The sequence below is a fragment of the Musca domestica genome, unplaced genomic scaffold (assembly GCF_030504385.1).
Source record: "Musca domestica strain aabys unplaced genomic scaffold, Musca_domestica.polishedcontigs.V.1.1 9, whole genome shotgun sequence".
In the NCBI taxonomy this organism is placed as follows: Eukaryota; Metazoa; Arthropoda; class Insecta; order Diptera; family Muscidae; genus Musca; species Musca domestica.
This window is the reverse complement of record NW_026712435.1, coordinates 15,740,951-15,858,765: the sequence shown is the minus strand read 5'-3', so window position 1 is coordinate 15,858,765 and position 117,815 is coordinate 15,740,951. Positions and strand designations below refer to the sequence as shown.

The 117,815-nt window shown below is 36.6% G+C and overlaps 18 protein-coding genes across 24 annotated transcripts; 8 read left to right on the top strand and 10 right to left on the bottom strand.

Annotated features, from left to right (window-relative positions):
* The first annotated feature begins 3,166 nt into the window (after positions 1-3,166).
* On the top strand, positions 3,167-10,000 carry LOC101892807 (bax inhibitor 1). The gene is made up of 4 exons (XM_005187497.4): positions 3,167-3,531; positions 5,982-6,435; positions 6,500-6,670; positions 9,707-10,000. Exons 1-4 carry the CDS (start codon positions 3,476-3,478, stop codon positions 9,743-9,745), a joined length of 720 nt encoding a protein of 239 aa, XP_005187554.1. The 5' UTR covers positions 3,167-3,475; the 3' UTR covers positions 9,746-10,000.
* A 3,629-nt stretch (positions 10,001-13,629) lies between these two features.
* LOC101894666 (gustatory receptor for bitter taste 66a) lies at positions 13,630-23,430 on the top strand. Its single transcript, XM_005187508.3, has 5 exons — positions 13,630-14,030; positions 16,637-17,520; positions 17,590-17,775; positions 19,880-19,969; positions 23,127-23,430. Exons 1-5 carry the CDS (start codon positions 13,793-13,795, stop codon positions 23,352-23,354), a joined length of 1,626 nt encoding a protein of 541 aa, XP_005187565.1. The 5' UTR covers positions 13,630-13,792; the 3' UTR covers positions 23,355-23,430.
* Positions 23,431-29,235: 5,805 nt separating this feature from the next.
* On the top strand, positions 29,236-32,110 carry LOC109613421 (uncharacterized). Its single transcript, XM_020038196.2, has 2 exons — positions 29,236-31,433; positions 31,888-32,110. Exons 1-2 carry the CDS (start codon positions 29,678-29,680, stop codon positions 31,989-31,991), a joined length of 1,860 nt encoding a protein of 619 aa, XP_019893755.1. The 5' UTR covers positions 29,236-29,677; the 3' UTR covers positions 31,992-32,110.
* LOC101892978 (polyisoprenoid diphosphate/phosphate phosphohydrolase PLPP6) lies at positions 32,042-32,907 on the bottom strand. Its single transcript, XM_005187498.4, has one exon. The coding sequence runs from the start codon at positions 32,818-32,820 to the stop codon at positions 32,194-32,196; it is 627 nt and encodes a 208-aa protein (XP_005187555.1). The 5' UTR covers positions 32,821-32,907; the 3' UTR covers positions 32,042-32,193.
* A 1,055-nt stretch (positions 32,908-33,962) lies between these two features.
* LOC101894823 (selenocysteine insertion sequence-binding protein 2) lies at positions 33,963-35,226 on the top strand. Of its 2 annotated transcripts, XM_005187509.4 has the most exons (4): positions 33,963-34,097; positions 34,149-34,645; positions 34,704-34,924; positions 34,985-35,226. In XM_005187509.4, exons 2-4 carry the CDS (start codon positions 34,170-34,172, stop codon positions 35,224-35,226), a joined length of 939 nt encoding a protein of 312 aa, XP_005187566.1. In that variant the 5' UTR covers positions 33,963-34,097; positions 34,149-34,169. The 2 variants fall into 2 exon arrangements, with proteins under 2 accessions (XP_005187566.1, XP_019893756.1); XM_020038197.2 differs by lacking the exon at positions 33,963-34,097 and having other exon boundaries at positions 34,104-34,645.
* Positions 35,213-56,372, top strand: LOC101893156 (probable serine hydrolase). 2 transcript variants are annotated; one of them, XM_059131821.1, is made up of 2 exons: positions 35,213-35,353; positions 55,045-56,372. In XM_059131821.1, exons 1-2 carry the CDS (start codon positions 35,318-35,320, stop codon positions 55,981-55,983), a joined length of 975 nt encoding a protein of 324 aa, XP_058987804.1. In that variant the 5' UTR covers positions 35,213-35,317; the 3' UTR covers positions 55,984-56,372. The 2 variants fall into 2 exon arrangements, with proteins under 2 accessions (XP_058987804.1, XP_005187556.1); XM_005187499.4 differs by lacking the exon at positions 35,213-35,353 and adding an exon at positions 54,615-54,747.
* LOC101894990 (uncharacterized) lies at positions 36,819-39,114 on the bottom strand. The gene has a single exon (XM_005187510.4). It carries the CDS (start codon positions 39,034-39,036, stop codon positions 36,889-36,891), a length of 2,148 nt encoding a protein of 715 aa, XP_005187567.1. The 5' UTR covers positions 39,037-39,114; the 3' UTR covers positions 36,819-36,888.
* Positions 42,539-50,747, bottom strand: LOC101895154 (uncharacterized). 2 transcript variants are annotated; one of them, XM_005187511.4, is made up of 8 exons: positions 50,275-50,747; positions 50,041-50,204; positions 49,462-49,593; positions 49,229-49,383; positions 46,745-47,059; positions 44,477-44,566; positions 44,253-44,413; positions 42,539-43,479 (listed from the first exon to the last, which is right to left on the bottom strand). In XM_005187511.4, the coding sequence occupies exons 1-8, from the start codon at positions 50,394-50,396 to the stop codon at positions 42,813-42,815; spliced, it is 1,806 nt and encodes a 601-aa protein (XP_005187568.2). In that variant the 5' UTR covers positions 50,397-50,747; the 3' UTR covers positions 42,539-42,812. The 2 variants fall into 2 exon arrangements, with proteins under 2 accessions (XP_005187568.2, XP_019893754.1); XM_020038195.1 differs by lacking the exon at positions 46,745-47,059.
* Positions 56,373-56,473: 101 nt separating the features above from the next.
* Positions 56,474-58,367, bottom strand: LOC101893318 (tRNA-dihydrouridine(16/17) synthase [NAD(P)(+)]-like). Its single transcript, XM_005187500.4, has one exon. It carries the CDS (start codon positions 58,174-58,176, stop codon positions 56,608-56,610), a length of 1,569 nt encoding a protein of 522 aa, XP_005187557.1. The 5' UTR covers positions 58,177-58,367; the 3' UTR covers positions 56,474-56,607.
* Positions 58,368-60,472: 2,105 nt separating this feature from the next.
* LOC101893657 (mitochondrial E3 ubiquitin protein ligase 1) lies at positions 60,473-62,484 on the top strand. The gene is made up of 4 exons (XM_005187502.4): positions 60,473-60,671; positions 60,745-60,914; positions 60,972-61,593; positions 62,127-62,484. Exons 1-4 carry the CDS (start codon positions 60,567-60,569, stop codon positions 62,244-62,246), a joined length of 1,017 nt encoding a protein of 338 aa, XP_005187559.1. The 5' UTR covers positions 60,473-60,566; the 3' UTR covers positions 62,247-62,484.
* On the bottom strand, positions 62,429-69,571 carry LOC101893491 (FGGY carbohydrate kinase domain-containing protein). The gene is made up of 5 exons (XM_005187501.4): positions 69,250-69,571; positions 63,913-64,775; positions 63,008-63,158; positions 62,884-62,958; positions 62,429-62,830 (listed from the first exon to the last, which is right to left on the bottom strand). The coding sequence occupies exons 1-5, from the start codon at positions 69,430-69,432 to the stop codon at positions 62,474-62,476; spliced, it is 1,629 nt and encodes a 542-aa protein (XP_005187558.1). The 5' UTR covers positions 69,433-69,571; the 3' UTR covers positions 62,429-62,473.
* Positions 69,572-72,163: 2,592 nt separating this feature from the next.
* LOC101893821 (vacuolar protein sorting-associated protein 33B) lies at positions 72,164-75,056 on the bottom strand. Of its 2 annotated transcripts, none has more exons than XM_005187503.4 (4): positions 74,870-75,056; positions 74,602-74,808; positions 74,216-74,543; positions 72,164-73,892 (listed from the first exon to the last, which is right to left on the bottom strand). In XM_005187503.4, the coding sequence occupies exons 2-4, from the start codon at positions 74,760-74,762 to the stop codon at positions 72,363-72,365; spliced, it is 2,019 nt and encodes a 672-aa protein (XP_005187560.1). In that variant the 5' UTR covers positions 74,763-74,808; positions 74,870-75,056; the 3' UTR covers positions 72,164-72,362. The 2 variants fall into 2 exon arrangements, with proteins under 2 accessions (XP_005187560.1, XP_019893753.1); XM_020038194.2 differs by having other exon boundaries at positions 74,602-74,822; positions 74,881-75,056.
* Positions 75,057-76,016: 960 nt separating this feature from the next.
* On the top strand, positions 76,017-76,987 carry LOC101894173 (ribonuclease P/MRP protein subunit POP5). Its single transcript, XM_005187505.4, has 3 exons — positions 76,017-76,238; positions 76,312-76,552; positions 76,672-76,987. The coding sequence occupies exons 1-3, from the start codon at positions 76,219-76,221 to the stop codon at positions 76,846-76,848; spliced, it is 438 nt and encodes a 145-aa protein (XP_005187562.1). The 5' UTR covers positions 76,017-76,218; the 3' UTR covers positions 76,849-76,987.
* On the bottom strand, positions 76,861-78,426 carry LOC101893995 (adenosine 3'-phospho 5'-phosphosulfate transporter 2). The gene is made up of 3 exons (XM_005187504.4): positions 77,478-78,426; positions 77,234-77,415; positions 76,861-77,171 (listed from the first exon to the last, which is right to left on the bottom strand). Exons 1-3 carry the CDS (start codon positions 78,267-78,269, stop codon positions 77,015-77,017), a joined length of 1,131 nt encoding a protein of 376 aa, XP_005187561.1. The 5' UTR covers positions 78,270-78,426; the 3' UTR covers positions 76,861-77,014.
* Positions 78,427-79,525: 1,099 nt separating this feature from the next.
* LOC101894341 (calcium homeostasis endoplasmic reticulum protein) lies at positions 79,526-88,513 on the top strand. Its single transcript, XM_005187506.4, has 13 exons — positions 79,526-79,687; positions 79,780-79,950; positions 80,021-80,454; positions 83,649-83,811; positions 83,981-84,053; positions 84,535-84,609; positions 86,088-86,164; positions 86,237-86,435; positions 86,523-87,383; positions 87,450-87,617; positions 87,674-87,925; positions 87,981-88,152; positions 88,212-88,513. Exons 1-13 carry the CDS (start codon positions 79,663-79,665, stop codon positions 88,308-88,310), a joined length of 2,769 nt encoding a protein of 922 aa, XP_005187563.1. The 5' UTR covers positions 79,526-79,662; the 3' UTR covers positions 88,311-88,513.
* A 2,549-nt stretch (positions 88,514-91,062) lies between these two features.
* Positions 91,063-92,399, bottom strand: LOC101894504 (probable malonyl-CoA-acyl carrier protein transacylase, mitochondrial). The gene is made up of 2 exons (XM_005187507.4): positions 91,355-92,399; positions 91,063-91,297 (listed from the first exon to the last, which is right to left on the bottom strand). The coding sequence occupies exons 1-2, from the start codon at positions 92,321-92,323 to the stop codon at positions 91,130-91,132; spliced, it is 1,137 nt and encodes a 378-aa protein (XP_005187564.1). The 5' UTR covers positions 92,324-92,399; the 3' UTR covers positions 91,063-91,129.
* Positions 92,400-104,896: 12,497 nt separating this feature from the next.
* Positions 104,897-106,072, bottom strand: LOC101898376 (uncharacterized). The gene is made up of 2 exons (XM_005185942.4): positions 105,925-106,072; positions 104,897-105,807 (listed from the first exon to the last, which is right to left on the bottom strand). Exons 1-2 carry the CDS (start codon positions 105,949-105,951, stop codon positions 104,962-104,964), a joined length of 873 nt encoding a protein of 290 aa, XP_005185999.1. The 5' UTR covers positions 105,952-106,072; the 3' UTR covers positions 104,897-104,961.
* Positions 106,073-113,668: 7,596 nt separating this feature from the next.
* LOC101899071 (uncharacterized) lies at positions 113,669-117,526 on the bottom strand. Of its 3 annotated transcripts, none has more exons than XM_011295250.3 (3): positions 117,364-117,526; positions 117,164-117,288; positions 113,669-114,647 (listed from the first exon to the last, which is right to left on the bottom strand). In XM_011295250.3, the coding sequence occupies exons 2-3, from the start codon at positions 117,200-117,202 to the stop codon at positions 113,742-113,744; spliced, it is 945 nt and encodes a 314-aa protein (XP_011293552.1). In that variant the 5' UTR covers positions 117,203-117,288; positions 117,364-117,526; the 3' UTR covers positions 113,669-113,741. The 3 variants fall into 3 exon arrangements, with proteins under 3 accessions (XP_011293552.1, XP_019893195.1, XP_005186003.1); XM_020037636.2 differs by having other exon boundaries at positions 117,176-117,288; XM_005185946.4 differs by having other exon boundaries at positions 117,176-117,526.
* Between the last annotated feature and the right edge of the window lie 289 nt (positions 117,527-117,815).

The following is a 117,815-nucleotide window of genomic DNA, read 5'->3' as shown; positions in this document are numbered from 1 at the left end:
GCGACAATAATGATATTAGGGTTGTCGTTTATCGTCGATAGCGACAAATGATTGCTATTATCATTGTCGATACAACAATCGACGTGAAGTCGATTTTTGAGAATATCTATCGCCGTAAAAAAATTGTGACGACATTGTATTTTTTAGTCGACGTTGATATTCGGCCCTATTACGGTTATCGTCGGCGTCGCAAAATGAAGTCGAGGCGACAATAATGCTATTAGGGTTGTCGTTTTTTGTCGATAGCGATAAATGGTTGCCATTATCATTGTCGGTACAACAGTCGACGTGAAGTCGATTTTTGAGAATATCTGTCGCCGGAAAAAATTGTGACGACATAGTATTTTTTAGTCGACGTTGATATTGTAAGCATTTTGTATTTGATATTTGACCATGAAAATAACAATAGCAAAACAATTTGAAATTTTGGTTTCCGAATTGGAAAAAAATCCATGTTTGGTAAAAGGGTTTACCAAAGGTCATGTTCCAGCTAATTTTAAATCTGATTGGGAATCTATTGCTACAAAATTAAATGTAAACGGGCCTCGATTAGAGACTCCGATGGCTGGCAAAAAGTATGTAAAAATTAAAATTATTTTTGTATGTTTTTATTAGTTGGTTTTTTAAAATTCTTCTAGGTTTGGAAAAATTTAAAACTAAAAAGAAACTTGTGCACAACAAAGATGAAACCAGCAGCTCTGGAGGTTGCATTTTTAAGCAAATGACTTTGTCGCCATTGGATGAGTCTGTCGCTAATATAATGCAGTTTCAAAAGTTACTGAACAGACCAGGTGGTGCACTTGGAATAGAAAATAAGGAAAACATAAGGGTAATAGACGTTATAGTTCATGAAAATGAGCAAGTGGACAATGCTGAAGACGAGACTGATGTAACCTACTATTGAAACTTCTCGATCGCCCAGAAAAAACTATGGTAAAAAGTCACCAAGGAAAGTACAAACTATTGAACTCTTGGAAGAGCGTTATAAATTTTTGGAACAACACAATCAAGAGCCAAGCAATGCAAATATGTTTGTTGGTTGTCTTAACACTCGCCGCTGCACTACTAATACACATTTCTTTTCATCCTCACTTGAACTTAAGATATGTAATGCATTTATAATCTTCATTTTTTTCACTATATTTTTTATTTTTCCGAAAGAGTCGAAATTAGAATTCAAAATACAAAACAAAATTATCTTTTTTTTGTCAATAACAAGGGAGTGTTGCCAACTTTTATTTAATTGTTGCCAACTTTTATCTTATACTGTCGATGTCGCTTCTATGCCTTACCATAATACCATTTTTGAATCGAAGCGACGGCGAGGGCGACTCGCACATAAAGTCGACGACGACTATAGCAACGACAACCGTAATTGGGCCGATTATAACAATTTGGAAATATTGAAGTCATTTCCGACACTGGCCTACTAGTAAAAATCCTTCGAATTTTTTTTCCAGAGGTAGGTATTTTGATTACGGGATACTATTAGTATAATTCCACAGATTTTTGACTCAAAAGTCCGGGTTCACGACCCGGGCTTGACCCGGATCTACTTACAGTCTATACCTATATTGCTTATGAAAATACCTATCAACATTATGGGGCCGAAGGTCGGCTATTTACAACTGTTAAATTTAGAAAACTTTAGTTTGCGTTGCCGGTTGAACTGGACCCAGAAAAGGCATTAGCACAAATTGTAGCATTTTGGAAAGGTAAGAGTGACAGCTATAATTTGGCATTAATTTTGTTGACCCCCATTATGGGATCTTTTTCGACTTCTTGGGGGTTTTATAAAAATTCATAATTTGACTATAACTTCCGAACCTTCTTAAATAACCCCTTCATTATATAATATATATGGGAAAGTGGGTCTTAGACCCGGATTATTGGGTCAAAAAAATAGTATCCCGGAATTCGGTTAATATACCTATAACTGAAAACAATTAAAAAAATTGAAGAGTTTTTACTAAAGTGGAGTTAAGCCGGCTAATTTAATTTCACGCCTAAGAGCCAATGACCTGCGCCCACTTTGCAACTTTGGCGAAATTTCTTTTAGCACATGTTTAAAGCAGTCCTTGCTAGTTCTGAAATAATTTGATAATCTAAAGAAACACATTAAGTACATGTTTTAAATAAATTGAATAAAATATATACTTACTTGAAGTCAGACAAGATATGTAACGCATTTATGATATACATGTTTTCATTCTATTTTTTCTGAAAGAGACGAAATTAAAATTCAAAATACAAAGTTTTATCTTTTTGTCAATAGTAAAGGAGTGCTGCCAAAGTTTTTTAAGTTGTTGCCAACTTTTATTTTAAACTGTCGATGTCGCTTCTATGCCTTGCCGTAATACCGTTTTTGAATCGAAGCGACGGCGAGGGCGACTTACACATAACGTCGACAACTAGAAACGACAACCGTAATTGGGCCAATTTTGCCCTATTATCGTTGTCGTCGTCGCAAAATGAATACAAGGCGACAATAACGGTATTACGGTTGTCGTTTTTTGTCGATAGCGATGAAAGATTGCTATTATCATTGTCGATTAAACAGTCGACGTGAAGTCGTTTTTAGAGAATATCTGTCCGTAAAAATTTATGACGACATTGTGGTTTTTTAGTCGACCTTGATATTTTAACCACTTTGTATTTGAAATTTGACAATGAAAATAACAACAGCAAGCGGATTTCGAACAAACAAACAATCAAACGTATAGACATAGAAAAGATACTTATAATTGTTTAAGTTGTAGTATGGTAGAAGAATACAGGTAGATGCATCAAAGCATGGGTACATTGATTTGTCCAAAAAATTTAAATGTTCTTTCAAATATAAGTAGACTTTCTTAGGTTTTATAATTCGCTTTTTCAACAATTTTTACAAATTTAAATAATTTTTCATTCAACATTTTCAATTTCAAAATTGGTTTGACAATTCATTGTCCCAGCAGATGTGTCGATGCGTCGACCTATATTCTTCTATCATGGGTTGTACTTTATCTTCTAACATTTTGTAAGCCATTCCTGTTTCATAGTAAAAAGGAATTGTGTGAACGCAGTATGATTTATCTTACCAACAAAAATGTAAACAAATAAACAAAAAGGTATTGGCAACTCTGCAACAAATTGTGACTGACGTGTCCCACCACTTTACTAATTAGAATTTCACCACCACCAAAGTCAATTGCATATATTTTTCGAGCAAAACAAACATCTAGAAATTCACATTCAAAGAATTCTCTGTCCTCAATTGAATATATTAACATTAATATACCTGTTAATAGTGTTTAACCAAAGTCGTTTGTGAACAACGCACTCATATTAAACAAGTGTTTTTAATCAATTTTTGGATATACATAAAATAAATTATTTCTGACATCAATTTGGTCAAATTAAATAAAAAAAATTACATTCAGTGCTTATCAACCAGACATACAAGAAAGGAAAGTGTATTTCGAAAATAGCCAAAATGGATGCATTTCAGCAACAATTTACAAGATTCACTAATGGCCTTAACCAGAAATAGTAAGTAAATTATCTTTTCCTATATTGTATTTTTAGGAAAAGAAAAATAAATTTTCGTATAAATTCTTTGGTTTGGACTACATTGGTTGGCACCCAATGGTTTAATTGGTACAAGAAGTATGACGTCTAGGAAGATTTTTAGAAATTTGTAAGTGCGTACGTACTTACAGGTGCATTTATACATGTATGCATACGCATATATGTGCGAGTACTTGATTGTTATTTTGGTATTTGAAATATGCATAATCTTCGTACGAACATTGGACTTTGTGTTACTGACCTCTCCAAACCTATTACATTTTATGTACAAGATCAATATGAATATTAATTCATACAATACCTATACGATTCAGTGTGACAAATTATAAAAGTGCGTAGATCTACTCAAGTTTTTCCAGTCCCATAACTTTTTGTCCTATTTGGACGTTTATTCGATCTCATTTTGGCTTGATGTCGAAGACATATTCTCCGTTCCAGAACCCACAAGAAAGATTATACAGAGTTAGTAAAACAAGTAAACACGTCAATCGGACGGAACATTTTTACCCCCCACTTATCGAAAACTTGACCATACCACAATCCGTTGTTTAGATGCTGTACCTACATGGAATATTTGTGAGCGGACGTAATCTACATACAAAGAACCAGAAATATGAATTTATAGCTAATTTGACGGGAACTCGGAACCGAAATATACAGGTCGAGGTAAAAAAAGCTGCAACAAAGTCGATCGTCATAATTTGTAAATTTTATTGAATAAAAGCAAAAAATGTCGGAATAGCATCAAATGTCAGAATAAGTTTAGATTTGTCCGAAATTGGCCACCTTTGGCACGCACGAATTATGACCTTCAAACGGCCAATAAAAAAGTCACACGCTGCCCGAATGTTGCTTTGCGGTATTTTGAGCCATTTCCGGCGAAGCGCTTGCTTGAGGTGATCGACACTTTGGTATTTTTTAGTGCCAGCCTTGCTCTCCAAAATACTCCAGACACAATAGTCAAACGGATTGGTATCCGGAGATTTTGGTGGCCATTTTGCACTGGAAATGAAGCAAGGAACCTCATTTTGTAACCATTCTGGGGTGACGCGTGCTGCGATGGTGCTGAATCCTGTTGGAATGTCCAAGGTTTGCGGCCAAAATGTTTGCGTGCCCAATGCTTTAATACACCCTCCAGTATATTTTCACGACAATATTCGGCATTTATTCTGATGCCACGGTCGATTCATACGAGCGGAGGGCGACCATCCGCTGTTATGGTGGCTCACGCCATCACTATGGCCGGCGCTTGAGTTCAGGTGACCAACCGTATGTGCACATTTTCAGCTGACCTCTTTGGCAAATAAATACGATCATTTTGTTTGATTACAAACTGTTGGACAACGAATGTTTTCTATTGCTGTTTTTCCGTCCACTTCCTTGACGTCGGTCTACGCTACCAGTATCACGGTAACGAGCGATGGTACAAGACAAAAAAGATTTATTCACATTTAAATGCTGGAGTGCTCTAACGATAGCCACTTGTGGTGTGTGTCCAGAAAAATATAAAGAAATCACGTTTGAATTCCATCACGAATAACTTTTTTCTGGAAACTTCTCACCAAAATGCTTTTGTACGCTTGTAAACAATATAATGAGCTATTACTGGAATTATTGTAACAGCTGTCGGACGAGTGGCCTAGAAATGACAGCAGTCTGAAGTTGGTTGCAGTTTTTTCATCTCACCCTGTATAGGAGGCAATAACAGAAAGTAGACCTGGATTTAGCGTTACATGAGTGCTATACCAAAAAGTAAGTCTACATTGAAAATTTTTACGAGGAGTTGGTCTCCCCAAATGTAAACCGATTTTGACCATTATTTCAAAGGAGTTGAAATGCCCTCTGGAAAATTTAAATGTTCAATTACAGTTGACTTAGTTGGACATTAGGACCAAAAACTTAACTTAATAACTCTGTTATATGGGGCCTGTACCTAAACGTGAACCGATATATATTCAGTTCCTAGTTATAAAATCAGTGTCTGTGCCAAATTCAAAGCTCTATCTTTAATAGTGCTAGCTTAATCGTGACCCAAAAAAAAAAAAAAAAATAAATAAATAAAACGGATTTGACTAAATCGATATTAAACTTTAAGCTGATAATCGATAGATACACTTGATGGGTTTCCAACGACTATTTAGAGCTGTTACAAGCAGAATTTAAAATACTCTATAGTTTGGTGGAATGTATAAAAGTCATTAATTTATTATGGCCGTAAATCCTTCTAACTGGAGGCCTTAACTGAACAATTAGGGTGAACCTTATAAAGAAATGAACGTTTTCAGATTTTTCTTCGCAGATTTGTATAAACACAGGTTAAAAGGTGTCCGTATACGAAATCCAAATAAATCGCATTAATTGTTGTAATATTTTTATTTCTACATAAATAATTTTGTTTCCTTCCTTTCCAGCGAACCCTATGTCCAGCAACATCTTGCTAAAGTTTACATGATGTTGGGTGGAACATCTGCTGTGACAGCCATCGGTTCTATACTGCAAATGAAACGTTATGTCGACTTGGGAATACTGGCAGCATTGGGTACTTTGTTCTTAGTTTTGGGTTTACATTTCTATCGTGACAATGGCAAAAATTACTACACACGCGTTGCTATGTTGTATGGATTTGGTTTCTGTTCCGGACAAACTCTTGGACCACTATTGAGCTATGTTGTCAGCGTTGATCCATCAATTATCGTTACAGCATTGGTGGGAACATTTATAACCTTTGCATCGTTGTCCATAGCAGCACTTTTGGCTGGACGTGGCCAATATCTATTTTTGGGAGGCATTTTGATTAGTGTGATCAATACAATGACACTATTGAGCATTCTAAATATCTTCTTCAAATCAATGTTTGTGCAGATGGTAAGCCTTTCAAATAGTTGTTGCCTGTTTATTTATACTAACATTCTATTCTTGTTCTTAATAGGCTCAACTTTATGTTGGTGTTATTGTTATGGCCGGATTCATTCTTTTCGATACCCAAAATATTGTTGAGAAAGTTCGTTATGGCAACCGGGATGTCGTACAACATGCATTGGATTTGTTCTTTGATGTGCTGAGCATGTTCAGACGCTTGCTAATTATTCTGACACAAAAGGTATGTACAATTGAAATTGATTGAAACAAATATTGCTATGGTTTAATTTTATTTTATACCATGTCTACAGGGCGAGATAAAAGAACTGCAACAAAGTCAAACGACATAATTTTCACATTTTTTTTAAATTTTCTTGAATGAAAGCAAAAATGTGGGAAATAGCATAAAATTTTAGAATAAGTTTAGATTTGTTCGAATTGTTCACCTTTGGCACGGCCAATGAAACCGTCACACGCTGCCCGAATGCTGCTCTGCGGTATTTTGGCTTGCTTGAGGTGATCGACACTTTGGTATTTTTCAGTGCCAACCTTTCTTTCCAAAATACTCCAGACACAATAGTCCAACGGATTGGTATCAACAGTCGATTAATACGAGCGGAGAGCGACCATCGGCTGTTATGGCGGCCCACACCATCACCATGACCAGCGCTTGAGTTCTTGTGGCCAACCGAAGGTGCACATTTTCACCTGACCTTTTTGTCAAGTAAACACGATAATTTTGTTTGTTTACAACGAATGTTTGGACAACGAATGTTTTCTCTTCGGAGAAAATCAAATTCGGCAGTTCACTACTTTCCGCCAAGGGAAGCAACTCTTTAGCTCTTCTGAGTCTATTTTCTTTCTGTTGCGGTGTAAGTTCTTACACTTTTTTGAATTTCAATGGCTTTTTCCCGAGCTCATTTTTCAATATTTGCCGAATGGAATATTGCGATATGTTCAGCTCACGAGCCATTTTTTGGCCACTGCGACGCGGGTTTCGACCAAGTCGCTTCTTTACTTTTCAAACCATTTCTGCTGGTTTCTTCCGTCCACTTCCGTCCACTCCCTTGAAATCGGGATACGCTACCAGTATCACGGTAACGAGCGATGGTACGAGACACAAAAGATTTGTTCTCATTTAAATGCTGGAGTGCCTTAACGATAGCCACTTGTGGTTTTCCAGCCAACGCAACGCGACATGTTTTTTTCTCAATTTACATTGGTCAAAATTTACTGATTCAGTTTTGGAATCGCATTTTTGCGTCCATACAAATCGGTTATTGCCACTACAATCAATTGCTTCTATTACCTAAATTCTCTAAATGCAGTGATTCGCCGACGCCTTTCTGAACTTATTTTTGTTCGGATTTTTATTTTAAAGGACTTTAAATGCATTTTAAATAATATCTGTTAGAACTTATGCTAAAAACATTATTTTTAATATATGTTACTAAAGCATGAATTTCAATTCATCTGTTCCAGAACTGCAAGAATGTAAAAATGTTTACTACGATAACCGATTTTCCCTTTATGATATCGAGGAATAATGCAAAAATAGTAGATTCTTGCAGGTTTTGGAACATAGCTAATATGATTCCTTTTGTCAATAACTAATTTTGACAGTCAGTTTCCGATAAGAATTTTATAAAGTTTATAAGTATGAAAACAATATAACATTAAACATCTGATTATAAAACAAGTAATAAACGATACAGCTTATATAGGCGAGATACTCGACAGAATTCCACAAGATATTGTGTCAAATAATAAAAGAAAACCATCAGGTTTCGTTCTCTAATTTTCGAATAATAGCAACTTAAACGAATTTGCTCATTTCCAATTTATTGGTAGATGTTGCACGTAAATGGTCTTCCAAGATCTGGAACCAATATTTCCCAAAGACCTATAATCTCTCAGAAGTGGCAAAAGATTAACATTTATTATTGGTTTTTGACTGAAACGCATCTACATGAGATACAGACATTTGACTATATTCTGCAACGAAATCAGCGTTAACGAAATAGTCAGAAGTGCGTCTTTCCTGTATTTGTGAATTCTACAAAAAGTCACTGGAATGGTCATTTTCGTATCTTGTCTACAAAAGTTGTCAAACTATTTCATACATTGAATATTTTTGGATGGCCATCCAAAACTGCTTGGCTTTTGCAATGCCCGGTAACCCCCATTCAAATGTGCGCGAGGATCGGGCAATAATTACAATCTGCTGACAATTTGACAATTTTGCAGTTTTTTTTGGTCCATTTCAACCCCTAAATATATGGCGATCATCTCCAAAAAGAGTAGGCTTCTATTCTGACCCTCAACTGATTCCCATGTAAAATTTCGTTACGATCGGGCCATAAATGCGATCAGTATATATATCCAAATGTTTAATTCAAAATGAAAATATGCCAAAAATGTGACAAAATTGAAAAAATATGAGAAAATTTTACAAAATCAATATTTTCATCTTTAGAGATATATTTTTATGCGATTTTTTAGACGTTGTTTCTTTCCTGCCAAGAGGCCATTCTGAATTAATGAGAACTGTCGAAATCAGTTCAGCCGTTCTCGACATATAAGAGATCTTTCAAGCATATCTTCTTTGATAGACATATATATCGCACATATTTTGCTATATATCCGTTTTGTTGGATGTTAACATCAATGTAAAGATCAGAAGTAACCTTGTCAAGGCTTTGTGATTTTGCCGGGATTTAAAAGATTCGCGGTTTAATGAAAAATTTTGAATTTTTTCAACACAAAAGATATGGTCTATTTTACCCGCTAATTATTATCCGATGACCACCCAAATTGGTAGGCTTCTTCCCCGCCCTAAACTCTAGCTAATCCGCGTCGATTGGTCTATAATTGCGACCTGTATAGCTACTGCAAAATCCGACATTTTTCAGTTTTTGGTCCATTTCGACCCCTAAATAATATGCGAACATCTCCAAAAGAAATAGGGTTCTATTCTGACCCTAGCTCACCTCCATTCTAAATTTCATGACGATCGGGCCATAATTGCGACCTGTAGAGTGATTACAAATTAACATGGACAGACGGACGGACATACATAGCTAGATCGACTCAACTCGGCGAGATAGGAAGATCCATATATACTTTCCTATGTGGGAAATCAATATTTCGAGGTGTTACATAATTTTTGGCCCAATCAAACTTATAGTACCCCCAACACATAGTGTTGTAGGGTATAAAAATTATAATATGTGTAAATATTCAAATTTTCATATCCGTTTTCCTTTTCTTATTTCAGGAGGAACGTAGACGTGAAAATGAACGCAAACGTCGCTAAATAAAACTCAGGAGCATGGGGTTTTTCTTGGGTCGACACGAAAGGCTGATGGGTCATGGTTATCAATCTACATCCATTGTCTGTAGTTGGAACTCATATTTGTTATTATTGGGCACACCTCTAATTCTAAATTTAAGACTTTTCATTGCATTTTGGAGAGGACTTTTATTACATAGTCAATATTTTCGTTAAACATGTAATTTATTAACAACATCAATAAAAAACATAAGACATCTATATTAACATACAAAATAAGTTTAAAACTTCTTTCAATTATAAAAACTTGTTTCAATTATAATTGTTAATGCAGAATTAAGAAGTAAATAGAACATAACAAAAGTAAACCTTTGCCGTTACCGACGAAAATCTTTAATTTTTAAATACAAAAAAAAAGAAGTGAAATAAAAGCCAATACTTTTATTTAGCCGCTAGTTTACCAAACACAAACGCGTAAATTATCGAAATTATTGTAGTATAGTTCGGTCGGACCGCACTTTTAAACCCCCTTGCCAAAAGTTGAAGAAATTCCTTAGCATAAAGTTAATGGGATTTAAAATTCAAATGAGTTTAATTTTAAAATTGGCTGTTAAATTTGCAAAATGCCGAATGTTTATAGGTACCGCTATATGGAGGCTATACGAAAACGTGGACCGATATTGCTTATTTACGAATTTGACTTGCTTACTAAATAACTTTAAACAATTTGATTGGGAAACGTGGCTGGAATGCCAGAATACCGAATATTAGCAGGTACCGTTATATAGGGGCTACAGATAAACATGGACCCATTTTCTGTCACATTATTAGACAATTACCTTAGAAAATGTGGCTTAAACTGTCAAAATACTGAATATCGTTATATGAGAGCTACACAATAAGGGGGGACCTACAGGGTGAGATGAAAAAACTGCAACAAACTTCAGACTGCTGTCATTTCTAAGCCACTCGTCCGACAGGTGTTAAAATTATTCCAATGACAGATCATTATATTGTTTATAAGCGCACAAAAGCATTTCGTTAAGAATTTTCCAGAAAAAACGTTATTCTTGATGGAATTCAAGCGTGAAAGTGAGATTTCTTTATATTTAGATGGAAAAACACAAGTGGCTATCGTTAGAGCACTCCAGTATTTAAATGTGAATAAATCTTTTGTGTCTCGTACCGTCGCTCGTTACCGTGATACTGGTAGCGTAGCCCGACGTCAAGGAAGTGGACGGTAGAAAACAGCAACATCAGCAGAAATGGTTCGAAAAGTAAAACATATCAAAGTAAAAGTAAACATATCGCAATATTCCATTCGGCGAATATTGAAAAATGAGCTCAGGGTAAAGCCATTGAAATTTCAACAAGTGCAAGAACTTACACCGCAACAGAAAGAAAATAGACTCAAAAGAGCTCAAGAGTTGCTTCGCTCGGCCGAAAGTGGTGAACTGCCGAATTTTTCAAAATCTTGAACCCAATGTGGGGGAGGACCAGAAGAAATGGCCCGATCTTTACCATCTTCACAGCAGGTCTTATGTTGATGGGAATATTGAGGTGTGCTAAGTGTAATAGAAATCAGATGATAATTTCTCATTTTATGAGCTTCATTGGTATTCAAAATTTTGACTCTTTGTGGGGGAGGTACCAGAAGGAGTAGACCGATGTATGCAGATCTTGGGTTAGTAGAAATAATAGCATGTGTAAAATTTTAAGAGAACCGGATGCTTATTTCGTATTTTATAATCGTTTTGGTTATTCAAAACCTTGGTTCTTTGTGGGAGAGATATCAGAAGGAAACGTCGGATGTCCATCTTCTTTATTACAGGTCCTGTGTTAATAGAAATATTGAGATGTGCAAAGACTGAATGGAAGCGGATGTTACTTTCGCGTTTAAGGAGCTCAATCAATATTCAAAATGTCGACCTTTTGTGGGGGAGTTAGCACTGACGCAAATATCAGGATTTGTAAAGTTGGAGCCAAATCGGTTTATTGTTCCTCTTTCTGTGCAAAAAAAAAAATATATTAGAACAATGTGGCTTGTTTGTTCGAGATACCGTAGTATTTTGTTGTTGCAAATTGGTCAGGCTTTATCCCTTTATAGTTGTTTTTATTAAAACAACGTCTGTTTATTAGTGGAGAACGATGGTAATGTTTACCAGGGGGTAAGGCAGGGAATACCTAGGCTTATAAGTGCGGTTGTAAGATTTAGAAGACTTTCCAAAAGAATTTTAGTTTTATTTAATTCTTTGGTTCCTCTTCTATTGAGCTTACGATCTCGTCACTTGGGTAAAAAATGTTTTTTGTCATAGAAGTTATTTTTAAAATAACTTCTGGGGAGAATATCCCAGACAAAAAACAAGGGAACTGATGACGATTGGTGGCTCTTTCCGAATCCTAGGTATTCCCTGCCTTACCCCCTGGTAAACATTACCATCGTTCTCCACTAATAAACAAACGTTGTTTTAATAAAAACAACAATAAAGGGATAAAGCCTGACCATTTTGCAACAACAAAAATAAATATTTTTGAAAATTTCGACCTTTTGTGGGGGAAGCACTTGATGGAGTGCAGCGATATTATCCATTTTTGCACCTGGGCGAAAACTGAGACAAATATCAGGATTTACAAAGTTGGAGCAAATCGGATTATCGGTCCTCCCTCTGTGCAGAAAATATATTTTTTGAGAATTTCAATATTTTGTGCGGGAAGGTACCCGAGGGAGTGGACCGATATTGCTAATCGGAGGTCCACAGCCATATGGCTATATAACTAGCTGAGGGTATAAAAACTTATTGCATTTGCTATTGGCATATTTGAAGCTACAACCATAGACAAATTAAGGTATAGACTAAAAAGTTTTAAAATTTACCCCTTCCGGCAGATGTCACTATAGTTGATCTTGGGCCAGTCAAGTCACTCAGGGCTAGTGAAGTCACTCGACTTCGAAAACAATTTACTCATTTTTCTGATATTTAATTCCTATATTTTTATATTTCACTACATATTTGGATAATGTTAAAGTAAACAAAGTCACTGTTTCGTTTTTAATTGATAAATAATAAAGAATCATAAAAATATTCAATATTTTGTATTTTGAGAGAATTGAGTGAGTCTACTGAACCTCTCTTACAGCATGAACGACATCTATTGAAGCACTTTTTTCGAAGATAACAGATGAGACAACTTTTTAGTCTATACCTAATTTGTCTATGCTACAACTTCAAGGAACCTAGGAAAATGCAACTCTGTACTGAAGTCTTATTATGTCAAATAGACTTTTTAAAAATGCAACAATCTGTTTCGTTTATTTAATTTTTTTTCACAAAATTTTTATATTGCGGATAATCCACAAAACATGAATGGAATATAAGGGTTTCACCACAAAACTGAATCCAAGATTGGGGGACAGTATTGTTTTATCCCAAAATTATACAGTTTGTTGTCCGTTAACGTGGAAAATATGCAATTTGTTGTCTTTAAATTCGAAATAATTTTAAATTATTTTCTTTTTTATTCAAAAGAATACACACATACAAACTGTGTATATGTTTTGACAGAATAGGACAACAAAATAAAATAAAATGTATTTAAGGGGTAGCTTTATTCTACCTTCTGTAATTATGCCATGGCAGAAACAAACTTTAAGATCAAATGGATGACCCTCATTCATTTTATGCCTAAAATTGATGACCCTCAATACAATTGTCACCAAATTATGCCTCCTCACATGGGTGTGTGTGTGGAAATATTATTACATCAGGGTCAAGTATCAGAAATTATTATCGAATCATGAGTGTCAATGTAATTAATATCCTTACATTTGTTTGCCGATAAAATCTTGTTGTACTTTAATTGATGGCTGGCAGGTTTGCTACTGGCCGTTCCTGCTCATTATTGTCAATTTTAATTAAATAAAGTGCAATTGCTAGAGATAGGTACATTTCTATTAAAATTAATATAAAGCCACATGCATACAAAACCGTTGCTAATATTTTACCAAACTGGTAGATGTTCTGTTACGTTCTCTAGTTCGCAGTTTAGTGCGCGGATGATTTTTGGACAAACATGTCTCAACAACAAACGGTTCAAACAATCCTCTTACATTTCTCGGAGTTGTTTCTACTCTGTAAAGTAATGGGAATTTATCCACAAAATTGGAAAGTATTTCAAAGATATCATGATTTGAAAAAATCCAATGTTGGTGTTCTATTTGTTATTTTCGTAATGCTCGCGATTGTTGTGTTATATAACTTGTTGATATTCTCGTTTTCTGAAGAGGATAGCACGCTGAAGGCATCGCAAAGTATGTATTGGATATTGGAAAAGATCATTTTATTTGAAATATTAAAATATAACATGTAACAGAAAATACAAGTGAATGATATAAAAAATGTGAATGTTTGCAATTGGAAAATATTACAATGGGTGAATTTAAACATTAAAAAAGCAGTTAAGTTTTGCCGTCGAAAAATACCACTTTATATGGAAGCTATACGAAGACATGGACCTGCATAAGTAATTTTCTGTGATCTGATCTGTGCAAATTTTTAGCTTCCTATCTTAATTCGTTTTGAATCTAGCGATATTACAACAGACGGACGGACAGGGCTAACTCGTCTTAGAATTTTACGCTGATCAAGAATATACAGAGTGAGATGAAAAAACTGCAACCAACTTCAGACTGCTGTCATTTCTAAGTCACTCGTCCGACAGCTGTAAAAATTCCAGTGACGGCTCATTATATTGTTAACAAGCGTACAAAAATATTTTAGAGAGAATTTTCTAGAAGAAAAGTTATTCGTTAGTTATTGGCAGGAAAACCACAAGTGGCAGTCGTTAGACCACTCCAGCATTTAAATGTGAATAAATCTTTTGTGTCTCGTATCATCGCTTGTTACAGTGATACTGGTAGCGTAGCCCGACGTCAAGGAAGTGTACGGAACTAAAAAATACTAAAGTATCGATCACCTCAAGCAAGAACTTCGCCGGGAATGGGCCAAAATACCGCAGAGCAACATTCGGGCAGGGTGTGATGGTTTCATTGGCCGTTTGAATGCCATAATTCGTCCCAAAGGTGACCAATTCGAACAAATCTAAACTTATTCTAAAATTTGATGCTATTTTCGACATACTTGCTTTCATTTAATAGAATTTAAAACAATTTGTAAAAATTATGGCGTTTGAGTTTGTTGCAGTTTTTTATTTCAGTCTATAATTATTATTTCGATGAGTTACAAACAGAATGACAAACTTAATATACATGGAGAATATTATGTATGGTGGAGGGTATAAAAAGTTAGTTGGTGTAAAGGAAATAAATCAAAAATAACCAGTTGTTGTTATTTCTCCGCAGGAAATCCATAATCTACTATTTTGGCCACTTGCAGATTTCGCCATTAGATATCACTCAAATTGGATGTCAACCGTGGGGCTGCATGGTGTTTATCCACCTGTGTTCCTTGGGGTCGCAATGAGTGTTTCTTTGCCCTTTCCCTAGTAGGCCTCTGTTAACGCTTTTAAGACTTTGCACTTTTATGAACTGAAGTAGGTTATCGAACACAACATTTGGTTTGGTTCGGTAAATAATGTCGCTAAAATCTTCAAAATACCGAATATCGGGGGTACCGTTATATGGGGGCTATACGAAGAAGTGAACCTACATGGCCATTTTCAATACCAAAAGTCCTGCAGACATAATACAATTTTGAGTACATTTTTATCAACTGACTTCATTTCGTTCGGAAGCTAGAGAGATTTCCACAGACGGACAGACGAATAAGCGGATGGACATTGCTAAATCGACATAGAATTTTAATCTGATTAAGAATATATATATATACTTTGTGGGGTCTAAACGTATGTATATTTCGAGGTGTTACAAACGGAATGACAAACTTAATATACCCTCCATACTATGATGGAGGGTATACAAACTGCAACAAACTCCTGTTGGAATGTCCAAGAGCTGCGGCCAAAATGTTTGCGTTCCCAAGGCTTAAATAGATCCTCCAGAATATTTTCGCAATATTATTCGACATTTATATTGGTGCCACGGTCAATTAATACGAGAGGAGAGCGACCATCGTCTGTTATGGCGGCCCACACCATCACCAAAGGTGCACATTTTCAGCTAAACTCTTTGGCTAGTAAACTCCATCATTTTGTTTGTTTACAAACTGCTGGAGAACGAAAGTTTTCTCATAGACGAAAACCATATTCAGCAGTTCATCACTTTCGGCCAAGCGAAGCAACTCTTTAGCTCTTTTGAGTCCAATTTCTTTATGTTGCGGTGAAAGTTCTTGCACTTTTTGAAATTGCAATGGCTTTACCCCGAGCCCATTTTTCAATATATGCCGAATGGAATATTGCGATACGTTCAGCTCACGAGCCATTTTTCGGCCACTGCGACGCGGGTTTCCATCAAGTCGCTTCTTTACTTTTCGAACCATTTCTGCTGATGTTTCTGTTTTCTTCCATCCACTTCTTTGACGTCGGGCTACGCAACCAGTATTACGGTAATGAGCGATGGTACGAGACACAAAAGATTTAGTCACATTTAAATGTTGGATTGCTCTAATGATAGCCACTTGTGGTTTTCCAGCCAAATATAAAGAAATCACCCTATCACGCTTGAATTCCATCACGAATAACTTTTTTTCTGGAAAACTCTCACCAAAATGCTTTTGTACGCTTGTAAACAATATAATGAGCTGTCACTGGAATAATTTTAAAAGCTGTCGGACGAGTGGCTTTGAAATGACAGCAGCCTGAAGTTGGTTGCAGTTTTTTCATCCCACCCTGCATTTTAAATAAAAGAAACTAGCTTCTTTTTGCTTTGGAAATCATCATCTTTATAGAGTTGACCTTGATTCGAATGACATGTTAATAAGCACTCTCATTATATTCCAGGTACTCTGACATTTGTCATTGGAATCTTTTTAACCTACATTGGCTTGATTATGATGATAACTGACCAACTAAGTGCAATACGGAACCAAAAACACTTGGGTGAGATCTACGACCGCATACGCAAAGTGGACGAACGTCTCTATAGAATTGGCTGTGTGGTCAATAATTCTGTTCTGGAACTACGCATACGCATCATGATCGCATTGACGTTTGTGTGCGAAATAACAATCATGATTGCGGCCTACATTGTTCTGCTGGATCACACCAAATGGAATTCTCTGTTGTGGATATTTTCCTGTTTGCCAACCCTTTACAATTCGTTGGATAAAATATGGTTCTCCACCACACTGTATGCGCTGCAACAGCGCTTCGCCGTTATAAATCGAGCTTTGGAGGATATGGTGCAAGTCCATGAGAGATATAAGGCAATGATGGCACACCGAAAAAGAAGCGGCAGCAACAATATGGTTAAGAACAAAAACGTAATTAATGACATATTGTTCGACCTTGGCCATGAGGAAAGTTTGAAACTGAACTATTTACAAAACGAATTGAGGGGTAGTGGTCTTGCGGGAAAACTTGGCAAGAATCGTGTAAAACCGGTAATTACGGTGGCCAATTCGATGAATAACTTTAATCAATTTCAATCGATTAAGAAACAACCCACCAAATCGGCCATAAACATTCACTACGAGAGTGAACTGTCTAATGTGAGCCGAGTTGAGGACAAGCTAAACGATTTCTGTCAGCTGCACGATGAGATCTGCGAAATTGGTAAAAAATTAAATGAACTGTGGAGTTATTCCATTTTGGTGTTGATGGCTTATGGATTTTTAATTTTCACCGCTCAACTTTATTTCCTCTACTGTGCTACTCAGGATCAGGTAAGTAATGGGGTGGTGTTTGTGCATCGGATCTGTTAAGACCTATTGAAATTATAATTTTATTTTCAGCCCATTCCGTCTTTGTTCCTTTCGGCTAAAAATGCTTTGATTACCGCAACATTTCTACTTTACACCGCTGGCAAATGTGTCTACATAATCTACTTGAGTTGGAGAACCTCATTGGAATCGAAACACACTGGAATATGCTTACACAAGTGCGGAGTGGTTGCCGATGACAACAATCTTTATGAAATTGTGAGTTATCTGCCGACATATTTAGCTGTTATTCAGCTGCCCCTATGAAACAAGTAAAACTTTTTCCATGTGGAAAATAAACTTCTTCGGAAACACATTTTAGCCAAAGTTTTCATTCATTCTCCATTCAAATGTATTTCCCAGCTGGGAAAAATTAGCTTTTATACCCTACAACACTATGTGTTGGGGGTATTATAAGTTCGATTGGGTCAAAATTATGTAACACCTCGAAATATTTATTCCCGACATATGGATCTTCCTATCTCGCCGAGCTGAGTCGGCTACAGGACGCAATTATGGCCCGATCCTCACGAAATTGAAAATGGAGGTGGGGTCAGAATAGAAGCCTATTGTTTTTGGAGATGATCGCAAATGGACCAAAACAGAAAAAATGTTGATTTTGATGTTTCTCTAGAGGCCACAATTATAGAGCAATCGATGCATTGAGTTAGAGTTTCAGGCTAGGCAGAAGCCTACCAATTTGGACTATCATCGGTCAGTATTTAGTGGGTAAAATAAGTCCTAACTTGTATGTCAAAAAATACGAAAACTGCGAATATTTTAAATCCCAGCCAAATCACAAATACCTTAAAAGGTTACTTCTGACCATTAAAGTGATGCTGATAGCCAAGAAATCGGATATATAGCAAAATAGGTATAATATATACAGGGTGAGATGAAAAAACTGCAACCAACTTCAGACTGCTGTCATTTCACTCGTCCAGACAGCTGTTAAATTATTCCAGTGACAGCTCATTATATTGTTTACAAGCGTACAAAAGCATTTTGTTGAGAATTTTTCGTGATGGAATTCAAGCGTGATGAGGTGATTTCTTATATTTGGCTGGAAAACCACAAGTGGTTATCGTTGGAGCACTCCAGCATTAAAATGAGAATAAATCTATTGTGTCTCGTACCATCGCTCATTACCGTGATACTGGTAGCGTAGCCCGACGTCAAGGAAGTGAACGGCAGAAAACAGCAACATCAGCAGAAATGGTTGAAAAAGTTAAGAAGCGACTTGATCGAAACCCACGTCGCAGTGGCCGAAAAATGGCTCGTGAGCTGAACATATCGCAATATTCCATTCGGCAAATATTGATAAATGAGCTCGGGGTAGAAGCCATTGGAATTCCAAAAAGTGCAAGTGAACTGCCGAATTTGATTTTTTCCGATGAAAAAAAAAAAAAAAACATTGGTTGTCCAGCAGTTTGTAAACAAACAAAATGAGCGTGTTTACTTGCCAAAGAGGTCAGCTTGAAATGTGTACCATCGGTTGGGCGCCAGAACTCAAGCGCCGGTCATGGTGATGGTGTGGGCCGCCATAATAGCCGACGGTTGCTCTCCGCTCGTATTAATCGATCGTGGCATTAGAATAAATGCCGAATATTATCGCGAAAATATTCTGGAGGGTGTATTAAAGGCTTGGGCACGCAAACATTTTGGCCGCAGACCTTAGACATTCCAACAGGACTCAGCACCATCGCAAGAATGGTTACAAAATGAATTTCCGGGCTTCATTGGCCACAATGGCCATCAAAATCTCCGAAAAGTAATCAGTTGGACTATTATGTCTGTAGTATTTTGGAAAGCAAGGTTGGCACTAAAAAATACCAAAGTGTCGATCACCTCATGCAAGAGTTTCGCCTGTAATTGGCCAAAATACCGCAGAACAACACACGTTGCCCGAATGTTGTTCTGCGGTATTTTGGCGACGATGACGGTTTCATTGGCCGTTTGAAGGTCATAATTCGTGCCAAAGGTGACCAATTCGAACAAATCTAAATTAATTCTAAAATTTGATGCTATTCAGACATTTTTTGCTTTCATTCAATACAAATTTTTTTAAAAAATTAAAAAATATGGCGTTTGAATTTGTTGCAGTTTTTTTATCTCACCCTGTATAGATGATCTGAGTATTTAGAGGAGTTACAAGCGGAATGGAAATGATAATATACCCTCCATAGTACGGTGGAGGGTATAAAAATTTAGGGTCTTTACATTATCTCAAAGCATATGTAAACAACTTCGGTGTATTTCAAGATTTCGCATATTTAACATACATTTCATATTTACTCATTTTCGCTACGCAATTTAATTTCAGATCAATCATTTGTCGTTAAAGCTTCTCAATCATTCGGTAGACTTTACAGCCTGTGGATTCTTCTCATTGGATATGGAGACTTTATATGGGGTAAGAAGCAAACAATGAAATTCGTTTTAATCGGATCACAAAGTTTACAGACCTGTAACGTTTGTAAATTCAAAATTAAAACAAATAATTTGTCGTATTAAGCGGTCACAATGATCTGGAAGCAGTTATGCAAAAATTTAAATTATTGTATAGTTTTTTGTAGAAAATTACCAGTACGCCCTACAATTAAACTGGCCTAATATAAAGTCGGACACATTTCTCCAAGTTTAGCATTTTTCAATTGCCCCAACATATTCTAACACTTGTTGGAAATTGCTACTGAAGCTCTACAAAAAAGGTCAATTGGAGACAAAAATTGTGTTCTTTACTGAAAGTTAGCAAATTCTCTCCGGACAGTCGCTTATAATATATAATATTTAAGATTTAAGTGTTTGTTTTCTCTTTCGAGACGAGCTTAATGATCTGAAATTTGCAGTGAAAAGGAAAGCCAGATAGACACTATCACACACTCACCACTATGCGACGGGTTTCGCCGTTGGTGCAAATTTCAGATCATTAAGCTCGTCTCGAAAGAGAAAACAAACACTTAAATCATAAAACATATGATCTTCGCCTTAACAAGGCAAAACTCAAAAATTCAGCCGAGCCTGGCTGTGGGATTTGAACCGCGGACCTCTGTGTGCAGCCAACTAGAAGTTGCCGTCTCTACGTTCAGAGCCATTAACCCGTCTTCCTAAAGCAGCACTAAAACAAGTGTATGCATTGGAAGCAATGTAGTTGTTGTGGACAAAAAATCCATCACTACAAAAACAAAACGTTGCTGTGAAAAAGATCTGCCAATAGAACTTGAGTCGAACCTGGAGAGTTTCTAGTGTATAATTCGCATATGCTAATTTGCAATAAGTTCGAAATATATATTACTTTCCAGAGAACGGCCCTTGTAAGCCATCATCCACATCAAATATGCCTGATGAGCCGCTTAACCAACGGCGAAACGCGTCGCATAGTGGTGAGTGTGTGATAGTGTCTATCTGGCTTTCCTTTTCACTCCAAATTTCAGATCATTAAGCTCGTATCGAAAGAGAAAACAAACACTTAAATCATAAAACATATGATCTTCGCCTTAACAAGGCAAAACTCATAATATTTAAGGTTCACAAAGTTTTATTAAATTATAGAAGCTATGTATATTGAGATAATGGTTTAAGGAAAAATAAGTAAAAAATGCATTAAGTCCGAACTTCTAATACCCTCCACCATTGGGTAAAGAAAACATTTTTATATAAAAGTATCTGAATTCAAGCGTGTTCCACTTTAAACTACAAATACGAGTAAGAGCGTTTTGAATAATGCAGTTAAACTTTTTAAAAAAAACATAATGTGGGTGAAACTGTTATATGGGGGCCATACCAAAACGGGAACCTATATAGGCAACATTTGCTACAACATATTCTACTGTGACTCTTAAATGTCAATTTTGAAAAGATTTCGGAAAATGTGACAAAAATCAAAAAATGTGGCAAAAAATGGACCTACAAATGTTGTTCCGCTACTCATTTGCTCATTTTTCAATTTTTTCGAACCATTTATGTTGATGTTGCTGTTTTCTTTCGTCCACTTCCTTGACGACGGGCAACGCTACCAGTATCACGGTAACGATCGATTGATACGAGACACAAAATATTTATTCACATTTAAATGCTGGAGTGCTCTAACGATAGCCATTTGTGATGATCACACTATCTCGCTTGAATTCCATCACGAATAACTTTTTTTCCGGAAAATTCTCACCAAAATGCTTTTGTACTCTTGTAAACAATGTAATGAGCTGTCACTGGAATAAAGCTGTAGGACGAGTGGCTTAGAAATGACTGCATAGTTAATTTGTTTGGTCCAAGGACATAATTAGTGGTAATCGGTTCAAATTTGGACACAGCTCTCATATACATCCTCGTCCGTTTTTACTCCCAACAAATTATTGCCAACTCTGCAGTTTGTAAACAAACAAAATGATCGGAAGAAAACGGCAACGTCAGCAGAAATAGTTTGAAAGGTAAAGATGCGACTTGATCGAAACCCGCTTCGCAGTGGTAGAAAAATGGCTCGTGAGCTGAACATATTGCAATATTCCATTCGGCAAATATTGAAAAATTAGCTCGGGGTAAAGCCATTGAAATTTTAAAAAGTGCATGAACTTACACCGCAGCCGGAAGAAAATAGACTCAAAAGAGCTATATAGTTGCTTCGCTTGGCCGAAAGTTATGAACTGCCGAATTTGATTTGATTTGATTTGAATGAGAACACATTCGTAGTCCAGCAGTTTGTAAATAAAAACAAAATGATCGTGTTTACTTGCCAAAGAGTTCAGATGAAAATGTGCAGCTTCGGTTGGTCACCAGAAATCAAGCGCCGGCCATGGGCCCCCATAACAGCCGATGGTTGCTCTCTGCTCATATTAATCGACCGTGGTATCAGAATAAATGCCGAATATTATCGCGAAAATATTTTGGAGTGCGTATTAAAGGCTTGGGCACGCAAAAATTTTGGCCGCAGACCTTGTACATTCCAACAGGACACAGCACCATCGCAATCAGCACGCGCCATCCAATAATTATTACAAAATCAGGTTCTTCGCTTTATATACAGCGCACAATGGCCACCAAAATCACCAGGATACCAATCCGTTGGACTATTGTGTCTGGAGTATTTTGGACAGCAAGGTTGGCACTAAAAAATACTAAAGTGTTGATCACTTCAAGCAAGCGCTACGCCGGGAATGGGCCAAAATACCGCAGAGCAACATTCGGGCAGCGTGTAATGGTTTCATTGGCCTTTTGAAGGCCATAATTCGTGACCAGTTCGAACAAATCTAAACTTATTCTAAAACTTGATGCTATTTCCGACATGTTTTCCTTTCATTCAATATAATTAAAAAATTTAAAAATTATGGCGTTTGACTTTGTTGTAGTTTTTTATCTCACCCTGTACTTTGTGGGGTCTAAAATGTATATTTCGAAGTGGTGCAAACGGAATGACAAACTTAATATACCATCCATACTATGGTGGAGGGTATAATAACAAATTATTTAATATTTTTACAACATAAACTAAGAGTAATTAGCCTGGTGCTGTAGAACACCTTGATTATCAGCTATGATTTACAACTAAGCCACGTGTGTTGTACATTTCTTTACAGGTTGCCGGCGGTATTACCAGCTATTTGATAATATTAATACAATTCAATTTGGCTGCTCAGCAGGCAAAGGATGCTGCTAGCAGTCACGGTACCAACGATCCATCTCAAATATCAAATGGAGCCGATAATTCATCAGAAGACGTTAATGACTACTCCACAGCATTGACAACCTTAATGACATCGACGGCAAGTACAATAATAACGGCTAGCAGTTCAGCTCTCAATTAAGAAGTGTTACAAAGCATTAACTTTCAAATTAACTTTAATATTTTAAATAAGCAATCTCTGATAATGTTTGGACTATGTGCGAAAATTGAATATAACAAAGATAATTCGAAAATGTGTAATGATAATTGATCTTTAAAATAAAATATATTTGTTTAAATAATAGCACGTTTACATATAAAATTTAATCCGATCGAATTTATATTGAAACCGTTGCGGAATCTACATACTAAGGGAAAGCATCACTGGGTACAGCATTAGTACTGCTATACACTCCAAAGTCGCAAAAGTTTCCGCATTTCGCATTGGAACCATGGTAAATTTAAGAAGTTAAAGTTATTTCACACAAGACTGTCCATCTCATCATTTTCTGAATTTACCTTGTCAAATTTCACTGAATAAAAACAGGCTTCCATCCCTGATTTCCGTGTATGTAATGGATTTAAAAACAATTTAAAAAGTATCAGTCGGTTCTGCCGACAGACATATACCCTCAGCCAATGTTCGATTATTTAAATATATTTTGACTTCTGTTAGGATTATTCAAACGCATGATCCTCTATGGAGTGGGGTTTGAAGAAAGGGGGCAATATTGTCCATTACATATCGGACCTAAATAAATACGATATAAATATTGCGACGTGCCAGGTTTGGTCTATGACTGGTAACTTCATCATAAAATCCATATTCATCCCAAGTTTCTGATCGAGAGAAATATTTAGATATAGCAAATTTAAAAAGAATTACTGACTTGTTTCGTAAGTGATGACAGATAAAAGTATTGAAAATTGTGACCCTTTGTGAGTGAGGTACCAGAAACGGTTCGCAGCTATATATCATCTTCACAACAGATCTTGTGTTAGCATAAATGTTTGTATGTGTGAAATCTGAAGAGAGTTGAATGCTTATTTGGCTTACTTTGAGCGTTTGTTTTCTCAAAATCTTGAACTCTATGTGGGGGAGGTATCAGAAGAAATGGTCCGATCTCTACCATCTTTATAACAGATGTTGTGTTGACAGAAATATTGAGATCTGCCAAGTCTAAATAGAATCAAATGTTAATTTCCCGTTTTATGAGCTTTATTGTTATTAAAAATTTTGAGCCTTGGTGGGGGAGGTACCAGAAACGGAGGACCGATATATCCCATCTTCACACCAGACCTTGGGTTAATAAAATTATTGGTATATGTGAAATTTGAAGAAGAAAATTTTACTTCACATTTTATAAGAGTTGTAATCACACATCACATTTTATAAGAGAAGGAGTGGACCGATATTGCCCATCAGCGAACTCGATCTAAGCTTGACAAAGATATTACGATGTACCAAGTTTGAACCAAAACGGATAATCCCTTCGAGAGTTATCGTGCGCACCAGCCAGCCATTGACCCCACAATGAGTCGAAATTTTGAATATCCTAAAACGCGAAATTAACATCCGATTCCAGTCATACTTGGTAAATCTAAATATTTTTATCCACACAAGATTTGTTATAAAGATGATAGAAATTGAATCATTTCTTCTGGTACCTGTCCCACAAAGGGTCTAAATTTTGAATAACCAAAAAAATCGTAATATCCGAAATAAAAATCCGATTCTCATCATTATTTTTACTAACACAAGATCTGTTGTGAAAATGGGATATATCGGTGCACTCTTTCTGGTACTTCCTCCACAAAGAGTTCAAAATTATGAACAACAAAACGCTCATAAAAATCGAAATAAGCATCCAACTCTCGTCAAATTTCACGCATCCAAACATTTTTGCTAACGCAGAATCTGTTGTGAAAATGATAGATATCTGCCAACCCTTTTGGTACCTCAACGGCAAAAGGATCACAATTTCTAATACATATATCCGTCGTAATTGCGAAACAAGTCGACGTTTCTATACAACTTCTAAATATCTAAATATGTCCATAAGCCAGAAATCTGATATAATATTAATCAGAATTTATAATTTCGTTTTAAATTGGACATACATGTTCGATTTCATTTAAATTTTGCACGTACCAATTTTTTTAATTTGTATTAGATTAAGTGGAATATTTCGATCCGCTATATCTACCTCACGCATATTTCCCCACTTTCCAAAAATTTGCACATAAATCATATAACGTATAGGAAGTAGATGATATAGTCCAAATATGGCACTTTGACTTAGGCCTACTGCTTCGGAACCTCCCCCATAAAGGGACAAAAGTTAGAATAATCATAACTCGTGGCTGGGTGCATACATCTGTTGTTGTTGTTGTTGTTGTAGCAGTAGTATATGTGTGTGTTTGTGTTCTGCTAATCTGGTTCCAGCTCCAGGTTTAGAAATTCGGCTACTTTAACGGGCTGTAGCCAGAGATCCTCTGGAGTGAGTTGGGTAGGTTTGGCTGAGCAATTAAAAAGGTGTAGCGTATTGTGCGGGCCTGTATCACACGCCGGGCAGGCGTCACGCACATCTTCATCAATTCGTGCCCAATACGAATTGAGGCGACTACACCATCCTGAACGTAATTGCGCCAAAACTACCCTGGTTTGTCTAGGCAGCTGACGTTCTTCGGCTGCAATGGATGGGGGGTGGACTCCGAGGACGGCATTCACTTTATAACTGCTAATAGCATCCGCGACTGCATCGGTGTGAATGCCACTCAGACCTGCCTGATAGGCTTCTTGATCTAGAGGCTCTCTCTTGTAGCGCTGGACCTCCCTCTCTAGATCATGTATGTCCTTCCTGACACGCCTGGGTGGGGGAGAGTTATCCACCATATGATGGTTGGGATGGCTCTCACGGTAACACCCAAGCAGGTACTGCAACGAAAGCATATGATTATGCTGACGTAAGGGAAGGACTTTCGCCTCCTCATGTAGATGGTCCACTGGTGTCATGAGGAGGCACCCTGTCGCAGTTCTCAGGGCAGCGTTCTGGCAGGTCTGGATATTCTTCCACTGCGTAGCACTAGTATTCGCAGACCACACTGGAGCCGCATAGTTGACCACAGACCGACCTATCGCGTTATAAGAGGTCAACAAGGTTTCTTTGTCCGCACCCAAGAGCTGCCGGCTAGCGCCTTGAGGACCTTGTTCCTACTTTTCATCTTGTCGCAGATAGCTGTGGTTGCGCGGACGACTTGAACATGCTGTCGAACGTTACCCCAAGAATCTTGGGGTAGTTCGTGGTCGGTATTAAATTCCCCTCGACCTGAACATTCAGCTGTGTTCTCATCTCCGCAGACCGTGTGGTAAAGAGTGTGGCCGTTGATTTCGTGGCGGATATTTTCATATTCCTCGCGTGGAAGTATGCGGCAAGCTCCGCGAGATAGGGGTTCAACCTTTCGCATATGTCATCGACCACTGGACCCGACGCCATGATCGTACAATCATCCGCATACGTTACGATCTCAATGCCGTCTGGAGGGCGAGGAATTCCGGAAAGGTACAGGTTAAACAGTTCCGGAGATATCACCCCACCTTGAGGAACTCCCTGTTTCACTCTACGGGCTTTGGACTTCTTGTTCCGGAATTCCACGTACGACTGGCGTCCACACATATAGTTGATTATCCAACGTTTCAAACTTGGCCGGAGGGTAGTTCTCTGTACGTCCTCAAACAGTGTGGCATGATTGACCGTATCAAATGCCTTTGATAGGTCAAGGGCTACCAACACTGTTCTGTCACACGGCCTGTTCTGGTTTAGTCCTCTACTAATATGTGTGGAAATGGCGTGTAATGCTGTTGTGGTACTATGTTGTGGACGGAATCCGTGCTGGTGGTTGGCAACTGCATAGCTTCCTCTAATGCTGGGGAGGAGTAAAGCCTCAAGAGTCTTTGCTACTGGCGACAAGAGCGAAATCGGCCTGTACGATTCGCCTTTACTGGCATCCTTGCCTGGCTTCAGTAGCGGGACCACCCGGCCCATTTTCCAGGTTTCGGGCACTATGTGGGTGGCTAGCGACAAATTGAGAACTTTCGTTAAGTACTCGACTCCCGGCGTATCCAGCTGCTTCAACATTACCATTGAGATTCCGTCCGGGCCCAACGCTTTGGATGACTTAGCGTTACGGATGACATTTGCAACATCACCCATCGTAAACTGTGGTGGTTCCTCCTCGGCGGGAAGAGATCTGATACGACGTAGTACTCTTCGCTTCGCCCTATCACTCTCGGGGTGCTCGACAAATTGTCGGTTAAAATATTCCGCGCACCTCTTCGGATCAGTCACCGTTACGTCGTTAAAAGTGACTGAGGTCCTATCATCCTTTTTTCCAGGGTTCGAGAGCGACTTAACCGTTACCCACAGCTTACTCATATCGGTTCCAATGTTGCAGCACTTCAGATGGTCTAGCCACTTTTTCCTCTTATGCTCCTGTACCAACCGGTTGACTTCCACTGTCAAATCACTGATTCTAGGATCAGTAGGGTTGGTACGACGGAGATCATCACGCTCGTTTGCTAATCCCGCTGCCTCTGCTGGGAAATTTGGTCTTATCTCGGGTATTCGACCAGCAGGTATATAGCGAGCGGCTGCAGCTCTGATGATGTTTCGGAAAATCCTTTCTGCTACCCGAACATCAGAAGGGTTGGGCAGTTCTCTGAAGCGGCGGTTGGTGAATTCTCTGAACTCTGGCCAGTGAGCTTTCCCATGGTTAAGGAAAGTGCGGCGTTCAGAGGTTATGAAATCGGGCGACCTGCTTATGGAGACGATTATCGGGAGATGGTCTGAGCCAAGAGAAATGACGGGTTGCCAAGTCACGTCATTTATCAGACCGGGTGACACTATGGTTAAGTCTGGCGAACTGTGACACTCTCCTCTTATTCGGGTGGGGGCATCCTCGTTAACCGTGCAGAATGTGGAGCAGTCAATCTGCTCTGCCAGCGCTGATCCCCTCTGGTCATTACCTAGGACGGAATGCCACAACTCATGGTGGGCATTAAAATCCCCTAGTACCAGGCGGTTATTGCCTACCAATAATGGGCTAATATCAGGCAAATAACGTGGTTCACAGCTATTAATCGGCGGGATATACACATTAAGCACCTCTACCTCGGCAGTTCCACACTTGACTGCTACCCCCATACATTCCATGTATGGGTCACTAGAGACTAGCTCAAGCGAGATAGGTCTGTACTGAACAGAATGGTGTAACAGGAACGCTAATCCCCCACCTCCACTTCTGGTGCGATCCTTCCTTAGTACGTTGTAACCATAACAACGTTGTAGGCTGCAATTTTCATTCAGCTTGGTTTCCTGCACCGCTGCGATCTTAATATTCCTCCGACTCATAAATTCCACTATCTCATCTATTTTGCCTCGAAGTCCGTTGCAATTGAATTGCAAGAATGATGCACAATCCGGAGTTGGAACAGCAACATGTGGCGTTAGGTGCTGCGGTGTTGGTTGCTGTTCTGGAGACTGCGGTGGAGTGCCATACTCCGACGACGTCTCTGACGAGGACGACGAAGAAGAGGACTCGCTGGGGACTACGTTACTGCAGCAAGTCGCAACATAATCCCTTTCGCTGTAGTCTCGCAAACGCCTTAATCCGGAACAGTTCTTGAAGTGCACCCACTCTCTGCATCCATTACATCGCACCGAGACAGATCTGTGGTGGATGACGTTCTGACAAACCGAGCAGAACCAAGGTCCGGGGTTTTCCTCAATCCCGGCACGGACCAATAAAATCCGGAGCAAGCATTCCGGGATATGCTGCTCCCAATGCAGAAAAATAAACAAACACAAACATGTACATACTGGGTTGGCAGCCGCTGGCCGAAACTGGAATCTTGTTGTTTCGGGTCAATCCGGTATCGTAGAACCCGCTGCCGTGGGATTGGCATACATCTGTCGGGAAAACCGACTGATACTATTTAACTTGTTTGTATTATCTTTTGGTTGTGTACGTATACGTTAGTTAACCTTTATATACTCCTAAGGGCTTATCCAAACACACTAAATGAACCCACTGGATTCAATTAACCTTGGGAGTTAATCTTCATAAAATGTGAAATTGGACTGAATTTCTAATATGCGATACAATGTCACAACAATTTAGTAACATTTTCCACTTGCGATCTTTGACCAACCTGTTGATTCTGGAACCAATAATTTGAAAGAGAAACCCATAAAATGATTTTAGTTTTAAATACATTTATTTTTGGTTTTTCATGCAAATGATCGAAATAATTTATGCCCACTGTGTAGCGTTTAGTACAATTGACCTTGATTGTATTAACCTGATCTCAAACATGATTCACTTGTTACTGTTTTTGTTGTTGCTAATTCCTTGGCTTTCATTGATTCCCATAGGTGCCAATACAGCAATCAGTTTTCTGGCGAAATGTTAACAATTGAAAACAAAAATAATGGAATGTGTAAAATGCAGTGGTTGAATTTGGAATGTTTGATGGAAAATTTGGACATAGCCAAGCATATCTTATCATACCTGGAATTGGACGACCACTTGAATTTGTCACGTGCCTGTGAAAATTTTAAAAATATAGTTTTGCATTTTGTTTGGAAGCAAATATATTGTCACGTGAAAATCCTAAAGGAGTCCCGCATAAGTCTTATAACGGCCGTATCCAGCGAACACGTGACCAAAAGAAGCCATTTATTGAAAACAAATTATTTGAAAGAGTTTCTAGCTCTAAATACAGGCAATATCAAACATTTTGAGTTACAATGTGGATGTGGTTCATATCAAGATATGGAATATTTGGGATGCCACAATGATTTGCAAAATTTAAAGACATTAACATCTCTCAGTTTGATTGGTGTTATCGTATCGAATTACGATATAAAAATCGTATCCGAAAATTGTCCCAACTTAGAGGTGCTGTCGCTGGAAAATTGTGTAAATGCTAAACTACAAACCCTGATTATTGGCCACGACATTAATGTTAAAACTATAGCTCAAATTAGAAATCTAAAGTCGTTTAGGGTAATAAGTTCCACCCTTTACAATTCAGACATGCATTTATATAATTATCGGCATCTACGAGATATTGTACGAAATTTACCCACTGAAGAATTATATTTGAATATGGCCATTTACTCAGATGTCGATGGATATTTATGCAGTGATTTTCGAAAGGATAACATTGCAAGTGCCAAATACCTTAAGGAGAATGAGGAGGAAGAAAACGAGAAATCACATCCATGCGCAATGGACCCATTAAAAAAGCTGAGTGTACGGTTTTTTGTTCAAAATGAAGAGTTTTGCAAATTTACCAAAACGTTTTTAAAGTCATTCCAAAGTTTAGCAGAACTTAGCATTGGCGGTTACCCTCTTTCATCTACAGTTATTATTAACGCGCAGTTTTTCGATTTGATCTCCACACATTGTACACAACTTTGCAGTTTATCCTTGGCAGACATCCGTATAAGTGATTTTGTAATACTAGCAAATCTTCGTCAACTGAGCCTCAAGTGTTGCGAAGGTCTATCTGCCACTCACCTCGAGAAAATTCTTAATGAAATGAACCTTAGACAATTTACCACGTTAAGGACGAAATATTCGGGAAATTTCAGCCAAACAATACATTCGAATTCAATGCAGCAATTGGAATTGGATTTAAATGCTGAACAATTTGTTAATGCATTCGAAAAAAGTTTTCCCAATTTAAAAATATTGCAGTGGCCCAATTGCTATAAAAATATCAAAAATCTTCATCAGTATATGCCAAATTTGAAAATTCTTACTATTACTGAAAATGCTGCAAATATTCAAGACTTGCTGTGCCTTTCAAAACTACACGACTTAACACTCACCAAATGTGGAATGCTCAATGATTTTTCAAAACTTTTACAGCATTCTGGATTAAAAACTCTATCACTGGAAGGTTACCCGGAGGAACCAATTTCATCAACATGTTTATCAACGCATCTGAAAAAATTGAATATTACCAAGAACTTGTTTAAATTTTCATTTAACACTTGGCTCGATTTACTGTCTGAAAATCCGCAATTGGAGTTAACAGTAAACTGTGATATCCTCAAAGAACTCGTTGAACCTCCCTTCCTTTCTACTTTGATTAACAACGATAAATTTCCAGCAAGAATTAAATCCATACTCATATGCGGCATATTATTTGGTAAGTAATATGAACATTAATTCATACCAAGTTATTTTGTCAATTATTTGCCGCAATTATAATTGCCTAATGTAAATCAGCAGAAGTTCGATTTTTTAACAAATTAACTACTATATCGAACCGAACAAACACTATATAGGTGAGTTTCAAACGATTTTGGCGCAAATCGACAAAAGACTGCAAAGGGGAAGGGGAAAATTGTGAGCTCAATACTACTCGATATTTTTTTAATATTTGTAAAACATTGTTACTCAAAAGTTCAGACAACAATGGAGAAACACTGTGTAGGTAAATTTCGTGAGAATGCTCAGAAGTTTTCTACAATTTAGTATCAGCGAGATAAGAAGCCTTGGTATGCCACTGTATTATTGGATTGATTGCCAGTTTTATATTAAACTTATTACGCTAAATTGTAAAGTAGGTAATTACTGTTTCAGATCGTTTCTTTTTTCAGATTGCAAAGACTTAAGGAACTTCTTGGATACTACTGTGAAGAAAATTGACTTAATCAAGAAACTATTCGAGACCGGGAAAGAACCATTTACTATCGTGCTTTAAGATGTTAAAAATCTATATTTAACCATGAAATGACGGGGCTAACCACAATATAAAAAATGTAGCTATTTTATTTTCTCGTCTTATTTTTTTAATTATACGTAAATACATACATATAAAAAAAAAAACAAATGTATAGGTACATATTTACAGTCAAAAATGTTATATTTTAGATGACGAATAAAAAAGAAGTCTACGCGTTTCGTTATTCATCTTCTCCTCCAGGCAAATTATCACTTGACATTGAGGCAATTATACTTTGAGCAGTGTCCTTCCCAATCCACAAAATGCACATAACACCGGCCTCTAATAAGCCAACCAACATGCCGGCTACAACGTCAAGGATATAGTGACGTTGGATAATGATACGCGACATACACACAGCACTGGACCAAGCCAAGAGCGGCATCCACCAAATCGCTGAAACGGGACTTAACAGTATAAAGAACGTGGCAACAAAAACAGCTCTGGATGCATGGCCAGACGGGAAGCTAAATTTATCAGGTCCAAGTTGCATCATATCATTACAAGCCGTTGGTCTTCTGCGTCTAAACGCCGCTTTCATTACGGCAATAACTATAATATCGAAAATCAGTCCCACCAGCATATTCAATTGAGATTCATAGAGGTCCTTATCGCTCAAAAGCCAAATAAGCCCAATCCAAGATGCCAGCCAGACAATTCCATTGCAGGAGATCTCTAATGCTTTGCAGTGTGTTTTCAAAGATTTGAGGGTCGTTTGACTAAGTAAAAAGCCCACAAATTTCTTTGTTAATTTCTCATCGTACTGGAGAATGGTTTCTACTATTTTTGGTTTTTGTCTTTTGGCCATTGTGTCACCTTTTCCTAAAATCTTAAAATATAAATAAGCAAAGAGAGGGTACTTTAGCTTTAGATAGTATGACTAGAGATGTCTTTACCGGGTATTTCAACACAATGATTAAATACCGGGTAATCATTATTTTGGTATTTTATTCGGGTAATTACAAAATTCATTTGCAATGTACCTATCATCAGGGTTACAGTTAAATGACTAAAGTTGCAATTTGGGACCTTTTTAAAACTCTGTTACCTTTGGTCTGTTGTAAAGGATTTGGAAACCCCAGTCGGTTTAAATTGTCAATTCCATTGTATATACCTCAAATAAATCGTCATAACGAAGGCTAACCCGGAAAAAAGCTCTAACGTAAACATGCCTTTAACTCTAGTTTAGTAAAAACTCTTAAATTTTTCCAAATTTTTTTCCAGTGGTTTTCCCTGATCCCGTGAAACTATTTTTTTCTTGGGAGACGGACCCGGGACCACAGATTTTTGACCCAAAAGTCCAGGTTCAAGACCCTGACTGGACCCGGATCCTATTACCCGATATAGACAATATCGTTGAAAAGCTTATGAAAATATCTATCCAACAAGTGGTCACATTATAGTAATTATAATTTTTTTGGACCCTTTTTTGACTTTTTTATAAAACCCCAAAAAATCAAAAAAGGATCCATTATGGGGGAAAACGAAATCTATGCCAAATTGTAACTCTAACGACTGCTACGCGAAATAAACCCTTTTTTATTGGAAACATAATTTTAATGAACTGGTTAGAGAATCGGGTTATGCGGATGTAAAGACCCATATCTCTGGACCCGAAAAAAGTATAAGCACAAATTGTAGCATTTTGGAAAGGTAAGATAATAAAGCATTCAAACCAGATAATTGAGGAAAAATTCTTCTGCATTTTAAATTTAATAATCTAAATTCCTAAAAAGTATATATGAAATTAAAATAATTTTTAGAAAATTAATAACTTTGTTTACATATTTGGACATATAACTCTGACACTTGTATTACGTACAAAAACAAATTTGTATGTGGTTGTTGTTACGATTGTTATACGACAACACTTGCTGTTACCTGTATTATTCTACCATGGTTTCTCAATTTTCAAGTCAAATCAACATATTATGGCCAGTCTAAACATGGCTATATGCATCTCCGAAATAAATCATATGTTGTTTCTAATTTGCTTTTGCATTATTTCTAAACAAATATTTGTATTTGCTTTGTGCTTCTTAGTAGCATAGAAAGAAGAAACAAAAACAAAAAAAATCCTCTAAGGTAAGTATTGTTTGTTTGATCGTCCTGTTTTCATAAGTCCTCGCCTTCCAGGTTTTCAATCGACCACAACTTATGTCGGGAAAATTTAATCTTATTGACCATGAAACATTTGAGAGTATACATCAATCTAGCAACAGTTCTCCGAGTACTAGAGTTGCTAAAATCCGTAATGCGAAATACAAACGATTGACCAGTAACAGTGGTTTCAGTTTGTTGGAGTTTGTGAAACCTAAGTCAAATGTTAAGATCTGCAAAGGCAAACCCAAAAACTCCAAACGGATTGTGGACGTGCGAATTAGACCGGCCTTTAAAAAAAGAGGAAAGCAGCGGGAAAACGGTCACAAAAAGAAAATAAACCGTCTAAAGAAATCCATTTTGCGATATCGACAAATAAAGAGAGAACAACAAATAGTAAAGGAAGAATTACAAAATGAAATTGAGACACAAATTTCTAATCAATTACAAACCCTCACTATAGCTTCAGGATGCAATAAACAATCAGAAGTGAGTGGAATTAAGAACCGTATACATTCAAACCGTTTTCGAGAGTAGGTTAATATCAAATATAATTTCGAGTAAAAACTTTATGAAACCATAATTATTCAGGTATTGTGAAAATTGTACCACTCCGGTTTTGGAAAAATACACGGAGCATTTGTTACGGGAGTTGAATCGTTTTCAGAGAAGAGCCTATGCACAGAATCAAATAAAAGCAAAAGCACATCGACGTTTTGTTGTGGGCTTCAGAGAAGTACATAATTTTCTTTCCGTAAATAAAGTAAAGCTGGTGATTATCGCAACGGATTGTGAACGTTGTGAAGGCGAAGGTATGTTAGTGCCCACTTGATTGTTTATGTACAAAATAAATAGAAAATCTTTATACTTAGCTGGTCTAGATGAAACCATTTCTGCAATCAAGAGTATATGTCAAGATCAAAAAGTTCCCATTGTATTTATTTTCCAACGACGACAACTAGCATATATTTTGTATAAGAAGGCATCAATTAGCTGCATAGGAGTTCTAGATTATGATGGCTTGCGTGATACTTTTCAAGAGATAACTGCGGCTTTAAATGATGCCAGAAAACAATATCAACTTCTGATCGAAAACAATAATATACAAAGTTGATGAATTACATCTATGTTGACATTCCACTGCTGTGTTGGCTAAAAAGATCACTGCTGTATTGGAAGTAATTGCAGTGCTCCTCTCCGTGGAGATGACCAAGATCTACTTATATTTACAACGCAAAACGGTAAGGCCAACTGTTGTCCATTTTAAAACGAACACACACATTTTTAATAAAAATATATAATAAATAATGGAGTTTAAAATATATACCCTTTATATTTTAAGGCTAGGCTACATAAGAAGCTTGCCATCATGGCTAGGCATATTAATGTCAATTTATAAGGGGAAACTCCAGCAGCATTCGGGTGCGGCTCTGGCATCCCTTTATGAAAACTTTTAACAGCAAAATTATTTATTTATCAAAGCAAAATAATTTCATACATATCAAACTGACAAAGGAGTCCATACGTAATTTATCTTTGATTTTCTATTAGGTGATTTTATTTTAATCTACGTTTTTAATACCATGGCTATGTCCCTTAATTTCGCATAAGCACTCATATGCACAATTTATAAATGTTCTGACGTGGACCTGCTTACGAAATTTTGTCATAAACTGTAGTACCCATTACGAACTTCAAATACTAAATTTGAAACAATTCCGAAAATAATGTCGCTAAAATCAACAAAATACCGAATGTCGGGAGGTTCCGTTATACAGGGGCTATACGAAAACGTGGACCGACGAACTAAACCTGCCTACCGGTAAACTATGCATGTATGCAAAATTTTAGTCTTCTATCTCTATCTCGAAAGATAGCGTGATAGATCGTCTTAGAATTTTACACTGATCCAGAATATATATACTTTGAAGGGTCTATTACAAATATTTCGAAGAGTTACAAACGGAATGACAAAGTTAATATTTATTTATAAGAACGACCTTCGCTTTTTGGGAAGGAAAAAACTTCGCTTATCAAAGATTAAGGCTGTGAATTCCTTTCCCCACTGTTCCATAATTGCAAGTGAACATTGGATATTTTAAAGACGTCCATTCCATAGAAATCCTATTAATTAATACATAAGGACCTGAATGTATTTTCGAAAATGTTCTAAAAAAGAAAATGTAAGCTAAGGGTATTCAACATTTAGCTAGAGAACTAAGCTTTTTATAGTACCCGGAACAGCAACACCTTTCCATTTTTGTAAAATCTTCAGTAAAATTACGAGTCTATCCCTGAAAACTCTCATCACTGTTACCAAAATTTTCTCAATAGCGGAAAAAATTAAAAAACAACATTAAGTTATTCGAACTTGATTTTTCTTGTAGGCAATATGATATGTCGTGGAGCCATGAAAATAAAGCAAAAACAGCGCACCTTCTTGTAAAAATCGCAAGTAATTTATGCAAAATGATGAGTTCCAGAATTGCACAACTAAACATTTAGTAGTGTAATGGAATTGGGCCAAATTTTCAATGTCTGATTTAGCAATTTCACTGTTTCCATTTTTAAAACGATTTGCCAAATAATTTTTATGATTAATAATTTATACTTACCATAGTTTACTCTGTTACACACTAATACGGGGTATAGAAACATAAATAACAATGTATCATCAACTGTGTTTAAAGAAAAGACCCAACATGGTTGTTTTAACATTGCTTATATTATTTATTCCATTATAAATACGAGACCATTTTTCTACAAAGTTACACTACTACAAATTCAAATTACGTTGTACATCTAAACTTATATCTTTGAAGGCACGCAAACTCTCGAATATTACATTTCGTTCGTTTTCGAATAGCTCCCAATAATGCAAATGTCTGTCAATATGTTGTGTTAACAAGTTTTTAGCGAAACGCCAACAAGATTGCGTATTTAGAGTATTTAATATGCGACTTTGACAAAATGATACAGTCGTCTTGATTTGATCTTCAGCGGGAATCTGCTTCAGAATAAAACCGAAAACATTTTTAAAGTCGGGTTTTAAATTTGATGGAAATAGACGTGAATCGCCATAACGATGTTTGGGAAATACCAAAAGGGCAGGAAGAGAGGCCATATTGAATTGCCATGGTAAATCATTCAAATGGGCATTTATCCGGGCGAATTGCAATTCAGGAGACATGTGTCGCAGAGCCCCAGATAGTTGTATAAATGTATGTTGCAAACTGCCACATAGTGCACATTCGGGGGTGTGAACAAGAAGTACAAGAGTCTGATTATGTGCATACTGTAAACTATTAAGCAACAATAGACGATTTAATGATTTGACTTCGAAGTTGTGGGTATTGTCTTGAGACGGCATTTGAGTTTTGACTGTCGAACCATAGCCATTGATATGTTCGTTTCTAAAATATGGCAATAAATTATGTTTGTAATATTGCTGTATAAATTCTTTAAGGGTTTCAATGTCGAAATCATACGCCAAAGGAAAAATGCCTTCCTGCTTAACGTCCACAATAAAAGTTGTGGCTAAACTAAATTTATTTGTCTCTATATCAAGATTTTGCAAATAATCTTTGTAACTATCAGTATCTAATAAAACAACTGAAAGTGTGTGATTACTATTATACAACATTTTATGATTATCAATTAGATTTTGCAAATATTTCGCAGTAATTATTTGCAGAGAATTCGAAATTCTGGGGTCACTGTCTAAACATTTAGTAGTGTAATGGAAATCGGCCAATTTTTCAATGTCTGATTTAGCAATGTCACTGTTTCCATTTTTAAAAGGATACGCCAAATTTGGCATTATATTTGTTAAGTACTTGTTAATAGCATAATAATAGCCAAGATTTTTATTCAATACCTTATTAACGTTGCAATAAGAATTCTTGTCATCCGTAGAAATTTGGAACAGTTGTTCAATGTCCAGTTGCTGGACATTAACATCCCTACGTTCTTTATTTTTCGTCACTCTCGAGCATATAAAGGGTTTTGTATTGCAGCTTAATAAGCTTCTCGTGTTGATGAGTTTTTCCATATAGCCATAGAAACGGTATGCATCATTTACGAATACAGCTAAAACTGGATTCTCCTGTAACTTTTGGGCAATGGTTATGGGAGTCGAATAGCCATGCAAGTTTGTAAGATCTTCTTTCAGCTCCCTGTGCAGCCATAACAAAATATGACTTGCATTCCATAAATAGCCACCAACATCGCTAAATTTCTTAATTCCTGATGAACCCATATAGATTAGATCTGGAATGTGATCGTACTTTAGAATCCCACTAGCTTCACTTGTGTTTGTTACAAAATCTACTCCAAATACATAGGTTCTAAGCGGATCACTCTCTAACCACTTTAAAGATGCCATTAGATAGTGTTTATATTCCTTGCAATTAGGCGTTTGAAATACACCCATTATTAGGGCGTCCGACAATTGGTGTGCTTGCTGCATTGATTCCACTGTTGAAAACCTCTTCAGGGGATGCAATAGGTTATCAATGAATTGTTGAATTCCCCTAAATGACCACAAGCCATGGTATTGTACTTGAAGCTGACCACGTCTGCCATAATAGGCCATTAAAGTGGGCCATTTATTTGGACTAGATCCTACACCAGGCCCCAGTGCTCTGGAGCAATTACATGACAGATGCCAACAGTCAACAGATGAGAAGAACACCTTATCGCCATAGTACATTGCCACATCATTGTATTCCTCCAGTGCATGCAGGCTATCAGCACTCCAGCGAGTGTAGTAGAAAATCAATGATATTTCATTTTGCTGCGTGAACTGCCGGATCTGCGCAACATCCAATCCTGGACATTTTGCCACTGTATATAAATTTCCCTCTGATTTTGCGGTATTCACAATAAATAACAATTTAGCCAATAAAGTTATCAACCAGCTCATTATTAAAATTTAATAAACAACAAAGCGGCTGTCCGCACAAAAGAGCTTGCCATATCTGCCAAAGGGCCGGTTTAATTAAAACACAGCTGTTTCAAGCTGTCAAAATTTGATGCGAAAACAAAAAACAAGCTGTCTTCTCTTGTTGTCTAAACACATTAAGTATGTCTGTTTACTTGGTGTCTGTATGGTGTCTGATTATCACACTCATTTTTTGAGTTACGGACAAATATCGGAGAAAATAAAATTCCTATCATTTTGGTAAGTCACGAAATTTTCCTGCAAATAATAGAGAGAAGTTTGTGCAAAATATTCATACAAACAGCGCAGTTAACTTTTATATACACTTTTCATTCATAATTTTGGCTTTATAGTTTAGCAATATTTGTCGCTAACGTAAAAAGTGAGTAGCAGAATCGCCTTAGTGGTGTAGGATTTTTGTTTCAAGGAAGTATGAAGAATACAGGGTGTGAAGTCAAACGCCATAATTTTTAATTTTTTTTTTTAATTTTATTAAATGAAAGCAAAAAATGTCGGAAATAGCATCAAATTTTAGATTAAGTTTAGATTTGTTTGAATTGGACACCTTTGGCACGAATTATGACTTTCAAACGGTCAATGAAACCATCACACGCGAATGTTGCTTTGCGGTATTTTGGCCCATTTCCGGCGAAGCGTTTGCTTGAGGTGATCGACACTTTGGTATTTTTTAGTGCCAACCTTGCTTTTCAATATACTCCAGACCAATAGTCCAAAGGATTGGTATCCGGAGATTTTGGTAGCCATTGTGCGTTGGAAATGAAGCTGGGAACCTCATTTTGCAACCATTCTTGGCTGGCGCGTGCTAAGTCCTGTTGGAATGTCCAAGGTCTGCGCCCAAAATGTTTGCGTGTCCAAGGCTTTAATACATCCTCCAGAATATTTTCGCGATAATATTCGGCATTTATTCTGATGTCACGGTCGATTAATACGAGCGGAGAGTGACCATCGGCTGTCGGTGGCGCACACTATCACCATGGCCGGCGCTTGAGTTCTGGTGGCCAATCGAAGGTGGAAATTTTCAGCTGACCTCTTTGGCAAGTAAACACAATCATTTTCTTTGTTTGTTTACAAACTGCTGGCCAACGAATGTTTTCTCATCGGAGAAAACCAAATTCGGCAGTTCACCACTTTCGGCCTAGCGAAGAAACACTTTAGCTTTTGAGTCTATTTTCTTTCAATTGCGATGTAAGTTTTTTCACTTTTTGGAATTTCAATGGCTTTACCCTGAGCTCATTTTTCAATATTTGACGAAAGGAATATTACGATATGTTCAGCTCACGAGCCATTTTTCGGTCACTGCGACGCGGGTTTCGTTCAAGTCGCTTCTTTATTTTTCGAATCATTTCTGCTGATGTTGCTGTTTTCTTCCGTCCACTTCCTTGACGCCGGGCTACGCTACGCTAGTATCACGGTAACGAGCGATGGTACGAAACACAAAAGATTTATTCACACATAAATGCTGGAGTGCTCTAACGATAGCCATTTGTGGTTTTCCAGCCAAATATAAAGAAGTCACACTATCACGCTTGAATTCCATCACGAATAACTTTTTTTCTGGAAAATTCTCACCAAAATGCTTTTGTACGCTTGTAAAAAATATGATGAGCTGTCACTGGAATAATTTTAACAGCAGTCTGAAGTTGTTTGCAGTTTTTTCATCTCACCCTGTATATATTTTCGTCCGATTTCGTTTTATTGATGCCCCAAACACAATATGTAGTCAAAGACATATTATACAATAAGATGGGACATTACTTTTCTTCAATAGATGACACTGGTAGTGGAAATTATGTTATGTCACGATATCGTGACGGGATTTGATTTGAGAAAATATATTTGCCAAATTATATTGAAATCGGTTTAGATTTGAATATAGCTTCCATATTTTGCACATTTGATGCATCCAGCGACAGAATTTGGAACCAAAAAAAAAAAATTGCCAAGTTATGTATGTTGAAATCGGTTGAGGTTTGGATATAGCTCCCATATATATTCTCAGACGATTTCACATGTCTGATGCACCAAAAACGGTATGTACCTCCAATTTCAATGAAATGTGGAAGGTGTGACGGATTTTGGTGTAAAGATTGGGATATGTTTTATTAAGCAGTATTGACGCATTTGCAATGGTATTAGGGTAACAGTAGAAAACTACACAACAATTTAATTAAGGATACGATTATTGCGGGGAAATATGTTGCTATCTCGAATTCTTTAATTGCAACAGAAATGCCACTCAACTTCAAAAGATTGCAGTTTCCTGCACGCTTGACATTTGCTATGAAATTAATAAATCAGAAGGACAAACTCTTCGTGTATACGGACTAAATTTGGCATGTTCCTGATTTTCTCATGTCCAGCTGTTCCTGGCATGTTCAAGCGTTGGTAGGCCGAGCTTTTTGTTTGTTTACGCTTTAAAGTATTACAATAATTAGGTTTTTTAATTTTTGAATTTGTTTTATTTTTTTTAACCAACAAATAGTCGTATATAAAATTTTAAATGCATATAAAATCAAAAGGGGTAGCGAAACGCACCGGGTTCAGCTAGTATTATATATAAAAGGATTAGCTTCGAGAGAGGCTCCGGCATTCCTTTATAATATGTCAATAAAATGTCATGCTATGATGCCAAACCTTTTATGTAAGAAAATATTTTTAAGGTCCCTAGGCTTGAATATTTTTTTTGTAAAAACACGAAATTTTAAATATTTTCTTAATATTTTTTTATTTAACACATCTTTTCTTTATAAAAATGATAATTTCAATGCAGAAAAAAATATATATTTTTGAAAATTTCGACCCTTTGTGGGGGTGCTATCAGAAGGAGTGAGCCGATATCTTCCATTTTAACACCAGAACTTTTGTTAAAAACATTGGGATGTGTGAAATTTGAAGACAATCGGACTCATACATCACATTTTATAAGAGATGTAATTATTCAAAATTTTGACTCTTTGTGGGGGAGGAACTCGATGGAGTAGACCGATATTGTCCATTTTCGCACTCAACGTAGCACAAACACAAATATTAGGAATTGCAAAGATGGAGCAAAATCGGACTATCGTTTCTCTTTTTTAAAAGTTTCGGCCTTTTGTGGGAGTGGTACCAGTAGCAGTGGACCAATATTGCCCATCCCGAACTCGACCTAAGTTTGACAAAAATATTACGATGTACCAAGTTTTGACCAAATCGGATACACCCTTCGAGAGTTATCGTGCGCACCAGCCAACCAGACAGGCGGACGGACATCGCTAGATCGACTCCAAATGTCCTGAAACGGATTTGGTCCAAAGAGACCTACGGTCTAAAACCGTTATTTCGACTAGGCACGTTTTGACCTATCAAATGATATATACCCTCTGTAGCCATATGGCTGAGGATAAAGGCATCTCGTTTTTTTTTGCGTTTTACAACTAATTTTAAAAATCAGGACAATTATCAAATAAATGACAACAACTTTGACTTTGAATATCGAATCATTACTTTATTATTTATTATTATACGTTACTAACTAAAATTATCACAATATAGAATATAATTATTAATTTTTGATTTGCTCGATCGACGTGTGCCACATTCGTTAGCAAATCAAAATTACAAAGAATTGATAACCAGAATACTTAAATAATTAATGCCTAAGTTAAGAAAGAGAATCACAATCACAAACTGAAGAAAAAAGAAAAGAAATCATTGACAATCACAGCACATTTACATTCACATCTTCCTCCTCTATTCATTTATAATTCGACTAAAAAATAATAACCACAACAAACATCACAAGCGCGTTTTGAACCGCTTTCAGTCTCCGATAACGACGATTGATGCGGTTTCGGATTGAATGACTGGAAATATTCTGTGACACCCTGTATTAGTTCATCCCTCTTATTATCCAAATACTCATAGCTCAAATCCTTGTAGTTCTTCACCGCAAACGAAAACATTTTGAAAATGATCATTTCCGTTGTTAAGAACGTGTTCTGCTGTTCGTCGATCACATCGACACAGGTATCGACAAATAGACGCGCTTGATTGAAAATCAATTGTGTCACGGCCTCTGAAAAATATATGCCCATTCCATTAAGGACATCCATAAGACTGTTGGCGTTTGCAATATGCTTGACAAACTTCGAACCATAGACTTTGGCCAATTCAATAAAGTTAAGCTGAGTAATCTCTTTATTTGTTACTTCAACTACCAGACCAGGTGCCATTTCGAGAACTGCTGTACCGATAGCCGAGATAGTTGTTAGGAAGCCAGTTGGTGTTAGATTTTCACAAATGGTATGCATTGAACGTAGAATGTCTCTGAATGGTATATCATTAACCATACGCAAAAGGTCAAAACTATCACCACTTTGCATCGTTAGGCGTATTGCTTCTTCTGCCACCAATGAAAGACCAGCTCTACAAAAATGTTAAAAAGTTATGGTTAATACAATGTTATATAGCGATTAATAATTAATTAATAATATAATATCTAGGAAGTACTTTTAGGTAGCTAAACAATTGGGCGTTTATTCCAGTTTCCCAATTTCTTCACAAAACGCAGTTCGAATAATGGGAAAACCTATTACAGCTAACTTTCAACACAATACAATTATTATTATCATTAACACAAATAGCTACTCAACTTTTTTATACCCTCCACCTTGGAAAGGAGGGTATATTAACTTTGTCATTCCGTTTGCAACTTCCCTAAATATTCGTCGTAGACCCCATAAAGTATATATTCATAATCAGCATAAAATTCCAAGTCGATTTAACGATGTCCGTCTGTTTGTCTGTCTGTCTGTCTGTCTGTTGAAATCACGATACAGCCAATATTATGATGATTCTTGTAACATTTCTTCGCGGATTTGTCTAAAAATTGGTATTTGTGTGTCCTAATGGGTTCTAGCTCCGTTGGCGAAACATTGTATGTATAGGTTCACGTTTTTGTATAGCCCCATATAGCGGTACCTCCCGATATTCGATATTTTGATGATTTTGCCACATTTTCTCACGAATATGTCTACAAATTGGTATTTGTGGGTCATAATGGGTTCTAATGTTTCCTTTACCCTAAGGTGGAGGGCCGAACTTAATGTTTTTTACTTGTTATTTCAGTAAAATACTTGTCAAATCAATTTAATAGTTCAAGTAGTTTTATCTAAGTTTGTTTGCTCGATAAGACTTACTTTATTTTAGTTTGTAACAAAGACCTCAATGAATTTCCTCCGATATTTCCCAATTGGGATGTTATAACCATATTATTAACGGAATTGGTTAATAATAATAATGAAGAACCAAATGCTACGAGATCGCTAAACTGAAGGTCATCTTCATCGCTGAAATAACGCTGAGATCAAAATAACCTGTTATAAACATTATAAAAAAAGAATATAAAAGTTAAATATATTACCGTAAATATGTCGTAAGTTGTTAATATAAATTTGGTGCAATTTATTAAAGTTGCTGCGCTATTAATCGCTTGAATTGACATGTTTGTTGTCTGAAAATCAGATAATATACAAGAAATGCAGATAAGTGAGTGGTCTTTGTAATTTTCCATTTAAATAAACCTTTTTATAACTTAACACATAAACTAAATATGTACATCAGAAAATGTATCATAATATATTTCTATATTACGAAACATCAGACAGTTTAGCGACAGATATATCTTCAGTAAAAGGGAGGATTTTAGTTTGTTTATATTACGATAGGGACGTTCTGGACCATATTCACGTTAGATCTTACATTACAAAATGTATCAACATTTTGTTGTTTGTTGTTTATCGGCATAGAGAAATCCTCAGCATATCGGTTGTCTTCAGTTTGCTTATATTACGGTTACGGTTGGACTTTGCCTAGTTTGCCATAATGTATCAGAATGAACGGATGTATATATCACGAGAAATATAGTATGAAGAAAAATATTGAGATACAAGAATTTTGCAGATAATCGGACACTATTCCACGTGTTATGAGAGTACTGAAAGACGTTGGCCCAAGTATCTCGTTTTCAAATTAGATCTTATATTGAAAGAAATATTGAAATGTACCAAGTTTGAGAACAAATCGGACAGCAATTTTACATATCTATAAGTTCATCTTCTTCTATAAGTTCATCAGGAACCAAAGAATCACATAAAAATAAAATTCTAAAAAAATTTTTTCATAGACAAAAAACAAGGGAACTGATGAGGATTGGTGACTCTTTCCGAAACCTAGGTACTTCCTGCCTTACCCTCTGGTAAATATTACCATCGTTCTTCACTAATAAACATTGTTTTTTAAAAAACAACAATAAAGGGATTAAGCCTGAACATTTTGCAACAACAAAATACTAACAAGCCAACACTGTTCTATTTTAGAATAAGTTTAGATTTGTTTGAACTGGTTACCTTTGGCACGAATTATGGCCTTCAAACGGCCAATGAAACCGTCACATACTGCCCGAATGTTGCTCTGCCGTATTTTGGCCCATTCCCGGCGAAGCGTTTGCTTGAGGTGATCGACACTTTGGTATTTTTTAGTGCCAACCTTGCTTTCCAAAATACTCCAGACACAATAGTCCAACGTATTGCTTTCCGGAGATTTTGGTGGTCGTTGTGTACTGGAAATGAAGCGAGGAACCTCATTTTGTAACCATTCTTGGGCGGCGCGAGCTAAGCGCGTGGCCAAGGCTTTAATACACGCTGCAGAATATTTTCGCGATAATATTCGACATTTATTCTGATGCCACGGTCGATTAATACGAGCGGAGAGCGACCATCGGCTGTTATGGCGGCCCCCATCCACATCATGGCCGGCGCTTGAGTTCTGGTGGCCAACCGAAGGTGCACATTTTCAGCTGACCTCTTTGGCAAGTGAAAACGATCATTTTGTTTGTTTACAAACTGCTGGACAACGAATGTTTTCTCATCGGAGAAAACCAAATTCGGCAGATCACCACTTTCGGCCAAGCGAAGCAACTCTTTAGCACTTTTGAGTCTATTTTCTTTCCAGTCCCGGGCCAAAATACCACAGAGCAACATTCCGGCAGCGTGTGACGGTTTCATTGGCCGTTAATTTTTTTAAGGCCATATAAAGTTGACCAATTCGAACAAATCTAGACTTATTTTAAAATTTGATGATAATTCCGACATTTTTTGCTTTCATTCAATAAAATTTTAAAAAAATGTAAAATGCTTTTGACTTTGCTACCTGAATGTTTCTAAGGACTTCCTGTAAATAAACCTGAAATTTTTAAGAACATCCTTATTCTTCATGGTCAAAAAAAAATAATACTAATGAAGAACTTTTTATTGAAATACCTTTCGAGAAGATCCTGGCTTTAGTATGTATTTTATATACACGCATATAATCAGCCATATGTTGAGCGTATATTTATATATATATGTCACGTAAAAATAATTTTCTAATTTTCTAATTTATTTATCTTGAAAAATGCATACCATATCTTCAGAAAGAAATTCTTTAATTAATCTATTTTTCTCAGATTCTACACATATTGAGGAATAAAATTTTCGGTATTTTGGTATTTATCAATATTCACAACAGAATCTTGTAATAGATTGTTCCTTTCATTTCGTCTTATTCAGCAGAATTATTTTTTTGTACAGCTGGATGAAAAATCGAACAGATTATATTATTGTGTTTTTATTTATATTAAGACAATACTTACAAACGAAAGAGAACCGCCATTTGGAACTACCATGTAGGCTCCAAAAGTTGCAACTGACGATGTCAAACATATGACGTTTCCGCTTAAATTCAAATTGGCCGAAGTCTTTGTTGCAGTGCCATGCTTAACTTTATCGGACATTTTTTGATAATCTCGTAATGTCTCATAGGTCTTGGCGCCAATGGTTAATAGAGAAAACATAGGATGAACCAAAGAAGAAGCCTGGCCAACTGCAGAGACCGCTGAGAAGACTGCATCCATTCTTGCCAAACCTTTTTTATAATACGCCGGCGTCAGACCACACTCTAGTTGCACCTATAATTGATAGCAAATGAGAAGAAAAATCTGTTGAAAACAATGCCTTGAAAAAAGTGGAAAATAGTACTGTGCATGGTACAATGAAGGCAAGGTCAGAGAAAATTGCAAGGCAAGTCACAGAAAATTGCAAATAAAGATGACTATCTGAAATGTAAGAGTTACACCAAAACAAATGCAAAAAGTGGTTTTGAATAAAAAATATAAAAATATTTATTTCGTCACAAAAAGGGTAAGTTTTGTCCATTGGTACGTTGTAAGAAGTGTTTTGATGCAACTGAACAAGACCTATTTATAAGATCGGCCAAGAAGATTACTTTTGACAATAAACTTAGTAGTTTTGACACCATTGTGATTTGACTTGCTTGAAATATCAAATCACGATTATGTATTTGGCAGGAAATTTGGTTGTCAGACGGGCTTACTGTTCGACAACGCATAGGTCATGGGCCATGGACCTTGTAAACGACCTTACACAGGATTAGATGAAAAAACAGCAACCAACTTCTGACGGCTGTCATTTCCAAGCCACTCGTCCAACAGCTTTTAAAAAAATTCCAGTGACAGCTCATTATATTGTTTACAAGCGTACAAAAGCATTTTAGTGAGAAGTTTCCAGAGAAAAAGTTATTCGTAATTGAATTCAAGCGTGATAGTGTGATTTCTTGATATTTGGCTGGAAAACCACAAGTGGCTATCGTTAGAGCACTCCAGCACTTAAATGTAAATAAATATTTTGTGTCTCGTACCATCGTTCATTACCGTGATACTGGTAGCGTAGCCCGACGTCATGGAAGTGGACGAAAGAAAACAGCAACATCAGCAGAAATGGTTCGAAAAGAAAAGAACCGACTTGATCGAAACCCGCCGAAAAATGGATCGAGAGCTGAACATATCGTATTATTCCATTCGGCAAATATTGAAAAATGAGCTCGGGGTAAAGCCATTGGAATTCCAAAAAGTGCAAGAACTTACACCGCAAAGGAAAGAAATTAGACTCAAAAGAGCTAAAGAGTAGCTTCGCATGGCCTAAAGTGGTGAAATTCCGAATTTGGTTTTCTCCGATGAGAAAACATTCTCCACAGTTGTCCAGCAGTTTGTAAACAAACAAAGAAAATGATCGTGTTTACTTGCCACCAGAACTCAAGCGTCGGCCATGGTGATGGTGTGGGCCGCCATAACAGCCGTTCGTATTAATCGACCGTGGCATCAGAATAAATGGCGAATATTATCACGAAAATATTCTGGAGGGTGTATTAAAGCCTTGGGCACGCAAATATTTTGGCCACAGACCTTGGACATTACAACAGGACTCAGCACGCGCCACCCAAGAATGGTTACAAAATGAGGTTCCTTGCTTCATTTCCAGCGCACAATGACCACCAAAATCTCCGAATACCAATCCGTTGGACTATTGTGTCTGGAGTATTTTGGAAAGTAAGGTTGCACTAAAAAATACCAAAGTGTCGATCACCTCAAGCAAACGCTTCGCCACAAATGGCCAAATATCGCAGAGCAACATTCGGGCAGCGTGTGACGGTTTCATTGGCCGTTTGAAGGCCATAATTCGTGTCAAAGGTGACCAATGCGAACAAATACAAAATTATTCTAAAATGTGATGCTATTTCCGACAATATTTACTATCATTCAATAAAATTAAAAAAAAAAAAATAAATAAAAATTACGGCGTTTGACATTGTTGCAGTTTTTTTTATCTCACCCTGTATAGGCCATGCAACTGAAATTTTTTTATATATTTCCATATAATTAAAAAGAATACATACACCACTAATTTTATATGTTCAGACAAGCAAATAAAGAAATTAAAATCGTTTGGTAGCCATGTCCTACCTTGATTTCATTGTACCCAGTGAAATTATTCGTTACAAATCCTGTTTCCAAGTCATTATTTTAACAATGGTATGTCGCAAAGTCAATTAGATAAATGATTATTTATCTACTTTGGTCACTAAATGTGGTTAAATAATTACTTATTTATCGGAATTTAATGGCCAGAAAATAACTTATTTTTTTTTGTGCGACATACCCTTGACAAAATCGTGGGTTCGTAACCTGATTTGTAAATAGTATTTTTGCTGGGTATATATCTAAACATGTATTTTTAGTAAAATATTGTGACGAACGTGAAAGAATACGTACTTAACATACCGTGTTGTTATCGTCCAAGTAATAGCATCCGTTGGCAGGTGCAACCATAGCGCCAATAGGCAATTCATTATTATTCACAAAATCATTCCAATTTTGATATATACGAGACTGTTCGTCTATAAATATCATACAGCAGCCCGAACTGCTGTTCGAATCTGGAAAAATATAAAATAAAAAGAAATTAGTTTTTATTTTTAACAGCTATCACTCAAGTGGTACAATGCACAACTTACTTAGACATCGTCTTGTACGAAATATAGGATGTATGGTATAATTATGTGAATATTTTGCATTTTTCACATCAGTATCTGATGTCACTATTACGTATATAATAGAGTGTAGTAGAACGCCATTTGTAAACTTCCCTATAAAACGAAAATAATTTGGAAATATATAAATATAATATAAAGTACATGATATAATATAAAGTATAGAGCAAATCTATTTTGAGCAACACTGAGGTTAAACCATTATAAAGTCTTCATATGGAGTTGAGAGACTGAATTTCTTGCGTCTTTGGCGGGTAGATTGTTTTTTACCCAAGGCATTAGAGTTTCAAAACAAAACGCAACTATAGGCGTGTGCTAATTTCCCCTAGAATTTCTGTGTGTATTTAAGTCAGATGTGTTTTGGTACCGTACCATTGTATCAAATAGCCTTCACGTACAACAGTCTCAAAAATGGCAAAAATGAGGCTATAGGTCTTCTGCTTCACTTTTTAAACTTTATGACAACACGCTACATTTTTGGTAAAAATAGACTTATTTTCTCAAATTCTCAAAATAAAACACTACAATTATTTTTAAACTTACTCTGTTGCCAAATATTTTGAAACAATTTAGCTCGGATTTCCTTGACGTTAACATTATGCCTTCGTGCTCGCCGTATATCTTGTTTGGATGTATAAACCGTTCTATCATCCGGAAACATATACTCCAATTTCTTGCGCAAAACATCTTCTTGATCGGGACCCAATCTACATAGCAAATGTGGATAGAAAATAGGAACAAATATTAAAAAAAAAAAAAAGAAAATAAAAAACTTACACGTCCCAAACGATTTCCGTTTGCAGTGTACTCGTTTCAGCCAAGTCCTGTTGAACTTCCACGGCTGCACGCAACGCTAGAACTTTTTTATTTTGTTCCTGTACTTGATCTCCCGCATGCATTTTACATGTGAAATAATTGCATTTTCATCTCCAAATTTTACATCACACACCGATGTCATTTACATTCTTGTTATCTTATATAATAATTTTGATACTTTTCCACAAACCGTACGGGGGACAGTCACAATATGACGGACACATACACAAAAATTATTGTCGTATGTGATCAATAACTTTTTCCCCGATAGTTTGAACAAATTTTATTATAGATCAATATAATAAAACAGTACAAGAGGCTTTTAAGTTAAAATCACCAATTGAGCAACAATATGGGACAATCACAAATGAACAATCACAATCACAGACATATTGCACTTTACAGGACAAAACCAAGCTTTAGACTAAAAACGAAATGCTAATGGTTGTGCAAAGTCAGTCAGTCATAGCTATGTAAGTAAATAAGACAAAGTATGTATGTAAAAACTCTGTTATAACCGCTTCTAACGGTTTCGTCGAAATAACACAAAAAGTATGCGAAGAAATGAGCAATTTCGGTTTGAGTGAATGGTATAAGAGTTTTTGGTTTTGTATTCTCTTATTTTGCATCAACATTTTGTATGTGCCCTTATTCGGACATTTTTAACATCCCCATTACAATAAACAAAATTGAGTTTTGAAATCAACTTATTTGCCACATAAAAGCATGATTGATAAATTAAGAAATCTATCAAAAAGATAGGTATTAACTGGATTAAAAAAGATTTTCTTAAAAACAAACTAAAAGCACCTATAGGTGGTAAATTGAAATCAAAGTTATCAATTTTTTTTAAAAAAAAAAACGTCTAAGCAAAATTCGCAGGAATTTTTCAAAATGAATACTAGAAGAAGAACATTTGAGACTGCTAGATCAAAGCAATTAGAAGCAGTGCAATGCAGTGCAAAGCTTTCATAACGTGTTTTAAGCAGTTCAAAATGAAAAAGTGAAAACATTTTTATCAGTGCTAATTGAGGTGTGAAAATGGATAATATAGGCCCACTCCATCAAGTACCTCCCCCACAAGGGTCAAATTTTTAAATAATTATAACTCTTACAAAATGTGAAAGAGTCCGATTGTCACAATATTTCTCTTGAAATTTCACACTTAATATTTTTACTAATACAAGATGTGGTGTGAATATGATAGATATCGCCCTACCGCTTCTGGTACCTCCCCCACTATGGTTTGCAACGAGTCCTTTCAAATGTAGTATGGGAATACATAAAACGTTTTTTGCTGGCTTAAGTTTTATATATCCCAATACTTTAACATTTTCCATATCTCATAAATGTTGACGGAAGTAGTCGATATAGTCTATATATGGCATGTCATATGGACAATATTGGCCCACTCCTTCAGAATATCCCCCTAAAAGAGTCAACAGTTTCAGTAATCATAACGCGAATAAGAATATCAGGCATGTCACAAAATCGTATCGAAATGGTATGAATTCCGCAATTCAAAATCGTTCGTTTTTGTTTTAGCTTCTTCAGATTTCGTACGACTGTGAGCTACGAGTTTAGGGTAAATATGGCAACATTATACGTTCAATATGGTGACATAAGGGGAATGAAAGAAGGAATGAATGAATGAACATAATTAGAAAATATTGTAGAAGTGTAAAAATTCTGCTTAAAAGAGTTTTTTGTGCAAAAAGAAAAATTGCAGTGGATTCCTCAATTTCACTGAGCATACATTTGTTGAAATGACCACCGCCAGTTTTTTTCATTTTTCTTTTTATTGTGACACATTTTTTTAACGTACACTGTACGTTCGGTATGTTGTGACTAACTTGTTTCGGCAACCACTCAATCATCTTTGATATAGCCCCTCGCTAGGTCCTGGTGGCTTTCTATAAAATCTATGGCAATTGTTTCTAGTGCTGAATTTTTGTACCTGCCCCTAAAATATTAATTAATGATTAATTTATTAAACAGCATTCTACCATACATATTCAACATATCTTAAGATAATTATTTTATTTATTTATTATTCCAAAGTGTTTTGAGTCTGTTTTAAAGTTACAAGTTTCCATACAAATAAAATTTCACTTGCAAAAACAAAAGTGATTTCAAACCGGAAAAAATAGCGTTTTACGTTTTCTGAAGAAGCTAAATACTATAGGCGTTGTATAGGAAAACATATACAAACCCATGGTACAATGACTTCAAGGTAGGGCAGAACTACCCCAACATACCAAATTGACTTGAGAATAATATTTTAATAAGCTTTCAAAAATAAGCCTTAAGCTTGAGAAAATCTTGAGAATGTATTGAGAAATGCTTGTTTAACAATTATAGAAAAATCGAAAGGGAACCCTTATTCATAAGCTTATTCTTGTAATTGCAGAATAAGCTTACGAAAGTAATATTATATCAAGCTTATTTTTTCAATGGTATAAAATATTTATTTTTTAATTTTTTTTTAATTATTTTACACATTTCATTCATTGATCGCTATCCTAGCTGTCGCTGCCTCCTGTTGCATTGATACCTAGATGCTTTCTTTCCCCTTATTTGAGCTTCCGCATCTCCTCCACTAATTCTTCACTTCTCTTGAATTCTTGCAACTTTTTGACGCCTCTATTCTGGAATGAGATTGAAATAATATACACTACAGATTCCCAGATTTATTATTCATCATTACCTTAGAGTTTCGTCCAGAAATGGGTCTTAAATTCGCGTGATTTTGATTTTAACCAAAGAAAATATTTTTTTTGTCGACAATTTTCACAAAAAAAAAAAAATCAAAACAAATTTGTCAACAAAGGACAGATTTGAGAAAAGTTTGTGCAAAAAAGTTTTTCTCTAGCATTGTTGAGGAATTCTTACGATAAACTATTTTCATAATATTATTCTCAAGCTGTATTGTATTTTTAATTTGTATTGTCCCAACATACCAAAAATACAATACAGCTTGAGAATAATATTATAAAAATAGAAATTATTATAAAAATAGAAATTATGTTTCACAAACTTTTCTCAAATCGTTTGTTGACAAATTAGTTTTAATTTTTTGTGAAAATTGTTAGCTAAAAATTTTCTTTTGCTAAAACGCAAAATAACGCGAATGTAGGACCCATTTCCGGACCGAATTCTTAAGGTAATAATGAATAACAAATCTGGTACTCTGTGCTATATATCATTTCAATCTCATTTCAGATAGGATGGATCAAAAAAGTTGCAGGAATTCAATAGAAGTGTAGTACTAGTGGAAAAGATGCAGAAGCTCAAATAAGGGAGAAGAAAGCGTCAGGGTATCAAGGAAACAGGAGGCAGTGACAGCTGGGATGTCCATCGAAGAAAAAAAATGTGTAAAATGATTAAAAATAAATAAATATTTTATAATATTACAAAAATAAGCTTTATATAATATTATTTTCGTAAGCTTATTCTACAATTTCAAGTATAAGCTTATAAGTAAGGGTTCCATTTCGATTATTCTATACTTGTTACACAAACATTTTTCAATGTTTTCTCAAGATTTTCTCAAGCTTAAGGCTTATGTTCATAAGCTTATTGTAATATTATTCTCAAGTCATTTTGGTATGTTGGGGTATTTTAATTTTTTATTTTTCTGGCTTAATATGTCAACTTTATTTGTTTATGTGTGTGTATTCTTTTCAATAATAAAAAAATTGTTCAGAAAATATTCAAATTCGGATGTTTTCAAAATTCTTATTGCGACGAAAATAAAACATACAGTTTTTGTCGCGAAATAAAACATAAGAGATATACAGAACATGATTTTGAAAAGAAATTTCGACCTTTCATACAGATTTCGCGGTTTTAAATTATTTATTCAAAATCGATGCAAAAAGTTGTTTGCTTTTTTGTAGTTTTGATAGTAATTCTGACATTACAAGCCAAACAGGTAGACCTCTATACTTGCAATTTTTTCAAAGTTGGCCTACCTTGTATTCATTGTACCATGTACAAACCTATTTATTTTTGACAAAACACTTTAAAAATTTTGAAATATCAATGTTTCCAAGCGTTGATGCATCTACCTATATTCTTCTAGCGTGATTACAAGCTTCTGCAGGAATCCCGTCTGTTTACTTTTCGCATTTTCCTTGCAAAAGAGAATAAAACTACCTTACTATCTCAGAAAGATGTTGCTGGACAATTTCTGCAGGAAAAGTAACCAGACACACCTAATATTAATGGTCCATGAAAAGGGTATATTAACCGAAACGGAAACAGTGTAGTTGTTATCACTGGAAATGTCATTCTACAGCCAATAAATTCCATTGCAAACATTTGGCAGCACTGTCACAATGTTTACAAAATATGGGTATTTGTTTATGTTTGCTCAAAGTCGTGAGTTAGTTAGTAACGGGAATGGATAATATAACGGATGTGTCGATTACCGTAAGTAGACGTTTACTTGTGAGAAAGGCGCAAGTTACAAAGGTCGCAACGAAAGGGCTTTTAAAGATCAGTCTAATAAATCAGTGAGCTCGTAGTTTTTAGTCGACTATTTAAAAAAATTGCAAATTAGAATCTAAAATGTCAACTTTTTTTATGTATATTGTATAATTAATTGAGTCGAACTTTGTTTCAAAGAAATACAAAAATAATCGAATAATCTCTTATCGATGCTTTCTTATCTTTGAATATAGATAATATTAACGTATTTTCTTTAATCTTATTTTTCTATAATTGCAGTTCAGCGAGGTTCGAATACAAGTTCCATGGGGTTATATTTCAGGACGTTGGTATGGTGACCAAAATGAAAGGCCTATTTTAGCTTTGCACGGTTGGCAAGATAACTGCGGGACATTTGCCAAATTGGCGCCACTAATAGCTCCATATCGCAGCCTACTATGCATTGATTTACCCGGCCACGGACATTCCAGTCATTTGCCTGCGGGAATTCTTTACCACAATATTGAATATGTTCGCGTAATTTTACGTGTAATGCAAACCTATAAATGGGAAAAAGTCAGCTTAATGGGTCACTCGATGGGCGGTTCGGTTTGTTTTCATTTTGCTGCATTTTGTCCGGATCGTGTTGATATGGTCATAAGTTTGGATATAATTAAAAATGTGTATTGGCCAACAAGCGTCGTGCCAACATTATTGGCACATGTGACTGAAAAGGCCCTCAGCGATAATGAACGACTTTTAAATGCTTCTGAAAGTTCAGAACCACCAAGTTATACATTCAAACAATGTGAAACTCTTCTTTATGAGGGTTCCCAAAAGTCAGTCGAGTTGGAAAATTGCAAATTTATTTTAGAACGAAACATCTCAAAATCGGAGCTATATCCAGACAAGTATTATTTTTCAAGAGACGGTCGTGTGAAATATTTGCTAGAATTTAATCCCAACACTGGAATGGCTTTAGAAATGGCAAAACGCATTTGCAAGAAAACAATACCTTATTTAGTAATCAAAGGTGGAGAGTCCACAAATCCTAGCGCCAAAGCTAGTGAGCTCGATGAATATATGTTGGCCAACAATAAAAACTTTGAGAGTTATATGTATCCTATGGGAACACATCATTTGCATCTGAACAATGCAAAACCAGTGGCACAAAAAATAATTGGATTTTTACAAAAACATGACAACGAAGCATCTAAAGTCGTTCAATCTAAAATTTAAATTTCTAATTTACCATAATTACGAGTAGTATTTTTGTATATCTTTATTAAATATATAAGTTTTAACAATACATGAAAAAGATAAAATAACATGTACGTACATATGTATATTGCTCAGATCATATTTTTTGGCAATTTAAAGTTCGATTTTGCAGAAAAATTTAGTATTGAAATCGGTAACCAAAGTAAATAACCTAATATAAAAATTCTTTATAAATATGATGTCATTCTACCTTTCTTAAAAAAGGAAATCTTTGTCACGTAAGGTAGAGGATCCTTCATGTGAGAAATATTATGCTTTAACTGCAAAAAACGTCATTTGTATATAAAATAAGAATGAAACTTTATGTAAATTTGTAAAATAGAGTAAATAAATGGAAATATACATAATTTTATATTATTAAATTAATAGAAGTAGGGCAATAAAATTAATAGAAGTAGGACAATAAATTGCATCCTGCTCTCGTTTATAAAGAAGACAATGTTGACAATTATTGTCCATAAAATTTATTTATTTCTGTTTCTATAAACACAATATATCAGTTCTTAAACGTACATAAAAAATCCTATGTATTTAGCTAGATATACTCGTATTGCTCTTTAAACTTTGACTCATATGCGAGGATCATCTGATCAATGATTGTGCTGATTTGTTCGTATCCTCGCAAATTACTTTTTCCATTTCTTCATTCGTATCATTATCATCATCTTTTGTACTTTTATCGGATTCTTCTTCGGCCTCTTCAGCAACACCCGAATCATTTTTAGATTCTTCAAATAACTTTGCCTTTGCTCTTCTTGATTTTATTAAAATACCATGACCACGACAATCCATGTCCTGACTATAGCATTTCTCTCGACAACAAATACGACAAAGTTGAAACTCACATTTCGAACCCATCGGATTTGTACAATCGCTACAATTTTCCAAGTTGCGTTCGTGGCGTCCTTCTGGTTTATTGGGTCGACGCATACGTCGTCTGAGCTTCTTCATGCGTTTTCGTGATATCTCCTGGCCATCATTATCAAAGTATTGTCGTTTCTCACGATTAGGATCTTCAGCACGGCGCGCTTTTTCTGCTAGAATTTGTTTATGCATTTCAGGTGGAACTCTAATGTATGGTTGGCATAACCACGGCGGAAGAGCTAAATTGTAGAATAATTCTTCTTGAACTACGCTGGGATCTACTTCTTCTTCTTTATACAGCTGAGCACCTTCATGATAGGGCTCGTATTTGGATTGCACTTTTTTTACAACATCGCGAAATTTGTCTATACTATTCGCTACAGCAAGTTCCTCGCGCAATTCACTGTTAGGCCTCAAATTCATCAAATGATGAAACAGTTTAAAACAGTGTCCCCGAATAAAGGAAATAGGGCAGGGATATTTTTCGGCATAGTTTAAGTATTCGTCAGCCATTTCCCACGATTTGACTTGCATGCCGGTAAATATTGCAGGATTATGTAGGTTACCTTCAGCTGTCATTACGCCATCCACCCCAGTTTCCTCAATGCATCTGTAAATATCTTCGACACCCAATATGTTACCGTTAGCGAACATGGGAATTTTAATATTTTCCCTGACCTCACGAATATAAGACCAATCAGCCACTCCGGTTAAGGGTCCTTTTTGTTCTCTGGTTCGACCATGCACCGTTAGTAACTGACAACCCGCTTTTTCTAGCATTTGTGCGTATCGTATGGTTTTCTCCCTGTCTTCGAATATGCGGATTTTACATGTAACTGGAACCTTAAGATTTTCATGCAACGTTCTTACGATCTCTTCCAACAATTCCCATTCCTCTTGTAGGAAAGCGCCATAATGGCCACGTTTAGCTATGGCTTGCGGACAACCCAGATTAATGTCAACTGCGTCGCAGTAATCCTGAGCCAACAATGCTGCTTCTAATAAAGTAGATGGGTCATTGCCGCAGAACTGTATAATAAGCGGTCGATCTTCTGGACATGTCTGCAAAGCATCTTTACGATATTTCAGATCATTGGCAAATAAATTACTATGGAACATGGGGGAATAACACAGATCTGCTTTATACTTCCTGCACATCATACGCCATGCCAATTCACTTTGATCAACCATTGGAGCCACCACAAACTTTGGAGATTTGAGTATTTTATGAAAGAATTCATAGCCGCCAAGTTTAGGATGTTTGGTGGTAGTTTCGGTCTCGGCCATATTTCAGCAGTCAGCAATACTGGAATACTCTTAAAAATGTTGGGTGGTAATATGATGAACTATTTTCTATTATTGGTATGTTCCAGAACTGCAAGAATGTAAAAGCTTTTACTACTATAACCGATTTTTCCTTTATGGTTAATAGATGAACCACCTTGATCTACTCCTTTAGAGGATTGTATAGAAATAAAAACAAACGTGTTATAGGGTAGAGTTGCCAACATTTACGTAGATAGTAAATTTTTAGATTCAGTCTTTTTTAATTTGAAATATTTTCTTCTTGTGTTACACTTTTAAACTGTTGAGAAACCAAAATCAAATAGACAACTTTTATATTGTAATATTAGTGGTAAATATAATACAATATAATCTGAGAAATAATTCGAAATAATCTGAGAAATAATTTGAAATAATCTGAGAAATAATTATTTATTGTCTTAAATGTAAATGTATTTCGATAACCCAAAAGTCAAGTAAACAGAAAGCAATTTTAACAGTTGATGTTACTGAAAAAAAATTCTGGAAAAATTTATTAATTAATAGCCTGCTCAGCAAGCTGTTTTTCTTCAAATTGCAAGGCAAATGACAGACAAATAGAATTTTGGTTTTTGTACGCCAACACACAAACAAAACGAAATGCTAAAGTAGACAATCAATAATTATCAATCGTTCATTCACAAAATTTAAACAAAGTAAAATATTGTGTTTTAAAATGGATATTTCACACAAAAGGTAAGATCCATGTCAACCCTTCTGTTCTAAACTCTAACTCTACGCAAAATTAGGCTCGAATTGGTATATAATTACAAAGACTACAAAATCTGAAAATTCTCTTGTTGGTCCTATTCAAGCCCTATATGTTTTTTTCTGACGCTAGCTCTGACTCAACAAAAAACTTCGTGAGTTTTGCGTCATAATTGTGACTTGATTACAAATAAAAATGGACATTCGGACACACATAGCTAAATCGACCCAGCTCGGCGAGATATGTAGATACATATGTAAAATTTGGCTGTTTATGGCATCCTTTGGCGGATTAGGCTGATATTTCCGCCACCCCCATTTACACTTTTATTTAAAATGAAAAATCCAAAACCGGCGCCCAGACACAATCCCTATTAAATTATGGGGGTTATGACCTTTTTTTGATCGTAATCATGGTAAAATTAAAGGCATGTTTACGTTAGAACTTTTTTCCGGGTTAACCTTCATTGTGAAGATTTATTTGAGGTATACACAATGGATTTGACAACTTAAACCGACTGGGTTTTCTAAACCCTTTGCAACGAAACGTACTATAAGAACGTAATAGTACGTTTATATATATGAGGGTTAACCCACTGGATTTGGATTTAAATTGTCATATCCATTACTTTTACTTCAAATAAATCCTCTCAAAGTAGGTTAACCCTACAAAAAGTTCTAACGTAAACATGGCATAAGTCATTTCAAACAAAACTTGCCTTCTCTGCATTTTCTGTAATTTATCTTGTCAAATTTCACTGAACAAAAGCATGATCCCATCTCTGATTTCTGGGCATACAATGAATTTATAAATATACATTTTGACAAGAGATGTTGTCAAATGATTTTTTTTAAACTTGTAAACATACATATAATTGCATGACTTTACCTTAAAAATTCTACCATGCATATAATTAAGTGGGGAGTATGACCGTTTGCTGTCGGGACTACTTACAAAAATTATTAAATGTAGTAAACTTGGGTTCGCGTTAACCGGTGTCGGACATACCCAGAAGAGAAAGTCTGTGGACATACCCATTATTAAGGGGGCTATGTCCGCTAGTTTCTGGGGTTTATGACGGTTTTTTTCCTTGGACATAACCACCATTACGGACATAATAGTAATGGGTATGCCCAAAACGATTTTGGATATGTCCTGCACAATGGTAGAATTAAGAAGATAAAGTCATGCAATCATATGTTTATTTTTTTTTTTTTTCAAAATTATTCATTTGACAACATTTCATTGTAAAAATGTCTATTTCTAAATCCATTGTACAAACACAAATCAGAGATGGGAACATACTTTCTAGTCAGGGAAATTTGACAAGATAAATTACAGAAAATGCAGAGATGAATGTGTCCTCTACCGCGAATCAAAGATTTCTAAAATTAATTATATTTGTAAGTAGTTTTTATTAAAAAAGTTATCATACTTACCTATTACTGATTAATTCCTTTTAATAAATCAATTGTCAAAAACGCTCTCTTTATAGAACAACATTATACTAATATTATTTCCTGTAAGTTTGGCAACTCTTACTGTCACATTCTTTATCCAAGTAAACAAACCCCAGCTGTCTTTAAAGTTGTTGTTGGAAATTTTTTGGTCTCGTTTTGTAATTTTAAGATATTTTAAATAAAAAATGGAATTTATCCACGAAGGAGTAGCACTGGGAGTAGATTTACTCATATTAGGTCTTTGTGTTAAGGAATATATTAGTTATAAGAAAAATGTGCAGCTGCTAAAGGTAAGAAAACTGAGAAAAATAAAATCAACCATCTACCGTCATTAACAAATATTTTTGTAACTCTCCTTCATAGGGTGCACCCCAATTAAGCATAGACAAAGACTTGAAGGATTATGTTGCAAAACAGAACGACAGCAAGGTGCCTTATGCCGTTATAAGAGGCATTGTTACACCAATTGGTGTTCCCATGCGAAGTGTAATGTCACCTTCTGTGACTGGGGTACTACAGGTCATAAAGCTAAAGTGAGATATTGGAATTACATATTTGAAATCGATGGTTATTAATGCATTATTTTATAGTGAACATCGTGTGGCGCGTGGATTTGCTGGCTTTTGGTCTGAGCAACGGAAACTCATACATGTTGCCTCCAATGAAATGCCCTTCGAATTGCGCAACAACGATGCTGGCGTCGAAATCGTTGACGCACTCTCGGCTGCTGTTTTAGACATGGATGTTGTATATGATAATTATGAGCCATCATCCTTGTCATTTTTCGATCATATATTTGGTTTCTTTTCGGGCGTACGGCAAAAGGGGCTGCAAACGACTGAAGAAGTTCTTCGAGATGGTAGTTTTATAACTGCCATCGGTGAGCTGGAAGCAGATGGTAAAACATTACGCTTACAGCCGTCACCATTAGGACCTCTTTTTCTCACTACAGCCACAAAATCGACATTAATTAAAAAGTTCGAAGAAGCCAAAAATTCCATGCTATTTAAAATTTTAGTATGCGGCACAATTGGCGCTGTCCTAATAGGTGTTGTTGGCCGGAAGATTTATCTAAAAAAGAAACAAGAACGTGACGAAAGACGCATTCGTGAAACTCTGGAGAAAGAAAGGAAAGAACGACGTGCAAAATCTAGGCCAGCACATTTAACGCAGGATCAATTGTGCGTTGTATGCAACATTAATCCAAAGGAGGTTAGTGTTACAACTTTTGTGAGAGAATGGAGGCTAATAATCTCACCCGCTATTTAGTGTATCTGGAAGATTTTTATGAATATTTTTAGTATTTTTATTAGGAAATCTAATTAATATTAACCTGCTTGTGTGTGAAGACAAAACCAAATGATCATTATTTTTGACTCTGAAAAGTCAAAGACAAAACAAAATGTTTATTAGTTTTTGACTCTGAATATATCGCATATTGAGGATCCCATATAACATAACCATATTCGGCGTATATAACTGTTTAAATGTATAGGTATCGGGAAAATTATTTATCCTATCTTTTGATAAATTTAAAAAATTGTAAATTTCAAAATTGTAATTACATCACTACAAAAATGTAATTTTGGATCGATCAAAATTCCAAAATCGACTATTGGTTCTACAGCTGACAATATAAAATAAATGTGGTTTTTGTTGGTAATATATAATACCTTAGTAACAACAGGATATTTGGTCTAAGTTTTTCTATTATAAAAAGATTAACAAATATCATAATTTTTCAGGTTATTATTCTTCCCTGTGGTCATGTCTGCATTTGTGAAGACTGTTCGGAAAAGATAAAAATGACGTGCCCTGTTTGCCGTGGAAAAATTAATACCCGGGCTGCAGCTTTTATATCTTAAAAATGTAATTTCATACAGCTTAAAAACGAAATCGCCCAAAATGTTTAATATTATTAATTCTCAATTTATTTAAAATATCAATTGTATATAGACAAATTACAAAATTAACTATAGTAGTAGAATCTACGTACAAACAATGTAAGGTATAAACTACGTATAAATATGTATATGTTCTTCTTTAAAAAAAAACCGAATAAATGCAAAATAAATTCATTTCGAGCCCGCAATCACATCATAAGATCTCTGTATTTCCGTTGGTCGTTTAACATTTCTAAAAATACATGGTATTTACGCTCGTGATATTCTTTGGTCGAAAATTGGGGAATTAACATTTTGCCATTTCCGCCCATAGCGGCAGATGCTGCTTCTAATCCGTCATACACATTGGCAGCACAAGCACCCAACATTGCTGATCCGACCAAAACCATTTCCTGTTCATCTGGTATAAGTGCTGGCAGTTGGCAAATATCTGCATGATTTTGAACATACAGCGCATTCTTGGCTAGTCCGCCGCAAAACAATAGGGTTTGAAAGGGGACACGATTATGCTTGAGTAGATTGTCAATAATATGCCGGGTACCATACTGAAAGAGAAGCACATCAGGATATATAGTAGGTTTTATTAGGAAATACTTACGGCCAAGGCTTGCACAAAAGCTAAGTATAAAATGGCTAGGGCATCTTCATCCACATTCATGTTGAGGCCTGTAATCTAAAGTTTTGTTTAATATTGTACTATACTAAAAAATATATATACTAACCATTCCTCTTAAATTTGGATCTGCTATAGGTGAACGATTGCCACGAAAATCTGGCCAAACATGAATGTCTTTTGTTAGATAACATGGATCATCCAATCCCTTTTCCTTTGCAATCTGTTTCAATCTGCGATTGAGATAAGTGTATATGTGTCTGAAAAAAAATTGCAAATCGTTATAATTAAATAAAAATTCATGAATATGAATATGAGTTTAAAGTCCAAATAGGTGAGTATTTGTCTAAAAACCATTACCACTTGAGAATCGATTTTTCTGAAATTTTCACAGAACATTCAATTGTTTACTTCGGCTATATTTTTTTAGAAATTAGAAGGGGCGTGGTATCTCCCACACTTCACTTCTTGGGAATCGAAAAAAATGCAAAACTTCTAGATTCTTGCAGGTTCTGGAACATACCAATTTATAGTGAAAAGAAGGCAGGGATAACTTTAACAATAGTTTACTCAATCGGCAACCCTGTAAAGTCGTCATAATAAGCTATTGGACATATTAGTCACGATGAACCCAGCAATGTCCTACGGGGTTTAGTTTAGCGAAAGAACCACCATATCCACGTATTTCGTTCTTTATTAGTATGTTTGAAATAAAACGAGTAATAGAAGTTAGTGAAATGAAACTGATATTTGCTCTGTTCCAGAAAGTGCAAGGATCTACTAATTTTGCATTTTTTGGATATCATAAAGAAAAAATGGGTAATCATAGTAACATTTTCACATTCTTACAGATCCTGGAACAAAGCATTTATTTGGTATTTGGTCTGGTGTATTAGACAGAACTGAAAAGAATTTTAGTCCGAACTGTGAAATACATTTTTTTAACTTTTAAGATAAATAAAATCACACGCCAAAACGAAAAATTATATTGACATAAATTTCTTTAGTACTCACTCATTTTCGCTCAATTTCATTTTTATGTGCATATATTGAGGATGGGTTTTGATGACATGATCCAATAGTAAACCAGCTGCACTCTGACCGCCTTCGTTCAAATAATAATCCGCTATGATAGCACTACGGTAGGGTCCCCAAATGCCCCTGGCCAAGCACGGATCTCTCGTTAAACTCATATGACACGTAGATGTGCCACAAATCAATGCCAATTTACCCTGCAACTCACAATTGTATTCTTTCGAACGGCAACCGAACATTCCCAAAGCGCCAGCATGTGCATCTATAAGTGATGTACCCACCACAGTACCCGGCAATAGATTCAATTCCTTCGCAGCTTTTTCACTCAAGCCATTTCCAACTGGAGTTCCGGGCTCTTTAACAATGCTACCAATTATTTCAGCATCATTATTTAGTAGATCATCCAGGCCGATTTGTTGGAAAAAATCTCGATTCCACTGCATATTCTCGGCATCATAATTCCATTTACAGACAACTGAACATAGTGATCTTGTATCGCAACCTGTACTACGCCATGTTAAAAAGTCAGGCAAATCAAATGCCCTCCATATTTTCGACCATGTCGATAGATAACAATTATTTTTAAGCCATAATAATTTAGGTAATTCCATTTCTACGGATACTTGACCGCCAACATATTTCAATATATCATGTTTTGTAGCATTAATATGATCAGCTTCTTTGTGGGCTCTATGGTCCATCCATAAAATAACGTTCTGTTCAGGATTTAGAGTTTTACTGGCGGAGAGAGGTTCGCCATTTTCTCCTAAAATCACCAGAGAACACGTGGCATCAAATGAAATCGATACCACCTCTTCTTTGGCAACGTCGCTGGTAACGTTCTAAATATAAAAAAGATTGTTAAATTAATTAAGTTAAGAAATGTATCATATGCATGTAAATGATATAATATTTCTTCTAAATTATCTGAAATTGGATGTCCTATATGTAGTATAAGACTATCGCATTTGATCCGTCAAATGTAATATGGTATGCAATTAGCAAAAACGGCAGCAGGATTCGAGTTCGGATCTGGCATTCCTTTACGATGTGTCGCAAAATATGTGATGTGAAGTCTTCAAGTTGCTTATATTGTTATTAAACCACTCCTTATGATAGCTTCCCCACAAAGGGTCAAAATTTTGAATGTCCATGAAGCTTATAAAATACGAAATTAGCATCCGATTCCATTCAGACTTGGCACATCTCAATATTTCTATAAACACACATTTGTTATAAAGATGGTAGAGATCGGTTTATTCCTTCTGGTACCCCCCCCCCACTAAGGGTCAAAGTTTTGAATAAATAAAACGATCCGAAATAGGCATCCAGTTCTCTTCAATGTACACATATTACATTATTTTTATTAACCCAAGATCTAGTCTGAATATGGAATATATCGGTCCACTCCTTCTGGTATCTCCCCTACAAGGGGTCAAAATTTTGAATGTCTATGAAGCTCATAAAACGCGAAATTAATATCCGATTCCATTCAGATTTAATACATCTCAATATTTCCACCAACACAAGATCTTTTATAAAGATGGTAGAGATCGGACCATTTCTTCTGGTACCTCCCCTACATAGATTTCAAGAATTGAAAAACAAAACGCTCAAAAAAAGGGAAATAAGCATCAAACTCTCTTCAAATTTCAAAACATTTTTGCACATGATCTGTTGTGAAGATGATATATATCTGCGAACCCCTTCTGGTATTTCACACACAAAGGGCCACTATTGTCAATACTTTTATCTGCCATAATTTGTGAAACAAGTTAGTCAATTCTTTACAACTAAATATTTCTCTCAACCGGAATTTATGAGTTCGCATAAGATTGGATATAAATGTTCGATTTTCTTGTAATGTTGTCCATACCAGATGAAGTATTAGGAGAGGTATGAAAATGGAATACTTCGGTCGACTATATCTGCACACGTACATTTTAACATTTTCTAAAAAATTATCACATATCTCATATAAAGTGAAGAATGTAACCCATATATATTCCAAACCTGGCACGTCGCAATATTTATATCATATATTTGGCTCCGATACGAAATGGACAATATTGACCCATTCCTTCGGAATAGAGGGCCAACAATTTGATTATTAATAATACAAGTCAAAATATATTTAAATAATCGAACGTTGGCCGAGGGTATACATACGCCGGCTAAGCCGACTGATACTTTTTAACTTTGTTATTTTATTTGTTGCTTCATTTCTTTTTATTGCTGACAAATTGCTTCACACTCTCGGAAAAATGCTGCTGGACAATTTCTGCAGGAAAAGCAACCAGAAATATTTTAACCATTAAATAATCGAATAACAGCTGCATTGTGGCCGATGCAAAAATACAAATTCTACAAAATTCCGACAATAATTTACTTATTTAATTATTTTTCAGATAACAAGTAAAAAAGCTGTAAGTTCGACCAGCCTGAACCTTGAATACCCTCCACCATTTGGAACAAATTTGGCAATTTTCAAAAAAAAATAAAAAAAATCCTTTAACAATTCTGTTAAAATCTTAAACTTGAAAATAATGTAGCTAAAATCATCAAAATACCGAATATAGGGAGGTACCATGGGGTTATAAAACGTGGACCTGCACAGACTATTTTCTGTCACAGGCTGTAGTATCCGTTGCGAATTTCAAATACCAAACCTGAAACAATTCCGGTGAACAATATCTCTAAAATCATCGAAATACCGAATATCGGGAGGTACCGTTAAATAGGGGCTATTTGAAGACGTGGACAGACAATTTTCTAGCATAAGCTGTAGCATCCATTACGAGCTTCAAATATCAAATTTGAAAAATTCCGGTGAACAATGTCGCTAAAATCATCAGAATACTAAACAGCGGGAGTTATCGTTATATGGGGCTATACAGATATGTGGACCTTCGCAGACAATTTTCTGTCACAGGCTGTAGTATCCGTTGCGCACTTCAAATACCAAATTTGAAACAATTCCGGTGAATAATGTCGCTAAAGTCACCAAAATACCGAATAATATCGGGAGGTACCGTTATATGAGGTCTATACGAAGACGTGGAACTGCACTGACAATTTTCTGTTAAAGGCTGTAGTATACATTACGAATTTCAAATACCAAATTTGAAACAATTCCGGTGAATAATGTCGCTAAAATCATCGAAATACCGAATATCGGGAGGTATCGTTATATGGCGGCTATACCAAAACGTAGACCAATATACGTGGGGCAATAACGTAACGGCTACTCGTTGTTCTTTTTCGAAGAAAAATAGCTCAATTATGACTCTGGACCAAAATTCGCACCAAACAGCGACTAGTTTTGGGTAAATCGGCTTTTCAATGTATGCCCCCAAAAATTTTTCGTTATTAACATAGTTTCGTTAATAGAGGGCCAACAATTTGATTATTAATAATACAAGTCAAAATATATTTAAATAATCGAACGTTGGCCGAGGGTATACATACGCCGGCTAAGCCGACTGATACTTTTTAACTTTGTTATTTTATTTGTTGCTTCATTTCTTTTTATTGCTGACAAATTGCTTCACACTCTCGGAAAAATGCTGCTGGACAATTTCTGCAGGAAAAGCAACCAGAAATATTTTAACCATTAAATAATCGAATAACAGCTGCATTGTGGCCGATGCAAAAATACAAATTCTACAAAATTCCGACAATAATTTACTTATTTAATTATTTTTCAGATAACAAGTAAAAAAGCTGTAAGTTCGACCAGCCTGAACCTTGAATACCCTCCACCATTTGGAACAAATTTGGCAATTTTCAAAAAAAATAAAAAAAATCCTTTAACAATTCTGTTAAAATCTTAAACTTGAAAATAATGTAGCTAAAATCATCAAAATACCGAATATAGGGAGGTACCATGGGGTTATAAAACGTGGACCTGCACAGACTATTTTCTGTCACAGGCTGTAGTATCCGTTGCGAATTTCAAATACCAAACCTGAAACAATTCCGGTGAACAATATCCCTAAAATCATCGAAATACCGAATATCGGGAGGTACCGTTAAATAGGGGCTATTTGAAGACGTGGACAGACAATTTTCTGGCATAAGCTGTAGCATCCATTACGAGCTTCAAATATCAAATTTGAAAAATTCCGGTGAACAATGTCGCTAAAATCATCAGAATACTAAACAGCGGGAGTTATCGTTATATGGGGCTATACAGATATGTGGACCTTCGCAGACAATTTTCTGTCACAGGCTGTAGTATCCGTTGCGCACTTCAAATACCAAATTTGAAACAATTCCGGTGAATAATGTCGCTAAAGTCACCAAAATACCGAATAATATCGGGAGGTACCGTTATATGAGGTCTATACGAAGACGTGGAACTGCACTGACAATTTTCTGTTAAAGGCTGTAGTATACATTACGAATTTCAAATACCAAATTTGAAACAATTCCGGTGAATAATGTCGCTAAAATCATCGAAATACCGAATATCGGGAGGTATCGTTATATGGCGGCTATACCAAAACGTAGACCAATATATCTAATTTTCAATACCAATCATCCTAGACATAATATCAATTGTTCTGCCAAATTTTGAAGCTCTACGTCAAATCATGTGGGCTGTATCGAGATTTCAACTGACAGACAGACAAACTGACGGACATCGTTAAATCTACTTAGAATTTTATGCTGATCATGAATATATATACTTTATGGGGTCTACGACGAATATTTACGGATCTTACAAACGGAATGACAAAGTTAGTATACCCTCCTTTTTAAGGTGGAGGGCCTACCTTATACCTGACTACGCTTTCGACGTTTTTCACAACTAGACTTGAATACTTGACAGAACTGATATTTGTTTTTTATGATGACAATAAAAACGATTAAAAAAAAATTATGAATGTTTATAACTGGAAAAGACTACTTTTGAAATAATTTAATCTTTCTTACAAAAATTTCCTTGTTTTTACTTGGTTGGCTTGAATATATATTTGGACATAGCGTATTTTATATAGCGAAATAATTACAATGAAGAATTATTTGAATAAATATATACCGTACTCACTTATGTAATTCAATGAATATGTCGATTTAGTTTTTGCAAAAGCATGTAGCAGTTTAAATACTTTTTACGTAATTTTGCTAACATTTTTATTCTTTATTGGCCAACCCTAAATATAGTTATTAATGGATACCATTAAGAAAATGAGATAAAAATAACTAACAGTTGAATATTTATATCAATGTTATTCTCAATCTCTTTGGCTCTCCGCTAAAATCCGTTAACGTGCCCACCACCACATCGTCATAAACCTGTCTGACACATACCTTAACACAATAGCACACAGCATTCCATATATCATCGGACGATTGCTCAAAATGTTCATGTTCTGGATTCCAAATGCGTATATTTCGTGCAGCTTGCTTTATAACTTTGCCATCAGATGTTATCAGTGCAGCTCGAGCTGATGACGTGCCAACATCGACTCCAACAAAATAAATTTTCGGCATGTTGTTATGGTTTAGCGTGCGCGTACTTTTGAATACTTGACAATCAATGCCAAATGGTTTTCGTAAACTGATCGCCCGTTCGAGAATCGTATCACCTTTGCTTGCAAATGCAATTTAAACTTGGGCTGAAACAATTAATATGGGCAAAGATTTACATTCGTGAGAGGCAACAAATGTTAGAACTGACTGCTCTTCTTGAATTGTTATCTTATCAGCGTTGTAAACGGTTACGCCGCATAGAGGTTCATCAACTTTTTCTTTTCTAATTGCCCGTACTAATTGGAGGGGAATTGTTCGTACCTCTTGCTTGTGTTTATTGCACTGAGCCCTCGGCCAGCGATTGTACACTTATCCCACACTTTGTTATTGGTTCAAAGTCAAGTAGGTATTTAAATGTTTAAATGTGTTTTAGATGAATGCGTATCTCGTTCATTTTTTTTTTTTTTTTTGATTATTGTGATTTGAAATTGGCGTGTTTTGAGTTATTTTTACTCTCCCTTTTTTAAAGATACCCTCTGAAACTTGAACAAACAACATTTGGTTGTTCTCTATGAAAAGAGTTCGCGCTTAAACGCTCGAGGGTCGATCAATAATTCTAATTAGATTTCGAATAATGCCTTATGTTTGCAAACTGAATATTTTTCATACCAATGTTTTCTAGTTGTTAGAAAATGTGACATACGTCGGGATGGAAACCTCTACCATAATTCTGAACTCAAGTCTGAGATCAAGTCTGCGATGTTTTGGAATACAAATACTGCAGCAAATGTTCATGTGTGATGTTGCATTTATTTGTAAGATGCTAAAACGTCGAGATAGGTACATAGTTACTTTTGATACTCTTTATAGAATCCCTTCCTATGTGGTCCATCAGATCAAGTATCAAGTCCATCAGATCAAAAATGTAGGGCCAAGATCCAATCCAAGTGAAATTTGCGGTAATCGGTTCAGTTTCGGATAAAGATGCCGTACATAATTCCATCCGAATTCATGTTTATTATGTACCATATTTGTAATATTTTACCAAATAAAGTGGATGAAATGGAGCATACGAAGCAAATAAATACTAGAAGTTACATTAGAAAAATTTAGTGAAAATCTGTTTATAATTTTAGCTTACATATAATCTTTGAGCGATTTAGTATTTAAGATCGCTCAAAGTCATCTTATTACACATTTTCTTGTTCAGTTTAAAACAAAACATCATGGTATACGCATTTTGGAAGAAGGGAAGCGTATTACCTTTGCATGTTAATAACGAAAAATTTTTGGGGGCATACATTGAAAAGCCGATTTACCCAAAACTAGTCGCTGTTTGGTGCGAATTTTGGTCCAGAGTCATAATTGAGCTATTTTTCTTCGAAAAAGAACAAGGAGTAGCCGTTACGTTATTGCCCCACGTTCAACGAATTTTTGTTTACAAAAATTACAGTGGAGGATATGGCCAATGTTCAGTTTTAACAGGACGGCCCTACGTGCCACACAGCCAAAGCTACAGTCGATGTTTTACGATCAGTTTTTAAAGATAGCATTATCAGCCCCAGAGCAGAGTTCGGTTAGTCACCTCGAAGCTGCGATTTGACACTGTTTGACTATTCTTGCTGGGGTGCCGTCAAATATAAGTGTTACGCCGACAAGTCCGAGACAATTGATGCTTTAAAAGACAATATTCGTGAAGCCATTGATCAAATACAGCTGCGCAATTCGGTCCAAAGAGACCTAGGGTATAAAACCGTTATTTCGATGAAGGGTATAAAAAGTGCTGATATAGCTCCTCATTTTGACTTTGTATCATGGTATCAAAAGTTCGGCCGGCAGAGCTTACTACTTTTTTACTTGTGTCAATTGTTTGGTACAAAATTTGTACAAATTTAATTGCCCGAAGCACACAAACAATACGATTGCCTTAATGTACTTCGGTTGTCAAGGAAGTGGACGAAATAATACAGCAACATCAGCAGAAATGATTCGAAAAGTAAAGAAGCGACTTGATCGAAATGGCTCGTGAGCTGAACATATCGCAATATTCCATTCGGCAAATATTGAAAAATGAGCACGGGGTAAAGCCATTGGTATTCCAAAAAGTGCAAGAACTTACACCGCAACAGAAAGAAAATAGACTCAAAAGAGCTAATAAGTTGCTTCGCTTGGCCGAAAGTGGTGAACTCCGTTGAGAAAACATTCATTGTCCAGCAGTTTGTAAACAAACAAAATGATCGTGTTTACTTGCCAAAGAGGTCAGCTGAAAATGTGCACATTCGGTTATCCGAATATTATCACGAAAATATTCTGGAGGGCGTATTAAAGCTTTGGGCACGCAAACATTTTGGCCGCAGACCTTGGACATTCCAACAGGACTCAGCACCATCGCACTTAGTACGCCCCACCCAAGAATGGTAACACAATGAGGTTCCTCGCTACATTTCCAGCGCACAATGGCCACCAAAATCTCCGGATAGCAATACGTTGGACTATTGTGTCTGGAGTATTTTGGAAAGCAAAAATACCAAAGTGTCGATAACCTCAAGCAAGCACTTCGCCGGGAATGAGGCAAAGTACTGCCAAAATTCGTGCCAAAGATGACCAATTCGAACAAATCTAAACTTATTCTAAAATTCGATGCTATTTAGGACATTTTTTGCTTTAATTCAATAAAATTTAAAAAAATGTAAAAATTATGGCGTTTGACTTTTTTGCAGTTTTTTATCTCACCCTGTAAATAAAAAAACACTTTTTGTATGCAAAATATAAATAATACAAAAATATTTCCTTTTATTTTTTAAAAAATTATAAACATCTTTTCACAACTGTATGTATATAATATCCATGACAAGAACAATAACATGATAATATCAATCGGCTAAAAAAATTGTCAAAAACTTGTTTGTGAAACATAAATTTGCGCATTTGTCCCTTGGTCTTCGTGTATTTTACACAGTTCCATTAAATGCTCCCGCTATCAGATCACTACCTGATAATATACAATCTGATGCAACGAACACCTGAGATTCTGTTATTTTCGATATAAGGTCACAAGCAGCAATTTCAGCATATGTAATGCCTCCCACCACATATACAAATATGTTTCGATTTTTCAACGGCAAATCCTTTGCATTACCTTGTTTAACACTCTGACCATAAGATTTCAATGACTGGCTATTAATTTGAATTTGCTCAATCATAGACAGTTTTGTAACCAAATCATCGATATTGGATGATTTCAATAGAAATGAACATAATTGGGCCACAAGTGGTATATACAGCCGATTGAATACATAACTAGGACATGCCGTTGTGTTTGAAGTCGATGCAGTAGTTGAAATCGAAGCAGATGATGACGAAGCCATTGATACATTGTCCAATTCTTCGGCTCCAGCCGTTGAGACCATGAGTTTTAAGCGATTTGCATTGGCTTGAAATTGCGTTTGCTGAAATTTAGGAATATTAAGAGGAATATTGGAAAGAAGTTTTGTTGCCTTTTTATTCAGTGGAGTAGACAATATGTTTACAGTCTCTTCTCCTGGCACTGGTAGCAATCCAATTTGAGCTAGGTTTTGAAATACCACTAAATATTTCAACCCAAAGTAGTTACAGTAATTTCTAATGAATTGTGAAAGTTCATCGGATGTTATGCCAGCACACACATGTAATAGGCATAGCATTCGCAAAGTATTGTATTTGTGTCCATCTGTTGTTAAAAGTTCATCAATGTCACCCAGAATTTTCTTACGTGATACATTGTTTAGAATGTCTTCTTCTAGAGCCTGAACCCGTCGATAATTGGAACCAAGCATTTCAATGACTTTTTCACTGGCATTTAAGTGCCTCAATAATTTAGTTTTCATTTCGGTAATTTTTGGCAGTTTACGGTTAACATAATCGTGCATTTCATCCAATTTCATGTTGTTAAGTTTTTGCAGCTCCATGCTCATCGCTTTGGCTTGCTGACGAATTTGACTGCTTGCTGCCGCAAAATGTCTGTACCGATTTTCCGCATAAATTTCATCATGCACGCCACTCAAACGTATTACTGATGTTTTAGTATTTTTTGTGTCGTTTTTATTCGATGCCTTGTCTTTGTCTTTTTTAGATGGCACGGAAAATATTGATAATTTCTCTTGTAAAATTTTGTTTTTGTTTAACTCTAATTCAAGCATTCCAGCATTACTTTTAAAGATCTCCAATAGTAGACCGGAATATGTTGCAGGGGTCAATAAGGGCGATGCAAAGTCTTTGTCACGATCTATTATTAACATGGCCGAGAAATCGGATTCATTATTATCATTTGCTCTTTTTGGAAATGGTCCCAAATTATTTAACATATTTAAAATGTTTTGCGAATGTACGCCGTAGGTCATGATGATTTCAGGACGTCCACATAGGATTTGTAGAACCCGTAAACTGCGACTTATTGCGGGTATTAGAGAACAATCTGATAGCATAAAAGCTGTGGAAAAGACCTAAAAAAAGACAATGTAAAATAATTATTAAAATGTGAATCGAGTTTCGCATCGGATGAATTTATATGAGCGATGTCTGAATAAATAAAAAACGGAAATGATATAAAGGGTCCGACAAATAATTATTTTTGAAAATCGAGGGTAGCTTCGACTATTTGGCACTTAGCGCCGTCCTGTTTAAATTAAATGTGGACAAAATCCTCCTCTTCAATTTATGTCATTAAATTTTTTAACGTGTTCCGATAACTTAACGGCAAATCCTTGCTTAAAAATGTCCTAATTATATCTCTGGAGGAAAACTAGAGGCCTTACTGCCTACTTACATTTGGCACTTCCATAGTTAACAAGCCTTCGTCCAAGTGAATGAAATCCCAGCTGAATCTATGTAGGCTAACTACGCCATAAAGGCCTTCATGTTCCAAGAGCTGAACGAAATATCCAAAACATGAAGGAACACAAATTATATGATAATATTTGAAACTTGTATCATCAGATCCGTGCATTTCTGTGCTCCTGATTAATTTTATTTGTTCAATAACACGATAAAATGTTGTCAGGTCACTGCGCATCATATACAACTGCACTTGATCAGAGGAACGAGTAATCGCATTGTTGGCATCCAGCTTGAAAATGCGTTGTACGCCCTTCAATCTTAGAAATGAAAGAAAGTTTTAAATCAACAAAATTATTGCAATAGTGTAGCACTTACTTTAGCCATGATGCTGCACAAATATGTTCAAGAGGTTTAATCAGATTGGGTTCGATTATTAAGTCTTTTTTGCCAGGAATGGAACAGAGAATTGCCTGCAATTTCTCTTGAGCTATAAGCTGAAATCCCTGCAGTTTTTTATCCAGCGATGTAGATTGCATCTTCCAAGATGTCTCATGAAGGCCTTTTCTCCCTGAATTGTAGTTTCTATTCCAAAGAAACTAAAATCAATCAATTTCCATTAAAATAGTTAGTTTGATGAGCTTACAAGTCAATTACGTTATTAAGAACATTGAGTGAAAATAAAATGGCCAATAAATTATGAAACCAAAACAAAAATACGTCTTGTTTAGAATAACAGTGGAAAGAAAGTCACCGATGAACTCAACAAAATTAAAAAATGTTCCATGGTAGAATACAGGTAGATTCATGGACGTAACTGCTGGGTCAATACACTGTCAAACCAATTTTGGAATTGAAATTTTTGACTGAAAAATTTGTAAAAATTGTTGAAAACGCATGTTATAATAACCTCCCATCGATGTCGTATAATAAAACAAACATATATAAATCTACTTATATTTAAAAAAAAAAAAAACATTTTAAATTTTTTGACTTGACAATGTTCCAAAACGTTAACGAATCTGCCAATATTCTTCTAGCATGTGAGCATGGTACAATAACTGTACCAAATCGTGAACCTATACAAACAATGTTTCGCCACCGGAGCTAGAACCCATCATGACCAACAAATACCAATTTTTAGCCAAATCTGTGGAAAATGTGGCAAAATCATCAAAATACCGAATTTTGGGAGGTACCGTTATATGTCGGCTATAAAAAAGCGGAGTACGGCTACGCGATCCCGGCCTTCGACCGGGGCTTGAGATTTCCTCCTCTAGGGAATGTCAAATACCGGCTACGCGATCCATAGTTTTTTAAATATAATATATCTTCGGAACTACAAAGCTATAAAGGTAAGATACATATTAGTGGAGGAAATCCCAATTTCATGTTTTACAACACTAATATCTTCGGAACTACAAGAGATATCAATACCTATAGCACCTTTTGGAAAGGCCAGAGTGTAGGCTACAATGTAGTAGGCAGTATAATACCCCATAATGGGTCCATTTCAGAAAGGCATTTCCACAAGCTTTCAAATAATACCCATTTTGTACATTTCAGTTGTGTACAACCGGATAAAACCCGAATTTTGTATCCGAACTTCCGGGTAGAATAACCGGGTAACTGGATATTCCCCCACAAAAAATTACCTTGCCGTAATCAGGTCAAAATTTCAGGTCAATCATAGCCCCTAAACTCAACTTAAGCCTTGTAATTTTACAAAGCCGTTCTACCTCCTTATTGTACCATGCGTCTGGGTTAACCCCATGGTTAACCCTGACAATAAATCTTTCTTTAGAGAAGATACGTTAAATTTGCTGTGACCGATCACTGTGACCCACATAAATATTTTATATATAAACGCGATATTAGCATGAATTGGAACAGCTGATTGGAAAGCCTGAAACAGCCAAAAAAAAAGCCGATTATGCCGGAACGCCATTTAATTAAGTTGTGTCCCCACATGTAAACAAATCATTCACAAAAATAATGGTGCGTGTTAAAAATAGGTAAATAAATTTGTAATTTGTTTGTTAAATATCTGAAAAAGACTTATCTTCATCTGCCTATTAAATAATGTAGATACATCGTAGTACGGATTGCTCCAAAGAACACAAGCCTTAGCTCGCTCTACGTAAAGGAACAGGTTCTTGCCAAGTGTATATTGAACCATGTAGAGAAGTATTATGGTGTGTATGGTGTCGGTCTGCTGGAACATGGCTTTCGTGTTAAATATTGTAATGACAGAACCAAAATAGCAATATTGCGGTGTTCTCATCATTCCTATAAATTTGTTACGAGTATATTGCCGCTAATGACAAGTGTAAGTGTTGAGTTATTGGCAAGAAAGTTTTGCCTATGCGATATTTAGATCGAGAGAATGCTATTTGAAATTCAATTATAACAATTTTTAGAATTTCCATTGTTTTTGTGTTATTTTAGGTTGGCGATGTCCCAGCTAAATTTAATACCATCTATACAGGAGCTACTATAATGCAATGTAATAAATTTATTATAAAACATCAGCAAAACTTTTTGGATCGCATGGTTGGGCAGGTAGTTTCAGCTAAAGAGAGACAGGAAATGATCAAGCGTGTCATAGAGTTCGATACAAGTTAAAAAAGAAAACAATTATGAGTATGCATAATATGTGTCGATATATCTTATCTTAGCATGTCCTTTTATTTAAAATATATGTGTAGGTACTTAGAAATAAAATTTTCTATTCTAAAAATATAATATATAATTTGGTATAATATTGAGTTGTAATGTTTATTTAACATAGTTAAACTTCTACTAAATATTTCCGTGATATTGACGTACGTCCATTGAAGGTAATATGTTTAATTTTATGTTTAATATCGTTAAGAGTCAACTTATTTTTCTTGCTGTAGACGTTTAGGTAAATTCCCAAAACTACAATCAAACCTGACCAAACATATCTGTAATAAAAATAATGTTTTAGGATAGGTCTCATAGTTGGAAGAGAACGACATTAACTTACTGTATTGTAAATGGCTTGCTAAAGAAAACAAAAGAAATGGCAATCGTAACTGCTTTGCGGGCAGTTGTAACTGTTGCTGCTACTGGTGCCCCACTACTCTTTACCAATGCAAGTACAAAGTGGATCCCAAGGTATCCGGAAAGACTAAACAAAAATCCATAGAAGAAAGCTTCTTTTGAATGCTGAAAATGAGGGATACAACTTATTCTTGGAATTACAACTTGTATCGGTAATTTCTGCTCACCTGTAAACAGAAGGCGAAGTCACTAAAAAAGTTGCCCGTAATCATCATGATAACAAACAAATAAATAAACCCCAAGCCATATGAATACAATACAATTTCACTGCTGGCTGCTTTATGTTCTCTCATTGCTTTTTCCTGGACATTACCAATGGCAGCATCACACAGCAATGCGCCTGATATCATCGCAACTCCAAACAGATTGAAATTTGGTGATACTTGCGAATCGGCCAAAGTAAACCATGCCAAACCAATACACATTGCTAAAGCTGCTGCGAAATCCAGGGGACCATAGCGTTTTCCTTGTATAAGAATACTACCAATCATAACTGGTATCAATTTACAGCACTTGAATATAACCTGGGTGGGATAATTGAGATAACCCAAACTGGAGTTCGAAAGACCCATTGTACCCAAAGTTAAGGTGGCAAGAATGACATAAGTTTTCATTGGTATTTTTCGTTGCATAGCTGGCATCCCACTTCGTCTTGCTTCTACGTTGCGTTCTACAACTCCAAAACATATGTAATAGCCAAATTGAATTAGTGTTAGGAACCATCCATAAGATTTGAATTCCTCCTCCGTGAATATTAATTCTTGCAAATAGCCATATAATAAATAAAGAACAAAAACTCCTGCACAGCTTAGGAGAAACTGAGTCGTCTTATTGTAATGTGTTAATTCAAAACATAATATTCTCATTTCCGGAGGGTCGTCAATAGAAGATTTTCGTTGCTGCGTTCCATTGCCATTGGAATGTTGTCCGCTTATTTGAATTACGTTGGGGTTACTCATTGTGCATGTATTCCTCTTCAAAAAATTACCACATATCTTGCAGATTTTATATCACAGATCAGATTCAAGAATCACCTTAAGATGAACGTCACTTAAAATGTAAACGTCAACACATTGTTTACATTCGTTATTGCGCCGGTCTGGCAAAAATAGGGTTCGCAATTGCTATTTTAACCGGTTCGCAAGTTATAGAACCCTTTTTATAAACAATGAAAGAACAATGTCAAATATGTTTAAGGTACCATTAGACGGAATATATTTCATATTGTGCTGTCACGTTATTATCCGAGTGTATTTAAAAATAAAAAAAATTTAAGAAAATACATATTATTTTTAATAAATAATATTTTATGTATAAATTGTTATTGCAAATTAAATTTACACATTACACACAACAAAGGAACAACATTTGCAAAGTGTTCCATTGATTTTGAATAAATAATGAAAAAACGAGAGAACTGATTGAAAGGTCATAATTTCTTTTTAAAAACATGTACTATACATCTCTACAGATTTATTTCGCTACGAAAATTTTTAATTTTTTCCTTGCATACGTTGAAATAAGCATTTTAAAATCACCTGAATTTGAATATTTTTTAAAAAATTTCCATAAATTGAAAATAATACTCACGCATACATAAATAAAATTAACATTTTAAGCCATGGCAGAAGAATACAGGTAGTCGGATCGACACACACAATGAACTGTCAAACTGATTTTGGAATTGAAAATGTTGAATGAAAAATTATTGAAATTTGTAAAAATTGTTCAAGAATGCGCGTTTTAACAAACTCCGAATTGCATCGTATAGGAAAACATTTGAAAAATTACTTATTTTTGATAAACATTTAAAAAATTTTGACATATCAATGTTCCCAAGCGTTGATGCATCTACCTATATTCTTCTACCATGATGTTAAGCCAAGAAAATGAAAAAAAAAAAAAAATGAATCATATGGTAGTTCTGCCCTACCTTGATTTCATTCTACCATGGTAGATATGCACTTAGCATGGTAGAAAAATACAGGAAGACGGTTGGGAAAATTGTTAAATGTTTCTTCAAAAATATGTAGATTTGTACATGTCACAATTACCAATCGGAGGATGTTATGATGTGCATATTTTAACAATTTTTGCAAATTCGAATAATTTTTCATTCAACAATAGTAATTATTTTGTCGGCGTCACTAACGCCGCCACCACTTAAATGTTGAATTGTGTTTATTCGCTGTCCCTAAACGTCACCGCATAAATATGGCGTCCTGAAGAAAAAGTATATTTCTTTTGACAACTGCAATAAAATTCGTGACATGTTTTGGGTGAAACTAGAATTTTGTACAAAAAGAAGATAATCTAAGAATTAATTGAGAACATATAGGAATATCAACTAGAATGGAAGGACCTCCACCACCCAGAGGTAATAATCAGAAAATAATAGCTGTGACGAAACTTATCGGTCTCTCATACCGACCAAATGACTGATACTCATAATTTTTTCTTCCTTTAAAGATGCGAGCCTTCGCAATATTATAGACAAGTTGGCCGAGTTTGTTGCAAGGAATGGCCCAGAATTCGAAATGATAACCAAACAAAAGCAGCAGAATAATCCAAAATTTGAATTTTTGTATGGTGGAGAATTTGCGGCGTATTACCAATATCGTGTTCAAGCTGAACAAATTTGTAAGCAACAACAAAAGTTTATTCTATTAACCGGCAATTAATTTCTTACACTTTGTAAAATATATTTCAGTTTTAAAGCAACAAGGACAAAATGCTGGAGGTATGATGCATTCACAACAATATCCAAATCAACAGCAGCAATCATCACATTTTACACAAGGACCACCGCCAAATATGTTACATCAGCAAGGCAGTGGCCAAATTATGGATGGAAACAACTTTGCCATGAATCAACCACCTCCAAACCATCAGCTATGGAATAACGCACCACCGTCATCGGGACAAATGAATGTTGGAATGCAGTCGCAACAGCATCCTCAACAGCAATCTGCACAGCAACACCAACGACAACAATCGCAACCACCCACTTCCACAAATGTTGGTGGCAATCAACAAACTTTGGCTATGACAATAACTGCACAAATAGAAGCGATTAATATGCAACAGAATACACTGCGCGAGCAAATTCGTCAATCCGAAGCAAATTTAACTGCACAACACACGGTAAATTTTTTTCCATATCCATATTTTATAGATTCCATTTTCAACGTGATTACATCTTTTGCTTAAAGAAGAGATAGGTACAAACATTTGTATTTGGTTCGATTTGGGGATGTGTTCTTTGCGTTTTCGCGTTTATTTGAAAGATTTCCAGTTACGAAATTTGGTATATTACTGTGTTTAAACGGATTTATACCGCATAAACAGGGAGGGATTGAGCTTTTTTGTCTTTGGGTGTTACTACCAAAATTAAGGCTAGAAATACATAAAGAGCATATTTGGATGGTTTAAGTCATCGGCTGGCTTCTTCATAGATGAACAAAGGAGTTTTAGGTTGACCTAGTTCGATTTTGGCCTAGTCTCCTTTGTTCATTTCCGAAGAAGTCAGCCGATGACTTAAGCCAGCCAAATAAGCGCTTTATGTATTCACAGCTTAAGCTTGTTATTTTTTCTTCATGGGCTTATTTTTGTATATAACTTTCTAGCTAATTGATTGCGAGGATTTCGTAAGTTAAATGGAGTTTTTGTTTTGTTTGTGTTTTTTAATTCCTATTTACTATAACTATTGTACTATTCCCGAAATTTGAGTTCGAGTTCTCTAGCATACTATGGAGGGTATCTTAACTTTGTCATTCTCTTTGTAACTCCTTGAAATAAATACGAAGTATATATATTCTTGATCAGCGAAAAATTCCAAGTCGGTTTAGCACATAGTGTATTTTACCTTCGTAAATGGGCCGTGTCATTCCACCTTTCGTATAGCAGTCCCCATATTCATTACCTGCCTATATTCAGAATTTTATGTCCGTAATGGGTACTGTGGCATAACCACTGCTTATATCTGTATCCGTTTTTCTATAACACCCATATAAGACTAACTCTCCCAATATTTAAAAGTTTCATGATTTTAGCCACAAAGTTGGCATTTGATACTCGCAAAATTGTCTATGTAGGTGCACATTTTGGTGCACCTCCCATATAACAGTAACGCCCATTGGATGGTACTTTGAAGATTGCGTTCTTCAACCGATTTCACTGGCATTTGGAATTCGTTCGAATATGAAATCTTGATACTTTTCTTTTTAAAGGTCTTCATTACCATTGCCTCCAACAATGTTTGCTTTTTGTTTCTCTTACAACAGAGACATTTTCCGCGGTAATTGTTTTTATAATCTGCTTGACACATCCAACTTAAAAGCATTTTTCATGGGCTTAGTTAAGCAGTTTTTCATGGGCTTAGTTAAGCAGCTTTCTGAATTAAATAATTGCATTATTATACCCAATATATAATACTGCGAAAATACAACAAATACGATATGTATTTTTTGGAATTTCTGAAGGTGCGAACCTATGACATTTTCAAATATATTAGATCGAACAATATATTACCGAACAATGTCTCTTGTCGCACGAAATATTATGCAACCGACTTCCGAGTGCAGACATTTTGAGTTTGTTACATTTTATGAATCTGCAACAATCTGCTTTGTGTCGACTTCAATTCAGCATTGCACATACAGGGTGAGATAAAAAAATGCAACAAAGTCAAACGCCATAATTTTTAAATTTTTTTTTTTTTAATTTTATTGAATGAAAGCAAAAAATGTCGGAAATAGCATCAAATTTTAGAATAAGTTTAGATTTGTTCGATTGGTCAACTTTGGCACGAATTATATCCTTCAAACGGCCAATGAAACTGTCACACGCTGCCCGAATGTTGCTCTGCGGTATTTTGGCCCATTTCCGGCAAAGCGCTTGCTTGAGGTGATCGACACTTTGGTATTTTTTAGTGCCAACCTTGCTTTCCAAAATACTCCAGACACTATAGTCCAACTGATAGGTATCCGGAGATTTTCGTCGCTATTGTACGCTAGAAATGAAGCGAAGAACATCTTTTTGTAACCATTTTCGCGAAAATATTCGGCATTTATTCTGATGCCACGGTCGATTAATGCGAGCGGAGAGCGACTATGGGCTGTTATGGCGGCCCACACCATCACCATGGCCGGCGCTTGATTTCTGATGGCCAACAGAAGGTGGACATTTTTAGCTGACTTCTTTGGCAAATAAACACGATCATTTTGTTTGGTTACAAACTGCTGGACAACGGATGTTTTCTCATCGGAGAAACCCAAATTGGGCAGTTCACCACTTTCGGCCAAGCGAAGCAACTCTTTAGCTCTTTTGAGTCTATTTTCTTTCTGATGCGGTGTAAGTTCTTGCACTTTTTGGAATTTCAATGGCTTTACCCCGAGTTAATTTTTTAATTTTGGCCGAATGGAATATTGCGATATGTTCAGCTCACGAGCCATTTTTCGGCCACTGCGACGCGGGTTTCAATCACGTTGCTTCTTTACTTTTCGAATCATTCCTGCGGATGTTGCTGTTTTCTTTCGTCCACTTCATGACGTCGGGCTAAGCTACCAGTATTACGGTAACGAACGATGGTACGAGACACAAAAGATGTATTCACATTTAAATGCAGGAGTGCTCTAAATATAAAGAAATCACACTATCACGCTTGAATTCCATCACGAATAACATTTTTTCTGGAAAATTCTCACCAAAATGCTTTTGTATGCTTGTAAACAATGAGCTGAGCTGCCACTGCAATAATTTAAACAGCTGTCGGACAAGTGGCTTAGAAATTACAGCAGTCTGAAGTTGGTTGCAGTTTTTTAGGTTATTCTACTGTTCTTGTAAAAAAAATCCATATGAACATTTGTGAACCTTCACAATTGAAGTAAATGAACAATGATTTGTATTGGTTTTGTTCCATCGATAATGAAATTAAAGTACACGGTAATTTCACTCTCATTATCAGTTTTTGTTTTCAAAATTTCAAAGATTGGGATAAAACTTCACATCTTGGGGAATCTTGTTTTAATTATTGATCTTAATCTATATTATTTCTATATTTTATATATTATAAAATGCATTACAAAATCTCTACATTTAAAATTTTACTTTACCTTGTATATTTTTTATTAAAAACAAACTCGAAAAATCCCAAAACTAAAAATCCATAATATCCGCTACAATAAAACACATACAAAACTGTTAAAAATGCATTCGCATAAAACAAACTATGTGTCTGTGCAAAATATTCTGTTGCAATCCCCTATCAAATATGAAACTGAATTTTCGAAAAAAAAAAACAAAAAATATTGAAACCAAACACAATGGGACATATTTAGGCACTGGTGACACAGCAAAAGAAGCAAATTGAAGAAGCGATAGAGGAGGCCCAAAATAAACAATTGGAAAAGCAAGCAGAGGAGCAAAATATATCCCTAAAAGAATTTGATGGCATATTGCAGCCCATTATTGATGCATGTACCAAGGACAGTATTTCCCAAGGTAAATATAACAAAGTAAACCTAAAATCATAATATTTTGTTCGATTCTAAACTCTTTAGTAGACGATAACTTGCAAATATTTTTTATTGTTGAAATATCTATATTTACTTATATAATATTTTCTGTTGGTTGGCAAATGAAGTAATATTTTTAAATGTTGCAATTTTAGGCAAAAACTGGATATTACAGCATTCATCCGACAGCGCTAAAAACAATGTCGTTTTACAGTATCTTTTAAAGAAGTATGCGTGTTACTTATAAGTTTGATTTGAAACTAATTTTTAATTATATTTATTACCATATACTATTTACTACTGTTGAATAACTATATATGTTATTGTTATGAGTCCAACCGGCCGGTGCAGCAGATATGGTTGTCCGGTCAATGGCTATTTGCATATATAAACGCTAGCATTTCTACTATGTGTTCGTTCGATGTACATGGTGAAGGACTTTGGTTTATTGTTGTTGATGATGACAAAGTATCGCTGAAGTGCTTTCCCAACCAATCGCATCCATAATGAGTTGTAGTATTTCTATTTACGGACATTTGAACTGAAACCAAAATTACGAACAATTACGTTTACTCCGACTCACACAGAAGACTGACTAATAATATTTTTTAGATTATTGTTCAACGCCTACAACTCTGGAAGCAGACGAGCGAACAGAGCAAGACAAAGAACAACAACAACAAAATATCCTTTGTTAATTTATTTTTAGGGCTTTGGCAGATGGTTCAACATTTCAGCAAAAATTGCATCTTATATATTTAATTAATGATATATTGCACCATTGGTAAGTATACATTTTGTTTTTGTCAATTGTTGTATTTACACTTAAAATTTGTAACTGTGGAGCCAAAATATCGTTTAAAATATTTCATTAATTGAAAAAACTGGCGGAAACAGGTCGTTTTTTAAATAAATTTCGAATATTTTGGAGTTTTGAAAAAACTAAATTGTCCACATTTATAAATTTACATTAAAAAGAATACCACATCTACTTCATTGGGTACAAATTTGCTGTATGTCAAAGTTATTTTACTTCGCGGAAGTTTTAAATATATATTAAATCAATAAATACAGGGTGAGATAAAAAAACTGCAACAAAGTCAAACGCCATAATTTTTACATTTTTTTTAAATTTTAATAAATGGAAGCCAGAAATGTCGGAAATAGCATAGCATTTTTAAAGAAATTTAGATTTGTTCGAATTGGTCACCTTTGGCATGAATTATGACCTTCAAACGGCCAATGAAACCGTCACACGCTGCCCGAATGTTGCTCTGCGACATTTTGGCCCATTCCCGGCGAAGCGCTTGCTTGAGGTGATCAATATTTTTGTATTTTTTAGTGCCAACCTTGCTTTCCAAAATACTCCAGACACAATAGTTCAACGGATTGGTATCCGGAGATTTTGGTGGCCATTGTGCGCTGGAAATGAAGCGAGAAACCTCATTTTGTAACTATTATGGCGGCCCACACCATCACCATGGCCGGCGCTTGAGTTCTGGTGGCCAACCGAAGGTGCACATTTTCAGCTGACCTCTTTGGCAAGTAAACACGATCATTTTGTTTGTTTGCAAACTGCTGGTCAACGAATGTTTTCTCATCGGAGAAAACCAAAATCGGCAGTTCACCACTTTCGGCCAAGCGAAGCAACTCTTTAGCTCTTTTGAGTCTATTTTCTTTCTGTTGTGGTGTAAGTTCTTGCACTTTTTGGAATTTCAATGGCTTTACCCCGAGCTCATTTTTCAATATTTGCCGAATGGAATATTGCGATATGTTCAGCTCACGAGCTATTTTTCGGCCACTGCGACGCGGGTTTCGATCAAGTCGCTTATTTACTTTTCGAACCTTTTCTGCTGATGTTGCTTTTTTCTTCCGTCCACTACCTTGACGTCTGGCTACGCTACTGGTATCACGGTAACGAGCGATGGTACGAGACACAAAAGATTTATTCGCATTTAAATGCTGGAGTGCTCTAACGATAGCCACTCCTGGTTTTCCAGCCAAATATAAAGAAATAACACTATCACGCTTGAATTCCATCACAAATAACTTTTTTTCTGGAAAATTCTCACCAACATGATTTTGTACGCTTGTAAACTGGAATAATTTTTACAGCTGTCGGACGAGTGGCTTAGAAATGACAGCAGTCTGAAGTTGGTTGCAGTTTTTTCATCTCACGCTGTAAATATATAATATCAAGCGTAAAATGTTTCAGTATTTCTTAAACGAGCGCCATTAATAAAATATGAATATATATTGCAGTGTTCGGAAAAATGCCAATGACTTGAAAAATAGCTTGGAGAATGTGGTTATTCCAATGTTCTGCAGTGCCGATTTGAGTAAGTGTCCTTTCCTCCTACAAGTCATGCGAATTCGCCTCACACTTTTTTGTTCTCATGCATTTTTTACAGTTGCCAATACCGATCAACGAGCCAAACTAACAAAACTCTTATCGTTGTGGGAATCCAAGGCGAAATTCTTTGATGCTTGTGTTATATCGAAGTTACAGTCACCGGATTCCTCCATGCAAGAGTACAAAACAAATTTGCAAAATTTACATCATGAAACGACAAGCAAATTTACTCAGGCTATGAAAGCGCAAATGGATAAGTATGCTATTCGAAAATAAACGACATCTCCCTTGGAGACATTTTATTCAAATCGGCATTTGTATTAATTTCGTATTTTTGCTTTCAGCTATAAAAAACAACATCAAATGTTTATACAACATGCTGCACAACAAATCACACAATTAGAACAACAAAAACAACAAATGGAACAGCAAATGTTAGCAAGTGTTTTGCCAAATACGGGTATGCTTCAGGCGGGAAATCAGCAAAATCAACAACAGCAAACACAGGCGAACAATATACCCTCCTTAATGGGTCAAAAACTTGTAATGCCTTCTGTAAGTGAACCAGATCCATATGGCAACTCACAAGCACATTTGAATTCGAACAATGCTCAGTGCTTTTCAAATGCCCCAGCCGCTAGTAATAGTTTCTTTATTCCGGATTTATCAAAACCACCACCAGGATTTGCCAATCCTGGACCGACTGGATCAGGATTGGGATCAAATAGCCAACAAATTCCACCTCTTTTGCAACAAAATCAATTCGCTCAAATCAGTAGCAACATTCCGCAAAGCCAAACAATGTTAACCGCTGCACCAAATGCTCTCAATCCTGGAGAAATTCTGAACAACGTCTCCAATTTAAATGTGGACCTACGTAATGTTGCTGCCGCTTTGCAAATGGTACAACAACAGCAGCAGCCAACAAATGCTTTCGATAATCAAACAGTAACGTCACATGCCATGGGTCCAGCTGACGAGAAGCCATCATTGAAGGAACCTGAGGAGGATCCAAAACCATCAGCAGCATATTATGATTTACCGGCTGGACTTATGGTGCCGCTTATACGTTTGGAGGACTATACCTATAAGCCCTTAGATCCCGAGGATATACGTTTACCACCACCGGCTCCACAAACCGAAAGATTGACAAATGCTTTGGCAGCTTTCTATTCATTGCCCACGCATGACAGACCAAGAGACAAGTAAGTGCAAGTTCAAAGGCATTACAACTGAAACAATGTTATGACTTATATTTTCTTATTTTGCAGTGAGGGTTGGGAGAAATTGGGTCTGTATGAATATTACAAGGTTAAAAACGCTGCGCGCAAACAAAAGGAGGAGGATATTAAAAATGGAGTCAGAGACAGATCACGCTCTCCTAGTCCTATTGTCTTGGAAAAACCAAAGCCAAAAAAGACAAACAAACGATGCTATAGGTAATTTTAAATATATTATGATAATTGAAAAATTAAAAAGAAACAAATTATTATAGATCAAAAAGTCGCAGTCGTTCTGCATCGCCTCGTAAATCACGAACGCGTTCAAGATCACGTTCTCGTTCTCCAGTACGTGCCACCCCCAATCGCAATGACAGAGGAGGACGAAATAACCGTTACAACAGAAGAAGTCGTTCACCTCGACGATCTCCGCCACGGGATAGAGAAAGGGAACGAGATCGTGACAGGGAAAACGATCGAAACATAAGACGTGAACGCGAACGTTCAGTAACCCCTCCTAGCTTTTTGTAAGTCATTCATATCAATTGATAATTTTCCTTTATTCACGCTTCAATCTTTTAGAGGAAGTAATTTTGCAAAACCCAATGAATTCATTGACGAATCAAATAAAGGACATCAAATGCTAATGAAAATGGGCTGGTCAGGCGCTGGTACCGGTCTCGGTACGAAAAATCAAGGCATTGATCAACCAATTTCTGGGGGAGAAGTCAGAGATCGTAAAGATTTATACAAAGTAAGTACTTGCCCTTTAATTAGTCAACGAAACCTGCATGTCGCTGCTCCTTCTTTCAGGGTGTCGGTGTTAATATGAACGATCCCTATGAAAATTTCCGAAAAAACAAAGGAGCCGCATTTGTTTTCCGTATGCGTACACGTGATGAGAAGAGCTAGACATCTATAAAAATAAAACGATAATTTATGTGCTAAGATAATTACATATTTTTTGTAAAAAAAAAAACTTATGAATTGTAATGCAAATCAATCACCATTATAATTTACATTTCTTTCATAAAAGAGATTATGTGCTATAAACAGATGTTTTTGTTTTGACTTGAAATTAAGATCAACAAATAATATAGTTTGCATTTTGAAATTATGTGTCGTCTTGTTATTGGAAATTGTTAACATTGGCGCCTAAGGGGGAAAATAATACTGTGAATACTTCATAAATGAAAATTCAATTTGAAGCGGTAAGGAAAAGTCAAAAGTCAGGAGGGGCCGACTATATGATACCCTACACGACTTTGCATATTTAGTAGAGCTCCCGTAACAAAAGAACTTATTTGAAGTAGATCATAACACCAGGGGAAATAATACAGGGTGAGATGAAAAGTCCGACAGCAGTTAAAAAGGCAGTGGCAGCTCATTATATTGTTTACAAGCGTACAAAAATATTTTGGTGAGAATTTTCCAGAAAAAAAGTTATTCGTTATGGAATTTGAGCGTGATAGTGCGATTTCTTTATATTTGGCTGGAAAACCACAAGTGGCTATTGTTAGAGCACTCCAGTGTTTAAATGTTAGTAAATACGTTGTGTCTTGTACCATCGGTCGATACCGTGAAACTGGTAGCGTAGCCCGACGTCAAGGAAGTGGAAGGAAGAAAACAGCAACATCAGCAGAAATGGTTCGAAAAGTAAGGAAGCGACTTGATCAATCGAAAAATGGATCGTGAGAAGAACATTTCGCAATATTCCATTCGGCAAATATTGAAAAATGAGCTCGGGGTAAGGCTATTGAAATTTCAACAAGTGCAAGAATATACACCGCAACGGAAGGAAAATAGACTCAAAAGAGCTGAAGAGCGGCTTCGCTTAGCCGAAAGTGGTGAACTGCCGAAAACGACCGTGACATCAGAATAAATGTCGAATATTATCGCGAAAATATTCTGGAGGGTGTATTAAAGCCTTGGGCATGCAAACATTTTGTCCGCAGATCTTGGACATTCCAACAGGACTCAGCACCATCCAAGCCAACTAAGAATGGTTACAAAATGAGGTACTTCGCTTCATTTCCAGCGCACAATTTCCACCAAAATCTCCGGATACCAATCCTTTGGACTATTGTGTTTGGAGTATTTTGGAAAGCAAGGTTGGCACTAAAAAATACCAATGTGTTGATCACCTCAAGCAAGCGCTTCACCGGAAACGAACCAAAATACCGCAGAATAACATTCGGGCAGCGTGTGACGGTTTCATTGGCCGTTTGAAGGTCGTAATTCATGCCTAAGAAGACCAATTCGAACAAATCTAAAATTATTCTAAAATTTGATGCTATTTCCGACATTTTTTTGCTTTCATTCAAAAAATTAAAACAAAAATTATGGCGTTTGGCTTTGTTGCAGTTTTTTTAATCTCACCCTGTACATGGGAGGCATATCCAATTTTGAATCGATTTTCACTAAATTTGACGGAAACATTTTAATCTTTTATACCAAATACCATTGCTATAGAGTGCATGAGAAGGATTATAGTAAAAAATATATATCGGAGCCGAGTTCCACAAATTGGAGACGTACGTCCCGAAATTCACTCCATTCGGGCTGATATTAGCCACAATAAACCTGAAATTAAGGATGTTTAGGAGCTATATCCAAATGTTAGCCGATCTCGATCAAATTTGGCAAAGGTATTTCCGTCGAATAGATATTACGAATGTGAATAGATATTATCGGATGAAACGTGTGTATGGGAGCTAAAGCTATATCAGAACCGATTTTCTCCAAATTTGATGTACTTGCTTCTGGACTTAATTCGGTTGGATGTGCCAAAATTCAGGTCATTTGGAATTGTATTGGCCATTTGGTGCACAATTAACCCGAAATCGGTTGAAGATATACGGGAGCTATATCTAAATCTGATCCGATTAATATCAAATTCAATAGGGTTCGTCCTTGGGCCAAATAAATATTGTTTGGAAAATTTCATCTCAATCGAATAATAAATGCGACCTGTATTTTGTTCACAAGAATACATGGACAGACGGACAGAAATGCATAAATCGACCCAGAGAGTGATTCTATGAAGATCCTAAAAGTAACTACGGACCTAACTCGCCAAAATCTGATGAAACCTATATATGGGAGCTATAGCTATCTATGAACCTATTTTTTCCGAATTCGATATACTTGCTTCTAGACTGAATTAGGTTGGATGTGCCAAAATTCAGGTCATTTGGACTTATATTGGCCATTTGGTGCACAATTAACCCGAAATAGGTTGGAGATATATATGGAAGCTATATCTAAATCTGATTCGATTATCGATATGGTTCGTCCTTGAGCCAAACAAATATTGTTTGGAAAATTCCATCTCAATCGGATAATAAATGGAACCAGCATTTTGTTCACAAGAATAAATAGACGGACGGACAGACGGACTGATATGCATAAATCGACTCAGAAAGTGATTCTATGAAGATCCTCAAAAGTAACTATGGGTCTATCTCGCTTCCTTCTCAAAGGCAAAGTAATTTTCTTGAGGGAAATATCAGGTTATCCGTAAGTTCGAATGCCTCCCAATATATCGATTGCGCTCACAAACTTTATGATTGTCATTTTGTTCGGATTCAAGTTGTCACAGGATATAACTTAATGATGAGTGTAGTCAGCACCTTCTAAAGAATGAAGGAAAATATGTTTGAGGTTAAGTAACAAATATAAATCTTTATTTCACATTACAAGTATTAACAAAAAACAATGCACAGATGTGTTCAAGCTTCTATACTCAATGCTGTGTTGGCAGCTTTAGCATTAACTTTTTCTAAAATTTGAACTAAACCTTTGCCTGGTCCACATTCAAATGTCCGAGGGAAATCAAGACCTTGTTGACGTTCATACATTTGATGCATTGTCTGTTCCCACTTAACAGGCTTAACAATCTGAATAAGAAAAATAGCTTTAAAATAAAATAAATAGAAATGTCTGAATTTGATTACCTGTTTGGGTAGCTGTTTCAATATGTGCGGCACATGTTTGTAAGGTTTGCCGTCCACATTGGAGTAAACTCGTATAATTGGTTCCTCCAACGGTATTTTCTTTAAAGCTTTCGCAAAGGGTTCTATGGCGTCTTCCATCAGTGGTGTATGGAAAGCACCACTGACAGGCAAACGTTTAATACGTCTTATTTTTAATGCTTTGGCATTTTTCTCCAAGAACTCTATAGCTTCGATATTGCCCGCCAGAACTTTACAGTGAGGGAACATGTAATTGGCCACGCCACAGTAGGGATTTTCAATGCCTTTGTCAACACACCATTGAACAGCTTTTGCGCAAGCGGCCCCGATTTCCGTATCCGGTGCATAGAGAACCATAGCCATACCGCCAGCCACACGATCGCAAGCTACTTGCATAGCATTGGCACGAATTTGAACCAATTTCAGGGCTTTATCAAACGGTAATACACCTGCAAATACCAGCGCTGTTATCTCGCCTAAACTGAAGCCAGCTGTTGCCACACACGTATCTATTGCCTTGGGTCGTTCTTCTTTCAATTGCTCCAGAGCAGCTAATGAAGATACCATCACTGCATGCTGGGCATGTTCAGTACGGTTTAGCTTTTCTACCGGTCCTTCGAGGCACAGTTTCAGCAAGTCATAACCTAGCACTTCATTTGCCAATTCAAAAATTCGCCTTGCCTCTGGAAACCGAATCAATTTGCTTGCCATTCCAACATATTGTGTACCTTGGCCGGGAAAAAGTATTATGGACGTTTCTTTGGGATCTATTTTTGGTCTTACTACCCCATCGGGCTCCAGCATATTTTGTAACAGTTTAGATTGAACAGTTGAATCTGTCGACTCGTCGACTTTGGTTCCAGTTGAGGGAGCTTTGCTGCTTTCATAGCGCCTGTGCGATAAATATTTGAGGCTGGAAAATAATCTGATTCTGGAAGAACTTAAATACATTTTGCACCCAAAATGAATCTTATGGACTCACTCCTATCGCCGGTCTTTCGATGTAGGGACGTGTTAGTCGATTTTTTACTAAACGAAACCAAATAAAGTAAAAACCAGCTGAGAGAGAACATGAGGGAGCGTAAAATAATCTTAAGTTGAGTACACACGAATGTTTATTTAAGTTACAACTGCATTTGAATATTTTGAAAATAATTTTGAAATGAACGGATTTTAAAAAAGCTATATTTTAAGTTTAGTTTAAAACTTTTCAATACAATTTGAGGTTAGAAAGTTTTTCACAAAATCGCTTTTTTACATTTTACCCCCGAACAAAAAAAGGTATTTATGTTACTTCACTGGAACATAAGTTTCTTTCCGTGCAGACTCTCGTCAAGGTGAATAAACAATTATTTTATCTACCCATAGTACAATTAATAAAAGCTTGCAGCAAAACCCAGCTGGTTTGACTCTACCATAATAATATAGCGTATTTATACTATAGAAGATTAATTTATTATATATTTTTAGAGATATGGTAAATTTATATAATATATACAATTTGTTGTTATTGCTATGTAATCAATATAAAATATGGCAATATGAATTCAGAATTTTTACGTTAAAAGATAAAAGGAAGTTTTCCTATCGGAGAGTACATATTTAAATGAAGTTTGTATTTTGACGATTTAAGCCACATTTTCTAACATATTTGCAGTTCATAATGAGTTCTACAACCGGGTCAATGCATTGTCCATATTGGTCCACTGTTTCCATATAACGGTACCCATTGATATTCGTTATTTTTAAAATCTAAGTCACAGTTACCCACTGATTTTTTTAAATTAGGTATTTTAGACTCGCACTAGATAAAAATCTTTGTGGTATAAAATTGTCTTCAAAGGTTCCCCACATAAGGGCTCTACCTCCGCCACATAAAAATGTTTTGTGGTATTTAAAGTTCGGCCTGACCGAATACAATGTTTTTACTTGTTTCTCAATTGACGAAGCCAATTGTTAACAAAGTGTTACCACATCATTTATTCTTGACAACCAGTTTATTCTTCCAACAAAAATAATTCATGGGTCGATTGTACTTCCGGTACCTGGCAACCATGACGAAGAAGGAGAAAGAGAATAAAAAAAGAATAATTCATTTGTGAAAACTAAATAATTTGGCCTTACGAATGAAAAATTGAAGCTATGGTTGGTAGTCGCATTGACACAGCTACTGGGTCAATGAATTGTCAAACCAAGTTTAAAAATGAAATTTTTGAATGAAATATTATTCAAATTCGTTATAATTTTTGAAAAACACATATGACAACAACCTACGATTGATGTCGTATAAGAAAACTTATAACAATATACATATTTTTGAAAAACATTTTAACAACTTTGAAGTACGAATGTTCTCAAGCGTTGATGCATCTACCTGTATTCTTCCACCATGAAGCAAAAATAAAAAACAAAACAAAAAAAAAAAACTCAAAAAATATATTTTTATGCAACAGCTTCACATCTCTGATTTCTATGTATTGACAATAAGATGTAGTCAAATGAATAATTTTGAAAAAAAATGTAAACATATGATAGCACGACTTTATCTTCTTAAATATACAATTACATAAGATGCTTGAAGTCATGGCTAGGCATATTTTGTTACATTTCATAAAGAAATTACAGAGCCGCACTAAAATCCCCCCGTCGTTTTCCACTATTATTTGACATTAATATGCCTAGCCATGACTTCAAGCTTTTTATGTACTCGCACCCTTTTATGCACTCGGGTAAGCACAGGAATTTATTTACAAATTTAAAATAATCTTGTTATTAAAATGCTCACACTGTACTGGGCTAAGACAAGGGGTCCGAAGCTTCTTAGAACTTTTCTCCGTCGTATTTTTTAGTATTGTGTTCATTACTTTTTCTTTCGTTCTTTGAAACAAAATATTTTTCACAATTTCCACTTCTATGCCTCATTTTTTATTTATTTTTGTGACAGGTAATTCATAAAGTAATATTGATTGAAAATCAGTAATGGCAGGAAGTATCTCTTTCTCGTTTTTTTAATCTTCGGTGGGTCTTGACTTTCCAATAAGCTGGTGTGAATAGAATATGATCTATATTCTCTTCAACGTTACATGTTTCACATAACGAGGATGGCGCAGAATTCACTCTTTCATGAGTCGAATTGCAGAAGGCGTGGTTTGTGACACTTCTGCATGGTACAGTAAGGAGGTAGAACAGCTTCGTAAAACTATAGAAATACACCTCTGAGGCTATGCCCGCTTCCTGTCAGAATTATTGAAAAAATTGCAAGTATAGCCGGGAAGTGATGCACCTCTATTTCCCACAAGAAATTTAATGACAATTCTTTAATTCCGCCTACAATGAAGTTTCCCTTACGGTGATTTTTAATTGATTTAAGACCACTAAGACAATCACATAGAATGGCTATTTTAGGGATTTCAGTATGTCTTCATTATACCAATAAGGTCAGCTGATATTCAGGAGACCATTGTATTGTGAAACAAGATGATGATGTTAAACGTTTCAAAAAAAAAAAAAAAAAAAGGGGATGAGCCCTTTATATGGGAGCCATACAAAAATGGGAACCTTTATAGACAATATTATACTTTAAGGATTGTCATTTATTAAATCTGTTTAAATACCAAATTTGAAATAGTTTCGTGTGTAAAGGTGACTATGATGATCAAAATACCTAATATCGGTAGGTATCGTTATATGTGGGCTATAGGAAAATTATGACCTACAAATACAAATTTTTAGACAAATCCATGAAAAAAATGTGGAGAAAATCATCAAAATACCGAGTATCAAGGGGTATCATTATATGGGGGTTCTACCAAAACATGGACCGATATATCCCATTTTCAATACCAACCACCCTAGGCACAAATTTTGAAGCTCTACGTTAAATAATGTGGGCTGTGTCGTGATTTCAACAGACAGACGGGCAGACAGACAGGTCTATGGGGTCTACGACGAATATTTACTGATGTTACAAACGGAATGACAAAGTTAACATACCCTCCTTTTCAAGGTGGAGGGTATAACAATGCAAACATTATAGCAGGGCCTTCGTAAATAAATGCCGAACCAATAAAATTGTGGAAGACTGAGAAATCTGAAAAAATAATTTCGAAGTCCCTACTTTTAAATTGTTCTGACTTTTCATTAAACATTTGCATCTGATTTTTTAGAAACTATGCCCTTTATATATCGTCATTAACAAAAATTTTACTAGTGCTGTTTCCCACAGGAGAGGTTACGCGAACCCTTTAAAGAATATCTCTGAATCGGGCGTTTTAATGCTGAGGCATACTCTACTTTAGACCTAACGCCTGCCCTAAAAAGTTGTAGAGATTTGCGTGGGTCAACACCTTTCTTGCATCCACCTAAAATATTGTGGAATTTATTTTTCCTTTCAACATCAGCCACGGTACAGAGGATGTTTTCCTTTGCAGAATTGTTTGATGCAACATAATATCCCAGATATTTATGTTTTATGACCAGTTCAATCTTAGTCTCTTCCTGCCTAAGATGTAGCTGACGGAATCGTCTATTAAAGTGAACAACTGACGTTTTGCTTACGATGAAACGAAGGAAACTGCCATTACAGCGTTTGGCATACAGATGAGCTCTGGCGGCCTCAAAGCATAAAGAAATCATCCGCCTATTGGAATAAAATACAGTCATCTGATTGAATCCTATGAGAAGGGATTATGTATGCATTAAAGGGGAGTGGACTTAATGCGCTCCCTTCATCCAGGCCACCATTGACGACTACAACGCCAGCAACCTGGGGAGGAAGCCTGCAATCCATGGGATAATCCAGCCGTTTATCCCAAAACTTTCTAATTGAGATTTAAAAATGTCGACACAAATGCAATCGTGAGCTTTCTCGACAACTACACAGAATCCTGGGTCGTTGGTTTTTTGGAGAAGAACCTGAATGATTCGTGTTTTACTTTGACAGCCTTTCTCGATATAGAAGGGGCCTTCAACTATGTCACACTTAAATCAATTGGTGGCTCCCTTACAAAACTTTGTTTACCACCAATCCTAATTGAAAGGACAGTAGGAGGATCATCAACTCAAGTATCTGGGAGTGCTCTGTCAGAAAATCGATTACCAGGGGTACCCCACAAGAAGGGGTTCTGTCTGGCTTCTGGTGATAAACGATATATACTAAAAAATCTGGAATATAACGGAACAAAAGTAGTGGCTTCTGCTGATTGCGGGAAAATTCCTGCAAACTGTTACAGATCTCATGCAGGGAGCTTTTGTGAAACTTTCTAAAAATGAGCTCGTACTTTTTACAAGGAAGCGGAAAATACCAGATTTTTCGCTACTTATGCTGGGTGGAGTTAGGGTAAGCCTGTCAACGGAAGCTAAGTACCTCGATAATGTCCTTTACCGAAAATTAAATTGGTAAATGAATATCGAGGAGCAAGCGAAGAGAGGCTTAATCGCACTCTATTCTTGTAGAAACTCTATAGGGAAGAACTTGGGACTTAGGCCACATATAATCAAATTTTTATATGAATTATTTGTTAGGCCAATACTAACTTATGGAGGTCTAGTATGGTGGCAATTTTAGGCAAAACTACCCTCCGCCGTTCACGGAAGCATAGCTGAGTGCTATCGGACGCGTCCACGGGTTGCGGATAGTGGAACGCCCGGTAGATATATCGGGCAGCTGCGAATTAAATAAGCAGTCGCGGACAGCTCAGCGGATTCTAGGGGGAGAGTCTCGGACCAAATATCCGAGTGCCTGTGATCCCTGGACTCGACGAGGCGACACTGGCGCCCCTAAACTACCCAGTCGACGGCCTGGTCCACCGCAACGGACTCCCTAATGCTGGGGTGTTACGTAAACCGTGCCCATCAGTATTCCAAGGTTTGCAGTCAGGGTACCGACTGTATTAGAACGGTTGCCTCGTCGATACCTGGGCGCCTCGACGAGTAACAGGCTTAGTTGCCAAGTCCTTACCATGATATGGAGGCTATGTCATGGCGGACATCGTCACCTCCGCAGTCCAATATCGTATGGAGAATTTAGTAAACAACAACAACACAACAACAACCGACAAAAATTCAACCACCTCTTTGGAGGTGTCGACCCAGGCCATGGCCACGGACATGATTTTAACTTCGGGCGGGGACGTGACTCTGCAAACATACAGAGACGTGGTATGCGAGAGCATACAGCGACAGAGTGAACAGCTGTCCGCCCTTCTAGAGAAGACCACTCTGAGGCTCAGCCAAGAGAGTGTGCCCTCCGGTTTTGGGAATGACTCACCCCTCTCTGATGAGGAGCTCGACGTCACCGTAATACCCTCATCTTTGAGGGGTGAGTTAATCCGAAATACAGAAGGGGACACTCAATCTAGTGCCAAAGCGAGGTCAACTCCTGTGGAAGGGGTTCCATCGGTATCTACCGGTGCGGCCAACCTCCGGGTCGAGGAGGGCGTCGTGGAAGGGGACACTGCTACTCCTATTAACCACGACGACTCCGGATAGAAGGAGGGAAAAATAAGGAGGGGATACAAAAGATCGGTGAGGTATTGTAAAAGCTTCATCGGTCGTGATCCCCTACAGATTACAGAGAGGGATAAGGCCCTGATCAAGAGGAACCTAAAGGCAGTACGGAAGTTCGAAAAGAACCATCCGGAACTGCCAAAATGTTCAATTGAAAAGGACCTTGCCTCTCTTTTTTCAGACCTCGTCAAGAAGGTAAGTCCGTCTGAGGACAAGCCATCTAACGAGGCTGGGGTGGAGGGCAACACCACTCCCGAAGATGGTAAGACAGCTTCGGCTGTTGCACCGTCAACGGAATCAAGTGCAGCCAACCCCCATTTCTAACGCAGGGAAGCGGAGGAAAAATAGGAAGGACGGCCCTTGCGGTAATGCTGCCCCGGTGGATCCAAAGGAGGCCAAACCCTCTTCTCGTGCAACGATGAAAAGAGGGGACGGTCAACGGAGGAACCTCATCCCGAGGCAAAGAAACCGTCAACGGGCAAACTTCCTCCTCTGCCAACTGCGTTTTCTGCGCCAGTAGCTGGCAAGAAGACAGTGGTAAAGCTGGTAGAAACGGCCCCTGTGGACCCTAAGTCTGCCAAGGCTAATTCTGCCACCACCAACCCACAACCTTCGAGCCAGAATTCGAGGAAGAGGAAATGTTCCCAAACCCTATACCCGGACAATCTCCGTGTAGCGGTCATCGACCGAGCTGAGCCGGAAGGCAAAATCAGCGAAAGTCGGTGGCTTCTCATTGAGGACCGTCTGAGGGAGCAGGTTTTCCTAGGGGATGACCCTTCTAGGTTACAATTTGGCAGTGCTACCGTCTACAAGGGAGGGAAGGTCACCTTCTGCGAAAATGAGGAGTCGAAGGACTTTCTTGTGACCGCAGTAGCTGGCCTTCAAGGACTTTGGGATGGAAGTGCACTTGCGGCTGTATCCCTGAAGGAAATCCCCTGCAGGAGGATATTGACAGCATGGGTGCCGCCGCCCTCTGTGGACCCGTCACGCGTGCTGACAATATTGGGGAAACAAAATCCCAATCTCCGTACGGACAGCTGGCGCTTAGTTGGCTCAAGTACGGAGGAAGGAGGCCTGGTCATAAAGGTATCCGTTGATACTGCTGGCCAGGAACACCTTCAGGCGCGTGGGGGGAAACTGCACTTCGGCACAGGATGGATTCGGTTCCGTCTAACGCCGCTGTCGCAGTAGGAAGAACAAAGCCACAGCTGCTTAACATCGTGCAGATAAATCTGCATCACTGTAAGGCAGCAGGGGCTGAGCTTCTCCTATCCCTCTCCAAGCTTGAAGTTGACATAGCCCTGGTCCAGGAACCTTACATCACCTATGCCACCTCCAACGGGAAAAGGTTAGAACGTGTATCGTTGCTAGGAAAAACTTAAACTTAATCTACCTCAATAATTTCAGCGGAGGAGACGCCACGGCGGTAAGACTGGAGACTGGAACGGGTTAAAGTCATCTTCCTCGTCTCCCTGTACCTACCCTTCGAATACCCCGACCCGCCAGGCCAAGTGGTAGAGGAGCTGGTCACAAAATTGGGTGGAAAAGGCGGTCTCATCGTTGGATGTGATGCCAACGCTCACCACTCTCAATGGGGCAGCAGCAACACTAATGCCAGAGGTGAGTCCATTTTTGATTTTATTTTAGCACATAATCTCAAAATTTGTAACCGGGGAAAGGAGGCAACTTTTTGTAACAAGAATAGAGAGGAGGTCATAGATCTCACTCTCACTAACATGGATGAATCGCTCATATTGAACTGGAAAGTTTCGACTGACTGCTCCTTCTCGGATCATCGGAAAATAACATTCCAAATTTCGGTAGAGGGATTACATCAAAAACCGCATAGAAACCCGAGAAAGGCTCGATGGGACCAATGTGCAGAGCACACTGCATGTATGCTAAAGTCCATTGGAGATCTTCCAGTGGCTTCTGCATCGGATGTGGACGACTCTGTCAGGCTGCTAACAAAGATCTTGATCGGTAGCTACGAAAGAGCTTGTCCGCTAACCTTCCCGGGAAAAAGGCACCAGCCTGTATGGTGGTCAAAAGACCTAGCCCAGCTCAGGAAGACAAGCAGACGTTTCTACAACAGGGCCAACAAGACCAAACTTAGTACGGACTGGGAAGCTTATAAATCAGCCTTCAACAAGTACAACAGTGAGATCAAGAAGGCAAAAAGACGGTCTTGGGTGTGTTTTTACCGAGTCCATAGATGATGTCAACGCGGCCTCCAGATTCCGTAGAGTACTTTCAAAAGATCCAAAGTCCATTGGAAGCATAAAGCGGGCTGATGGGAGCTGGACTGACTCAGGTCTAGAAACTCTCAATCTACTAGCCAATACTCACTTCCCGAACTGCTCTGATGCGGTAAATGACCGATCGGGAGATCGGCCTAGTCAGCATCGTGGAACGGAAGTCGTAAGTCTGGTTGATAGAATTGTAAACGCCCCCAAGATCTTGTGGGCCATAAACTCATTCAAACCTTTCAAGTCACCGGGTCCAGATGGCATTTTCCCCGCTATGCTACAGCATGCATCGACGGTGGTAATACCATTCCTGGAAGTGATCTTTAAGGCTTGTTTGCGTCTTTCTCACATTCCATTATTGTGGAGGGAAGTAACAGTCACTTACATTCCCAAAGCTGGGAAGCCAAGTCATGTACTTCCAAAAGACTACAGACCTATCAGTCTCTCGTCCTTTCTATTGAAAGCGTTAGAGAGACTAATAGACATTGAGATCAGAACTCTAATACCTTTGACATCGCTAAGCACTGCTCAGCATGCCTATATGAAAGGCAAATCCGTTGAATCAGCGCAACACGACGTTGTGGGTTATATAGAGAAGAACCTGAACAGCTCATGTTATACGTTGGCGGCATTCCTCGATATCGAGGGGGCTTTCAACAATGTTACAATTGATGCAATTCATAGTTCTCTCGAAAGGCTTAGTGTGCCACCACTTCTCATTGATTGGATTGATGTTATGCTTAGCAGCAGAATCATCAACTCAAGCATCGGGGAGTGCTCTGTTAGGAAAACGGTCACTAGGGGTACTCCACAAGGAGGCGTTCTGTCACCACTGCTTTGGCTTCTGGTGATAAACAGCATTTTAATCGATCTGGAACACAGCGGAACAAAGGACGTGGCTTACGCCGACGACGTGGTCCTGCTTATTGCTGGGAAGTTTCTGCAAACTGTTTCGGATCTCATGCAGGGAGCTCTAGTTAAACTATCCAGATGGGCGCGCTGCAATGGTTTGGGCGTGAACCCATCCAAAACTGAGCTCGTACTCTTTGCAAGGAGACGGAAATTACCTGTCTTCTCTTTACCAAAGCTGGACGGTGTAATTCTAAGCCTTTCTTCGGAATCAAAATATCTCGGTACTATCCTAGACCAGAAACTAAACTGGAAGAGGAATATCGAAGAGCGAGCGAAGAAGGGCTTAAATGCACTCTATTCCTGCAAAAACTCCATAGGAAAGAGTTGGGGGCTTAAACCCCATATTATCCGATGGATATATGAATCAATCGTCCGACCAATCCTAACATATGGGGGACTTGTTTGGTGGCATTCCTTAAGGAAAATCACCCTCTGCAAGAATATTGATAAAGTTCAAAGAGTTGCATCGCTACTAATTACAGGTGCGGTCAGGAGCACGCCACAATCCGCTCTAGATACCCTACTTAATTTAAAGCCGTTAGGCTTATTTGTAGAGGAACTAGCTGCTAGGTGTGCCCTGAGACTCAGCGAACTGGGTCAATGGCGGAGCCAATCCATCGGACACTCTGTCATTCTTAAGTATGTGGAGAATGTAAGTAATCAGGCTATAGCTAGCGACTATATACTCCCTAGGCACAGCTTTGAATTACCCGATATCTGCATACCAAACAGGGATATCTGGTCCCGTGGCACTCCACCTTTTAACGGTATAGCTGTCTATACTGATGGTTCAAAGATGGAAAGTGGAACGGGGGCTGGAGTCTACAGTGAAAGTTTAGGTATCCAACGATCCTTCAGACTAAACAGCGATTGTAGTGTTTTTCAGGCAGAGATTTTTGCTGTCAGAATGGCCATAGAGCTGTTGGAAGACAGAATCGATGAGCGGAACGGACCGGTGACTATATATGTCGATAGTCAAGCGGCCCTAAAAGCTCTAAATTCTTTTATAATCAAATCCAAGGCTGTTCTGGAGTGCAAAATTGCCCTGGGAAAGGTAAAGTCGTTTGTTAAGCTCTGTTGGGTTCCTGGACACTGCAATATTTTTGGCAATGAATCTGCTGATGAATTGGCCAGACGCGGATCTGAGTCAGTAGATCTAGAGATTGAGACCTCAGTGAAGCCACCTTTATGCCACTTCTTTCAAGTACTTCATAATCACTATCTTGGGAGATTTCAACAAAACTGGCTATCTGGAAGGGGATGTAACATCTCCAAAAAGATTTGGCCAGTGAACTCAGAAAAGAGATCACGGTCACTCACATCCATGACGAAGTTGGACCTGAAGCTTGTGGTGGGTCTAATTACAGGTCACTGCAACATAAAGGCCATGACTTCAAAATGGGGGGGGTGACGACACTGAATACTGCAGGCTTTGCCAAGATGAGGAAGAAACAGAAACGGTGGAACACTTACTCTGTCACTGTCCTACCCTGATCGGGGAAGACATAGGCTTTTAGGTAAGCAAATTCTGCCGGATTTGTCATGCCTCTCCGAAACCGAGCCAGCAGTCATTCTTCAGCTAGCCAGAAGACTAAAATGGCTAAGGACGACACGCTGACTATAGCGTGGATGCAAACCCACTAACTCTTCTATTTCCTATCTATTCTACTCTAACCTCCTAACTTCTTTCACATTCACTTCTATTCTAAATTAGGATGATCACAATGGACCACTAGGTCTCCGAGTGGAGTGCTTGTTTTTATGCAACCACACATCCTTTAACCTAACCTATCCCTCAGCAAAAGTATTGATAAAGTCCAAAGAGAAGCATCGTTACTAATTACAGCTGCGTTTAATGTCGAATCACTGGACATCCATCTACCCAACAGGGACATCTGGGCGCGGAACACCCCACCTTTTAACGGTATAGCCGTCTACACTGATGGTTCAAAGATGGAAAGTGGAACGGGAGCTGGAGTCTTCTTGTGAATGCCTGAATATCTGGATATCCTTTAAACTGAACAACGACTGCGGCGTTTTTCAGGCAGAAATCTTTGCTATCAGGAAAGCATTGGAGCTGCTGGAAAACAGAATCAATGAAATCAATTGAATGGGCCGGTGACTATATATGTCGATAGTCAAGCGGCCTTAAAGGCTCTTAATTCTGTTACAATTAAATCTATGGCAGTTGCGGAATGCAGAAATGCTTCGGAAAAGTTTAAGTCGTCTGTCAAACATTATTGAGTCCCTGGCAATGAATCACCAGATGAATTGGCCAGAGGCTGATCTGCGTCAGTAGATATAGGGATCGATAGCTCAGTGAAGCCACCATTATGTTACTTCTTCCAAGTACCTTGGGAGATTCAATCAGAACTGGCTGTATGGAAGGGGATATAATGTCTCCAAGAAAATATGGCCGGGGATCTCCGAGCGGAGATCAACATCACTCATCTCCTTGGCGAAATCTGACCTAAATGCTATAGTGGGCCTAAGCACAATTCACTTCAACATAAGGGCCATGACTTCAAAGTGGGGGAGCGACGACACCGAATACTGCAGGCTCAGTCAGGACGAGGAGGAAACCGAGACGGTGGAGCCCCTAAGGTGGGAATACATAAAACGCTTATTTGGCTGGCTTCTTTGTGATGATGATTAGTTCGATTTTGGCTCTAGGCTCCTTTGTTCATTTCCGAAAAAGCCAGCCGATGAATTAAGCCAGCTTAATTGAGTCTTTGCATGGCATATTTTGTGACAAATCATAAAGCGATGCGAGCGCCGCACTCGAATCCTGCTGTCCTGTCGTTTCCCCTTATAATTTTACATTAATATGCCTAGCCATGATGCCAATCTGCTTATGTACCCTAACCTAGGGCGTATATCATGTTAATTAAGTCATTAATACACATGAGCCGTTCTGAATACATAGGAACGTGTTGGGAACAGATGATTGGATTCGATAACATTTTGTAACAATTCTTTAAACATTGATTCTAGGCATGTGAGAGGCACTGAGAACAGCGGCCTATAGTTTTGTATTTTAGAGGGGCTCTTTCTTTGTTTCTTGATTGGTGAAATTTTAATATTCCACCATTCTTCTGGGACTGATGCCTTTCCATATTTAATGTTGCATATTTACACTGAATAATGAGATTTTCGCAGTTCACCAAATCGTTCGGAATCTGAAAAAATAACTAAAACAAGTAAAAAAGCAGTAAGTTCGGCCGGGCCGAACTTTGAATACGTTCCACCATTTGGAAAGAATTAGAAAATTTTCAAAAAATAAAATTAATTGTGCTAACGATATCGTAGACCTATATAGATAATTTTCTTCCAAGGGAGAAAGTACTCACAATGAACTCCTCGTGTGGAATTTCAGACAATTCCGTTGAAAAATGCGGGTAAAATCATCAACATTCCGAATATCGGGGTACCGTTATATGGGGGCTATACGATATCGTAGACCTATATAGATAATTCTCTTCCAAGGGAGAAAGTACTCACAATGAACTCCTCGTGTGGAATTTCAGACAATTCCGTTGAAAAATGTGGCTAAAATCATCAAAATACCGAATATCGGGGAGTACCGTTATATGGGGGCTATACGATATCGTTTTAGAATTTTACGCTGATCAAGAATATATATACTTTGTTGGGTCTAAAATGATTATTTCGATGAGTTACAAACGGAATGACGAACTTAATATACCCTCCATACTATGTATGGTGGAGGGTATAACGATCGGTTTTAAATTACGGAACGGATTCCGATTGGATTTTGTGACATGCCTGATAATATTATGCAGCTAATTGCAGTAGAAGTCCCTGAATTTCTATTAAAATTTCAAAGTTCTTCACATTATTTTTATGCTCTGGATATTATTAAAATTTTATTGAAAACAAAAGGTTTAAAAAAACATTGTTTCAACAGCTTCCTGAAACGCACATAAGTGTAGTGGCCTGGAAGTAAGTTCCCGCTGGACACTGCCTGTTTTCGAGCTGTCCATTTTTGCAAATAAAATACGAGTGACAATCGCTTGGGTTTGCCAGCAAATTAGTGGCGAGATCACACGAAAGGGGTGAGGCCACAGTTGTCGTTGTTATTGGTGTAGCGGGTGTTTCCTTTCGTGTAGTAGATCCGGGAGCAGATATCGAACTTTTTGGCATACACGTATTGGCAATGAATTCATAACCATCCTGACAACGATACAACATGGGATAACGTACAATCTCACCGTTGACCGATGTATACCAACAAATATAGTAGATATTTGGATCCGAAGGCCACACTCCCATGTCTAAGACATTGTCACAAGTATATTGGGCCTTGCGACATGCTTCATTGCTGGTGGACAGAGAACAAGATTTTGTGGCTGGAGAATAGGCTGAACCCGATGGACATATCATACGTTCGTCTTCTTTATTTGCACTGCAGACATGATACTGCTTGCAATCGTACGGATCGGGAAACACGCCAGCATTCTGGCACTCAAACTTAGGTCCACGACTGACGCATTCTTTTTTGTAGACACAGCCACGAACATCTTCGTCACAATACAGGCCACGGCCCGTATCACAGCTGGCTATCTGCATGGTATTCCAATTACCTTCTTCCTGGTAGCAGAAGGCCAGTGTGGCGCAATCTTTGCACAGGAATTGTCCATTGCGTATGTCATCGCAGGGATTTTGCATTACGGCAAAGGGATCCGCTAGACTCGAATACTCAATGGCAACATTGGCCATTGTCATTGCCAGTGGCAGCAGGCAGGCCTGGAAGTTAACATTTGAAATTAGTAATTATTTTCTAAAATCGTATCGTTCGTATACGTCAACGATAAACACTGATTAGCAATTTAAAAATTCACATACTGTGAAAAACAATCTTACCGTTAGATTTATTAGAAGTAGCTTCATGTTTATGCCGTCTTGTCAAATCAATTACTAACTCTTTTCATTGCTTCGGATCGCATTTAAGATATTTATACCCAACTGCAATCGGTGGATTGTTGTCCTATGACAAGTCGTTACGATTTTGTTTTAATAAAATATATTTTTCTTGTTGAAAATAACGAGATTATTATCGGAACAAATCGTTTTCGTTTTAATTAAAATGAATTGGGCAAATCGTATTTCTTGGCATAGAGTGGTAGGGGGGGTTGGCATTAGGAAGATAACAAAAAAGGTGCTTTGCGATAGCGGATATTGCGCAAAAATAAACAATAGGCATACCCAGTAAAACATTAGAGTGAGAATACATAAAAGGTTTTTTTTTTTTTTGGACTGGATTAAAGGTGAGAATGCATAAAACGCATTTTTGACCTAAGTCAACTGCTGGCTTCTCCGTAAAAGAACAAAGGGGCTTTAGGTTGATTTATGTATTGTATGAGTTTTATGTATTCTCACCTTTAGTCATCTCTTGCCCTTAAATGTTTTTCTGTGTAGAATCAATCAAAAAGGAAGAAAATGCAAAACAATATTTCACAAATTTTACATGTCAATGTTTTACACACATTTTTTTTACACAAGTTTTTGAACATGGTACATTAAAATTTTTCAAACTAGCTGGCCCGGTCCGCGTTGCCGGCCCGTAGTTTTTGTCTATTATGCATATTTTCCCAAGCATAATTATTCACTGATATGACTGATATAAGTGTTCACGTACTGGTCGATTAAAAGTGTTTTGAAATACCTGTGCCTATATTTAAGCCGTGGGCTTTCATATTTAAACCGAGGGCTTCAAATGTGTGGATGTACAAATCTATTAAAAAGTATATATTAATCGTATCCCCATGTAAGGGATTAAATTAATTTTTAGTATGGTAAAAATCGTAGCAAAATTTTCCAGTCAAATGAGCAATAATTTGGAATTTACTGTATTTTCTACACCTCATAACTGAGGGCCGAATGATTTAAGAATAGCTAAAGTTAATTACTTTTTTAAACCCAGTAACACCTTACATTGTGCATTAGAGTCCTCATAAGTCCCACTAACCATGTCTGTCTGTTTGTCCACCAAAAGGTGAACTTGAGGGGGTACTATTACATGGAGAAAATTCTAAAATTTTGTAGATATCTTGAAATGTTTGTGTAAGATTTTCACCCCGCAAATACACATTTTTAGCCAAATCCTTAGAAATATGGTAAAATCAGGAGGTACCTTTATATGGGCACTACTCCGACCTACATTGAAAACTTTCTTCTACCTCTTATAATCCAAGATGACAAATAGAGGCCAAATTAAAAATATAGCGGAACAGCATAGCATGTCAAACTGAAAAATTCGAGTGATTTAAATAAGTAAAAATAGTTTTATCCACCTCATAAATGAGGACAGAATGATTTCAGAATAGTCAAATATAATTACTATTTTACACCCATTACCGTAAGATGGGAATTAATTTTATTTGCCATTTAAATTGTAAGTTGGAGACCCCATAAAGACCATATTTTTCATCATAGTATAATTCAGTGACGACTCAACAAATATTTGGTCCCGTGCTACTTTCTTATATTTGTAATTTGTTCATGTTTTCACAAATTATTTCATATAGATCTACATCCCAAATATACGTTCCTAACCAATATTCTCCTGGGGGTCACAAATTCAATAGAATACAATATTTTCTTTTCTGACCACACATTAGATGTGAAAGTGGACTTGGGGATACTCTAATATGGGGACTTTACTTAAATAAATTCCTATGTGGCACTCTGTATGATGGTTCCCCACCCCAGAGTAGCATAAATACAATTTTTTAGCCAAATCAATTGATGAATGTGGTCAAGACAAATATTGACCTTATTCTGAAAATTTCAAATTTTATGCGAAGAGGTTCTCTACCCCTTAGAAACAAAGATGCCAAATAAGGGCCAAACAAAGAAAAAAGTGGCCAAGACCGCAAAAATATCTTAAATCATACGGAGGTTATATAAATATGGGTTAAATAGGGTTGTACCCTTATCCGAGAATTATGATCGATATCATGACCTGCAAAAGCGATTTAAGGTATATTGAATGTTTGGAAAGGATATAAATCCTTTTCTTACTAAAAGTCCCATTCGCTCTACTATTTTGCACCCTTTATATTTGGTATTTTACTGATTGCACTCCCAAAGAATTTTGCATTTTGAGCTCTCATTGGACGGATTATTGTCACATGAAAGAAGTAGGTCCAGGCTTTGAAATGAGCCCCATTAGGTTTTTTTCGGTCATTTTTGTTTGTTTAAATGTGTTCGCATCTTCCAGCTGAAAAACGGTGTAGGCCCTGGAGTTGAAAGGTAGATGTCAGTTTACATAGTATTTCGCACTTATTTAATTTTTTGGTAAAAATTATATAGATTGAAAAATTATTCTTTATTTTGTTCACAAAAAATTCCATTGAATTCAATAAGATAATACAAATTGAAAAAATCTTCAACTTGTTCGCTGAATTTTTACAGCAAATGTTTAAAGATCCTTGTAAAGATTGTCAATAGAATGTACTATTATTTTTAAATTCGATTCCAATGATTTTTTTTTAGATTTTTTTCCGATTTGAGAATTTTTGCAATGAGATCTCTTTTTTGTGATTTTTTAGCGATTTTGAAAAAGTAATTATCTTTAACTTTGGTGTGACCGCGTTCAATTATTTCGATATTCCATTTCGCCACCACATAATTCGGCACTACACTTCCGTGTAACCCGCCATCAATATCAGTTCTCAAGAAATCAAGTCAATTAATTCAAAATAAAAATTCAAAAATAAAATATAAAAAACACTACAAATGTACATTAGAAAAAATTAAGTCAAAATGGAAAAAAATCATGCAAAATAAAACATTACTATTGTACATTTCAAAAGTCAAAATGAAAATGTTAATATATCACATTTTTACGTGATTTTTTTGGATATTATCCTTTTCGGAGAGGAGACAATTCCGAATTTGTGTGAATCGTTAAAATCAGTCCAGCGATTCTTAAGTTATAAGCGTAGTAACTAACACAACTTTCTTTTATATATATAGATAAGCATTCCCAGCTTTGCGATTTTTGTAATTAACCTTGTCAAATTTCAAGGCATAAAAAACAGTTCCCATCTCTGATTTATGAATATAGATTTTGACAATGAGATGTTGTCAAATGCATAGATTTCAAAAAATTGTAAACATATGATTACATGACTTTACTTTCTTAGTTCTACCATGTTTTTTAATAAAGCAAAGGAAGGTTTCAGCTGACCTTAAGGTGACAATACATAAAATGCTTTTTGACAGGCTTAAGTCACCGGCTGACTTCTTCGGAAAAGAATAAAGGAGCGTAGGACCAAAATCGAACTAAGTCAACCTAAAACCCTTTTGCTCCTTTACGAAGAAGCCAGACGATGACTTAGGGTGGGAATACATAAAGCGCTTATTTGGCTGACTTAAGTCATCGGCTGGCTTCTTCGTAAAGGAGCAAAAGAGTTTTAGGTTGACTTAGTTCGATTTTGACCCTGGACTCCTTTGTTAATTTTCGAAGAAGCCAGCCGATGACTTAAGCCAGCCAAATAAGTACTTTATTTATTCCCACCTTTAAGCCAGTGAAAAAACGTTTTATGTATTTTCACCGTTACCGTGTCACCATGGCAAAGGTAGTTTCACCTCAAGAGTTCAGAAGCACCTGTGTTTCAGTCAGTACGCGAGTATGTCAAATACAACTATTTGTGTCTATGATTTGAAATTGAAAAGAAATAATAGTTCGTTTATATTCAAATTAACATCTCTTGAAACTTGTATAAATCAGACAATTAAAATTGGTTAACATTCGCGTCTGAGTCAAACAATTTATTTTCCAATGGAAAATCAAATCAGAGGAATCATTTCCTTCAATTGCCGCTTTGATATTTTCGGTACTGCCATCACTAGTTCTAGCGATCCTACCACAAATGGTGTGGCGCTTGCTAACAAACACTTTCGCTTGGAATAGCAAATCAAATCATATTGTAAAAATTATACCGCATTTCTCTTAAGGTGAGAATACATAAAGCGTTTTTTTTTTTGACTGGCTTTAGTCATCGGCTGCCTTCTTCGTAAAGGAATAAAGGAGTTTTAGGTTTACTTGGTTCCCTTTTTTGACTGGCTTAAGTCATCGGCTGGCTTCTTCGCAAAATAACAGAGGAGTGTAGGGCCAAAACCGAACTAGGTCAACCTAAAACTTCTTTGTTCAAAGACCTAAGGGCGGACATACATAAAGCGTAAAATTGGCTGGCTTAAGTCATCCGCTGGCTTCTTCGTAGATGAACAAAGGAGTTTTAGGTTGACTTAATTCGATTTTGGCCCTAGGCTCCTTTCCGAAGAAGCCAGCGGATGACTTAAGGGTGCATATACATAAAGAGCATATTTGGCCGGCTTAAGTCATCGGCTGGCTTCTTCGTAGATGAACAAAGGAGTTTTAGGTTGTCTTAGTTCGATTTTGACCCTAGGCTCCTTTGTTCATTTCCGAAGAAGCTACCCGATGACTTAAGCCAGTCAGATAAGCGCTGTATGTATTCCCACCTTAAGCCAGCCAGATAAGTGCTTTATGTATTCCCACCTTAAAATGATAAAGACTAGACAAAATGCATTCAAAGACATAGAAGCATAAAGATAGGACAGGACTGAGTCAAAATATGGCAACCCTGTGAAAATACCTCTATTGTTATGATATCATAACAACATAGTTACCAATGTTAACTGATGTAAACCCCTAAGACAATATGCAAATTTTTAGAAAGGCCTATGGAATAGAATTTGGATTTTTTTAACTTTTATTTGTCATTCATTTCTGTAATTGTGGTTTTTATATTAACATGCCTTTGTCATAAGCTGTTACTCTTTGCATTGTAGACACAGTATTTAGTACTTTTCGTACAACAATAGTACAAAATATCCGAAATCACCTCCTCAATTCCAATTACCAACTGAGATCTCAAATTTCAGTATTCCAGATTTATTCCTTCACCCAATACCAAATTTAGTATTATTTAGTACTTTTCGTACAATTATTGTACATATTTTCAAAACAACCTCCATGTGTCAATTCCAGATACCAACAGAAACCCCAATATCTAATTTCGGAATTCCAGTTCTATCCCATCACCCAAAACCAAATTTAGTACCACTTAGTATTTTTCGAATAATTGCAGTACAATATCTAAAACAGCTGATTTTCTCATTTTTCTCTCATCAGAAACCACTTTTCGAACAATTATAGTACACATTTCCAAAACCAGTTCCTTTTCTCAACCTTAGACACCAACAGTGACATCCTTCACCCAATACCAAAATTTAGTAGTATTTAATACTTTCCGTACAATTATAGCACATATTTCCAAAAAAATCTCTATCCCAGATATCAACTGTGAGATCTATATTAAATTTCAGGATTTCAGCTCTATTCTTTCACCCAATACCAAATTTTGTACTATTTAGTACTTTTCGTACAATTATAGTATACATTTCCAAAACCACCTCCATTTCTCAATTCCAGATACGAACCGAAACCTCAATATCTAATTTCGGGATTCCAGTTCTATCCTTTCAATCAAAACCAAATTTAGTACCATTTAGTACTTTTCGAACAATTATAGTACAATATTCAAAACAGCTGCTTTTATCAACATCAGACACCAACAGGGCCATCCATATCAAATGTCAGTATTTACAGCTCTATTCCTTCACTCAATACGAAATTTAGTACTTCTTGTACAATTATAGTACGCATATCGAAAACCAGTTCCTTCTCCCAACCACAGACACCAACTGTGAGATCTATATCAAATTTCAGCTCTATTCCTTCACCCAATGACAAGTTTTGTACTATTTAGTACTTTTCGTACAATTATAGTACACATTTCCAAAATCCCAAATATCATCAGAGATGTCAATATCAAATTCAGGATTTCAGCTCTATTCTTTCACTCAATACCAAATTTTGTACTATTTAGTATTTTTCTTACAATTATAGTACAAATTTCCAAAGCCACCTCCATTTCTCAATTTAGCATACAAACAGAGACCTCATTTTCGAATTTGAGGATTCCAGCCCTATCCATTACCAAACTCTTCGTACAAATATAGTACGCATTTCCAAACCACCGCCAAATCCCCAATCACAGATACCATCTCTTCCATTCATCCAATACCAACTATAATAAGATTCGAAACTTTTCGTACAGCTTATATACATATACTTGTAATACACATACCCAAAAGTACCTGGTACACATTTCCAAAACCACTTTCATATATCAAACTTACTTTCCAACCTTGATTCTCATACCAAACTTCAAGTTTTTAGCTATATACGTTTACATCATGCTACAATGAATTCAAGGTAGGGCAGAACCACCATATGATTTTAATTTTTTTTTATTTTTCTGGCTTAATATGTCAATTTCATTTGTTCATGTGTGAGTGTATTCTTTTCAATAATAAAAAAATCTCCAGTTTTTGTCGCGAAATTAACCATAAGAGATGTATAGAACATGATTTTGAAAATAAATTTTGACCTTTTATTCAGTTTTCGCGGTTTTAAATTATTTATTCAAAATCAATGCAACAAGTTGTTTGCTTTTTTATTGTTTTGATAGTAATTCTGACATTACAAGCCAAACAGGTAGACCTCTATACTTGCAATTTTTTCAAAGTTAGCTTACATTGTATTCATTGTACCATGCGTTTACATATTATCGAATGGTACCAGAAGTTTAGTACCATTTTAAAACTTTTCGTAACATTAAAGTTCAAATTTTCAAAACCCCTTTGCAACATATATCCTTGACTCCATCAGTGACTCTCATTCCAAATTTTAGAATTATGGTTCATATCGGTTGTCCAATATTAAGCAATCAATTTTTATTACATTTTGGTACTTTTTGTACCCTTTTAGTACGAATTTCCATATCACAAGCCTAAGCACGTCGTGCAAAATTTAAAGATTCTATCATGGCATAAGAATACAGGTAGATGCATCAACGCTTGGGAGCATTGATATGTCAAACAAATTTAAATGTTTTTTCAAATATAAGTATATTTTTATATGTTTTCTTATACTGCGTCATTCGGAGGCTATTATAATTCTCATTTTTTAACAATTTTTACAAATTTAAATAATTTTTCATTCAACATTTTCAATTCCAAAATTGGTTTGACAGTCCATTGTCCCAGAAGCTGTGTCGACGCGTCTACCTATATTCTTCTGCCATGGATTCTAGCTACAGCCGTTTCGCCTGGTTGTTGAATCTCAGTCATTCAGTTATTTTACTACTCTCTTATATACACCCATAAAATGATATGAATGCCGCTCAGCTGATGTTTGTTTATGACAGCGGTGCTCAAAACCGTGTTCTAGAACATGGACCGAAAAAAGAGATAATTTAAGAGAAAATTAAAATTCTGTTTTTCTTTATATTTTACGGTTCTATTAAATTGTTCTTAGACACGAATGTTTGCCAAATTAATTTATAAAGCAAATGGATAAATAATATTTTTATAAATAATGACTTAACACTGTTTTGTTCTTGATTTAAATAAGCAAAGAGAAATTTGACTGAAAAGAGGTATTTTTTCTTGAGCACCGCTGGTTTATGAATACACACACAGCCAAAGGAGAAAAGAGAAGCAAGAGAACGAGTGGATGAAAATTAGGAGTTTATTTAAAAAGTTAATTGCAAGTCAAATCATACAAAAATAGTTTATTTGTTTTATTAACATTCTCCGAGGGTACAAGAGGACAGGGCTTCATTGAAAACAGTACCGGTGGGACACTCCATTTGCCTCAAACTACCACTGATGGCCGAACAATAATAATATTTGTGACAATCGCCAGTATCGGCAAACAGGCCAATTTCAGAACACACCTTAGGTTTTGCTCCAGTTTGATCCGGAATAAGTGGTGCTTGTGTTGGCACCTGGACGGAAGGAGGATTATTAACCACTTCCATGGAAGGTGGTAGACTTGGCATCTGACTTCCAGGGGCGGCGGGACGACAATAGTAACCATCAAATACTTCACCATCATCACAACGATACAAAGTAGGATAAAGGATACGTTCATCCTGGTTGGTGCTTGCTTTGCAAATATAGAAGATATTCGGACTCATGGGCCAACCATGGGCATCGCCAGCATTTTCACAAATGAACTGTTGATTTTGGCAAACCGAATGTGTTAGGGTCAACGAACACTGGCCAGTGGCTGGATTGAAGGCCTTGTCACCGCCACAATTTACCGTAGCCGATACCAGTGTGGGTCCGACAAAATAGCACATGTGATATTTCTGACAATCATACGGATCGGGGAAAACACCATGCGATGTGCATGGGAAATTACCTTCGGCACTTAGGGGATGGCAGGGTCCGGTTTCATTGCTGCATCTACCCAGCAGTGAATTACAATAGAAACCATTCTGGGTATCACATGTCTCTACGGGTATATTGACCCAGCCCGTGGAATGTTTGACACAGGTGGCCAACAGATCGCACGATTCGCATATGGGTCCTGGTAATTGACGTCCTTCACAGGTGGTTGTTTCACGTGCCTGAATCTGTGATTGTCTGGTGTATAAAGGTCGATGCGTATAGACTGCTGCCAGGCATAAGTTTAGAGAAAAAGTCTGTAAGAAAAAATTGAAAAAAAAAAATGTTGGATTTAATTTAGAGTTTTATAGGCTGGTTATTACATCTTTCTGATCGACAAAGAATGATGTCGGTCAAATTAATCATTTTTCGTTATTAGAAGTTTAATTTAAATATGAACTGTCCGATAAGCAAAAGGTCAGACCATATTCTAAAAGATCAGACCCTATTCCAAAAGGTCAGATCATATACAGGTAGTCGCATTGACACAGCTGCTGGGACAATGAACTGTCAATCTGATTTTGGAATAGAAAATGTTGAATGAATAAGTAAAAAAGAAGCTAAGTTCGGCCGAGAAAGAAACTTGAAATATTTCAAATACCGCTTCAATTAAAACCGTTATATGGGGGCCATACGAAGACGTGATCTTGCATAAGTAATCTGCAAAAATTATTAAAATGCCGACTAACTGGGGGTACCATTATATGGGCGCTATACTGAAACGGGGAACTAATTACGTAATTCTCTTTCAGGGGATAAAGTAGTCAGAAGGAATCCCTTGTGTGGATTTTCAGACAATTCCATTGAAAAGTGTGGCTAAAATCATCAAACTACCGAATATCGGGGGTACCGCTATATGAGGGCTATACTATATCGTAGACCTATATAGACAATTCTCTTTCAGGGCGTAAAGTACTCAGAAGGAACTCCTTGTGTGGATTTCAAGCAAATTCCATTGAAAATATGGATAAAATCATACAAAAAACCGAAAATCGGGGGGCACTATTTTATGGGTGCTTTATCGTGGACCTATATAGAAAATTCTCTTTTAGAGGTTAAAGTACTCACAGATAACTCCTTTTGTAGAATTTCAGACAATGTCATTGAAAATGTGACTAAAATCATAAAAATACCGTACGTCGGAAGGTACTGTTATATGGGGGGTAAACGATATCTTGAACCTATATAGGCAATTCTCTTTCAAGGCTTAAAGTACTCAGAAGGAATTCCTTGTGTGGATTTCAAGCAACTTCAATTGAAAAATGTGGCTAAAATCATCGAAATACCCAATATGGGGGGGGGGGGGGGGCACCATTGTATGGGGGATTTACGATATCCAGGACCTATATAGATAATTATTTTTCAGGGGGTAAAGTAATCAGAAGGAATTCCTTGTGTAGAATTTCACATAATTCCATTGAAAAATATGGCTAAAATCATCAAAATACCGAAAATCGGGGGGTACCGTTCTATGGGGTCTTCCTGCAAAGCATTTTCAATATAGGTCAGCTATTTACAATACTTCGATATAAAGCTAGCCCCCTAAAAATGGGCATTTGAAGGACCAAAATTCGAATGTAATTGCTATTTGCTCTTGTGATTATGGCTTTTGTTAAAATGTACGTGAGAACTTTTTCCCGAATTCGGACCGAAAACAGTTAGAAAGTCGGCAAAAAAATCAGAAATGCACACGATAATTCATTCGAGTTCGGTCCGACAACTGTAATTTCCCTTCCGAATTTCCCATGGATATCCTTGCGAATTTGGTCCGACTTCGGTCGGTTGAAAGTCGGCCTAAATTTCAGACTCTCATCCGATCCTTCGGTCCGATAACACGTCAACCACTCCATTTAACTTGCGGTCTGAAGACGGATTGAATGCGTATCGCTAGGATGCAATTTTGAATTTGACGTAGCATACACAAATATTTAACTTCCCCACTGTGGTGAAATGTTTTGTACGTCCGTATTAGCCAAATACACCAGGCAAAAATTAAAAATTTTCCAATTCACATTTTTATACCCTCTATAATTCTATAGCCCCCATCTAACGGTACCTCCGAATATTCGGTATTTTCAAGTTTTTAGCGACATTTTTTACCGGAATGATTTCAACTTTCGTATTTTAAGTTCTACATCCTATGACAATTTTTTTTATTTATAGCCCCCATATAACGGTACCTCCCGATAGTCGGTATTTTGATGATTTCAGGCACATTAATCACCGGAATCGTTTAAAATTTTGTATTGGAAGGTCTTAATGGGCCTATGGAAAAAATTCCGTATGCAGGTCCAAGTTTTCGTAGAGCCCCCATATGATGGTACCTCCCGATACTCGATATTTTAATGGTTTCTGCGACATTATTCACGGAAATTGTAAAAAAATTCTTATTTAAAGTTCGTAATGGAGTTCACGTATGCAGGTTCACGTTTTCGTATATCCCTCATATAACGACATTATTCACTGGAACTACTTAAAATTTCGTATTTGAAGTTCGTAATAGGTATTACAGCCTATGAAAAAAAATCGTAAGCAGGTCCACGTCTTCGTATAGTCCCCATATAACCGTTTCCATTTAAACTACTCTCAATATCATATATAATAATTTTCACGATCAAAGTTTCTTTGGAACGAAATTTCAAAAACTTTCGATATTTTATTCTCACATTTGTGAAATATTTACGTCATTGCCGAAAATATTTGCCGTTGTCACTGCTACATTTTTTTATCAAAAAATTAGTCCGAATACATAATTAATATCGACGATAAATACTTTTGAAAATACCATTAAAATAGCTGCAAGGCGCCACATCTTGTTGAACCTCCTTGACCTTGTCGTAAGTAACTCCTTTAACGTATTTCTTTGAAGCGACGAGCCTGTCTGGCCAGAATATCCTCCTGTTATAAATCACACAAACACACAAGGAAAAAAATCACTTATTTAGCAGAGATTTTTTTTTGTTTTTGTAGTACTTTAAAATTTGTTAATAATACGGTTTCCTTCTTCGAAGCGTTGTTTTTTTTATTTTCACTTTCTGTTGTTCTTTCACCAACCAACCGAAAAAATCAATGAATCTAAAATGGTTTCTTTGTTCGATTTAAAGAAGTCTTGTTTTGAGTTTCGAGTATCTGAATTCTGTGGATTGATAACCAAATTGTGAAATGTTTTTATATGAAAATGTCTTGTCTTCCAGAGATACCCACACCCATTGCCCACCCGCCTGCCGGCACTTCATGGATGCCTAGTTGTGGTTGTGTGTGTATTTTATTGAACATCATTATTACGTTCGTTGATGACTTATTTTGTTTTACTTTTCGACGTTACATTTAGGCCATCCATTTTTTTTGTGGAACTAGCTTTAGCTTTTTAACGTCTTTTTTCTAGTCTTGTCTTGTGTGCATTACTAATACCATTTGTTGTGCAA

Bases quoted from the DNA above. Each gene is read 5' to 3' on its own strand.
- LOC101894173 (XM_005187505.4), top strand. From the start codon at position 76,219: ATGGTGCGTGTTAAAAATAG. The intron at 76,239-76,311 runs GTAAATAAATTT...TAAATAATGTAG, and splicing joins ATGGTGCGTGTTAAAAATAG to ATACATCGTAGTACGGATTG. The intron at 76,553-76,671 runs GTAAGTGTTGAG...GTGTTATTTTAG, and splicing joins TATTGCCGCTAATGACAAGT to GTTGGCGATGTCCCAGCTAA.
- LOC101893657 (XM_005187502.4), top strand. From the start codon at position 60,567: ATGGAATTTATCCACGAAGGAGTAGCACTGGGAGTAGATTTACTCATA. The intron at 60,915-60,971 runs GTGAGATATTGG...ATTATTTTATAG, and splicing joins CTACAGGTCATAAAGCTAAA to TGAACATCGTGTGGCGCGTG. The intron at 61,594-62,126 runs GTTAGTGTTACA...ATAATTTTTCAG, and splicing joins GCAACATTAATCCAAAGGAG to GTTATTATTCTTCCCTGTGG.
- LOC101893491 (XM_005187501.4), bottom strand. From the start codon at position 69,432: ATGCCGAAAATTTATTTTGTTGGAGTCGATGTTGGCACGTCATCAGCT. The intron at 64,776-69,249 runs GTATGTGTCAGA...TTTTATATTTAG, and splicing joins CTGTGTGCTATTGTGTTAAG to AACGTTACCAGCGACGTTGC. The intron at 62,831-62,883 runs GTAAGTATTTCC...CTTCTCTTTCAG, and splicing joins CTTTTGTGCAAGCCTTGGCC to TATGGTACCCGGCATATTAT.
- LOC101894666 (XM_005187508.3), top strand. From the start codon at position 13,793: ATGTCTCAACAACAAACGGTTCAAACAATCCTCTTACATTTCTCGGAG. The intron at 17,521-17,589 runs GTAAGTAATGGG...TTTTATTTTCAG, and splicing joins ACTGTGCTACTCAGGATCAG to CCCATTCCGTCTTTGTTCCT. The intron at 17,776-19,879 runs GTGAGTTATCTG...ATTTAATTTCAG, and splicing joins ACAACAATCTTTATGAAATT to ATCAATCATTTGTCGTTAAA.
- LOC101894823 (XM_005187509.4), top strand. From the start codon at position 34,170: ATGTCGGGAAAATTTAATCTTATTGACCATGAAACATTTGAGAGTATA. The intron at 34,646-34,703 runs GTAGGTTAATAT...ATAATTATTCAG, and splicing joins CATTCAAACCGTTTTCGAGA to GTATTGTGAAAATTGTACCA. The intron at 34,925-34,984 runs GTATGTTAGTGC...CTTTATACTTAG, and splicing joins TGAACGTTGTGAAGGCGAAG to CTGGTCTAGATGAAACCATT.
- LOC101899071 (XM_011295250.3), bottom strand. From the start codon at position 117,202: ATGTGGCGCCTTGCAGCTATTTTAATGGTATTTTCAAAA. The intron at 114,648-117,163 runs GTATTTATCGTC...TTTTTCTTACAG, and splicing joins TTTTAATGGTATTTTCAAAA to ACTTTTTCTCTAAACTTATG.
- LOC101894504 (XM_005187507.4), bottom strand. From the start codon at position 92,323: ATGTATTTAAGTTCTTCCAGAATCAGATTATTTTCCAGCCTCAAATAT. The intron at 91,298-91,354 runs GTAATCAAATTC...TTTCTTATTCAG, and splicing joins TGAAACAGCTACCCAAACAG to ATTGTTAAGCCTGTTAAGTG.
- LOC101893318 (XM_005187500.4), bottom strand. From the start codon at position 58,176: ATGGCCGAGACCGAAACTACCACCAAACATCCTAAACTTGGCGGCTAT.
- LOC109613421 (XM_020038196.2), top strand. From the start codon at position 29,678: ATGTTAACAATTGAAAACAAAAATAATGGAATGTGTAAAATGCAGTGG. The intron at 31,434-31,887 runs GTAAGTAATATG...TTCTTTTTTCAG, and splicing joins CATATGCGGCATATTATTTG to ATTGCAAAGACTTAAGGAAC.
- LOC101893156 (XM_059131821.1), top strand. From the start codon at position 35,318: ATGACCAAGATCTACTTATATTTACAACGCAAAACG. The intron at 35,354-55,044 runs GTAAGGCCAACT...CTATAATTGCAG, and splicing joins TATATTTACAACGCAAAACG to TTCAGCGAGGTTCGAATACA.
- LOC101893995 (XM_005187504.4), bottom strand. From the start codon at position 78,269: ATGAGTAACCCCAACGTAATTCAAATAAGCGGACAACATTCCAATGGC. The intron at 77,416-77,477 runs GTGAGCAGAAAT...CCTCATTTTCAG, and splicing joins ACTTCGCCTTCTGTTTACAG to CATTCAAAAGAAGCTTTCTT. The intron at 77,172-77,233 runs GTAAGTTAATGT...TTTTTATTACAG, and splicing joins AGCAAGCCATTTACAATACA to ATATGTTTGGTCAGGTTTGA.
- LOC101895154 (XM_005187511.4), bottom strand. From the start codon at position 50,396: ATGCATGCGGGAGATCAAGTACAGGAACAAAATAAAAAAGTTCTAGCG. The intron at 50,205-50,274 runs GTAAGTTTTTTA...TTTGCTATGTAG, and splicing joins ACGGAAATCGTTTGGGACGT to ATTGGGTCCCGATCAAGAAG. The intron at 49,384-49,461 runs GTAAGTTGTGCA...ATATTTTTCCAG, and splicing joins TCGTACAAGACGATGTCTAA to ATTCGAACAGCAGTTCGGGC.
- LOC101892978 (XM_005187498.4), bottom strand. From the start codon at position 32,820: ATGGCCAAAAGACAAAAACCAAAAATAGTAGAAACCATTCTCCAGTAC.
- LOC101893821 (XM_005187503.4), bottom strand. From the start codon at position 74,762: ATGCAATCTACATCGCTGGATAAAAAACTGCAGGGATTTCAGCTTATA. The intron at 74,544-74,601 runs GTAAGTGCTACA...TTCATTTCTAAG, and splicing joins TGTGCAGCATCATGGCTAAA to ATTGAAGGGCGTACAACGCA. The intron at 73,893-74,215 runs GTAAGTAGGCAG...GTCTTTTTTTAG, and splicing joins TAACTATGGAAGTGCCAAAT to GTCTTTTCCACAGCTTTTAT.
- LOC101892807 (XM_005187497.4), top strand. From the start codon at position 3,476: ATGGATGCATTTCAGCAACAATTTACAAGATTCACTAATGGCCTTAAC. The intron at 3,532-5,981 runs GTAAGTAAATTA...CTTCCTTTCCAG, and splicing joins AATGGCCTTAACCAGAAATA to CGAACCCTATGTCCAGCAAC. The intron at 6,671-9,706 runs GTATGTACAATT...TTCTTATTTCAG, and splicing joins TAATTATTCTGACACAAAAG to GAGGAACGTAGACGTGAAAA.
- LOC101894341 (XM_005187506.4), top strand. From the start codon at position 79,663: ATGGAAGGACCTCCACCACCCAGAG. The intron at 84,610-86,087 runs GTAAGTATACAT...TATATATTGCAG, and splicing joins AATGATATATTGCACCATTG to TGTTCGGAAAAATGCCAATG. The intron at 86,436-86,522 runs GTATGCTATTCG...TTTTGCTTTCAG, and splicing joins ATGAAAGCGCAAATGGATAA to CTATAAAAAACAACATCAAA.
- LOC101894990 (XM_005187510.4), bottom strand. From the start codon at position 39,036: ATGAGCTGGTTGATAACTTTATTGGCTAAATTGTTATTTATTGTGAAT.
- LOC101898376 (XM_005185942.4), bottom strand. From the start codon at position 105,951: ATGAAGCTACTTCTAATAAATCTAACG. The intron at 105,808-105,924 runs GTAAGATTGTTT...GTTAACTTCCAG, and splicing joins TACTTCTAATAAATCTAACG to GCCTGCCTGCTGCCACTGGC.